This window comes from Xenopus laevis, chromosome 9_10L (genome assembly GCF_017654675.1).
Source record: "Xenopus laevis strain J_2021 chromosome 9_10L, Xenopus_laevis_v10.1, whole genome shotgun sequence".
Taxonomy (NCBI): Eukaryota; Metazoa; Chordata; class Amphibia; order Anura; family Pipidae; genus Xenopus; species Xenopus laevis.
The window spans coordinates 93,830,015-93,974,193 of record NC_054387.1 but is presented as its reverse complement, the minus strand read 5'-3'; the positions used below and the strand labels follow the sequence as shown (position 1 = coordinate 93,974,193).

General features: G+C 38.5%; 5 protein-coding genes across 12 annotated transcripts; 3 read left to right on the top strand and 2 right to left on the bottom strand.

Annotated features, from left to right (window-relative positions):
- The first annotated feature begins 27,273 nt into the window (after positions 1-27,273).
- ormdl1.L (ORMDL sphingolipid biosynthesis regulator 1 L homeolog) lies at positions 27,274-38,932 on the top strand. Its single transcript, XM_018236230.2, has 4 exons — positions 27,274-27,431; positions 32,165-32,345; positions 35,982-36,133; positions 38,202-38,932. Exons 2-4 carry the CDS (start codon positions 32,172-32,174, stop codon positions 38,335-38,337), a joined length of 462 nt encoding a protein of 153 aa, XP_018091719.1. The 5' UTR covers positions 27,274-27,431; positions 32,165-32,171; the 3' UTR covers positions 38,338-38,932.
- Positions 38,933-44,527: 5,595 nt separating this feature from the next.
- Positions 44,528-58,162, top strand: osgepl1.L (O-sialoglycoprotein endopeptidase-like 1 L homeolog). Of its 4 annotated transcripts, none has more exons than XM_018236227.2 (8): positions 44,528-45,103; positions 46,444-46,669; positions 48,080-48,467; positions 49,791-49,995; positions 50,710-50,858; positions 54,819-54,949; positions 56,300-56,371; positions 57,866-58,162. In XM_018236227.2, exons 2-8 carry the CDS (start codon positions 46,476-46,478, stop codon positions 57,936-57,938), a joined length of 1,212 nt encoding a protein of 403 aa, XP_018091716.1. In that variant the 5' UTR covers positions 44,528-45,103; positions 46,444-46,475; the 3' UTR covers positions 57,939-58,162. The 4 variants fall into 4 exon arrangements, with proteins under 4 accessions (XP_018091716.1, XP_041432487.1, XP_018091717.1 ...); XM_041576553.1 differs by lacking the exon at positions 44,528-45,103 and adding an exon at positions 45,398-45,416; XM_018236228.2 differs by lacking the exon at positions 44,528-45,103 and adding an exon at positions 45,564-45,581.
- Positions 58,163-63,579: 5,417 nt separating this feature from the next.
- ankar.L (ankyrin and armadillo repeat containing L homeolog) lies at positions 63,580-105,190 on the bottom strand. 2 transcript variants are annotated; one of them, XM_041576273.1, is made up of 25 exons: positions 105,088-105,182; positions 102,435-102,530; positions 101,614-102,342; positions 99,806-100,243; positions 95,524-95,687; positions 95,336-95,451; positions 93,063-93,243; positions 91,872-92,094; positions 90,858-90,902; positions 89,917-90,118; positions 87,393-87,601; positions 86,317-86,421; positions 82,205-82,449; positions 80,331-80,499; positions 79,446-79,687; positions 78,651-78,804; positions 78,404-78,565; positions 75,137-75,243; positions 73,441-73,563; positions 72,707-72,865; positions 69,613-69,730; positions 67,813-67,922; positions 66,996-67,192; positions 66,024-66,073; positions 63,580-63,962 (listed from the first exon to the last, which is right to left on the bottom strand). In XM_041576273.1, the coding sequence occupies exons 3-25, from the start codon at positions 102,206-102,208 to the stop codon at positions 63,808-63,810; spliced, it is 4,269 nt and encodes a 1,422-aa protein (XP_041432207.1). In that variant the 5' UTR covers positions 102,209-102,342; positions 102,435-102,530; positions 105,088-105,182; the 3' UTR covers positions 63,580-63,807. The 2 variants fall into 2 exon arrangements, with proteins under 2 accessions (XP_041432207.1, XP_018091713.1); XM_018236224.2 differs by lacking the exon at positions 102,435-102,530 and having other exon boundaries at positions 105,088-105,190.
- A 23-nt stretch (positions 105,191-105,213) lies between these two features.
- Positions 105,214-116,556, top strand: XB5749127.L (uncharacterized XB5749127 L homeolog). Of its 3 annotated transcripts, NM_001112865.1 has the most exons (10): positions 105,302-105,318; positions 105,773-105,925; positions 106,956-107,148; positions 107,783-107,872; positions 108,458-108,537; positions 109,822-109,937; positions 111,967-112,064; positions 113,820-113,888; positions 114,963-115,021; positions 116,065-116,182. In NM_001112865.1, exons 3-10 carry the CDS (start codon positions 106,963-106,965, stop codon positions 116,180-116,182), a joined length of 816 nt encoding a protein of 271 aa, NP_001106336.1. In that variant the 5' UTR covers positions 105,302-105,318; positions 105,773-105,925; positions 106,956-106,962. The 3 variants fall into 3 exon arrangements, with proteins under 3 accessions (XP_018089406.1, NP_001106336.1, XP_018089407.1); XM_018233917.2 differs by lacking the exon at positions 105,773-105,925 and having other exon boundaries at positions 105,214-105,318; positions 116,065-116,556; XM_018233918.2 differs by lacking the exon at positions 105,302-105,318 and having other exon boundaries at positions 105,777-105,925; positions 116,068-116,556.
- Positions 116,557-119,701: 3,145 nt separating this feature from the next.
- On the bottom strand, positions 119,702-132,553 carry asnsd1.L (asparagine synthetase domain containing 1 L homeolog). Of its 2 annotated transcripts, none has more exons than XM_018236220.2 (6): positions 132,397-132,553; positions 129,233-129,286; positions 127,268-127,343; positions 123,250-124,763; positions 122,142-122,323; positions 119,702-120,026 (listed from the first exon to the last, which is right to left on the bottom strand). In XM_018236220.2, exons 4-6 carry the CDS (start codon positions 124,666-124,668, stop codon positions 119,771-119,773), a joined length of 1,857 nt encoding a protein of 618 aa, XP_018091709.1. In that variant the 5' UTR covers positions 124,669-124,763; positions 127,268-127,343; positions 129,233-129,286; positions 132,397-132,553; the 3' UTR covers positions 119,702-119,770. The 2 variants fall into 2 exon arrangements, with proteins under 2 accessions (XP_018091709.1, XP_018091710.1); XM_018236221.2 differs by lacking the exon at positions 132,397-132,553 and adding an exon at positions 132,187-132,373.
- Positions 132,554-144,179: the final 11,626 nt, after the last annotated feature.

Genomic DNA, 144,179 nt, shown 5'->3' with positions numbered 1-144,179 from the left:
ACCTTATAACAATGATAAGAATATGCCAAAAACCTGCATTACTCCAAATAACAATCCAAAACAGCAAATGCATTACTACTAGGAGCAGATTTATTGAAAATTCAAATTTGAATTTTCACATTTTTTTTATGGTCAAAACTGTCAAATTCGACTAGGGAATTGTCACGATCGCCGCCCGGAGCAGGACCAGGAGCTCCGGGCGGCGCAGCTTCCACTTCCGACGCCGCTCCCCATGGCCGCCACGTGGGTAGCGGCGCCGGCGCAGAGACGCCTGCGCGCAAGTGCGCAAGTGCGCAGGCGCGAAGACGTCACAACAGCGCGACGGACGCAGGCGCAGCGCGTCGGTCGCAGACGTGCTGACGCCGACGCAAGGGCGCCAAAAAACCCCTTTAAAAGGACGCCTGAGGCGCCAAGATGGCGCCCGAAAATAGGATCTCGTTCCTGAGAAGATTCCTGGGTTTCCTGCTCCTATTCCTGTTATCCCTGAGGATATTCCTGACTGATCTCTTGTTATTGACCCCCTGCCTGGACTTTGGACTCTGTTTGTATTCTGCCTGCCTTTTGACCTGTTGCCTGAACTCTATTACCCCTTCTGCTGAATCCCTGGATACCGCGATCCTGATCCCTCCTGAGGGGCTTCCTCCTAAATCCGGACAACTCCCCCAGAGGGAACTCCCGGTTCCCTGACATTATTTTCAGGCCATGGATTCCACTGAGGAAGCTCAGCCAGATTTCGGCAGGGCCTTTCGGGGCCTGCATTCCCGCATGGAGGCGTATGAAGCCCGGCAGAATTACGTGGGACACACGCTGGAGGCGATCCTGGAAAAGCTCTCCTTGTTGACACCAGCGACCCCCCTGCCGGCACCTCCTCCGCAAGCGGCTGCCGCCATGGCTACCCAGTCCTCCACTTCTGGTCCACATACTCCTGCTCCGCCTCTCTACGATGGCGATCCTCAAGCCTGTCGAGGATTCGTGAATCAGTGCCAGATTCGATTTGCCCTACACCCCACTGAATTTGACTCTGAACGTGCCAAGGTGGGGTTCGTGATTACTCGTCTGGCAGGGAAAGCTCTCGAGTGGGCATCTCCACACTGGGAGAAGCAGTCCCCACTGATGGATGACGCAGAAGCATTTCTCAAAGAATTCCGGATCGTCTTCGATGCTCCCGGCCGGGTGACATCCGCTGCTTCCCGTCTGTTCCAAATCCGCCAAGGGAGTCGCAGTGTAGCGGAGTATGCTATCGAATTCCGTACACTTGCTGCTGAGTACCAAGGCAATCCAGAGATTTATCAGATTTGCTAACTACTATCGGCAGTTCATCCGGGGGTTCTCTTCCCGCATTGCACCTATCCTGGCCCTCATCCGGAAAGGGGGTAAACCCAGCTTGTGGCCTCCATCTGCCATTGAAGCTTTTCAGTCCTTGAAAGAGGCCTTCACGTCCGCTTCTGTCCTCCGACACCCCAATCCCGAACTACCCTTCTGCATCGAAGTTGATGCTTCTGAAGTCGGAGCCGGAGCCATCCTGTCTCAGAGACACACCGCTGATGGGAAGTTGCATCCCTGTGCTTATTTCTCCAAGAAGTTCTCGTCCGCAGAGCAGAACTACGATGTCGGGAACCGAGAACTCTTGGCTGTTAAACTTGCCCTTGAAGAGTGGCGTCACCTCCTGGAGGGTTCTCTGATTCCAGTTCAGATTTACACCGATCATAAGAATCTCGAGTTCATCCAGTCCCTCAGGAGGCTAAACCCCAGACAAGCAAGGTGGGCTCTCTTCTTCTCTCGATTTAATTTTATCTTGACTTATCGCCCAGGCTCCAAGAATCAGAAGGCCGATGCCTTGTCTCGTAGCTTCACTCCGGTGGACCGCTCTCCTGAGAGACAAGAGCCAATCATCCCTCCAGTCAAGATTATTGCCTCCCTGTATCCACAGTTTGCTGACCAAATCCTGGCTGGTCAGTCTTCTGCTCCTTCAGATACTCCCATTGGAATGGCATTTGTTCCTCCTGAGCTGCGTCTGCCTATCCTGCAACAGACCCATTGCTCCAGGCAAGCCGGACACCCTGGCCCAGCTAAGACTCTTGAACTCTTACGACGCCTGGTCTGGTGGCCTGATATCCGCAAAGATGTGAAGGACTTTGTTGCTGCTTGTAATGTTTGTGCCACATCTAAGTCTAGCCACTCCCGCCCCAGTGGGTTACTACAGCCTTTGCCGGTTCCTTCCCGTCCCTGGACCCACCTGTCCATGGACTTCATTGTCGAACTTCCTCCCTCTTGTGGGAACACTGTGATCTGGGTTGTCATTGATCGATTCTCCAAAATGGCCCATTTCATCCCTCTGAAGAAGTTGCCCTCTGCGGTGGAGTTGTCCCAGCTATTTATCCAGTACATCTTCCGCCTGCATGGTTTCCCGGTGGAGATCGTCTCCGATAGAGGCACCCAGTTTACTGCCAAATTCTGGCGTTCCCTATGCAAAGACCTGGGAATTGTTCTTCAGTTTTCATCTGCATACCATCCGCAGATGAATGGGGCAGCTGAACGTGTCAACCAAGCCCTGGAACAGTTCCTGAGGAACCACGTATCCCTCTGCCAGGATGACTGGTCTGATCTCCTCCCATGGGCGGAATTCGCTTACAATAATGCTTGTCATTCCTCTACAGGAAGGTCTCCGTTCATGTCGGTGTATGGTCAGCATCCTCAAGCTTTTCCCCAAGACTTTGTGCTATCTGACGTCCCGGCTGCTGACGATTCCGCAGCCCATATGTCTGCTATTTGGGCTGCTACCAAGTTGAACCTAGAGAAGAGCGCTCTTGTTCATAAGACTTTCGCGGATCGTCGTCGAAGATCCTCTCCTCCCTACAAGGTGGGTGATAATGTCTGGCTCTCTTCCAGGAATATCCGGTTGAAGATACCATCTCCCAAGTTGGGTCCAAAATTCGTGGGTCCATTTCCCATCTTGGAGATAATCAACCCTGTGGCTGTCAGACTCCAGCTTCCACCAGAGATGAGAATCCCCAACGTGTTCCACGTGTCTCTGGTGAAACCCGCCATCACCAACCGGTTCTCTGGCGGTCAATCTCCTCCTCCTGCCATCTCTGTGGAGGGTCAACTCGAGTACGAGGTGGAGAAAATCCTAGACTCCAGGATCTCCAGAGGGTCCCTTCAGTACCTCATTCAGTGGAGGGGCTTTGGCCCTGAAGAATGCTCCTGGGAAGGACACCGTGATGTTCACGCTCCTCGTCTGGTGAGGGATTTTCACGCCAAGTTTCCCCAGAAGCCTTGTCCCGGTGGTCCTGAGGCCCCCCGTGAGGGGGGGGGGGTACTGTCACGATCACCGCCCGGAGCAGGACCAGGAGCTCCGGGCGGCGCAGCTTCCTCTTCCGACGCCGCTCCCAAAATGGCGGCGCCCATGGCCGCCACGTGGGTAGCGGCGCCGGCGCAGAGACGCCTGCGCGCAAGTGCGCAGGCGCGAAGACGTCACAATGGCGCGACGGACGCAGGCGCAGCGCATCGGTCGCAGACGTGCTGACGCCGACGCAAGGGCGCCAAAAAACCCCTTTAAAAGGACGCCTGAGGCGCCAAGATGGCGCCCGAAAATAGGATCTCGTTCCTGAGAAGATTCCTGGGTTTCCTGCTCCTATTCCTGTTATCCCTGAGGATATTCCTGACTGATCTCTTGTTATTGACCCCCTGCCTGGACTTTGGACTCTGTTTGTATTCTGCCTGCCTTTTGACCTGTTGCCTGAACTCTATTACCCCTTCTGCTGAATCCCTGGATACCGCGATCCTGATCCCTCCTGAGGGGCTTCCTCCTAAATCCGGACAACTCCCCCAGAGGGAACTCCCGGTTCCCTGACAGGAATTATCCTAACTCGATAGGAGTTTTTTAAAAAATTCTAATTTGATTTTCTAGATTAATCATACTCTGGCCCTTTAAGAATTCAAATTAGACTACCGTATATACCCGAGTATAAGCCGAGTTTTTCAGCATCCAAAATGTGCTGAAAAAGTCTACCTCGGCTTATACTCGGGTCAGCGGTAGCCGACCCGAGTAGGTGAGATTGCAGTCACTTTTAATCATTCCTATACCAACAGTACACTTGGGGAGAGACTGCAATATCCCACAATGCCCTCTGTTGGTTATATGAAAGAATAACAGTGCGCCCTCTGTTGGTTATATGTTAGAATAACAGTGACTGCAATATCACACAGCGCCATCTGTTGGTTGTATGAAAGAATAACAGTGACTGCAATATCACACAGCGCCATCTGTTGGTTGTATGAAAGAATAACAGTGACTGCAATATCACACAGCGCCATCTGTTGGTTGTATGAAAGAATAACAGTGCGCCCTCTGTTGGTTATATGAAAGAATAACAGTGACTGCAATATCACACAGCGCCCTCTGTTGGTTATATGAAAGAATAACAGTGCGCCCTCTGTTGGTTATATGAAAGAATAACAGTGAGTGCAATATCACACAGCGCCCTCTGTTGGTTATATGAAAGAATAACAGTGACTGCAATATCACACAGCGCCCTCTGTTGGTTATATGAAAGAATAACAGTGACTGCAAATTCACACAGCGCCCTCTGTTGGTTATATGAAAGAATAACAGTGCGCCCTCTGTTGGTTATATGAAAGAATAACAGTGACTGCAATATCACACAGCTCCCTCTGTTGGTTATATGAAAGAATAACAGTGACTGCAAATTCACACAGCGCCCTCTGTTGGTTATATGAAAGAATAACAGTGACTGCAATATCACACAGTGCCCTCTGTTGGTTATATGAAAGATTAACAGTGATGGCAATATCAAACAGCACCCTCTGCACATGGTAGTGGGACAGTGGGACAATGCACACAGTAATCCGTTTGGCAATTCTCTGTCACCATCAACTTTGCAAAGAAGTCCGGTTGATCGCTGGGGGGGGGTCGCTTTGGCAGAATGTGCGCTGCTGGGAGACAGGGCTGTAGTTGTGGCTTATACTAGAGTCAATAAGTTTTCCCAGTTTTCGTAGGTAAAATTAGGTACCTCGGCTTATACTCGGGTCGGCTTATACTCGAGTATATACGGTATTAGTCACCTAAAACATGCCAAATTCATGTACATTTCAATGGGAGAGGTCCAGTGACCAATTTGGAGATGTTTGTAGCCTTCCAGACAATAGATTTTTTTTCAGAGAACAAACTGGAATCGAGTTTGGTCGAATTCGAATCTAATTTGAGTTTTCGGGTTGGTAAAATTAGTCAGAGTTTAAGATATTGAATTTTTTTTAATAAATAACCCCCCAATCGAATTTTAAGTAAAATCTAATTCATTAGAGTTAAAAAAAAAACACAAGAATGCGAAATTAGAACCTTGATAAATGTGCCTCCTAATGTGTTAATTATCAATACATTCTAATCATTAAACATATTAATCAACAATCTGCTGCTACTATTTCCTGAGTTATGTGAACCGTTACACAACAGAAAAGCAAGCACAACAAATAGGGAAAAGTGCTTAAATGTTTTGCTTAAAAGGGGGTTGATGCTCCACTATTTGGTTTGATGGGATCAGTTTAAAGCCAATAAAAGGATCATCCTGCATTTATTTATAATATCTATGCACATATTTAATTATTCATTTCACCGTGATAGCAATCTTTGCTATTTGTGGTTATAGTTCTCCTACACTGGCCATTTTTTCTACGCAAGCCTTTTTGACCCTCAGTATTAAATTCTTTATGCTGCCTTTATTAACTGGAAAATATGGAACATTCATTTTCTATACTTATTTTATATTTACATTCAATTTGTGATAGCTTTCCCTTGTGCTAGGTCATCCAAATATCTTTCTAGCCATGTTCATAAATTGCAGGGATGTACCGAATGCATTATTTTAGGATTCTCCCGAATCCAGAATCCTTTGTGAAAAATTTGGCCGAACACTGAACCGAATCCGAAAACCTTAATTTGCATTTGTAAATTAGAGAAATGAGGGGGAAAAATAATTAATTTTAAAATTAAAACATTTTTGTGCGATGAAAAGCCACAATTTGTTGGCTTTGGATTCAGTTTGGCCAGGCACTTGATTCGCCAAATCCTGCTGTAAAAAGCAGAATCCCCTGCCGAATTCTGGATTAGATGCATCCCTAATAAATTGTCAGTCTGCTGCTTTGAATATCAATAGAAAATACTTCCATCCTAGGGCAACAAAAATTATTTCCACGGTTAAGCAATCTTGGAGTATAACATCGGGGCATTCAGATAATATTTCATACTACTAATAAAAGAATACTATAAGTTAAACTTAATTTGTTTTAGTGTGGCATTATTCTCTCTTGGTTTGGAAAACACCAAAACTGTAAAGCATCTCCTAACACCTTAAGAATATAGCTACAATGAATTTTTGATGACCTTACACAAATTCAGACAATAACAACACCTATATTGTGTTGCACACAACCATTTGGTCACTGACAATAAATAAGTGGTACTTCCGATTCCAGTGAAATGCAGGTGTCTTTTATATACACAGTAGTGACTTACAACCTTGCAATGAACTGCGGATTTTAACCAAGAACGCCCCGTGAAATCCACTACAAATTGGCATGACAATAGTTATTACTATTCAGCATGCCTGCTTAAACCTAGAAGCCTTTGCCAAGATTTAGAAAAGATACAGGATCAGGCTTTACTAGTACAAACATTTATTTTAAATCATTTGTGAGTTGTACTTCACGGCACTGTTTAAAGAGAGCTAAAAATTGTATTCAAGCAACCAAAAATGCATAAAAAAAAAAAACCAGTTACAATTTTAGTTTTTAAGTTAAAGGGGAAGTAAACCTTAAAATAAATGTTGCCTAATGAAAGAAAATGTAATTCTGAGCAACTTTCAAACATACATTGATTCAAATTTGCAATCGTTTTAAACGTCATTGTTATTGGAACCAATATCTGTCTGTCCCTTGCTTTACACTAGTTAAGCTTAGCTTTGCCATCTGGCATATAAAAACATATTTACCCATTTTAGATTTGAAAGAATGCATACTTTATGAAAATATACATTTTTGGGGGACCACTTACTTATAGCCACCCATAAACAGGCAGTATACTTTTTTTAGTAGTAGAAATATATTCCATGGAATATGTATGAAAACATTTTTTTGGGTCTCTACATGCCAGATCCTTTGCACAATGGTCATCAAACTGTGACATTTATATTTAGAATGTTTTATTTTCTTGGTACCTAATGCCTTGTGGGAGATAAAATGCTAGAAAGTGGAAGCTTTGAGGAGATTTTCAGATATTTCATCAAAACTGCTAATATTATCAAAGCTTTGCAACGCAGTTGTTTGAAGTAGAAAGATATGTTTACCCATTCTGGACTCGCCAATACGTTCAATATGCCCAGGGTATGTGTGGCATGTAATATTTTTACACCTTTTGGGCTGTGTGCAGGAGAGCTAAGACTATTCTTCCATTGTCTCCGCCCCATTACAATTTGATTGGTTTTTCTTTTTTCTTCTTTAATTGCCATATAAATTGTTTTATTGGCCAGAGTGACTTGTCATCAATGGTTTGAGCACTAATGACCCTGTGTTTCCAGTAAAAGTTGAATATTGGAGTAACAATTCAACACAAAAATTTGTGCACCCCATGCCGAATATATTCATGTTGCCAAAGTGATATCACTTTGCAGCTGGCAGCACAGAAATTACAGGCTGTAAAAGATTGATTTTTATATCTAATAAAGCAGCCTTTACAATGCTGACAAAGTTGCAGAACCACAAATTTCTCCAGTCAGTTGCGGAAATCACATTCATTAAAAGGCACTCCTTCCACTTTTTATAGTTGTACTTTACACCATTCAGTTATTCCTGCCTCCCATTCCAGATCGAGCGAAGCTGTATCAATTGCTGTAAGGGATCCCTAGAGCTATCACCACCTTCAAACCCACGGTTCCCACAGTGCACAGCACATTTGTACATGTCACTTGAACGCCAAATACTGGAAATGATGTCACGTGGACTTGTCAGTACAAGCGCAATTGTGATCAAACTGCCTCTGGTGACCACAATTATGCTGGAAATCTGGAGGAAATGGAGTTTGTGTTTGAAATTGTACTTGTTCACTGCACTTGCTCTTGTATATGACCCCATACTGCAAATTAGTTGCAAGAACTAACTATTTTTTTTCATTGCCCATATTGTTGCTACTGAATTGCTTTGTCCCAGGAAATCACCAAGTACTCTGGTAAACCAGTCAAACCCTGGCCTGGATACTCCCCTGTTTTCATGTGATGGTGGTCCTGGCTTTATGTCTCATACCACCACACTGATTCAAGCAGCCAAACAAGCTATGCCTGTAGAATGTGTTATTTTCTTAAATGATACGAAAGTCAATAAATGTACCCAGAGAGTCCTGAGGTTTCCCTTTAATTGCCGGCTCCCAAGACACATTATCCTTTGAGTATAATACAAAAATTTCTTTCAGTTTGTGAGCCAGCGCTGCCTCAGCTCTGGGAAACAAGTAGTATGAAAAAAAGGTAATATAGTGTAGTATGTTTATACTCTTTTTAGTTTAGTTAGCCCACTTTCCGAATTTTCAGTCAGACAGGGTTTTCATACATTCCACACTCCAGTGTCACGCTTAAATGTTACAGCACGATCACCACGTGTAGTTGAAAAATACTTACAAACGTTTAGTTTAAAGATACGCCTTTAAGTGTGTCTTTGATCCTAATCGGCACTTCCGATCTCGCGTTACTTTAAAAAGGGAGCAGTACATAGCATAAAATCCTTTTAATTAGAAATATATATATTTAATTTAGTGGAAAATTAAACGAGCATCAGTCTCTAAATTGCCCGCACTCTGCAGCGGATCCGCTCCGACCTGCGTTGCCTTTCCGCCGCGTGGGTTTTTTCTGGGGTGTTTGAAGATGATGTCGGGTGCTCCCTTGTCATTCCACCTGAGGCATGTTCTCAATTTATTCCCTTAAGAAGTTAATAGCAAAAAAGAATGGACAGAGACTAAGTGGGACATTCACTTAGAATCGAAGTTGCACTGGCGTCCGCTTCGCCGCGCTTCGTCATGCTTTGCCAGGCGTATTTTGCCAGCTCTGCAAATTCACTAAAATCCGAAGTTGCGCTCAGGGGTAGGGTAAGGTTGCGAAGTTGCGCTAGCGTTGATTCGCCAAGCAAAGCGAAGTTACCCTAGCGATGGTTAATTTGCATACAGCCCCAAATTCAAATTTCAATGGAAGTATTCGTAGCAGCACTACACAAGCCTGGGAAACCTTCAAAACATCAAATAAAATGTTTATTTTGCCCTACACATGTGCCCACTGTATAGTTAAGTTGCCATGAGTTAGGAAATGTAGGGGGGGAAGGAGGGGAGCCCCAAAAATGTTTTCGATCTTTTTCAGCCTATCACCCATAATAAAGAAAAAACGCCAGCGTTTTTTGGGACTTAGAAAATTTTTTAACTTTTTTTGAAGCAATCCCTATCTACTCTATTGCGCTTCGCCTGGTCTGAGGTGGTGAAGGAAGTCTAGCGTAAAAGGTAGGGTTCAGAACAATGAGCGCGTTAGTGAATTTGCGTAGTTACGTCCGTTCGCCAGGCATAAGGGTGCAAAGTAACACTAGCGAAGTTACGGCAGCGTCCGTTAGTGAATTTGCGAAGTAACGAAAATGCCCAACGCTAGCGAATTCACGCTAGCGTTAGGCGCTTCGGCACTTAGTGTATTTGCCCCTAAGACTTAAGGTGGCTATAGACACACAGATCCTATCGTACAAATCAAGGATTCGTACGATTTTCGGATCGTGTGTGGCGTGTGCTGACATCTTTTGTCCGGCGGAGATCGGTCGTTTTGTCGATCGGTCAGGTTTGATTTTGACCTGACCGATCCTGCCGGAGCCCATGGCACATCGTAATCGGGTCGTTTGGCCATACGGCCGAACAATCAGATTACCCCCGATATAGCCATGCTCGTTAATGGCATATCGGGGGAAAGATCCGCTTGTTTGGCGATGTTGCCAAACGAGCGGATCTTTGTGTCTATGGCCACCTTAAACCCAAAAAGTATTTTAAGTATATTAATAGTAAAAAAATACTATTCTGTACCATTAAATATTTGTAATAGTGTGGTTATAACAATATAGAAAAGGCAAATGTAGTTAATCAGTTCTTTTATTCAGTGTATACAATGAATGAATGAATGTGAGTTTCAAGACCCACATGATAGGAACACTGATGGCTCTGCTCAATCTTGTCTGTGGCTGACACAGGATATGGTACATAAATGTTTACTCAAAATAATATGAACAAGGTGACAGGGCCAGGTGGAATTCACCCTTGGTTACTAAGAGAGATTAGTTCAGTTTTAGTCAGGCCTCTGTTTCTGATTTTCTCAGAATTGCTTCCATTTGGAATGGTACTTACAGTATGGATTGGGGGAAAGCTGGTGTAATGCCAATATTTAAAAATAGATTACAGTCTCAGCCAGGCATGTATAGGCCAGTAAGCTTGACATCTGTGCTGGGCAAGTTATCTGAAGGTTTGTTAAGGGATCATAATGTTATGAAGGCTTGTTAAATAATGTATCAGTGTTTACCAATGGCACAAAATTATGCAGCCTAATTAGTTCCATCTAGGATGTGGCATACTTTGATTAGGATCTTTATAAACTGGCAATCTGGGGGGCTAAGTGGCAGATGAGATTCAATGTTTATAAATGTAAGGTCATGCACCTGGGATGTAAAAATATCCAAGCCACTTATACCCTTAATGGGACTGCACTAGGCAAATCCATAATAGAGAAGGATCTTGGAGTCCTTGTGCTGTATATAATAAACTTGTCAGTCAGCAGTTGCAAGGGCAACCAAGGTTTTGAGATGCATTGAAAGGGGCATATATTTGCATGTAGTGGGTAACTGTTTCATTTTATAGAGTGCAGGTAAGGCCCCATCTATATTGTGCCATGCAGTTTTAGTCTCTAGTCTCCAGTGCTCAAACAGGACATTATTGAATTAGAGAGAGTCCAAAAAAGGGCAACCAAGCTGGTAAAGATTAAGGAAAGCCTCAGTTGTGAAAAAGGCTGGCCAAGTTAGGGTTTTTGCTGAATCAATTGTACTAGCTGATATTTTAGATAGCGTCAATAATGGGTTGGACAGATTTTTAACAAGTGAGAAAACACATGGTTACTGAAAATAGCTCTTAGTATAAAGTTGATCCAAGGACTGGTCCGATTATTAATGTGGGGGGACAGCGGAATGGTGGAAAATCCTTTCTTTCTTTTTCTAAATACAGGTGCACAACGGACGGACCTTCCATGTCCTCATCACAATTATACAGACTCCTCACATGGGCAATTGCTCCTTTCCAATACCAGGTGTTGCAACATAACAAGTGATAGGGAATAGGTCAAATCTATTTAGGTGCCTCTGAGAGTACAAAGTGGCAGTTAACCCTTGTTTGCACACCGGATTCGATTTTCTTGCATGTACTGATGTATTTTTACGGATGTGTTACTTTTTTAAGGGTCCGCCTGCAGTTCCTAAACACACCATCAATTACTTTATGTATTGTGCCGTATATACTCTCTCTTGATCCCCATAACACACTATAAGTAACTAGAGGGCATTGAGGTTGATGTAAGATCTGGGTGGGACCAGTATATCAATCTATTATACATGCTGTAATCCCAACAATCTTTATACCAGATCAGCATACATCTATCAATTTTAAGTGTTTTTAGCTTGTGAAATTTTCCCTCAATCTTTTACTATTTTTAAAGGAGCCATTAAATGTTATATTTTAATGGGGTTATTTATTTATTAGTGGGAGGTGAACTGTGTACCAGACAATTGGCACTTTATACACTATCAGCACTTTAACTATGAATTCATTATTTTTGGTTTTCACAATACTCAATAATGGCACTCATTTCTGTCTTTCACAATATGAATTTAATTATTAATTGAAGTAACCACTATTTAATTACACCAAGATGTGATTTCCTTGTTCACATTTTATTCCAGCACAACACAATTCATTTTACACTTAATTTGTTATAGATTGTGCAACATAATAACTCTCTTTATCAGTTCCTTTCTTCTGTGGTACGTTGTTGGTCTAATTAATATGTTATCTTAAGCAGGCCTTTAAAGTGCGAAGCAATTCAGTCCATACTTATTTTCACTGTGGCATATATAAAAACCCGTATATTTTGGCACTCTCTGTTTGCTGTGAAAGTGAGTCCAGGGTGCCATATTCTATGGTGAGCCCTAAAAGGGTCAAATCAAGGGGCACCCAGATAGCAGGGAAGTCTTATTTGAAGCCTGTGGAGTGGCTTGCAGGGGATAAGTGTGGTTTGAGCTGTACTGTATGTAAGTGTGTGAAGGGTATGGCTAAGACTAACTGTGGCATAGCCAGGAATTTAGTTGGCCATTGGTTTCATTGGGTCCCCATTCTACTTAGCTGGAAGGACCCTCCACCCAGAGGGCCCAGGCAGGTGGTGGACTAATAATTGATTCCCCATGGGGGTTAGAGTTCTTCTAGCTAAGTAGCAGAAGGCCCAATGATTTCAGCCAGATCCCTTTATTCAGCATAAGCTTTGTCACTAGCCAATAACCTAAAAAGCAATGTATATTCTGCCACATTGACATGATTCTCCTGCTACAGAAAACTACACAGAACTGAAAGTACCTGTACTCTGGGATATAGCCATAATTCTGCTTATCATAAATCCAGAGCAACTTATCTGTGAAGCTATGTCCTGCTGACACAAGATTCGATCCTCAAGTAAATGCTGACCTACGGCTGCACTGACAGCTTCCCCATCAAGATTCCTAAGTCACAGATGGAATTGGAACCCAGTGATGCACTTTGTGCTCTTTCAGCTTCTTGGCAACTCATGTGCACCAGTGCCTGCAGTTATCACATGATTTATGTTACTAATATTCTAACCATCCTTGTCCTGCTCTGCCAAAAATCCACTTCATGGATTTTTCTCTTATTGGTGCACCTGTATGCATGCTCTCCTTTACACTGTTAGGATAACATAAAAACATAATGTTGCATCAAAACTCACTGATGACCTCTAATGTTTATAATCAAGAACTGCAAACTATACAAAAACTAAAAACTGGAGTTTCCTCCTTCAAGAATAACCTCATCTCTTACATACTTGCTTTAACACTTCTGCAGTATTTCAATAATATAAGTGATCTTTTGTACTGCCCTCCCCATGAATTCCCCTCCGTCTTCCTGCTGTTTCAAGGACTCCTAAGCAGAAAACAGCAGAAACATAAAGTGGGACTCATTCATAAATGCTGGGTACATTTGTCCAGTGTTGTTTACAGCCAAGATTGAATGGTGTTTTAAGCTGATGTATAAGTCCTATATAACCTCTTTCTCTCTCTTCTATGACACCTTGAACTCTATACTCTTTCCTATATTCCTTACACAGTTTTCTTTCATGAATTGGCTTCCCCAAGGCACCTTGTATCAAACATGTCTTTTTAAAGGAAACTATACCCCCAAAATGAACACTTAAGCAACAGATTGTTTATATCATATTAAGTGGCATATTAAAGAATCTTACCAAACTGGAATATATATTTAAGTAAATATTGCCCTTTTACATCTCTTGCCTTGAGCCACCATTTAGTGATGGTCTGTGTGTTGTCTCAGAAATCACCTGACCAGAAATACTACAACTCTAACTGTAACAGGAAGAAGTTTTGAAGCAAAAGACACAACTCTTTCTGTTAATTGGCTCATGTGACCTAAGAAGTATAGTTTGTTTGATTTGTTTGTGTGCACAGTGAATCGTACGATTCCAAGGGGGGCGGCCCTTATTTTTTAAAATGGCAATTTACTATTTAGGATTACCCAATGGCACATACTACTAAAAATATATTATTATGAAAATGGTTTTATTTACATGAAGCAGGATTTTACATATGAGCTGTTTTATAGAGACCTACATTGTTTGGGGGGAGGTATAGTTTTCCTTTAACAAAACATTGGGGGTCATTTATCAACACTGGGCAAATTTGCCCATGGCAACCAATCAAATTGTTGTATTCATTGTTCTAGCTTTAAAAAAGCTGATCACTGATTGGTTGCTGTAGGTAACTGCCCACAGGCAAATGTGCCCTGTGTTGATAAATGAGCCCCAGTGTGTATATTACAGGGGTTATGACACTAATTGAGAATGTCTTACTTTTTAGAAAAAAGACTGGTAGAAAAAAATTAAAACACAAATAGAAAAGGCCCACCAAAGAATCAGGTACTCCAGCAACCTGTGGTCATAGGCATGGAACTTATGTTCCCCAGTTATGACAGTTCATGAGGTGAACAGGCAGCTATGAAGGAATAAATGTTTTGTATAGTTTAGAAATTTACACCATGGCCCCTGCACTGCACTAGTCCAGGATACTACTGAAAGAGGAGCACCACCATCTTTTTCACTATGGTCCGGTTGCACATGCCTGGTAGAGTCAGAAGCCTAACTTAGAAACCAAAAGCCAGCTTTTCAATTTACTTGCATGCATACTTGGCCTGGGAAAGATAAAGTTGTACGAAACATTCATACAATTTTCAGACAATGTGTGGATCGTCCAAATTTTTTGTAACATGGCGATCCGTTGTTTAGTTGATTCTCTGCATTGCCTATCTGACAATATCAATGGGAGACTGTCACTACTATTTGTCAGACTTAACTTTCATACGATTGCTGTCCGTAAATTAATGGTCAGAACAACATCTGATTTGTTCTTTTAACTACTTTATTTATTCTGAATGGTTAGTTGTAGATCATTCGTCGGACATAAGGATAAATCTGCACGTCTTTGACCAGCTTTAGGTAAGTGATTATAATCACTGGGGGGTACCCAAGCTATCCAGATGCACTGAAATAGCCCAGAATTCATCTTTTACAGGTATATCCTCTGCTGATAAGCTTCCATCAAAAGGGGAGTAGCAAACTTGATCAAATCAAGGCTCATCTGATCATTACAAAATCCCTCCGTCCTCAGCCCTCCCTCCTCAGCTCTCAGCCCACCCTCCTCAGGCCTACGTGCTCAGACCTCAGTTTGTAAGCCAGTCTGAAAGCTGAGGAGGGAGGGCTGAGAGTTGAGGAGGGAGGGATTTGTAATGAGGGCTGAGGAGGGAGATCTGAGTACTGAGTAGGGAGGGCTAAGGAGTGAGGTCTGAGGACCGAGGATGGAGGGCTGAGGAATGAGCCACGAGGGGGGAGATTGCAGCAACAGCAAATGTGGCCAGCATGGAGGTGTGACTGCAGTTTCTTCGGATTAGTGAGTATAATAAGAGATGAGTCTGCATACTTCTTCTTTACAAGAGCGCATGCAGGATTGGGTTTTCTCCTTATGATGTCCTAAAATGTGTTCCGTAGCAGGCAAGTTTACCCGATCCTCCCAGCCGCTCCCCCTCCTTCAGCTGACTTCTCAATGCTTAGTGTAAGTCCCGGTTTAGCCACTCAGAGATTGGATAAACTTGGAGAGTGACATTTGAACTTCACCCTAGCCTATCCAATCCCTGTACTGGTAGAGAGGAACTTAAACTTCTTGCGAAAAAACGAGCAGCAGCAGCAGCCCAGTATGGCAGTGAGGTAGGGACAGTGTGGCACATGGGGAAATGGGAAAAGAATGCAACATGCAGGGGAGCTGTATTCAATGGAGGACTGAGAGGTTAAAAAGTCAGATAAATAAGGTGGTGGGGGGTTGAGACTGAAGAAAGGCAAAAGTGTAAAGTAGGAGGGGTGCTCAGAGCAGGATAGAAATAAATGCTAGAAAATTATATAATACAAAAAAATCACAGAAGATAAAATAATGGAAATAGGGGGTTGAAGGAAACGATTGTTAGGGAAAAAAGTGCTTTATTTAGAGTGAAAGTTCAATTTTACATTCCCTGAATTTAAGTTGCCTACAATATTTGACAAATTTTTGTTGTAGTCCCATTAATTTATAATGCATTTCAATGGGCACATTTTCCTGATCTTACATAGTGTTTTCCCAGGTTTATATAAAAATTCTGTCCCCATGTTCCCAAAAAAGTGTGCACATTATGCAGTCATGCACCATTCAGGTATTACTTTGAAGGAGAATCAAAGCCTTTATATTGAAATCTCCTACCACCCTACCCTACATAGACCCCCCTCCCTGCTCCCCCCCCCAGCTTAAGTGTTACCCTAAGTAAATGCCCCTAACTCTTTACTTACCCCTCGGTGCAGATTCAGGGCATCAGAGTTCACTGGCTCCATCTTCTTTGTGAAACAAGCAGCGTATCGGCGCATGCGCAGTTGGAGCAATCTTCCAGTTTTTGACAACTGCGCATGAGCCGAAAGTGATGGAAATTGCAGAAGCATCGAAAGAAAACCTGAAGATTACTAAAGAGAAGAAGATGGCGCCCGTGAACTCTGATGCACTGGATCTGCAACGAGGGGTAAGTAAAGAGTTAGGGGCATTTACCAGAGGTACCACCTAGGGTAGGAGGGTAGGGGATTTTAATATAAAGGGTTTGGTTCTCTTTTAAGGTGCACATGTCCCCCATTGTATGTATCCAGCTGTAACTAGGAATCTAGAGGGAATAACATTCTGCAAATTCTATCTATCTATCTATTATATATATATATAGATAATATATATTATAATATATTGCTTTTTGGCATAAACAAGTGGTTGCTCTGTATCCTTATGGTATAAAAATTCTCAAATATATGTATAACCATGTTTAAACATTAAGGGGCAGATTTACTAATGGTCGAAGTGGATTCTAGGGAATTTTCGAAGTAAAAAAATTTGAAGTAAATTTTTGGATACTTCGACCATCGAATAGGATACTACAACTTTGAATTTACTTTGTCTTCGATTCGAAGTAAAAATCGTTCGAATATTCGACCATTCGATAATCAAAGTACTGTCTCTTTAAAAAAACTTCGACTTCAATACTTTGCCAAATTAAACCTGCCGAAGTGCTATGTTAGCCTATGGGGACCTTCTACAACATTTTTCTAAGTCTTTACACATCGAATAAGAATCCTTCGATCGATCGCTAAAATCGTTCGAAACGTTCAATTCGAACGATTTAATCATTCGGTCGAATGATTTTTATTCAACCGCAGGTTTGCCAAATTTGTTGAAAAAACTTCGAATTTGATATTTGAATTCGAAGTTTTTTAATTCGATGATCGAATTTCGACGTTTTTTCTACTTCGAGATTCGACCCATGATAAATCTGCCCCCAGATGTATCAAATGTTTCGCTGTATCGCTGCAGAGGATGCAACAGTATTTGTAATGTTTTGTAAACAAAGTAACAACTGATGGATGAAAAAACTTGATATTAATTGTGGACTATCCATTGTGGAGGCACAACAGTGACACCATATGGTAAGAGTGTGGCACTACTTTGTATAGACCACATTTTTTGATCTCTCGGATTTAGATTTCTGAGAATTATTATATGTTTGCAATGCATAGTTTTTGGTACTTTTTATTATGGGAGATATACAGGAGTATATACATTTTATAACGATCACATGCATTTTGTTCTTGGTAAAGGTCAAAAGAGAGGTTGAAAAGTTGGATGCACATAGATACAAAATAAAATCTCATAGAAAATATAACATGGAGTGCTGATTCAGACAAAAAACAATTATAAATTTACATATGAAAACTGTCGGTTGCTGGGACCATGAAAATTGTGTAACGTTCAGGCAGTTTACATGACTTCAAAACAAAACAAACAAAAATCTTTCCCTCTTAATAGGCTTCTAACTTGGTTCAGTCTTCCTGACTAACAAGTATAATATTAATATAATACACAAAAGCCATGAATATCTTGTAAATTATATTCTTATAAACAGTGAGTTCTGATGTCATCAGTTATAAACGATGAGTTCTGATGTAATTTCTGTCACATGACTCACTGAAACTTGTGTATTATAATAAATAAAGTACCCCCAGTTGCAAAATATGAGGATATTAGAAGTTACCTCTGAGTTCCATCTGCCTTGTGTTTTAATATGGTCATGAAACTCCTCTGCAACTTATAATATCGTTATATTTTACAAGAGGGGGTACTTTTTTCACTATATAATACACAAAAGCTATGAATATTTTGTAAATTATATCCTTATAAATGGTGAGTTCTGATGTCATCAGTTATAAACGGTGAGTTCTGATGTCATTTCTGTCACATGACTCACTGGGGCTCATTTATCAACACTGGGCAAATTTGCCCATGGGCAGTTACCTATGGCAACCAATCAGTGATTCGCTTTTTAAAGGCAGCTGCTAGTAGAACAATGAATGCAGCAATTTGATTGGTTGCTGTTGGTTACTGCCCATGGGCAAATTTGCCCAGTGTTGATAAATGACCCCCACTGAAACTTGTGTATTATAATAAATAAAGTACCCCCAGTTGCAAAATATGAGGATATTAGAAGTTACCTCGGAGTTCCATGCCCTGTATAAAAACACTCGGCCTTCGGCCTCATGTTTTTATATGGTCATGAAACTCCTCGGCAACTTATAATATCCTTTTATTTCACAAGAGGGGGTACTTTATTCACTATATAATTGCTCAGTTATTATAGTAAGTCTCCACACTCTATTATTTAATTTTCCTACTGAATTCTGAGCAATTATATTAATTTCACTGGATGAATTATTTTCTAATATTGATATACTAGCACATGGTAAAATCATCCAGTTTTTTCTGAAGAAACGTTTCAGGTACAGATCCTTTCAGAAAATATCGAATATGTTATAATTGATAAAGAAGGGGTATCTTTTTCTTCTAATACTTTTTTAAAACACTGACGCAAGTCAGATCCCTTTTTATCAATTGACTCAATATACTTTCAGATAGATCTTCCTCTCACTAGACATAACATCCATAGTTAGAGGTGTTGGTATATAGTTGAGTGTATACATACAGTAATCCTTATTGGAAGCAAAGCCAGCCTATTGGGTTTATTTAATATTTACATGATTTTATAGTAGACTTACGGTATGAAGATCCAAACTATGGAAAGATCCTTTATTTGGCAAGCCCCAGGTTCTAAGCATCCTGGATAACAGGTCCCATGTGTGTACCCATTAATTATGGATGTAAGTCAGTCACCATGCAAGCTCTGTGATGTATTGAATTGTCTGAAATGTGTGGAGTATAAAGGTCTTTATACATAACAGTGACTGCTCTATGAGAAGTGTAAAACATTTCCTGGAAACAGTATATTTACAGGGTATTGCAATAGTCTGTGAGCTAATCGGTTTGGGAATGGTAAAGCAGGCTGCAAAAATGGTTAATAGTATGCATAAAACAGTTAATACAACTGGTTTAGAACAGCAGAAGATTTTATTCATTGTGGAAGGACAACCAGAAAGAGTTATTAAAACAGTAATTTCTAATATTAGCTACTCTGGTGGTGAAAGGATGGAGTTTGATTAGCCTGATCTATAGCTGAGTGGAAGTCTACTACCCTTTAAAGACATGAAACTGCACACTGTAAAGTGGAGGGTCTCTCTGCCAGAGATGTGAGAAGTTTCTTTGCTCTGAAAGAAAGTCGTTATAGCTCGAGCTGTTCTGTAGAAATGAGAAAACTAACAATTTTGTGTTAATAGGAAATCTGTTTTGCTGTATTATTAAGTTTTACCCTAATAGTGACAAAAGAAAATAATAATATAAGCTTAAAACATAACCGTAAAGAGGCTTTCCATAAAATCTTCAAATATACCTTTGTTGTCCGGCATGCTGTATGCTATATACCAACCTGTATGCTATATACCAACCTGTATGCTATATACCAACCTTTATTTTAAAGTTTTAGGCCGGTTTATTTGGTTTATTTTCAATGACGTATATGTTTTCTAACCTAACTCACTGAGTTATTAAGATTATTAGCAAATATGATTCTGATCAGAGTCTGCTGCATCCAGGTCCTTTAAACATACTTGGATTAGAAGCAGAGAAAATAATTAATATGATGCCACAATAAACTCAGGTTCATAAGCAGTTGGATTGTCATGTAGATAGACACAATTCTTCAAAAAGCATTAAATTAACATACACCCAACAACTAGAAAGATTGTCGTGACACCAAATATGCATAAACTTTTCAGCACACCAAGTAGTTTCTGATTATTTTTATATCATAGAATCATAATTAACTATTCTTGATCTTTTAGTTTGGCTGATGAGAAAAGCAGCCAAGGCCACACACCTCACTACCGACATATCTAGTAGAAGTAAATGTTGAGCAACTGGACTTGCAGAAGACGTTTCACTGCTCATCCAAGCAGCTTCTTCAGTTCAACTCAAAGTGGCTGGTGTTACTTGTGAGAGTTTTGTGAAACCTTTGAGGTAAAGATGTTAGAACAATGTTGTATGTAGCAGACAGGTGGTGTCGAAGGGACCCTCCTCTGTTTAGGGAAGGTTTCTCTATCTTAAAATGATTGCACTTTTTTACGCCATGTTCAAACCAACAGTCTGTCCAAAATGTGAACATTGCTACCTTCAAAGGAGTGAGACAGCTGAGTATTGCCCTGTTGAGTTCGCCCTCCTCTGCTGGACAGTAGATTTACTTCTACTAGATATGACCTGGGTGATTGAAAACCTTCATAGACACTCACGACCAACAGTTTAAATTATATTTCTCCAGGTCCACAGACCTAAGCCAATGTTAAAGGAGACATATAGGATAAAGAAGAAACCCATAATTTTGTAGGCAATAATGTATACTATATGGTGCTGGTTTTGTTAATTAATATTGTCTTCAAAATTAGCCTCTTTATTTGAGCTCCTCATAGATGTCCTCTGGTCCATGTCCCTGTTCTAAATGAAAGGTGGGTGTGTCCTAACAGTCCCTGCAAAAAGCATAGTAGGAGGGGGACAGCCAATCTCAGCCCTGCAGTCACACAAGCAAAGACAGACTTCAGTCCCCTATCAGGGCAGTCTAGCTGCTCCCGTGCACAGCCTGGGAAAGGAGGCAGCCGGAAGTGGAACAGATGGGCGGGACTAGTAGGGTTTTTGCAGAAATTTTCAATAAAGTAACCAGAACACAACTTTTTAAAGAACATTCCTTCTATATCTAAAATAATTGAATGCACTTGCACATTTTTGTTTTTTAAAGAATATGTCTCTAAGTATGGATAACATACCAACTTAATTTCAATGCTGGTGGTGCTAGCATCTAAGGCATTTTCCACAAGTTCCTTTACCACACAAACCACTGAGGTTATCACTTGGGAGCTGGAAAGCAAGCGGATTGTAGCTGATGGCAATTGATGCATTTTGGGTTTTCTTAGTAAGAAATTGGATCACACTGTAAAATAAGCACATGTCTAGTTGAATAAATTAACAACATTCAGTAAAACAATTTAAGGCACAACTTATTTTTTCTGACAAAGTATTCAAGTAACTCTATATCCGTTATTGATTATTTATCTAAGGTTGAGTTGTGTTTTTCATGAAAAATTCGAGTTTTCAAGTGTAGTTTCTGTAAAAATGCCAATTTTTCGAGATTTTTTTGAGATTTATTATCCCCCAAAACTGCAAAAAGCTTGAATCCAGAAATACTACAGCTAAAACCTGTTGAGGTCATGTAGAAGTCAATGGCAGAGGTCCTTTCAACCATTTAACGATGTTTTTAGCCTTCATGATTTTCCGATTTTTTCGGTGATTTGCGCTCAACATCAATTCGAGTCTTTTTTCGCTAATAACTCAAGCAATTTTGAGGTAGAAAAGACTTCACAAACATGACCTTTGATAAATAACTCCCTTAATGCCTGTAAGGTAACTAGTGATGAAATCACAGATCTGCCGCGACCTATAATCATACATTTATACTTGGGGGACAGCACAGGTCCCTAGACATAAGGGCTTCTGCAGGATGTGACACCAATGTGCTAATGGAACAAAAGCATTGAAGGCCCACTGGCACGATATAATTCACCAGTTTATTGGTCAACCTTTCTGCTGGCTACTCTGCTGTGGTGATGCATTTGTTTGCTATTACTCTTTTTACTCTTTTCCTGATCTGGTATTGACCCTTTGCCTGTCTGACCCTGCAAGTATGCTAATATGAGGTTAGGAGGCGCGCACCCAGTAAATAAATTTGTGGTGCAAATCCAGAGGAGGCTTGCCATGCGAGTCTCCAAAATTAGCATGAACAAAAAAAAAATCAAACTAAGGATTGCACACTCCAGCTGCAATAAAAAAGTATTTATTACATCAAAATAAAAAAGGTTAGAAAAATAATACCAAAATAAATATCATTAGCCAAACGCGTTTCGACCAAAGTGGTCTTCCTCAGGGGAAATTGAAATAAAAAAATGCCTTATTTTTTTTCATTTCCACTGCCCTTTGGTCGAAAAGTGTTGGGCTAATGACATTTATTTTGGTATTATTTTTGTAATCTTTTTTTTTGATGTAATTAATACTTTTTTATTTGAGCTGGAGTGTGCAATCCTTCTTTTGATTTTTTGTTCCTACACATATGCTGTCAGCCATAACTATCTGCCTGTATCTGGACTCTGAGACTGTTAACACCTGCAGTGTCTTAGCTTGGTCTTTACCAATGCCTGTTTACTCTGTGTGTGCCAATGCCTTTCTTCTTCCTCACCCGATAAACCTGCAAGTGCTTAAAGTGTGGTGAATCAAAAAATTACTAAAAGATTACATTCATTGTTCTAATTAAAAAGAAAGCAGTAGAAGCCATATCAAGATTATTTTAAAACAAAAAACACTGTGGTAGCAAGTTCAGGTAGTGTGTTTCTATACTCTGCCCAGCATAACAATGTAAAAATATAAAATTGAACGTGGACAAAGAAAAGCTCCTCAACATCTTCTCAAATCATTTTTACCCAAATATTTGAAAAGCAATTGTCAGGCCTGATTTAAAAAAACGGAATATTCATTTGTCAGTTCTGCTAGTAGATCGGTTTATTATATTCGAAAATTATTGGTTCAAAGCCCTCGATATGAATAGGTCCGTATTAACCATATAGGCAGTAATACTTCCACCGGAAGAACCATAACATGTAGGGATCCTCGGGAGCTGCAATGTCATCCTGTCTGTATTCCTCTGCACTAGATTGTTGCAATATTAAGCATATCTAAATCAATATCAAGACCAAGGGGTATACTTATATACTGCCTCTCTCCATTCATTTCTATGGGATTTTTAAAGGCGTATTGATCAAATTTTCAACCCTGCATTCCACTGCTGATTTCTGCTTCATATCGGTGTTAGTTGCTGCAGGGCTGAAGGGTTTCTCTGTGATGTAGATTTACTGCAAGGTGTATAGAGTCCCCTGCACCATCTCATATATCCTCCAGCAGTGATATTCCCGGCTCTTCTCTGCCTACGTCTGTTTCTTGAGCTTTTTGCTAGTATTATAATAGGCACTGGATTGCTGCGCACAGAGGTAATATGGTCCCAATTTCAAAAAATGGCTTTAGCATACTAATTGCATACTAATTGTTTGCTCAGTGGTAATTACTGGTAAGGACAGCAAGTGAGAAGAACTCTGCAATAGCAGCCCATGTCTCTCTGCTCCCAGCCAAATCATTCCAATAATACTAATAAGGTCTATTGTGTCTCATTATCAGCTATTAGAGCTCATTTACTGCACTTCTAATTGTGTATCTATGATGTATAACTCCCATGGGACTTGCACACACTGCAGAGCAACATGCCTTGTATTACAAATCCCTTCTACTTTAGATTGAGCAACTGTGATGTAATAACAGCTAAAGGGCACATCCTTTTATAATATTAGAATTAGTTGGCCCTCCAGCTGTCACAAAAAAAAATCACTTCATTCTTGTAAGGAAGCAGTTCAAGCTTTGTCAGGGCTGGAGGGTCGCCTGCTCATATGGAGGAAAATATTTTCTTGTTATTAATTAATAACACATATCAGAAGGTGGCCCTCTAACTCTACTTGAACAGCAATGTGTCCACTTAATAAGCTGGTGATGCATTTCTAAACCCTGAAGTGCAGCAACCACAGAACATAAAGCTATCTGGCATGTAAAGGGTTAAAGTAGAAATACATAAAGGAATTAGTTATTGGATATTAAGGATAACAAATACTATATACTTTGTACTTCTGTATAAGTATATATAGTTCACATTCTATTAGGGATGCACCGAATCCACTATTTGGAATTCGGGCACATCCCCGAATCCTTTGTAAAAGATTCCGACGAATACCGAACATAATTTTAATCTTAATTTGCATATGCAAATTAGGGGCAGGAAATAAAACTTTTTTCACTTCCTTGTTTTGTGATGAAAAGTCACGTGATTTCCCTCCCCACCCCTAATTTACATATGCATTACATATGAATTAGGATTCAGATTCAGTTCGGCCAGACACAAGGATTCGGCCGAATCCAAATCCTGCTGAAAAAGGCCGAAGTCCTGGATTCGGTGCATCCCTACATATAGTTATATACTTCCAAACTGCAAAGTTTTAAGTATAAAGGATTTCAGCTGTCAAAAATTCAAATATGCAGAGTTCAATTTTTTCATAGTGGTCAGGCTTCACGAATAGTATTCCATGTACATTAATGTTTTTTGGTTGCTTCTTATACTACTTTTTAAAGCACTGTATATTCAGTGCATCCCAACACTGAAGTGCAACTCTAGGTCAGAAAAAAAATCAATGGGTACAAGATCCAGTCCCATTTACAAAAATATCCAAAGTTTTGGTTTTCACCATAATTGACCTTCGAGCTGCTTTATATAGTTCTCCCCAAATCTTACCCTAACTGGTTTCCCACCCCCTCCCACAGACAGGCCCGGATTTGTGGCGAGGCCACAAAGGCCCGGGCCTAGGGCGACAAAATTTAAGGGGCGGCATGCCGCCAAGCCACATCCTAAGGACCACTGGGGACTCAAAGCTCCCCAGTGCTCCCCTACTGGATAACGCGCTTACACGCACATAGCAACATTTCTTACCCTAGGTTTCAGTGCTAGGACCATGCGGGTTTGGGGTGCATGCGCGAAGCTCCAGCGCAACAGCTGCCTCAAGCTGGCTCTCAAGGCTCTGGTCACTTAACAGACCCTGGTCCAGGTGAAAGGGAGCGGAGCCTTCGGTTCCTTCAAGCTCAACAAGAAGCAGCTGCAGAGCAAGGAGGAGGCCGTCAAAAAGAAGGAGCCGGTGGCAGCAGCAACCAAAGCCAAGAAACCGGCAGCCAAGTCCAAGAAGGTGTCGGCAGCTGCCAAGAGCCCAAAGAAGGTCAAGAAACCCGCAAAGCTCCAGCACTGGGACCTGCAGCCTCGGAGTGCCGCCTCTTCAAATCCTTCCCTGCTCCCAGAAAACATTTTCCAAAACTTCCCTGCCACTAGGATTGCCACCTCACCCCGTTAAAACTGAACACATGTGGAATCCACAGCCTGCATGGCTATTTAGCAATTCATTTAGATGCAAGATGCATGGCTGCAGCATGCATCTATATGAATTGCTAATTAGCCATGCAGGCTTTGGATTCCATTTGTTTTCAGTTTTAAAGGGATGAGGTGGTAACCCTACCTGCCACCCGGGTCACCCAAAAAAAATCACGTCACCTGTATTGTGCAAAAATTTGCAGGTAACTTGCAATTTTACTTGCATGATGAGTCACCCATTATGCCCCCCCTAAACAAAGTAGCAGATAACCCCCCCCCCACGGGGTCTGGCTCATTTATAGTTATACCACTGAAGCTGAGAACCCCATGACTAAGTTTGGAAATCACTCCCCTAACTAATAATTGGATGAATGTACTAAATGTGGCCAAATAATCCAGATGAGCTTGTTTGGTGTGGTCAACAGACGAGAGGATCTGGGTCCAACGTAGCCACACACATGCTGCAACAAATTGGGCTTAACCGATTGTTGGCCCTAGGGCCAACTATTGGTACATCCATTGCAGCCTACAGAGACCCAAGAATGGCATTACTTTTACAACTATCAGGCCAATTTTTGGCAAGCCCATTGGTGGGCTTCATATAGGGGCAAATAAGCTGCTGACTCGGTCTGAAGGGGCTGAATTGGCAACTTAAATCTGTCCCTGTATGGCCACTTTGACAAATGCTGCAAAACTGATAGCAATATCATTGGTCCTTTAAGAATAAATCCCGGTAAATCTGCATTGGGATCCAATCCCTGTACAGCTTTACCGGGACTTATTCCTAAAGGACCACAAGGTTACAGGAAATCTTAATAGGAGAAAAGCTTCCGTGCACGGAGCTGCTGTGTCATATTTTGTGCAGCAGCACGCTGAAAGCAGGGGGGCCCCCGGATAATAAAGTAAGTGAAGTATAGCCGGGCCCCCCGCCCTAGACACAAAACACAGGCAAGCAATTTTTTAAAAAATTTGGAGGGATCTGGCCTATTTTTTTTTTTTACTTGCAGATGGGCCCCTGATCACCAATGTTTTTTTTCTAACTTATAGGGGGGGCCCTGATCACCAATTATTTTTTTTAACTTGTAGGGGAGGGGCTGACCACCAATTTAAAAAAAATTTTTATGGGGGCCCTGGCACCACAGTTTTTTTTAAGTTATAAGGGGGCCTGACCATCAATAGCTTTTTATAACTTGTGTGTGTGTGGGGGGGTTACCTTTTTTAGCACTGATGTCTATATGGTCTTTTAACGGTAGTGTGGAGTGGGAGGGATCTGGGGTGGGTAGGGCTTGGGGGTCGAGGTGGGTGGGGCCCAGGAAAATGTCCCAGGCCCCGTGATTTCTAATGGCAGCCCTGCCGGTCAAATACTGGCCGGGTGGCAACCCTTGGTGGATGTGTCATAACGGTCCTTCCCAGAAGCACAGTAGAAGGGGGACAGCCAATCACAGCCCTGCAGTCACACAAGCACAGACCGTTCCCTATCAGGTCCTGCTTGCTGCTGATTGGCTCCTGTCCTACAGTGCAGTGAGCTGAGAGCCGCCGGCTCCTCTGCACAGCCTGGGAATTTAGGGAGCAGGAAGTGGAAGAGAAGGGAGGGATTATTAGGGGTTTTTGCAGAAATATTCAACAAATCAGCCTGAAACACTACTCTTTGAAACACAATTCTTTTATATATAAATGAGTGTAATCATGCACTGGTACATTCTTATTTTTACACAAAATGCCTCCTTTAACCAGTGAACGTTAAATCCCACGTTGAGGCGCCAATATACCTGCACTAGGGGCGGCAGCTCCGTACAATTTCCATTCTCATAGACAAGCAATGTGGCAAACGCAGAGCGGAAGCCACGCCTCCAAACGTCACTAGGCCGATCCCCCTGCCGCGACGCACTGGACCAGCCTGGAGTCAATCAATTCGACTTTGCCTTTTCCGCACTCCGCGTATTATTTGGGATTCAGTGTGACGTTGTAGAACGGTTGCGGATAATACGTTCAATTGCAGCTTCGAGGGGAAAACGTCTGTCTGGTAAGACCTGGGGACAGCGTGTCCTTAATCGTGTTACAATGATTTCTGTTTTGAGGGTTAATGGTGTGAGGCCGCTGCGCACAGTTACACACAGTTATTACAGTACGAGCCATTGAGCTGTCTGTAGTATGGAAGTGGCCTGTGATGCTGAGAGCAATTGGAGCAGGAGTGTAAGTGCTTGGGCCTGTGTGATCAACTGGTGTTTTACTACAGATACAGGGCCTGCTATTAGTGCTCATACACTGCTCTAGACACAGCTCTAGACACTGCTCTACTAGACACTGCTCTACTAGACACTGCTCTAGACACTGCTCTAGACACAGTTCTACTATACACTGCTCTAGACACTGCTCTATACAACACTCTATACACATCCTTTGCAGCTAAACACAAGTCTACTAACATTGTTATATGCTTAAAGGGGTGCTTCACCTTTACCGTTAACCTTTAGTACGTTATAGAATGGCCAATTGTAAGCAACTTTGCCATTGGTCTTCTTTAATTATTTTCTATAGTTTTTGAGTTATATGCCTTCTTCTAACTCTTTCCAGCTTTCAAATGGCGGTTACTGACCCCATCTAAAAAAACAAATGTTCTGTAAGACTACAAATGTATTGTTATGACTACTTTTTATTACTCCTCTTTCTATTCCGGCGCTCTCCTATTCATATTCGTCTCTTATTCAAATCAATGCATGTTGCTGTGGTAATTTGGACCCTAGCAACCAGATTGCTGAAACTGCAAACTGGAGAGCTGCTGAATAAATCAAAATTTACAAATAATAAAAAATAATTGTCTCAGAATATCACTCTCTACACATTATACTAAAAGTGAACTCAAAGGTGAATAACCCCTTTAACACTCCTTACAAACATCATGGCAAGTAAGAGAAATAAAAGCAGTGACAACTAACTTGCCATACTGTCACTTTTACTAACATGATAGGCGAGTGCCACTGCCCAGAGCAACTCAGGCTTTACTTTATACTTTTACTTATTGCTATTCGACTCGTCAAAATGAATTGCTCGATTTACACCTGTGTTTTTAAATAAGTTCTTACGTCATGTACAATTTTATGAAATATATATTCTGCTGCCCAGGTTGCAATCATTTCTGTTACATAATAGCTGGGGTTAAAAAAAAAAAAGATACAGATTTGATTCCTGTGTGCCACATTTGAAGCGATGGATTGGCTTTTCTATGTTCTACTGGTTCAGTAGGATATTTGTTTTACTGTTCATAATAAATAAAATCCACAGAGAAATCTAATGTTGACTATGCTTAAAGGAGAACTAAAGCTTAACTAAAGAAGTAGGCTATAAATGTTTTACATTATGTTTGGGGTTCTGTTCCAGCCCAAGGCAACCACAACCCTATAGCAGTGCAGATCTGTGTCTCCAAAGATGCCCCAGTAGCTCCCCATCTTCTTTTCTGCTGATTCACTGCACATGCTCTGTGCTGCTGTCACTTACTGAGCTTAGGGACCGACTCCCAATATACAGTACACTTAGAATATAAATGTCACAATATACAGCTGATTAGTAATTAATACAGATAATTACTACATGGCAGCACAGAAATTAATGCAATTAGCATCAGAAATTAATAATCAGCCCTGTAGAATTAGCTTATATTACAGTCCAACCTCATTTTCTGCTGGATAATATGTGACAACCCCTAAGCTTCACTTCTCAACAGCTGCTCAGAGCCCACTGAGCATGTGAGTGTCGCAGACACTTTCCAAGATGGTGACCCTTTGAAGTCCTGGATCATTGCTGTTATTTAAAAGCTGAAACTTTAAGCTGGTAAAATAAGTTCAGTATGTAAAATATGTCATTTTTAATAAATTTTTATGGTTTAGTTCTCCTTTAAGCACCATCACTGCCATCATTATTGTTTTTATGGACATTGCTGTCAATTAAAGACAAACATTGAATATCAAAGCATTCGTCTCTGTTCTGTGGTATTGGATCAAGTTTTTATTGTAAATTTGAGATTCAACGGCAGCTGTAGGTTGGGAATCCCTGTATAAAGGATGGATATATGTGTTGAAGAGCATCTTACAGAATCTTTGATTTTATGCTGTTTACCTTTTTACATATAATTAGATCAAAGGCTGTTTTGGTTCTTTGTAAGCACAAAAATAAAGGAAATCATTGTCCCTTTAACTGGAGAGAGTTGGCAGCATGAAGTGCTGTAAGTGCCAGCAGAATTTCACATCATTTGCACTCAATGCCAGCTGTTTTTAAACTTTTATTTTCTCTCCTTTTAGGGACTTTTTCGTGTCTAGCTTTTACTTTACACAGGAAACCTTTGCATTATTTTCACAGGACAATCTGGGGGTTGTCATTTTCTGTAATAGGATAAAATGTATGATTTTTTAAATTATTTTCTCACAATTGTTATATCAAAAATCCAATAAAAAAAAAAAAACTGACAGGCAGGGGAGCAGCTTTCCCCACCCCTATACATACTGTTTAGCTGCTACATTAAAGTGAACTTGTCCACATTACAACGCTGCTAATGCCACAATAGTGGTCCGCTGAATCGCAGGGCACTGTTAACCGTTGTTTACCCCATTCACCTTGTAGGTGAAGTGATGAATTCTGATTTGAAGTCAGAGGCAAACTAGAATTATGTATGCCTGTATGTTAAAAAAAAATATTTGATACAGGTATGGGATCTGTTATCTGGAAACCCGTTATCCAGAAAGGTCCAAATTACAGAAAGGCTGTCTCCCATAGACTCCATTTTATCCAAATAATCAGAATTTTAAGACATGATTTAATTTTTCTCTGTAATCATAATAATACAATACCTTATCCTCAATCCCAACTAAGAGATAATTAATCCTTGTTTATTGGAAGAATGTATTGGAAGAAAAAACAGCCTATTGGGTTTATTTAATGTTTACATGATTTTCTAGTAGACTTAAGGTATGAAGATCCAAATTACTGAAAGATCCGTTATCCGGAAAACTCCAGGCCCCAACAGTGCTACGCAATATGTTGGCGCTATATAAATACGTGTTAATAAATAATAATAATAAAATTCACTGGTCCAATACCTGTAATTTTTTTGGCAGTTCAAAATATTTGAGGGTTTAAGGTTTCTGCACCTTGTGTACCACCTGAATAAACTTAGACATTAAAGGGGAAAAACACCTGTCTTTTTGACAGTTTGAATTGTAACACTTGCCCATGGAAGTATTGCGCCAACCCATCTCTACAGGTATCTTTAGCGCAAACACTTTTATAGCAGGAGTGCCCATACTTTACTAATGAGGGGTCTACTTTTAGTGGTGTTGTCCCATTATGATCTACATCCATAATATCACTGTTAGCATTCTGGTCCGTGGAAAATATTGTGTCCCTTCAGTCAACAATTACAGCAAGCAGGCAGGTGCCATTTTGTGAATAAGGTTATTTAGGCAAGCTTTTCATCCTGCCAAAATCTTGTATAGGCACCATATCCATGCACTGGCTACACAACTAGATGGTGAGGAAGGAGGGGGAATAAAGGGAGTGCAGTCATATTTAGGAGGATGTGCCAAATGGAAAGTGAAAGAGTTTGCCTGCCCTGAATATGTGCCTGTGACATAGAGGAGGGGCAGGCAATATATAATTGACAGCAGAGATTTTTAAGTATATTTACAACAGGTTTGGATGTTTTACTAAAAGAATTTGGGTGTAATCTGAAAATGACTTTTTATTATACATCTTGTGCAGACTCTAAACTGTTATAATTTTGCAACATTTAGTTGATACATTTCTCAGCAGTATCTCTGGAGTATTAGCAACTATTGTATCAATTCTAACAGATGCCTGTAATGAAACCCAATTATATTGCTTTAGGAAGGGGAACATTTTGACTTAAAGGAGACATATAGGATAAGTGAAAAAAATCCTAATTTTGTAGGCAATTAGGTATTATATGGTGTTGCTTTTACATGGTGCTAAAAATTAATATTATCATCAACAATAGCCCCTTTATTGGAGCTCCCTATAGATGTTCTCTGGTCCCTGTCTGTGTTTCAAATGAGGGATGGGCGTGTCCTAATAGTCCTTGCCAGAAGCACAGTAGGAGGGGACAGCCAATCACAGCCCTGCAGTCAAACAAGCACAGACAGGCTTCAGTTCCCTATCAGGTCCTGCTAGCTGCTGATTGGTTCCTGTCCTACAGTGCAGTGAGCTGAGAGCCGCCCCCCTGCACAGCCTGGGAATTCAGGGAGCAGGAAGTGGAAGAAAAGGGAGGGATTATTAGGGTTTTTGCAGAAATATTCAATAAATCAGCCTGAAACACTACTTTTTTAAGCACAATTCTTCTATATCTAAATGAGTATAATACACTGGTACGTTCTTATTTTTTACACAATATGTCTCCTGTAATGGTCACGCATAGAAAATAGAAAGTAATTGGAAAAAGTCTTTATTTCTGGTGAACAATCTGATCTGAACTGAACTGAAAAAAGTGTTGGAAGGTGAACAACCCCTTTAATGTTCATGTTCAGTTTTACACTACACTTAACGTGTTTACAGTAGTTAAAGGAAGATCTATGAAATACTCCCTACTCCTTGGTCGGCATTGTGAGCAAGTGCAGTAAATACACCATTTGATTCTGTGCATTTTATGCATGAACAGAGCCAGCCAATCAGCTGTGACCATTACCAACTGCCAAACAGAAGCCGTGGATGCTAATAATGTTTTTGCTCATGTATAACTGTGTTTTTCAGAGTGAAAATGAATGTGGGTGTAGCACACAGCGAAGTAAACCCAAATACAAGAGTTATGAACAGTCGTGGAATGTGGCTGACTTATGCCCTTGGAGTTGGAATGCTTCACATTGTACTACTTAGTATTCCTTTCTGCAGTGTGCCCGTAGCCTGGACTCTAACTAATGTCATTCACAACCTGGTAGGTACAAACCATTTAGTCTAACAAAACAAATTGACACCACAGCCTATATTGTGCTCAGTTATGGTATGGGATCCGTTATCCAAAAAGCTCTGAATTATGTAAAGACCATCTCTCATAGACCCCATTTTATCCAAATAATCCTTGTTTTTAAAAATGATGTCCTTTTTCTCTGTAATAATAAAACAGTAGCTTGTACTTGATCCAAACTATGATACAATTAATCCTTATTGGAAGCAAAAACAACCCTTTGGATTTATTTAATGTTTACATGATTTTCTAGTAGACTAAAGGTGGCCATACACATGCAGATTAAAGATGCCGATATTGGTCCTTGGACTGCATCGGCTAGTTGATGTGGTCCTCGTCCCGTTGGCATCCATTTCCTTTGTTGCAATTCGATTGTTAGGCCGTAGGGCCGAACGATTGGATTAAACCGATATCGACCTACCTTTGGTGGGTGAGGTTAAGATCCACTCGTACACATGGTATTACTTCACATGAAAGACTAACAACATATCTATATCATCATACACTGTTTAATTGCTCACTTTCTATTCATTCATATGGGATTTTTAGTTTCATTTGGGGTGAAAATGGGTGAAAATTAAAATTCACTGATAAATACAATTCTAAAAATCCCATAGGAATTAATAGAATGTGAGTGAATTTTTTTGTAGTGAGCTCTAAACTCACATTTTGATAAATCTGCCCCATAGAGTTTTAGAGATCCCTGTTATGCCCCGCCTTCAGTATGCAGTTCCCAGTCCTTAGGGAAGATAAAACTCAAAATAGGAAAGTGCCCACCCAAAACTGTTGCCAGAAATGAAAAGTCAGGAGACTTTTACATTGCATCCTTAAAGTCCACTTTCTATAGTCCTAACTATAGCAATAGAATTAAATACTTTTCCACAGGCCTTCATGTTAAAAGTGAGCTCTAATCCATGTGCTGGACTAATGGATTGGAGTACTTGGCTTGCCTGTTCCTTCCAGAATACTCCATCCTCCAGGACATGGCCACTAAAGCCTTTAAACAGAACAACTCTGGAAAAACACACCTTTTTAACCAATTCCTTGTTCACTCTCCCACACGTGGATATGTCTTCTATTGTCCTGGCACAATAGGGCAATGGCACCCCTGCTCTGCTTGGGGCAAGGGGAAAATACACTGGACTTGCTTTAAGATTCAGTTATGCATCTGTAAGGAGATAGGGAATGCTACAGATTGTAACATTTACCAATATAGTAATTGTATAGCCTTTGGCAGTAATGATGCCAAATTCTGTACCCATGCCCGCCCGACTTCCGGGTTCCTTTTATAGGCCCGCGCCGACCCGGACCGCCAATTATGTCAAAAGGGGTGGGGCGAGCAGGCGCACGTCTATAAAACCTGAACGAGGAAGCCGGCATTGTAAGGTTGCAAAGAGGGATAGGATGGAGCACACAATTCAGCAGATTTTACTGCAAAATATTTATTAACACGACATGTTTCGTACCTTCAAGGATCCTTTTTCAAGCTACACTTGAAAAAGTATCCTTGAAGGTCTGAAACATGTCGTGTTAATAAATATTTTGCAGTAAAATCTGCTGAATTGTGTGCTCCATCCTATCCCTCTTTGCATATATTATATTGGTCGGACTGGTGTGGCCTAATCAGGAAAGAGAGCAGTAACAGATGGTGGCTTTTGGTTAGAACAAACCTGCCTTGGGTATTGTAAGGTTGCGGGTTGGGAGAGCAGGCAGAAGAGCTCTACCCGGTCCCGCCTGCGATCCAGGAAGGGGGGTGCGAGGTCAGTCTGAACCCACCCCTCCCGTGGGTATCGGGCCGATCCGCACATCACAATTTGGCAGGCTACTGTTTAGATATAACTTGAATAGCCTGCTTTATCAACTGTAAGAAAAATATAACCATACATTTCCAAGTTAGTTAACCTAACAAAAACCTGTATGTGTGTAAAGTATCTTTTTCATTTACTATCATTGGATCAAGGAAGCAACAGTATGTTCACATAGCAAATTCTGTGATCTGGAACACTTCTAGTTCAAGAGGGGATTGTTTTGTTTTGCTTTGCTCCTCCACCCTAAGATCACATTCCAGATTGTTAGGTTTTTGTTTTTTTTGCTGCTGCATTCTTTTTTTCTTCTATTTTCTCTTTTTCCCCCTCTGCATTCTTTTTTTCTTGATTGCCATTGTGTAATATTTTCATGTTGGTGTTTCTGTCAAGCCAAATAGTTTTGTAATCCTGAACAAGCTGTTCAAAAGACCCATGGCATTTATATTATTTCACAAGTTTATCTAGGTGATAAGATTCTGCAAGTTTCAGACTTTGAAGCACATTTCCACAAACTCATTTTGAGTTTGTCAATATCTGTACTGGGCCAAAATATATGGCTTTCTGAGGTCAGTTTACTGCTAGGGGCTCTTGTGACACAAAAAACAATGGCTGTGAGCATATTTTGCTGTACTTTTCCATGAAAATTCATGTCCATTTTCTCCATTACAGGGTTTACTGACACATATTTTGTTCATTCTGAGCATAGTTGAAATCAAACTGTTTAAAAGGCCCTCATGCCTATAATTTTTTATAAATGTAGCTAGGGATAAGGGAGTTGTTTTGATGTATTTCTTTTTAAATGCATTTAATAAAACCACAATTTGTAAAAAAATTTTTTAAACAGATTGAAGCAAAAAGCCCATTGAAAACATGCCAAAAATATGAGCCGAGGGGGGGGGGCAGCAGAAGACCTTTGACATTTACTACATGGGGAAGCCTATTTATCAAAATTCAAAATTTGGACAAACTGATTTACTTTTTTTTTTTTTTTTTTTTTTTACCAAACTCATATGTTTGCTTATTTATTATTAAACTCTCATCTAAAAACTTGAGAAAACAAAACCATAAAAAAAACAAATGCAGTGGGTCTACAAACGCTCAAAAAAAATCATCAATTTTGCTAGGACATCTCCCACTGACTTCTACTTGAACTCGCAAGTTTTTAGATGCCGAGTTTCACATTTGATGTTTTTCAGGTTTTTTTGCACTAAATAAATATTAAACATTCGAGTTTAACGCTAAATAGTGAGGTTTAGGAAAAAATTGCAGCAAAAATTTGAATTCAAACGTTGATAAAAAGCCCCTCTGATGAGGCAGTTAAACATGATAATAAATATTAAATAAATGTAAAACTCTGAAGTGACTGTCCTTGTTTAAATGAGAGGAAGACTACAAACCATCAGTCCTATTGAGCATTTTAAAAAAATAAATATTATATGGAATTAGAAAAGTACATGTATGGGAAGCTCAGACTCCAACTAAGATATAATTAAAACCAGCCTATTGGGTTTAATGTTTACATGATTTTTCTAGTAGACTTAAGATTTGAAGATCCAAATTTAAGAAATATCCGTTATCTAGAAAACCCCAGGTCCAGAGCATTCTGGATAACAGATCCCATACCTATAGAATAAATATTCACAAGTTATATTTATTTTGCTAATTTTGAACATGGGTTTATATTGCTCCTTTAATCGGGTTAAAAAGGGTTTAAGATAATTGTGGTACTGTGAAGGGCAGTTTGTTTTCCTGTCATTTCATGGACTTGCCCCTTAACCCAATAATATTGTATTTTCTTCAGGGAATGTATGTATTTCTGCATGCAGTAAAGGGAACTCCATTTGAGACTCCAGATCAAGGTAAAGCAAGACTCCTTACACACTGGGAACAGCTAGATTATGGCGTGCAGTTTACATCATCCCGGAAGTTTCTCACTATATCTCCTATCATCTTGTAAGTAATATTCCAGCCAAATCATTTTTTCCAAGATTGATTCACGTTCTTCCTATTGCTCTCTGGGTCTTGGGGGGTCTGCCTGTATGAAAAAAAGAGTTTGCATGGTGTTGACATGTAATCAGTTCCATGTAGTATGCACAGAAGGGCACACAAGTCATCACTTGCCTCTACTCATGTAATTGAAGAAAAAAAAACTTAAATTCTGTTTAAGATTTAAAATGTTGGAAGTGTAAGTTGAGACTTGATTTAAGGCAAACACACTTCTAGTGATTTCTACGGGGCATATTTACTATGCTGTGTAAAATGCAATTCAATGGAAAAAAAAAAAAAAGCTGTGTAAAATAAATTTATCGAGGGGTGTTTTATTTTACACCATGTGAATACCAGATTTGCCGCCGTTATTTCACATAGCTTCCGGTGAAAGTCACTCTAAGAAAAAAAAAAGTGTAAAAATGTATGCAGTTTTTTTTACCAGCGAAGCCTTTGATGTGTGGTAAATTATCCTGCTGTTGTTTTTTTACACCACATAATAAATATGCCCCTTGGTGTTGTCACCCTGGGAATATAATCGCTACCCTTTTAAATGAACTGCAATTTTCTGCAATACATACAGAGAGGACAAGTAACATCATAAATACAATAAATAAAGTTCACAGAGCTCTAGTGTCATGTGACCACAGGAAGGTAGTCCTTGCCCCGTAGAGCTTACAGTCTAAGTGCACAGAAACACTAAATGCTGTATTTTCTAGCAACAATTGGCTGTTGGTGGCCTGTGCTTCCAGGACACTGCTGTTAAAATCAATTGGGGGAAGTTCTGAGCATTTTGTTGCCCATCTTCTGAGCTGTTCATTCACAGCCAACAAAAGGCACAGAATCCCTAAATGTGCTGTATTTAGGGCCACCATCCCAATACTAATTAGAGGTATGGCTAAGGAGGCCTAGGTTATTAGTCAGCTTTCTGTCTAGGGCCCCAAGTTGCCATTGCTAGCTAATTTGCTACAGTGCCTCTGATCCATCCAGACACACCACATTGCACCTTAACCCCCACCCACACAAACAGTCTGAGAATAAAATCTTTACATCCCTTTGGTCACGTCTGTCACAGGAGACTCCTTCTCTTCTGCCAGTGAAGAGACATGGTCTAATTTGTCTCTGATTTGATAGTCTAAATGTTGGAAAGTATGCTGATGGTGGCCCTGGCTATTTCCCTTTAATCATGGCAGAGTTTCATTTTTAACCAAATATCGACTTGTGTTACATAGTAATGAAAACATAGTAATTACATAGTAATGAAAAAGGACTAGAGGTTATATATATATATATATATATATATACACATACACTTTCCAATGAGTATCTGCACTCCAAAGCTGCAGGGTAATTACGTATGTATCAATTATCTTCAGACCAGCACTCTCTTTAAAAAAACTTGGTAATTTTATTGTTGCATATTAAAAATACCCGACGTTTCGGTCCACATTTGGACCTTTTTCAAGGTTATATATATCCAAAGGAAAAGGTGCACACCAGGGTTTTTTAGTAAATTAAAAATCCATGTTTATTAAATATGCATTAAAAGAACCAGCCAACGTTTCGGTCTGTCTCTAAAGGTGGCCATACACGGGCAGATATCGGTCGTTTGGACCGACTTGACAGCTTATCTGCCCATGTATGGGGGCTTCCGACGGGTCTTCCCGATCGATATCTGGCCACGATATCGATCGGGAAGGTTGGATTTTTACCCGACCGACCCGTCGGAGCTGCTTGGCGCATCGTAATTCGATCATTCGGCCATACGGCCGAACGCTCGAATTACCCCCGATATAGCCACGCAGTTTAGTGGCATATCGGGGAAATATCCGCTCGTTTGGCGATGTCGCCAAACGAGCGGATCTTTGAGTCTATGGCCAGCTTAAGACCTTTATCAAGACCAGGTCTTAGAGACAGACTGAAACATTGGCCGGTTCATACACACACATTATATATTATAAATTTGTATTTGCAAGCAGAAGTTGATTACTTTGAGCCAGTATGTGAGGTTTGATTCTTTTTCTTTTCGTGACAGGTACTTCCTAACCAGCTTCTACACAAAGTATGACCCAACGCACTTCTTCATTAACACCACATCTCTTCTCAGTGTCCTCATTCCCAAATTGCCACAACTGCACGGCGTACGAATCTTTGGCATCAACAAATACTGAACAGGAATCCTGGTGTTTCTTTCAAGCGCACACATTCTTGGCTCTGGCTTTTTCTGTTCTATTGGAATGGGTAGCCTATTAGGCCATTAACAGTTTATACAGAAAAGATCTAGCTGTGTCTTCTTTGTAAGCTGTTTGGAATCCACATGGACTTTGAAAAGAAGGCTCCGCTCCCAGAATGTATTGGGAGTAGTAGATGTCCTAGAAAGGTTTTCCTTTTATTTGCTGGGCAGGCCCAGTATTCACATGACGTTTGCAGTGTATAAACCAGACTGACCTAGGTTACAAAGGCGTCGGATTGAACCTGTTGGATCTAATGGGGAATTCATAGATACATTTCTAAGAAGAAATATTTATTTCATTTTTTTTTTTTCTATCAAGTTAAGCAATTCCATTTGTAAGGTGAATCGTGTTCAGTTATTAGTGTAGCCTTGTGCTGCATGCTGTGTTGATCCATTAGCAGTGTCTTCTTTTCATATAGTTTAACTCCACTGCTTGGAGTGGGTGGCATTTGTATGCTTGCATATTTTATGATTAGCAAAAAAAAAAGCTTCATGTTACACTTGCAACGTCATTAATCTTCAGGTCACAAAACGGCCGAAGCATTTGACCATCTACTGGTTTATTTAACCCTTTTAGTGCCATGAAATGTATAATCTACTGCAGCTGCATCAAGATAGCATAGATTCTAGGTTTCCGGTTGGCTGCTGGATCTATGGCATCTGTGTATACAAGACACCGCACAGCATAGTTGAAAGTCCTGACTGCAAGCACTGAAAGGTTTAAACTTTTTTCCTTGCAGTCTTCTTTTTGCTATTTTATTTCAAATAATACTTTGAAATACACGTTATGTTTTTTTTTTTGTTTGTTTGTTTCAAAAGATTGTCTAGGCCAAAGCCCAGTTTCGCTATTAGTAAGGGAATGTTAGTCCCTTAATAGACACAGGGTACATGGTCTTACACTAGGGGGCAGATTTATCAAGCGTTTAATAGTAAATTCACACCACCTGCCGAGTTCATTTGCAAGTCAATGGCAGAGGTCCCTTGAAGTCTAGAGTCCTGCGCGGGTCCATTTTTTGGGATCCGTACCCGCATTCTTACCCGCTTGGAACCGCTACCCGACCCGCAAGCACCTTATCCGCAACCCAGACCCGATGACCATCAAGAATCAGGAAGTGCTGTCATTGTAAACCGGAAGTGACATCATCAGAAGTAGACGTGATCAGAAAAAAGGAGTAAATATCGCTATTGAGAAGACCCGTGGCCCGCAAAACCTGCGTCTTTACCCGCACGAAACTTCAACCCGCAGGGTACAGCAGGACTCTACATTGAACCGTTTGAATATGTTAAAGGAGAATTCAACCCATAGTTTAAAAAAACCCTTCCCCCCCTCAAATGCCCCTAATTTTTTTACTTCCCACTCTGTGCAGATTCTGGCCACGGGAGTTCACGGGTGCCATCTTCTTTCTTCTGTCTTTTTCTGAGGTTTCGGCGCATTCACAGCGGAGTAAATTTCCGGTCCCGAACCACTGCACCGGAAATCTACTCTGTCAGTATGTGAAGATTACCAGAGAAGAAGAACATGGCTGCCGTGAACTCCAAGAGGTCAGAATCTGCTGCAAGGGGTGAGTAAAAAATTAGGGCCATTTGCCCAGGGGGCAGGTAGGCTGGGGGGGCGGGGGGGAGGGGGGTCTTCCCAGGGTAGGGGGGAGGTTTTTTTTTTATTTATTACGGGTTGAATTCTCCTTTAATTGCCTTCCTGACATTCACGTTTTTTCAGAGGGACAAATCTCGAATTAGATCCAAATTTTTGGGTCGGAACTGTTCGATCGAATATTAGACGTTTATTTTTTTCTTCAATAACTACCCATTCGAGTTGTGAGTATATTAGAATTTATTAGAGAAAATAAAATTCACAAATTCGATCTTTGATGGATCTGCCCATAGGAGTTAATACCTAGGTGTCTAACTATGTAGCAAATAGGTACGAAGAGAATGTCTGAATTATTACTAACATATGTTAGTGCCCATAATTCAATTTTACTCCAAAAACCAAGAAACTTCAAGTAGAAGAAAATGTGTTCCGCAAGTTCCTTGCATGAGATATTTTGGATTATCCTGCCAAAATCAAAAGTGAAAAATAATTGTAATTCCGTAGTTCATCTTTCTTAACAGGATTTACTATAGGTCCGTACTCTCTATTGAATCAAGAGTGCAACTTACTTTCACTCTTTCATTTGTTGTGCTTCATAGAGATAAACCACGACCCTGTTGTATTTGCTTATTCTCTTGTACTCAAGAAGGCAATGTTTTAAATCTAATCAAAAACATGCCAGACCTAAAATAGGAAAAGGAAGGAAAACACAGTCTGAAGTGTTCAAATATTAGGCAAAAGTTTCCATACACATTTCATGTGCTTTTCAAAGACTGGGGAACCTGAAGTTTTTCCTTTCCTTTTATTTTTCTAGTTTGAAAACTATAGTGTTAGAATTGGGCAAAGTATGATTGGCTTCCACCCTGCTTATAATTCCAGGTATAAGAATATCATTATTTGGGGGGGGGGTTTTGGCCTTTGAAACCTTCAGCCAGTTACAGCATTTTTATTTTATATCATGAAATTAAGGAAACTTCTCCATTTCTGCTTGTTTGGTCAACAAGATTGAAATTTTGTTAAGCAGAAAATATATTTTTAAATAATGTAATTTTTTTAATCTTTACAAAATCTTTTGAATGCCAGACAACTGAAGTGAAGCAGAATTTGTTTTTTTTTTTTTTTTTTAACATTATGAAGAAATGAAGAAAATGAATGAAGAAAAATGTGCATGCAGAAAATTGCGAATTTTGGGTTTTTAAATGGATGAGTTTTTTTGGTGAAGAAGTAAGACGGACTTTAACATTGTTTAGGGAGACTATAATTGCACAAAGAGTAAACCTAAATCATGTTTTTTGTTTTAAATGCTGTAAACATTTGTAACAGTTTTCTGAATCTTTTTCTTTTTTTAGTTTACAAAATAAAGTGATTTTGCCCTTTGTCTTGTTTAATGTTAGTATTTATGTATTAAAGAGTGAGCTCTCACTATCACCCACGGACTATGCCCCCAAACGTCCCATAGAAAAGAATAAAGGGCAATGGAATTTCATTTTGTTGGATTGTGTTGAGATCTTTAATAAATATCTCCTGTAATGAGAAAGTAGGAATGGGGAAAAAGGCGGTGGATGGCACCTGACCAGGAAGAAATGCAAAGCCTAACTAAAGATACCTGTATAAGAAAATTCAGATTTTAAAAATTGCTTTGAATATATAGGGTATATATTTGATTCTGAACATAATCCAAGCATATTCAGATATAAAAATCATCTGAAATAAAAGTGCTGCCTTCAGTGCTTTTTAAATGACGTGCTTTGCTAAACCAAATTCATAAAGAAAACAAGATATGAATCCTGGATTTAAAGGACCAGTAACAGCAAAAGTTTATTTTTTTTTTTTTTTAAAAAAAAAAAAACTTGTTTGTATGCTACGAAAAAAAAGACACCAACACACATTAAACTTTAAAGTCGCTAAGTCTTTATTAAGAAATAACTTACCAAAACTCTGATTGCGCTCCTCATCAGAAAAGGCGGTCAGCGATCCATCGTGCGGCACTCGCTGCTTTCCTTATAAGAGATAGACAGGGAGGAAAAATCGAGCGCCGCACGATGGATCGTCACCCTTTCTGAAAAGGAGCACAAGCAGAGTTTTGGTAAGTTAATAAACTTAGCAATTTACGTTTAATATGTGTTGGTGTCTTTTTTTTCATAGCATACTAACAAATTGTTTTTAGAATATTCTTGTGGTTATTGGCCCTTTAATGCCTTTAGGAGAAAATGGCCAGAATTCCTTACCTTTTTGGGTATTGTATATTCCGTGTATTACTATATATTTCTGTTTTTAGATTCATGATGGTGTGGTGTTACCGTGGTTTCCATTTTAGACTCTTCTATGACGGAGAGCATGATATTCAGAGACAATTTGAAATTGTTTTTCATTTTTATAATTATTTGTTATTTAGCTTTTTATTCAACAGCTCTCCAGTTTGCCATTTCAGCAATCTGGTTGCTAGGGTACAAATTGATGCATTGATTTGAATAAGAGACTAGAATATGAGAGGGGCTGAATAGAAAAAGATGGGGTCAGTGACCCCCCATTATTAATATTATATGTAATTTCTAACAAATGCCATAAAAATCATGTGTGCCTTTAGTTTAATTTAGTTTATATTTTAGTATGTTCTAGAATGGCCAATTCTAATCAACTTTTCAATTGGTCTTCGTTATTTATTTTATTATTTTTTTCATTATTTGCCTTTTTCTTCGGACTCCAGTTTTCAAATGGGGCCACTGGCCCCATCTAAAAACAAATGTATTGTTATTGCTAATTTTCTCTATTAAGGCCCTCGCCTATTTATGTTCCAGTCCCTTATTCAAATAAATACATGGTTGCTGGTGTAATTTGGACCCTACCAACTAGATTGCTGAAATTACAAACTAAGGAGCTGTTGAAAAAAAAAGCTAAATAACTCAACCACAATTCATAAAGAATTAAAACCAATTGCAAATTGTCTCAGAATATCACTCTCTGCATCATACTAAAAGTTAACTCAAAGTTGAACAACCCCTTGGTTGACAAAGTGTTAGGGACAAACTTAAAGGGGAACTCCAGGTTCCAAACCAAAATTTGCTAAAGAGACCCATATAACACAGAAACCCCAAATATACCCATCACAGTTACATGTTTCTTCAAAAATTATGAATAAATGCCATTTTCTAGGCTAAAATCCAGCTGTTTAACCGTTCTTATCTTTCTGCATCATTTGAAATCCTGGCAGGGAAGGAGGGACTAAAACGCTGATGTTACAAATTGTAACAACTTCTCCACAGTTTACAGACAGCATGCATGAACTACATATCCCACAATGCATTGCACTGTGATGTTCATTTCCTTATTGAAATCATGTGTGCAGGGAATTGTGGGGTTTGGAGGATGCAGGCTGAGGACAGCTGGCTGTTGATACAACATAGCAGTAGTCAGCCAGCTCAGAAGAAAATCAGGGGCTAGGCTAGGCTTAGGGAACTGTCAGAAACCATTAAAAATCATGAAAACTCTATTTTTTAATTGATGTATATTGCAAAGCTAATTGAAATTATGTTTACTTTTCAAAAAGCTTATGTTTGTGTGCAGTTCCCCTTTGAAGGGCATGTAAAGGCAAACAAATAAAATCCCCTTTTTACTTTCTTTAATGAAAAAGAAACCTATCTCGAATATACTTTAACTAAAAAATGTATACAGTTTTTATAAGAAACCTGACTGTATGCAGTGACATTCTCCCTTCATTTACTTAACTTCAGCGATTAGGAATATGGAGCACACGGTGGTTTGGAAAAATCACGCCTTCTTTATTGAAAAAGTAACCACCGTGTGCTCCATATTCCTAATCGCTGAAGTTATGTATAATACGTCTGGATCTGGGGACGCTTTATATGTTGTAGCACTGGTGGAATAGGACCCGTGGATTTAAGAGGGTGAGTGCATGCGGATTGAAATTCTCCCTTCATTTACTGCTATGGAAAGGATTTGTCAGATGGTCCCTAACTGCTGAGCAGGGAAACAATCATACTTATGAACAGCAGGGGGAGCCCCGCCTTACTTACCAGTCGAGCAGAACTCAAGCAGCTTTGTTTATGACGATCCCTAAGCAGCCCAGACCACACTGAGCATGTGCACAGTCTTAGTCTTGCAAAGATGTTTAACAAAGTTACAAGATGGTGGCCCCCTGTAGCCAACTTTGAAAGCATAAATCATTTGTTTGATTAGGCTTGTGGTGCAGTAAGTTCATGTTTATATTTAGTATACAAAATACAGCATTTCTAGCCTTATTCTATTTTACACTTTACATGCCCTTTAAGTGTATAAAAGAACTGTAAGTGTCAAGGAGAAAGTAACTTGAAGAATCAATAGAACATTATTGTGCAGGTTTAAGCAAGCTGCATCAGTTCTCATTGGTGTCAAGACAAATCTATCAGTATCATCTAGTGTTTGTTTTCCCTAATATTCAACACATGGTGATTTAAATGATAGAAACCTGCCCTTATGTGGAAGAGCCCAGCCCCAATCTTTGTGGATAATCAATCCTATATTCAAACTGAGAGAATGCTTTGCAAACTTTCTGTTTAAACGCTCCAGCTTGTGAATGGAGGTTGTAAAAGGGCTGCAGCTGCAGCAGCAGGAGTTGCTATTCGCTGTCATTGCGCGTACAAAGGCTCATTCCACTCTCGCGGTTACTTTTTGTCTTTCTCTACATCGACTTCTAGACTAAATACTGTCACTGATCAGAGGCGCAACACGGTGCATTTGCACAAAACACACGAGCACTGTCTGAATGAAGAGTTCATCTAAAACAATGTTGCTAAAAAGGGAAGGGATTGACCCACGGTAACACGATACTTTTTGAGCTTTACTGGAGAGCGCGTTTCCATAAAAAACAAAAACCGAGCAGCTTTGACCAGTTCATTAATTATCGCTTTCGGCTCGCCGTACTTCTTTTCTCACACGTGATCATACACAGCTCCCCTTTGCTCGCTCGTTCTGACAGCAGAACGGAAGTGAAACATCGCGAGAGGAAGTTGTCTTACCGATTCTCCCCAGGATGCCTTGCGCTTACAGATTTGGAGGAAGGTCACGTGCGCCTTTCAAAAAAGCAGAGAATTGAAGCTGTTTTAAATAAACCCAGGTGGGTGGTTTTATTTAATGTGTCTAGTACTGTTAGTTCATACTGTTAACTCATTCCTGCCAGGTTACCTATAAATACACAAATGTTAATATTTATTTTTCTCTTTTCATTTCTTTTTTTCTGGGCTCCATACAATGGTGTCACAATAGGCCAAGGGTCTGTCCCCCACTGAATCCACTTTTGAACTTTAAAAATGGCCACTTGTTTTCTGCTAGGTTTGCCATTTTTGTTGGCGCCTAAACCCGAACAAACGGGGTGCGGCGGATAGCGTTGGGGGTGGAGCAGTGGTGACATAAGAGGGAGACACATTGAAGTAGGTGGAGTTATGATGCTAGGGTGGGGTTATTGCATCACTAAAGGCCCCATACATGGGCGATAAAAGCTGCCGACAGAACAAGTCTGCAGTTTATTGGCCCATATGTGGGGCCATCTGACGGGCATCCCTGATCGATATCTGGCCAAAAGTCGGGCAGCTAGGGTAAAAAAATCCGGCCGGATCGCGGCTACATCTGTTCGTTGATGCGTTCTGCGATCCAACCGTCCGTAATGCCTGCATTCTGATCCGATCCTAGGGCCCAACGAAAGGATCACCCCGATAAGGCCCACCTCACTGTGGGCATATCAATGGCGCCAAACAAGGATCTCCCTGTGTATGGCCACCTTTAGACACATCTAGCTGCCTTTCCATCCAGTTTTCTCAATGTTGTAAACCGGACAGTAAACCCTATCTCTAATCTATATTCTGCCTGATGAGTAAGCCCAATCCTTTAATTACAGATATGGATCTATTATACAGAAATCAGTTATCCAGAAAGCTCTGAAATACAGCAATGCTAATTTAGAAAAACAGTTTCTTATTTTTGATTGATTTGCTCTTTTTTTGTTGTTTTTGTAATAAGACATTAACCTCACTTGATAATTTGTTGGCTAGATTTGTGTTCGGTTTTCACGAGGCTGAAAACAGAACAGAAAGTGGAGACCGGAACAGCCCTTAGAAAAAGCCGAACTGTTCTGGTCAAAAACGAACAGATGGCAACCCTATTTTCTGCAGACAACAGGTGGGCGAGAGGAGGTGTTGAGTAATATATGTAGGGTTGCCATCTGTTCTGTTTTGACCCAAACAGTTTGGTTTCTCGAAGGCCTATTCAGGTCTCAACTTTCTGTTTGGTTTTCAGCCTTGCGAAACCTGAACCAATATAAAACAATTAAATACAAAGATACTCACCTTGACATTGCTTAGTTATTATCAGGTGCAGTTCATTTCTTGGCATACAAGCTATCCTTGGAAAGTAGTTCTAAAAGCCAACACTGAAGTTTGGAAACTGTTATTTGTCTTCTAGGCCCTGTCACAGAAATTTTGCATGGGGAAACTATGGCAAGATATCTTTCTAACCTGTCCAAGATTGCTGTAGGCAGAGAAAGAGTTTCATTGAGTACCATGGTGAAATATCCCAGAGTAGTCCTGGGGATAGAAACAAGCTGTGATGATACAGGGGCTGCGGTTGTAGATGAAAATGGTACCATACTTGGGGAAGCCTTGCACTGTCAAAAGGACATTCATTTGAAGTAAGTAAACCCTTTGCAGAAACAATTGCTTTCTGTATTACCTTTTGTAATAAGATGCACATTACTGCAAATGTTATATAACATTATAATGTTATAAAAATATTATATCGTGAAAATTTAATATTCACTTCATCATGCTGAAATAAGAAACTTTTTAAATACAATCAATTAAATATTCTGTACCGTTAATGAAATAATCAAGTTTATCTTCACTATCCCTCCTTCATTCAGGAGTTGGGTGTCAGATGAAAGATCCAATATATCTTATAGAGGGGCTCTTTTTAACTAGAAAATGTTTTCGAGCTCACTCTATTAAAATCACCAGAAATCCTGTCTCTCTACATACAGGATTTGTGCAAAAGGCAGTTATTTTGTTAGATTTTGTTTTTACTGGAATCAGTTATTTGAGTGAGCTCTAATACATCTGCTAGGAAAAGGAGCTTCCCCTATAAGATATATTGGATCATTCCTCTGACACCTGATGCTGAGAGAGGGATAATGAAACTTAACTTAAACTTATTTCAGAAACAATGCAGAATTTGTAATTGTTTGTATTTAAAAAGTTTCTTACTTCAGTATGATGAAGCTTATATTAAATGTTCATTTTCGTGATAGTTCTTCTTTCAGCATATTATACTACTGCCAAAACCTGTCGATTTCTCCTTCAATATAGGATATATTATTAGGATATATATCCCATGCAGACTACTGTAACCTAATACTAGGCATGCAATGAGTCCACTTTTTGGGATTCAGCCGAATACCAAGCGGAATCCGAATCCCTGTAATGAATCAGCCAAATCCCTTAATTGTGTGACCTAAAGTCACATGATTTAATTCAGCCGAATCCTGAAACAAATGCAGGATATGATGCATTCATACCTAATACTGAACAGAATTACACTTCTCCTCAAATCAGTCTATTTTGAAGGGAAATAGGCTCTTCTTTTTCATTTCATCTTTCATTCATTTAGTTGAACGTATTTAAAAAAACAAGTGCGCATACACTATCTGAACTGCCACAAATAAACCTTGTTCTTTGTTGAAGTGATGGATTCTGGAACTTCATGTCCCACTGTTTTCCATTGTAGGTGATGCAAAAGGACTGCCTGCATTGGTCTATTTCCCAATGTTGTAACCCCAGACGTATCTTGTGGGGTGCCTCGGGAATAAAAGATTTGTATTTTATAGACTGACTCCAACTCAATTGATACATAATTGAGTGATCTCCCCCAACAACAAAGCTCAATGCATATAATTCCTTTTTTTTTTTTTTTTTTAAATGAAAAAAATGCTAAACATAGTTTAGAGTTTTAGGTACCATGAATTTCTTATCATTAATTATGTTTTGTTACAAAGTACTGTACTTAAACACAATTCTCACTTTCCAGTAACTGACTTTTTTTGCAGGAGTGGAGGTATTATTCCTACTGTGGCCCAGCAACTTCACAGAGACAATATTAACAAGGTTGTGGATCAAGCTATCCACGCCAGCGGGATTTCTCCTGATGAACTTTCTGCTATTGCTACCACTGTCAAACCTGGACTTGGTCTGTGTCTTGGAGTAGGCCTTTCCTATAGTCTAGAGTTGGTGAATAAATATCATAAGCCATTTATTCCCATACACCACATGGAAGCACATGCACTGACTGTTAGACTTTTACACCCTGTGGAGTTCCCTTTCTTGGTGCTGTTGATCTCAGGAGGTCACTGCATTTTAGCCGTAGTCAGTGGCGTATCAGAATTCATGATGCTTGGCCAGTCTTTGGATGAAGCCCCAGGAGACACATTGGACAAGGTACTGATGTATTTTTATTTTCTAATATTTAAAGGGGATGTAAAGCCCTCCCACTAACTCAAGGAATTCTATTAGAATCTCTAAAAATAAGATAGTTTATAATGTGTATTAATTGTTTAATTTTCTCACAATTCTAAAGATATATGCTCTGCCTCACAGTCCTACTTACAATGCAGAGAAAATCTATGTGCTCTCCCTTGGCACTGACTCCCATTGGGTGAAGTGGTGTCTTGAGTGTCAGGACTCATTCCCTTTCACTGTATGTAATTTAATTTGGGCATAAGTCTCTGCCCTTCCCTGTATATTACCCACTGTCTCTCATTGTATATAGTGTATTTAGGATGTGGGGGGTATTGTTGTTGGAAATAACTGTGCCATTATTTATCTAGCATGTGTATGGCCATTACTGTATAAGATGAGTCATAGACTTGACCTAATAACATACAGGGCAGTTTTTCAAGAGTGTAACTGGCAGATAAACACTAGAAACAGCCTAACAAAGCAAGTGAAGACAGTTCTTTGTCTAAAAATCAATTGATACACTTTGAAAACCACATGTTTACTTATGACAGTATCTTTTTTATATGCCCATGTAGGCACTCATTTTTAAATAATAGGACAGCAAGACAAAAGGATGCCATTTAATTCAATAAAGTCTATAGGAAATATTTTAGAGAGAAACACATCATGTGTGTTGTCAGCTTTCACAAATTCCAGACTAATTATATGGGGCATATTTATAAAAAAAAATGAAAAATAAGTGTTATGGTAAAAAATTGTGACTGTGACTTTTCCATTGTTCACAATTTTTTCCTTTGCTTTGGAGCATAACCCGAAAATGTGAATTTTGACAAAAAAAACTGGAAAACTCAAATTTTCGTGGAAAATACAACTCAACCTTTCTTTATACAGCTATTCTCCCGAAACTGGTTATCCAGAAAGTTCTGAATTACGAGAGAACCATCTCATATATTCCATTTAAATTAATTAAAATGTTAAAAATATTTTTTCTCTTTAATAAGAACAGTACCTTGTGATTGATCCCAACTACAATATAATTAATCTTTAGTGGAGGGAAAACAATCCTATTAGGTTTATTTAATGTTTAAATTACTTTTAAGCAGTATGGAGATCCAAATTACTGAGAGACCATATCATCTGGAAAACCCCAGGTCCTAAGCAATCTGGATAACAGGTCCCATAACTGTATTAATGTTTTAGCTTTGTATGTAGATTTTGTTATTTTCCTTAATACGGTATATTTACATGCACATTTTGATGAAAATTTCAAAGGAACAGAACCGCCATTTGTTAATACATTAGGTTGCAAGACGGTTGTCATTGATAAACCACCCAGAGTGCTCAGCTATGAGCGGAGGAGAAGCAATAGAGCACTTGGCACTGCAGGGGGACAGAATGATTTGTAAACTCAAGATTCCGATGTCACACCACCGAGACTGCAATTTTTCTTTTGCTGGGCTGCGTAACCAAGTAAACAAGGTCATCGAGCAAAAGGAGGCAGAAGAAGGTATATGAAACTGTTGTTATATCACAGACTTCTTATCATTGTACATAGTATATCTCACAAATATGATTGTAGGAAAGATATGTCATCAGTGAATATAAAGATGAACAGCCATTATCGTCATTGTCAGATTGACTATACACAAACTGAATGGTATAAGAAATACCTTTTTGCCAGTTGTGTCCTCCAGTAATCTGTTATTCTCTGCTTGTAGTCAGTCACATGATTTTCTTTGCATAATTTTCAGGCTGATGACATCAGTGTCACCCCTAAGGCACCCTTAGAATTTCATCCTCCAGAATTAATTGCAATTTACATAATCGTTTCTCCATCCAAAAAAAAACAAAACTGTCCTGAGTTGTGAAACAGCAGGTCATTTTCAATAGCAACTCGTTTTATATAGGAAAAAATAAACATAGGTCAGAAGTTTGTTTGCAAAATAAATATCTGAGAAAAAGAGTAGCCTTAAAAGTGAACTGGGTTAACAGAATACACATGGGCCATTACTACTGTATATTCCATAACATAATGCAAAAAGGTAGTTTTAATACAGTTTCAATGCTTCATATATTTGCAGCTTAGATTGATTCAAACACACGCATCATTTATGAGCATAATGTTGAATTTTAAATCTCAAAAGTTTAGATTTGTTTCTACTTGGAATTCTGTTGGAATATGATACATATTGTTGTTTACTATGAAGATTGCATTTTGTAGGCATATGTAAGGGGCAACTGCTGACTTGTGTAGCCGATATTGCTGCTGCTGTCCAGCACACAGTGGCTCATCATTTAGCCCAGCGGACACAACGAGCTATTTACTTTTGCAAAAAAGAAGGACTGCTACCAACTGAGCGTGCATGCTTGGTAAGTATTCTTCACCATTACATTATTTTTTGTTTTATAATTACACTGGTGTATTAACTGTGTGGAGCAGATATATATATATATATATATATATATATATATATATATATATATATATATATATATATATATATATATATATATATATATATATATATATATTAATATTGTGACCAGTTTTATATTTATCGGATTGTGTTCTTTAAAAAACATGGCTTTCTGGGGTCTTATTTATGCAGCTTGTGCCACCATGTTTATGAGGCCTTGATAGCTAGTAACAACAAACTTTATTGAGACACACACAGACAATATTCCACTCAATGTTGGAGTGCTCCACCCCTGTATTCCTTCTTTCCGGATCAGGTGCTGGACAGCGTATTACCCAACCTGCCACGGGTTGGTAAGTCACATACAGTCCAAAAAGCTGCTGCACACTGATAACGTGAATCAATTCTTTAGTTGTGCAATTTTATTGGCTCATGCAAAGTAGACACTCCTTGTCTACTTTGCATGAGCCAATAAAATTGCACAACTAAAGAATTGATTCACTTTATCAGTGTGCAGCAGCTTTTTGGACTGTATGTGACACACAGACAATATGACACACCTTAGATAGTGTAGTACTGGTTAAAGGGGACCTGTCACCTGAAAAAATTACTCCAAATCCTATTATCATGTTCGTTAAGCAAAATAAACTTTAATTGCACTATATCAATTGTTTGAATTTTGTTTCCTTCTGTCTGGGAATTCATAATTATAGCAAGCAGGCAGGAGCCATTTTGTGGACACTTTTATTAAGACAAGCCTTGCATCATCTCAGAATCTTGTTTGTGCACCCGAATGGGGGACCTGATGTCCATCCCCATGTACTGGCTACACAATTAAATGGTAAACACAGAGGGGGAATATGGGGAGAGCAATGACATCAAAGTAGTGCAGAATGGAAAGTTAAAGTAATTGCCTAAAGCATAGAGGAGGGGCAGGCAATTTGATTGACAACTGAGATTTTGAAAGAGTTTACAACAGCCAGGAATGCTTAAATAAAAAAAAGAATTTGGATTTCATGTTTAATTTGAAAAGGACTTTTATTAGCTTTTTATGTCTGGGTGACAGGTCCACTTTAAACACAGTTAACGGTGGCACATGTTAAAGTCTCCATATATGTAAACATTTATGAGATTTCCAAAAATCATAGAGACTTTAACATGTGCTGCCATCAACTGTGTCTAACCAGTACTACAGTCTCTAAGATGTGTCGTATTGTCTATGTGTGTCTTGATAAAGTTTATCGTTCAAGCTAGCAAGGCCTCAGAAACATGGTGCCAGAAGCTGCAGAAATGTTGGTGTCTATAAAGCCACTAAAGTTTCCCAAAAGTATACATATTTAATAACAAAGACCAAGGTTGGTCAGAGACTATAGACCAGTGTGTTACTAAGCAGCAACAATACCTGAAATTAGATCACTGCACAATTAACATATTAGACACAGAGTACTACTGGGAGCAAAAGAATGTCAATGCAAAGAGAATGCTAAAAGAAAGCTGTAGACATGTACAGCTGAACATAAGTTTAAAGGAACAGTTCAGTGTAAAAATAAAAACTGGGTAAATAGGCAGTGCAAAATAAAATATGTTTCTAATATATTTAATTAGCCAAAAATGTAATGTATAAAGACTGGAATGACTGGATGTCTCACATAACAGAACCCAACTTCCTGCGTTTCAGCTCTCTAACTCTGAGTTAGTCAGGGACTTTAAGGGGGGCCACATGGGACATAACTGTTCAGTGAGTTTGCAATTGATCCTTAACATGCAGCTCAGATTCAAAAGCAACAATTATGACCCATGTGGCCCCCTCAAGTCACTGATTGGTTACTGCCTGGTAACCAATCAGTGGAAACCAAGAGAGCTGCAAAGCAGGAAGTAATGTTTTAGCTATTATGTTAGACATCCAGTCACTCCAGTCTTTATACATTACATTTTTGGCTAACTATATTAGAAACATTTTTTATTTTTGTACAGCCTATCTATTTACCCAATTTTTATTTTTTATACTGAACAATTCCTTTAAACAAACCAAATCTATCAAACATGGGGTATCTACTGACACCAAGATCCAGACAAAATAAAAGCCATTTTGAAGATACTAAACCCAGAGAATGTTAGAATTTGTAAACTAGTTACACAATTCTTACCAAACTTGTCTGGTGTATGTGAACCATTTAGAAGGCTGACAAACAAAGACAGTGTATGGGTGTGGCAATCCAGTCATGAGGAATCCATGGAACAAATAAAAAAAAAAAAAAAACCTTGTAACGGCACAACCAGTCCTACAAGCGACAGTACAATGTGATGTCAATGAAGTGACTGGGAGCAACTAATTTGCAACAACAAGCCCATCCAGTTGCTTTTCACAGCACGCATACATTCCCCAACAGAGCAAAGATGTAGTCTGAAACTGAATGTTTGACTATTGTGTCGGAAATTCAAACAGTATCTATGGAAAAAACCTATTCATCATTGAATTTGTCCATGCACTGACAGCACATGATTTATTTTACCTAGGAAAATTATACATCATTTTTTGTTTTTTCAGTGTAACCTGGGCTTTATAAATCTGCCTACATATTTGTGTAATTCTACTTATGTAACAAATATAAGGGTCTAAATACAAGAAATGCTATTTTGCATAATATAGGGATTTGTTTCAGAAATATGTTTTATTGTCTTAGGTCAAGTGTCTAAGTGCTGCTAAAACTAAAACTTTTATGTCGTTTGAAAGACAAAGTCATAAAAGTGTCTGTTAACTGTCTTTCACTAAAATATGAAGTGGCGGAATTTAGATTTCTGTTTGCGAATATGGAGAAAGTATTTTACACCAGTTTACCACCACTTTTACTCCAAAAATGGACTCTCCCCCCCAATGTGTTAGTCATTAAAACAATTGTTGTTTTAACTGAATGGATAAAACTATACCTATTTGAATATGGTTTTAAAGATGAAGTCACTATATAGAATGTATAGTACTTACAATGACTACCTCCAAGTCATTAACGGAGAATTCAACCCCTAAGCGCAAAAATCCCTCCCCCTCCCCTGCATAGGCCCCCCTCCCCCTCGGACAAACGCCCCTAACTTGTTACTTACCCCTCCTTCTAGGTCCTCTCCAGCAGAGTTCACGGCCACCATCTTCTCCCGAGCGATCTTTTTCCTGTATTCAGCGGCGTTTGGTGGCACATGCGCAGTAGGAGGCATTTAACGGTAAGGATCTACTGTGCATGCGCCGAAAGTCACAACGTTTCAGAAAAAAGATATCGGAAACTTTGTGACTTTCTGGCATATGCGCAGTTGGAGGCATTTTCCGGTACGGAGCTAGTGTGCACAAAGTTTCCGATCTCTTTTTTTTTCCGGAAACTTCGTGACTTTCGGTGCAGTAGATCCTTACCGGTAAATGCCTCCTACCGCGCATGTGCCACCAAATGCCGCTGAATACAGGAAGAAGAGCGCTCGGGAGAAGATGGCTGCCTTGAACTCCGCTGAAACTAAACAAGTGGACCTGATACGTAACCCTTGGGCGGCAGCCTAATTGTGTGAAATTCTAATTCAAGTAAAGGATGTACCATTGACAACCACCCTATGTACATGATCCTTTAGTCAGTTTCCTATCCATATACAACTAACATTACCAAAGCCCAGACCTTTTGTTTATGCAGCACTGTATCAAAAGCTTTGGCAAAATTCAAGAAGATTCCAACAACTTGACACGGTCTGCCCTATATAATTCTATGGTGATTGCTAATTATAATACATTTCTGCTTCTTGTTCTAAACACAATGAGAGAAAAGCAGAGATTTTTCGATGGTGATTAATCTCCTGGCGTGCCATTGCCCTTCCACATTCCTTTATTCAAATAATAGATCACACAAGGTATAATGTATTCAGAATTGTTTTCATTGTTTAGGTTGCATCTGGTGGAGTTGCTAGCAATCGTTCTATAAGAAGAGTTCTGCAAACTGTAACTGACAAATCAGATATGACCTTGTTGTGTCCCCCGCCAATGCTCTGCACAGACAATGGAGTTATGATTGCATGGTAAGCCATGTATTATTAATATTATTTTAAGTAAATGATGGCTAATGTGCGGGATACAGCTTAATAATTCCATTTTTGGTCCTGCCTGTTAAAGGAGGACTAAACCCTAAAAATGAAAAGGGCTAAAAAATTTCATATTTTACATACTGAACTCAATGCACCAGCCTAAAGTTTCAGCTTCTCAATAGCAGCAATGTTCCAAGACTTCAAACTTGTCACAGGGGGTCACCATCTTGGAAAGTGTCTGTGACACTCACATGCTCAGTGGGCTCTGAGCATCTGTTGAGAAGCTAAGCTTAGGGGTCGCTGCAAATTATAAAGAAGAAAATGAGGTTGGCCTGTAATATAAGCTGATGCTACAGGACTGATTATTAAATTCTGATGTTAATTGCACTGGTTTCTGGGCTGTCATGTAGTAATTATCTGTATTAATTTCTAATCAGCCTTATATTGTTACATTTCTATTCTATGTGTACTGTATATTGTGAGTGGGTCCCTAAGCTCAGTAAGTGACAGCAGCACAGAGCATGTGCAGTGAATCGGCAGAAAAGAAGATGGGGAACTACTGGGGCATCTTTGGAGAACAGATATTTACTGCTAAAGGGCTGTGGTTGCCTTGGGCTGGTACAGAACATAATTAACAACATTTCTAGCCTACTTCTTTAGTTTAACATTCCTTGTCCTTTAAGGGTATGGTCAGTTGTTGTTCTTCAATAGCTGGGGTGCCATCTGCTCACACAGAGATGCATGTAATTATCCAATAATAAATATCAGAAGGTGGCTCTCCAGCTGTCTCTGAATAACTACCTCCAGGCAAGGGTACAGGCAGTTCTTGCTGTATAACAGCTGGGGGAGCTGATAGATGTTGTTGGATAATGACAAATGCATGTTCCTCCATGTGAGCAGTTGACCCTCCATGTGTCAAAGAGCTGCAGTTGCTTTTATTCAAAGCTGTGACAGAGTCAAACTTACTTGCAAATAGTACATCAGAAGGTGACCCTCCAACTGTGATTGAATCACTATCGGCTCAATTTAAGAATGAAAACAGCTCTTGCTGGAAGCCTGGCCACCGAACAGTCTGCCGCCTGCTTCAATGAAAAACCGCCTGCGCCAATGCACTCGCGGCGCTTCAATTTCCGAAGTCGCCCGAAGTTTAAACTTCGGAAGACACGGGGAAGCAGTTCGGGGAGATTAGTCACCCCAAAGAAGAGGCGATTAGTCGCCTGGCGACTAAATCTCCCCGAATCTCCAGGTGTGCCCTTACCCTTATTAAGCAAATTATGCTTAATGTTTTCTTTTAATTCTATCTTTTAATACTTAGCCACATTCAAAAATGTTCATCTCTTTTAGGAATGGAATTGAGAAATTACGGACAGGTGTTGATGTTTTACATAACGTAGATGGTGCCAGCTATGAACCAAGGTAAACTAAGGGGTTTAAAAAAAACTTTGGGTTTTTATTTAAAAAAAAAAAGCTAAATAACTAAAACCACAAATAATTAAAAATGAAAACCAATTACAATTTGTCTCAGAATATCACTTTCTACATAATTAAAGTTAACGCAAAGGTTTTTTTGCACTTTTTTCCTAACCTGTTCCAATGTTTCACTTTCTAATAAATGATAAAGATGTTACCATGCTTACAACAGGAATATACATGAGATGTAGATTTCTTATGCTGCATTTTAAAGACTTATCACTAGTCTATAATAATAATTTGTCTCTGGAACTTTTGTCAAAATAAAGACGGTCGTAAATTTAGACTGTAAGCCCTATAGGTCAGGGACCTCCATCCTTTTGTCTTCTTAACAATAAGCACTTAATATGTATTGCAACTTTACTTTGTGTTTATGTGTATTTTATACTCCTGTTTCTTCTATTAATTGTTCTGCTGTACAGTGCTTTGCCCTCAAGGAGCGCTATACAAATAAAAATATACATACATACATACATACATTCTTCTGGTGCTGTTCAATATTGGTTATGCCATTATTGCACTCAATTTTTGGAGAACTAAAATCAGCCACAATTATACCTAGGGATGCACCGAATCCACCATTTGGGATTCGGCCGAACCCCCGAATTCTTGGTGAAAGATTCGGCCAAATACCGAACCGAATCCTTATTTTCATATGCAAATTAGGGGCAGGAAAGGGAAAAGTGGAAAAAATTCTTCTTTTGTTATGAAAAGTCGAGTGATTTCCCCACCCACCCCTAATTTACATATGCAAATTAGGACTTGGATTCGGTTCGGCCAGGCGCTTGATTTCCCTACCCACCCCTAATTTACATATGCGAATTAGGATTTGGATTCGGTTTGGCCAGGCATTAGGATTCGCTCGAATCCTGCTAAAAAAGGCTGAATCCTGGCCGAATCCTGGATTCGTTGCATCCCTAATTATAACCTAATTTACACGTGAAGCCTTTTCCATTTGTAATAGTCACTGGGAGGGTTTATAACATACACCAATGCTAATTTTCAGTAATACATCCAACTGAAATCTTTATTTATATTCATTTTTCGCCACAAATTCTTACCTGCTGAAAAAATTTCACTCCTCAAGGTTTCAGTGACTCCTTCACTTTGTTTAAATCCTGTGTCCCTCCTAAATATAATGTAACTATCTAGATTTACAGGCCAGTCATGTTTTATCCCACCAGGTTTCAGTGATACCAATTATATCTTGATGTTTCTGTGCATACACTAAACTCCAGATCTCTTGTTTTGCTGACAAGCTCTGAGCATTTGCAAGCAGACAGCGGAGATTACTTATTTTTGCTCTGTTCTTTATATTATATGTTATGAGTGTTACTGAGCTTACTGCTATAAACTGAGATCATTGATATCTAAGTACCTTTTACAATATTATATTGATGAGCAATATGTCTTTTTTTTTTTTATTTTATTTTTTTTTAGAGCATCTCTTGGAACAGATATTTCGAAACTCGTGAGAAAAGCCGCAATTAAAGTGCCACCTATAAAGATATAAAGTCTCTTCCTGAATGCTAAATTGCTTGTTTCAATATGGATAAAGGATATTGGAATATCACCAAAATCCATTACTTTTACCATTCCATCAAACAGCTTTTCATTTAACTTCAATACTGGACAAGGACTGGGCCAATTGAGAGCATTATTATTTATATTAAATACATCAGAGTAAACTTTTTCATTGATTTCCCTGAGAAAAATGCAATAAAGATTACTGCTGAATAACTGCCTGAGCCTGTCCTTTATAAGTTCATTTCGTGTTGAAAAAACGCCTATGAAGAAGGATCTCCGTAGATGCATGGCTATTTAAGAAATTGTTGTTAAATATTTTTATTCTATAATTTTTCTTACAGTTTTTTCATGAATACAATAAGTTTAGAGGATGAGGTCGGCATTGAAAGTACTGTTTCTATTTTTGCAGATGATACAAAATTGTGCAGAACTATAGGTTCCATGCAGGATGCTGCCACTTTGCAGAGTGATTTGTCTAAGTTGGGAAACTGGGCAGAAAACTGGAAAATGAGGTTCAATGTTTATAAATGCAAGTTATAAACTAAATGGCAGTGTGTTGGGAGTTTCCTTAAAGAGGACCTGTCACCTTGAGACATCAGTAATATAAATCTTTTCCCTCCTTAGGTTAACCCTTTAGTCAGCTGTTTTTGTCTATATCTGAACTGTATTAGAAAATATCCTACATATATAAAGGGTTTCATAGGCGCTGCCATCTTGAAACAGGACCCCTCTGTTTTCTTAGTATGGGCTGTGCCAAACTGCCAATGCTTAGCCCCCCGGCATAGAGTATGCTTATGCTTGGTGATAAGATAGGCTCTGCACCACTCATGTCACACCAGGACTTGATATTCTGTTTGGATTGTTTGAAACACCTTCTGTATTAGTACATTGTGTGGGCTACTATTAAAAATCTAAATAAACTAGGAAATTTCCAAAACGCTAAAAACTACTAAGAATGTGCAGTCATTTGGGGCTCAACTATAAACAAAGTGTACAAAATAATAAATAGCAATCTTTAAAATGTTTGTGTAAAAGTATAAATGTAATGTAAATGTATGTAAGTGTCTAAAAACTTGCACTTACTGTTTCTTGGAGCAGGAACTTGGCCCTGCAACATGACAGCCCCCCAGCCTCATTGCCCAGGGGGCTGTTATTCCTCCCCACTCTCTGCGGAGGCGGCAGAAGCCACCGACGCAGAGAGAACAGCTCGGCTGCTGAAGAACATATAGAACATCAGAGCATTTGCCCAGCAGACAAAGGGTTAAATACTTCTTTTTTTTTTTTTTTTTTGTATTAAGTAGATATTGATATTCTGAGACAATTTGCTATTAGTTTTCATTATTTATTATTGTGTTTTTTTAGCTTTTTATTTAGCAGCTTTCCAGTTTGCAATTTCAGCAATCTGGTTGCTAAGGTGCAATTTACCCTAGCAACTATGCACTGATTTAAACTAGAGACTGGAACATGGCTAGGTGAGCATCTGAATATAAAGATGAATAAAACAGTAGCAATAACAAATAAATTTGTAGCCATACAGAGCATTTGATTTTTAGATGGGGTCAGTGATATCCCCAGCCCTGTGTGCTATCAGTCTTAGCTGCTGTAGGTGTGTGGCTCTTGTGGGGAAGAGTGGCATACAATATGAATGAATCTTTGTGTAATATAACACAAACAGATAAAAACACTGCTGGGATTTAGGGTTAAATACAAAAAAATACAGCCACCAGGAGGGAGTGTGTGAATGGTAAATTAACCTATTGTCAAGATTACAGTAATTTAACATAATTAGTAATTTTACATAAAGAGCAGAAAGCAGCAGCTCTGTGGTTAAACTTTAGCTGCTACTCCTGCTCTGTAATGTGGCAAAAATACGTAGCTCCTTATGTGAAAACTGACACCCCCACCCCCTCCCTCCTCGGTGCTGATAAACATACCGGTGTCCGTGCTTCCCTGCTGTTTGCTGTTGTTCTTGCTATGGCTGCCTCCTAAACTATGATAAAATTCACACATGGAGTCCAGCAGCCCCCTGACAACTGCAGAGACGTCTGCAGGGATGATTCTACCCATGATGCATTGCTCTCACGACTTTCAGTAAAGTCGGGCTTCAGTGAGGATCTTGTGGACATTTTCAAAAGTAGTTCTAAACTGGTTTTTAGTGAGATTTGATTGAAATAAGTGTGTTCTAAATGACTTATGTGGTTCTTTTTAATAGTCTTATTACCTTCCTAGTGTTAACACAATGGTGACAGGTTTCCTTTAAATGAGAAGGATCTAGGGGTCTTTGTAGATAACACGTTGACTAATTCTGGGCAGTGTCATTCTGTGGCTACTAAAGCAAATAAAGTTCTGTCTTGCATAAAAAAGGGCATTAACTCAAGGGATGAAAACATAATTATGTCTCTTTATAGGTCCCTGGTAAGGCCTCATCTGGAGTATGCAGTTCAGTTTTGGACTCCAGTCCTTAAGAGGGATATAAATGAGCTGGAGAGAGAGCAAAGACATGCAACTAAACTGGTTAGAGGGACGGAAGACTTAAATTATGAGGGTAGACTGTCAAGGTTGGGGTTGTTTTCTCTGGAAAAAAGGCGCTTGCGAGGGGACATGATTACACTTTACAAGTACATTAGAGGACATTATAGACAAATAGCAGGGGACCTTTTTACCCATAAAGAGGATCACCGTACCAGAGGCCATCCCTTTAGACTAGAAGAAAAGAACTTTCATTTGAAGCAACGTAGGGGGTTCTTCACAGTCAGGACAGTGAGGTTGTGGAATGCACTGCCGGGTGATGTTGTGATGGCTGATTCAGTTAATGCCTTTAAGAATGGCTTGGATGATTTTTTGGACAGACATGATATCAAAGGCTATTGTGATACTAAACTCTATAGTTAGTATAGATATGGGTATATAGAATTTATGTGAAAGTAGGGAGGGGTGTGTGTATGGATGCTGGGTTTTTATTTGGAGGGGTTGGACTTGATGGACTTTGTCTTTTTTCAAACCGATTTAACTATGTAACTATGAATAAAGTTGCCCATACAATGGAAGGTGGATTCAGATTGGCCAAATCAGGCTGACCTATACAAAAAAAAGTTACATTTGGAATGAGAAAAAATACATACGTTCATTTTTAACCTCCCACTGACCAGGCAGTAGCTTCATGGTTCCCAGGGTGAATAGGCGCAGCACATTTACACCTAAAGATCGGGTGCAGACGTCACTCCCATGCTGAACACAGCAAATGACACCAGATGGACTTCAGCTCAATTGTTTTGCACAGATGCTCTAATTGTGCCAAATCCAGTACAATTGCGACAAGTGCATCAGCCCTTAGTGTCTGCAATGATGCTGGAATTCTGGAGAAAAACTCTGTAGGTAAACAACATGGAAATTGATCTCAAAATTGCACTTTGCAGGTGCCCTAATAGTCAGCATGCATAATGCAGTGTTACAGCCTTCAAACACAATTTATTAAGCCTATTTTATAGCTACAGCAACCAGTAAGCACTTATCTGAAAGCCTTTACATGATAAAGATGACTCAAAAGTCAAAAATGTACTTGGTAGTGATTTCACAAACACAGGAGGAAAAATTACATAGGACTCACTAAGCCCGGACCATAGGAAACTTGTGTGGCTGATCATTGATGTGGAGAAACAAATACTGAAGGGACAGTAGTGATGAGATTGTCTTCAGAGAGGTAAACCTTTGTTAAAGGGGTGGTTCGCCTTCACGTTTGCTTTTAGTATATGATGGAATTAGGGATGCACCGAATCCAGGATCGGGATTCAGCCTTTTACAGCATGATTCGGCCAAATCCTTCTACCTGGCAAAACGGAATCCTAATTTGCATATGCAAATTAGGGGGCGGGAGGTAAATTGCGTGACTTTTTGTCACAAAACAAGGAAGTAAAACATGTTTTCCCTTTCCCACCCCTAATTTACATATGCAAATAAGATTCGGATTTGGTTCGGTATTCGGCCAAATCTTTCGAGAAGGATTCGGGGGGTTCGCCCAAATCCAAAATAGTGGATTCGGTGCATCCCTAGATGGAATGGCTAATTCTAAGCAACTTTTCAATTGGTCTTTATTTTTAATAGTTTTGAATTATTTACCTTCTTGTTCTAAATGTTTGCAGGTTTCACATCTAATAATAAATACTCTGCAAGGCTACAAATGTATTGTTATTGCTGCTTTTTAGTACTCCTCTTTTCTATCTAGGGCCTCTGCAATGCATAGTTGCTATGGTAATTTGAACCCTAACCGCAAGATCCCTAAAATTGCAAACTGGAGAACTGCTGAATAAAAAGCTAAATAACTGAAAAAACCACAAATAATAAAAAATGAAAACCAATTGCAAGTTGTCTCAAAATATCACTCTCTACAGCATACCAAAAGTTAACACAAAGGTGAGCAACCCCTTTAAAGGAAAACTATACCCCCATAATGAACACTTAAGCAACAGATAGTTCATATATTAAGTGGCATATTAAAGAATCTTACCAAACTGAAATATATATTTAAGTAAATATTGCCCTTTTACATCTCTTGCCTTGAGCCACCATTTTGTGATGGTCTGTGTGTTGTCTCAGAAATCACCTGACCAGAAATACTACAACTCTAACTGTAACAGGAAGAAGTGTGGAAGCAAAAGACACAACTCTGTCTGTTAATTGGCTCATGTGACCTAACATGTATGGTTTGTTGGTATGTTTGTGAGTACAGTGAATCATACGATCCCAGGGGACGGCCCTTATTTTTTAAAATGACAATTTTCTATTTATGATTACCCAATGGCATATACTACTAGAAAAGTATATTATTATGAAAATGGTTTATTTACATGAAGCAGGGTTTTACATATGAGCTGTTTTATGCAATATCTTTTTATAGAGACCTACATTGTTTGGGGGGTATAGTTTTCCTTTAAGGGATTGAGACTGAATGGCATGAGGCACTTGTTGAGTATATGTTTTGTGCATAGCAAATTATATTCTGCTTGCTTTTAGTGATGAGCAAAATATTTCACCACGTTTCATGCAAAAACGACTCCAATGGGAGGAAAAAAATGTTGCTTGTCAAAAAATTGACAGAATTCAATGCGAATTTTCGCATTTTGGCACATTATTGGCAAAGCAAAATGGGTCAAATTCGCCCATCGTTACTTGCTATTATTGCATTATTTTATCATTCAGTAAGTACCTGGGCTTCAATTTAATTCATCCTTCCAGGTTCGTGTGTGTTTGCAGGTAGGAAACACAATCACATCTTTCCAGAAATTTTTTTTCCCTCCAGCATTGGTCTGACTTCTTTCATTGCCTACAGTTTAAAGGAGAAGGAAAGTGATTGTATTTACTTACCTGAAACTCCGGGCCAGTGCTCCTATCAGCAGAAAACTGTGCCAACCTGGGATTCTTTCAGCGAGCACCACGGAGCGATCTTCCTGCTTCTTCTTCCTTCTCACGGCTGCGCATGCGCTGTAGAGTGAAAAGCCGAACTTTATTGAAAAAGCCGACTATTTTGTTCTACTGTGTCTGCTCCGGGAAATTTGAAAAATGAAGAGTCGAAGAAGAGGATTGCTCCGTGGTGCTCGCTGGAATAACCCCGGGCCAATGCAGTTTTCTGCTGATAGGAGCACCGGCCCGGGGTTTCAGGTAAGTAAATATAACCACTTGAAGGTGCCTAACTTTTGACACCCCAAGGTAAAATGACTTTCCTTCTCCTTTAAATGTTATGGCATTTGTATTACTCTGTACTTACAACATGAAATCCTGCTAATGTTAAAGAACAAAGGACAATGTCAAACTCTGCAGCTTTTGACTTGGGTTAAAATGTATTACACATATGCACTGGTCTATACTGTTGGATGTGCAGTCTTAGGTCTCGTAGAAGAAGAGTTAAGATGGTTGATATTAGAAGTCATAGATTTTTGCGGTAAGTGAAGAGCTGATTTCATTCGTAATTTTCCAGTTGGTAGATGTTGCTCATTTCCACCGGCTTTTTGCTTATCTAAATAAAAATAACATCAGTTACACAATGTAATTTATTTAAAATCAAGGTTTCTGGTTTCTCGGCTGTATGTGTGTTAAGTTTGTTATGTACCTTACACCTTTTGAAAAGGGACACAGTAGGAAGATGTTGTCAGCCAAGCGAAGACTCCACCCACTTTTGGCGGGGAAGCAGCAAGTGATGTTGAGGGCTGAACTACATAAGAGATTTGCTGGATATACTTACATTTACAGATTGTTTCCTACAAGTGCAAGGACTGCACATGTCCAAAAAATCAAGCTAAGTGCTATTTGCACTGAGGTCTATATAGCAGTATAACCGAAAGACCTTAATAAGATGAAATACATAGAGCTGAGTCTGTGGCTTTTCATTGAAGTGTTTATAGTAAAGTGCCACTTAATTCACCTGCAAGGGTTCATTTTCAAAATAAAATCCCATTTCAGAAAACTAAGTGAAAGCTGAAGTTCTTCTTGAATCATTTATTAAAGGAACGGCAACACCAAAAATGGAAGTGTTTTAAAGTAATGAAAATATCATGTAGTGTTGCACTGCACTGGTAAAACTGATATTTGCTTCAGAAACACTATTATAGTTCATATAAACAAGCTGCTTGTGTAGTAATGGCGGAAATTAAAAAAAAGGGCTATATGGCACAGGTTAAATAGTGGATAACAGATAACACCATTATGTTCTACAGAGCTTATCTGCTGTGTAACCTGAGCCTTTTTTACTTTGTATGGCTGTCCCCATTGCACAGCAGCTTATTTATATAAACAATAGTAATGTTTCTGAAGCTAAAACAGCAGTTTTACCAGTGTAGGGCAACACTGCATTATATTTGTAAATGTTTATTTCTTGATGTTACTGTTCCTTGAAGGTGTTGTTGTTAAAGTATGCAAGCCATTTATACCCTTAATGGTTCTTAAAGGGATTCACTCTACCATATAAAATTTCATTCCTGAACCAACAAGTGTATTTTTGTAATATTAGTTGTAATATTGGTGTATAGATAGCCATCTCAGGTCATTTTGCCTGGTCATGTGCTTTCAGAAAGAGCCAGCACTATAGGATGGAACTGCTTTCTGACAGGCTGTTGTTTCTCCTGCTCAATGCAACTGAATGTGTCGCAGTGGGACCTTTTTACTATGGAGTGCTGTTCTTCAATCTACCAGGGAGCTGTTATCTGGTTACCTTCCCATTGTTCTGTTGCTAGGCTGCGGGGGGGGGGGGGGAAGGGAGGGGGAATGATATCACTCCAACTTGCAGTACAGCAGTAAAGAGTGACTGAAGTTTATCAGAGCACAAGTCACATGACTTGGGGCAGCTGAGAAACTGACAATATGTCTAGCCCCATGTCAGATTTCAAAATTAAATATAAAAGAACCACTTTGCTCTTTTGAAAAATGGATTTCAGTGTAGAATTCTGCTGGAGCAGCACTATTAACTGATGTGTTTTGAATAAAACATTTTTTCCCATGACAGTATCCCTTTAAGCTAGCCATAGAAGCAAAGATACTATTGCTATGAAACGAAAATTCGTACAATTCTCAGACCGTGTGTGGATTGTCCTGACATTTTTCGTACCATGGCGATCGGTCGTTCAGTCGATCAGACAGGTTAAAAGATATATATTGGCTGATGATAAGATCTCCGAGGATATCAATCGGAGACTGTCGCTACTATTTGTCGGAAATAGCTTTCGTACGATTGCTGCCTGTCAATTAATGGCCCAAGCATTGTGTGATTTGTTCTCTTTACTACTTTAGTTTAATCTGAATGGTTAGTTGCAGGTCAGAAGTTTGAAACGGATGTTCGTTAGTCTGATATAGCCTAATAATCTGCATGTCTATCATCATCATTTCATCATCATCATTTATTGATATAGCGCCGACAAGATACGTAAATCCCTGAGGAAGACCATACTACTATTGCCTACTATATGTAAGAAATTGTAGACACTATGAAAAATGAGCTAATACTTCATGCTAATCGTTGTTTGAGATTTAGTTGCCCTTTAAACATAAATGTTAAATGTAATAAAAATAATTAACAAAATCATACCTTTAACAGAAGTAGGGCGGCTCACGTATGGTCCTTCATGTCCAACTAAACTGTTAAGCAAAAATTAAAATATTAACAGGCAGCTTAAAACTAAGCGGCACCTCTGATGGCCTAGAGTGGTTCTTGGCAGTCAATTAAAGGAAAACTATACCCCCCAAACAATGTAGGTCTCTATTATAAGATATTGCATTAAACAGCTCATATGTAAAGTCCTGCTTCATGTAAATAAACCATTTTTATAATAATGTACTTTTCTAGTACAGGTATGGGACCTGTTTTCCAGAATGCTCGGGACCTGGTGTTTTCCGGAAAACTGATCTTTCCGGAATTTGGGTCTTCATGCCTTAAGTCTACTAGAAATCATTTAAACACTAAATAAACCCAATAGGCTGGTTTTGGTTCCAATAAGGATTAATTATATCTTAGTTTGGATCAAGTATAAGCTACTGTTTTATTATTACAGAGAAAAAGGAAATCATTTTTAAAAATTTGGATTATTTGGATAAAATGGAGTCCATTGACTTTTTTGCAACCTCGACAGGTTTGAGATGCAGTGTTTATATATTCGGGCTTTTTAGCCCTCTGGGTTTAATGGGTTTAATAAATTCCGAAACATTCGTGATTTTTTTAAAAGTCTGATTTTATAAAAAAAAATCACAAATTTTTCGGATTTTGGGTATTCGGAACTTAGTAAATAACCCATTAGAGTTGTAGTATTTCTGGTCAGGTGATCTCTGAGGCAGAGACCATCATGAAATCGTGGTTCAAGGCAAGAGATTTAAAAGAGCAATATTTACTTAAATATATATTCCAGTTTGGTAAAAGTCTTTAATATGTCACTTCATATGATAGAAAATATCCATTGCTTTTTGGGGGTAAAGTTTTCTGCATTGTCCTTATTTGCAGATATAGGAAAACAGAGATCTAGTGACAAGGCACTTAATAATAATCTGGAATGATTGTTTTACTAACCTGAGTGATGGCAGTCCTATCTGTTTTTGTATTTTAAATTCATCTGTAAATGTTCTAGACATTCTGGCATCTACACTGAGGTTTTCCATTAACAGATTGTACAGAAAAGGTCTGTTCCGACATTCAACTAACAAATGCCGAGAGGCTGTACGATTGAATGTCAAATACCCTAACGCATTGGCACAGGCAGCACGAACCTGCAACAAAAGACCAATAAAAAAAATAAAATGAAGATTTATAAAGTATAGTAAAAACCACTGGGAACATTTATCAGGCGACCTGCTGTCAGGAACAGTCCAAATCAAGGAAAATCCCATACAACAAAGATTTTGCTTTATTTAAATGATGGGGTTTTAGCCTGTTTGCCTCCTTCCTCCTGCCTTATTACCCAGACTTAAAGAGACAAAGTAAAGATACTGTATATCATGACCTGGATATATGAGAATCTTCATAGACAAGTAGAGATGAGAGTTGTGAATCTAATACTCTCACCACTTGGCCAGTCACCCAGTGCCACAAATCTATTTTCATATACTACTACCAATTCCAGAAACCCCTTATCTAACATGGCAGAGGTCATGAGATTTCAGTTAAGGGGTTTCATAACCTATATATTTAATACTACAGATCTGGCTTAGTAAACACTATAGTATAGATTATAGAACATTGCCAACTACATATGGAACATACTTTTTAATAGTTCCTATTATGAAATATTTTATATGTTTTCCATTAGGTATCTCTTATATATGGTCTTTTTAAGATATATTTTACACATTGATAGACATAATTAGAAGCAGCTACATAATCCTCTTACCTCTTCTTCTTGACTGTGCAAATGGTTGCAAAGACATTTTACAGTCCCTAGAGTAGTTATAGCTTCTGGAATACCCTCATTGGTATGTGCCAAGCTGGCCAGCAACTCTCCTGTACAGAAAAAAATAAGGAATATCACACTGATTGGTTAAAAATCCAATAAAAACAGTTCTAACCAAAACTCATGCAAAGGACAACTCCAAAGAAATGAGTTCCAATGCACTCCTGTTTCTTTCATTTAGCTGCTTTGCATGCCCTACCCCTCAGAAGCCATGTTCTAATACAGTGATCCCCAACCAATAGCTCTTGAGCAACATGTTGCTCTCCAACCCCTTAGATGTTGCTTCCAGTGGCCTCAAAGCAGGAGCTTATTTTTTTAATTCCAGGCTTGGAGGCAAGTTTTGTTTGCATAAAAACCAGGTGCACTGCCAAACAGAGTCTCAGTGTAGGTTGAAAATCCACATAGGGACTACCAAATGGCTAATCACAGCCCTTATTTGGCACCTCAAGAACATTTTTCATGCATGTGTTGCTTTCCAAGTCCTTTTACTTCTGAATGTTGCTCACGGGTTCAATAGGTTGGGGATCCCTGTTCTAATATCTCAAAAGTGGAGAGCATTTTTCCCCTTCTTCTCTTACTTCACCTTTCTTCTTCCCTTATCCCCAAGAATCTCCTTCCTCTCTCAGTCTCCCCACCCCTTATGATGAATACTTTTCATCTCTATTATTTCATAGTACTGGATGTACAGAACTATTGCTTTGAATTTTCAATAACAAATTATAATACAAAAAAAAAGTCTACATATAGATGTAGAGTAGACCCACACTCATGGAGACCTGGGGGATTGGACCATGGGTTCTACTTCCTCTATAGTTATTAGAATTCGTCCATCCCCCGTCACTATATTACCATGGCTTGAGCCAGAGGGGATTGGTCGACACGGGCAGGTAGTGGGGCTGAAGATTCTTTTGAGGGGGACCCACAGTGTTATAGTTACACCACTGATTAAAAGGCGTTATCTGTGCTTTGAAACCCTCGGGGTTTAATAAAGTCCGATTTTATAAAAAAAATTATTTCAGGTATTCGGAGCTTAGTAAATAACCCCCTCACAGTTGATAACTCCTTAAATATAAGGGGATGCTTATATTGCAGCTGCCAAAGTTTTAACCATTCTAAATTCATCTGTGCTATTTTCATTTTGGGGCTTCTGCATGCCATATACTTCAATATACCTACATACCTTTATTATACTTTTGAGTAGAACCCTGACATTCATTTTAGGAAGTATCTTCATAAAAAAGGATTTTGGTAAATAGGACACTGCAAAGTGTATGAGGGATATGCATCAATAACTTTAGGAAAGCTTTGGCAGTTTGGAGTAGAAAGACATAATTACCCATTTTGGATTTGTCAGAGAGTGTTCTTTCCAGAAAATGTATGGTATCCTGAGGTAAACCTACCATTAGTGGATTTTTTTAAAATCAATGTAGTCTATATTATGACAAATAACATTCTTCTTTATTTATTGGATATTTAGAAGCCTGTACCTGTTACATAAGTGGATTTACACAATATTTCCAGCAGATTTTGAAAGCTTAGTTTGTTGTGAAAAAAATACATTGTTTCCCTAAGTAAACAAAAAGACCCCTCGGAAGATGCTCCTAAAGTGAAAGAGCACAAAATATTCAATTGTCTGTCAGTAAGCATAATTAAAGTACAAAATTCTTATGGAAATAAAAAGGGTCAATATTTGAACATATGTTCTGCCCTTTTTTTTGTATCTGGGTTGGCATTTCTTACCTGTTAACACAAGTGTAGCAGGATTCTTGGATTGCAAGAGCTCTGTTAGCACTGTCACACCCTTGGCACAAAGAGTGACTTGGTCCATTTCAAATATAACTTTTGCCAAAACAACAATCTAAAAGGAAAATATATGTGATTGTGAGATACATTTTAAATTATTTAATGTAAAACAATAAGGGGCCAATTCACTAAGCTCGAGTGAAGGATTCGAATGAAAAATACTTCGAATTTCGAAGTATTTTTTGGGTACTTCGACCATCGAATGGGCTACTTCGACCTTCGACTACGACCTTCGACTTCGATTCGAACGAAAAATCGTTCGACTATTCGACCATTCGATAGTCGAAGTACTTTCCCTTTAAAAAAAACTTCGACCCCCTACTTCGGCAGATAAAACCTACCGAAGTCAATGTTAGCCTATGGGGAAGGTCCCCATAGGCTTGCTAAACTTTTTTTGATCGAAGGATTTTCCTTCGATCGTTGGATTAAAATCCTTCGAATCGTTCGATTCGACGGATTTAATCGTTCGATTGAACGAAAAATCCTTCGATCGATCGAACGAACGTTTAGCGCTAAATCCTTCGACTTCGATATTCAAAGTCGAAGGATTTCAATTCGAGGGTCGAATTTCGAAGTATTTTTTACTTCGAAATTCGACCCTTAGTGAATCTGCCCCTAAATGTCTAACTTTCACTGTATAATTTAAAAGTGCAAGCAAGATTACGTTAAAGGGGAACTAAACCCTAAAAAATTAATATGGCTAGAAATGCCATATTTTATATATTCAACTTATTTAACCAGCCTAAAGGTTCAATGTCTCTTAATCATCCAGGCCTTCAAAGTTGTCACAGTAGTTTCTCACCTTAGATTTTGTTAGAAGTGTCAGTGACACATTGCACATGCTCAGTGTGCTTTGAGCAGCTGTCGTCACAAATCATCAACCAGAAAATGAGCGTTGTCCTATTAGCTGATGCTATAGGGCTGATTATTAATATGTGATGCTAGTTGTGCTGTTTCAGAGTAACCGCATACTAATAATGTGAATTAATTACTAACCAGCCTTATATTGTGATTTGTATATTAAAGGAGAAGGAAAGCTACAGAGGCATTTTATTACCAATAGATTAGCTGCAATAGTGCAAGCTAGAATGCTATATTTATTCTGTAGAATGTTTTACCATACCTGAGTAAAAAGCTCTAAAAACTCTCTGTTTGTTTAGGATAGGAGCTGCAGTATTAACATGGTGTGACATCACTTCCTGCCTGAGTCTCTCCCTGCTCTGGGCTCAGATTACAGTAGAGAAGGGAGGGGGCGGGGGAAGAGGAGCAAACTGAGCATGCTCTTGCCCAGGGCAATGAGGTTTAAGCTGAAGGCAGGAAGTCTGACACAGAAGCCCATTTGTACACAATAGAAGGAACGAAATGCAGTGTTTCTTTTGACAGGGGACTCAGAGCAACATTACTTTGGGGGTTTACTGGTATATTTAGATGGACCTTTCTGATAAGGCTTACTTAGTTTTAACCTTTCTTTCTCCTTTAAGTATAATATTTAATATATTGTGAATCAGTCCCCGAGATCAGTAAGTGACAGCAGCACATAGCATGTGCAGTGAATCAGCAGAAAAGAAGATGGGGAGCTACAGGGGCATCTTTGGAGACACAGATCTTCACTGCTAAAGGGTTGTGGTTGCCTTGGGCTGATACAGAAGCCCAAAACATAATGTATGACATTTCTCTTATAAGCATATAAAATAAGCTCCATTGTACTACTTATTTTAGATTGATTCTTTCACCAGATTATGGTTTATTATCATAAGTAATAAACACCCTATGTCTTGACATGGGGCAACAAGTTGTCATTCAAAAGTGAATTTGTCCCTAGATGTGGGTTAATGGACAATTAAATTCTATTGGCAGTCGCTATCCTGGTACTCCGGTATAAGATGTGTTGTCAGCTCCATTGCACTATTTATTTTAGATTTCTTGTTTCCTCTGATTATGGTTTAATCTGGTAAATGTGGTACATCTGTACATCTGGTACTGTGGTACACCACAGTGAAATCTCAATTTTACATACCCTGATTTTAAGTTTCCCCTTACACTGTTTTTTGTGGTCCCAATAATATATAATACATTTCCCTGATTTTATATTTTACCGGATTTTACCATTGTTTTCTGGTCCCCTAAAAATGAAAATGGGAGATCTACTGCATATCTAGTCAGGGAGCAGGATTCATGAAACTGAATTAGTCCCTAGATGTGGTTAAAGGACAAATTAAACCCAAATTCTAACCACTTAACCTAGTACTCTGGGCCAATGCTCCTCTTCTTTAAAAAACATACTGCCACCATAGTGAGTAGTAGTTATTTTTTTTTCTTTTTAGTAACTTAATTTCCTTTCCATGTTAAATGCTATACCTAAACAGAAAGTGAATGTGGATGAGTGAAAGGGTTTTTATTTCTTTAATGCACTTCTTTAATGCAAGGCAGTGATTGAAAATTTTTGAGCAAACCCAACAGATGTTCTTGTTATCCTTTTAGCACGTTCCTCTGTGAATTTAAAAGGGAAGCACTCTCTATAGTAGTCACATTTCCCATTCATACTGTAAAATGAGTCAGTCTGAATAGTAAATCAGATGCAATATAAACCACCAATAAAATGACTATAAAATGATTGTTTAGTTCAATAACGTTAACTACTGCACACCAAATGTATCCACATTATTTGTCTTGTGCAGGACCTGGGAGTAATGCTCATGTGTGCAATGCAGGGTTTGCCAGGCAGTATATGTAGAGCCAGGTAAGTAGATCCACAAGAAAAGCAGTTTAGTTGATGCTGATTGGAAAACCCTGCATTGCACTGATGAACCCCATTAAGGCTGATCAGAATACTGCCCTGGCTATGCTTTAAAACCCAGTGGGTAAGGCTCAGTCTCGTGGATATTCATGTACAGTAAATGGAAATTTAAGAAGCTATCCTGTGTTTATTTCCCAAAATTCCTTCTGCTTTGCATAATAATGAGGAGAGTAACTCCTCAACCGAAATGCTTTTCTAGTAATGAACCTTAACACAAACTAGATCTGCCAATACCTGAAATGCAGCCAATGCTCTCTCTGATTCAATGTCTGACTGTAGAAAAGGCTCATAGACAGACATGTCTATGCCTCCAGTCTCCAGTATATTGAACTGCTGCATTGTACCGCTGTAAGCAAAGAGTGATAAAGCATATCCTGCTCGTAAGCAAATTACCTGAAATAAATTACAAATAAATGTATTATTCCTGAAAGCAAAGCATATACCTAAAATTTAGGATGAATGAGATTTAACCTTTAAATTAATTTGTTACAAATATATTCTAAACTACATCCTGGAAGGATCATGTGTCTATAAACAAACTTGCCCACTCTCATGTTTGGAGTAAGTGTCATACTGGGATTAGCGGGGGAAAAACTCTGTCACTACTGATGTAATTTCATATTTAAAAATAGATTATGATCTCAGCCTGCCAGATACGGGCCCATAAATTTATTTCATCAGTGGTGTGCAAGTTACTTAAAGGAAAACCATACCACTGATCAATGTAGGTCTCTATTAAAAATATATTAACCCTGCATCCCCTTCTATAGATTATACATAGATCTATAGATTATACAAAAGAAACTACACTCACTACCACAGGACCAGTGGGAAGGCATCCCACCCCCAGGGCATAACTACACTTCATGACAGAAAGGATGGTTCATTCATTCACATCCCTACACTCTAAAAATAGAAAGAAACTAAAAAGTGTACTATTTGGAAATTTCTGACAAGCACAGACATACCTTGTCTGAGGCATATAGGAGATCAAGAATGTCAGAGTACTTGAAGTCTTCCATTTCTTGTAGAAAAGCCTGCAGATTACTATTTCTTAGAACTATACAAGCCAGGGTACAAGCTACTTCAGCCTATCATAGAAAACATTTAAAATGTGTTAAGGGCATTTTCACTTACTAAATCACTTAGTTAAAATGGAATGACATAATATTTTTCTACCTTGAGGTTAATGGCAGTATTTAGGATTATGCTTTCACCTTTCTCTGTTAGGCATTAAACTAACCACAAGGTAAAAGATAAACATTTAGGGGGTTATTTTTTAAAGGCGGAGTTGATTTTTACCCATAAAAATCAAGTTATTGAGGGTATTTTTCAGACAAAACTCGAATTTTCTGGTAAAAACAAAAACTTGAATTTTTAATTTTTTTAAACTTGAATATTTTCAGATTTATTATTCCCCAAAGCTGGAAATAGCTCGAAGACGAAAATACTCCAGCTAAAACTGTCACGATCATGTAGAAGTCAATGCAGAGGTCCCTTGAACCATTTAAAGATGTTTGTAGCCTTCATGATGTTCATGTTTTTTCGGTGGGTCCCAATTGAAAACTTGATTAATTTCAAGCAATTCTATTTTTTTTTTTTGCCGAAAACTCGATCAGAGTATTGGAGTTTTTCACCTCAAATTCAGTGATTCGAGTTTTTTCATAAATCAGAAAACATTTGAGTTGTGTTCAATTTTTTTGCATAGAACAAATCATAGGCTTTTGTAAAACCCAAAGTTGAAATGTATCTATACAAACAGAGGCAGCCTTACATAGTCTTTTAACTAAATGTTAATATAACACGAAGGGGCCTATTTACAAAAACACAAATTAATCAATTTTTTTTACTAAAACAATCTTGACCTAACTCCCATCTCCGAATTCAACAAATTTATCAAATATTCAGCTCGAAAAATTCTGGTCAGGAAAAGCCTCAACAAAATGGAGCAAAAATTTGAATATCTCTATTTTTTTTAACTTTGATGTCTAAATCGCTCAAATTTTTAGAGTAGACGCCCGAATACCCTATTTTTTGGATTAATTTACTCAACCCAGCGCAAATCCAACATCTTAACATTGTAACATCTGCCATTGACTTCTACATGACCACAACAGGTTTAAATCGGTGTATATTCTGATTCAGATTTTTAGCAGTTTTGGAGTTTTCACAATAAATTTGAATTTCACAGAGGTTTAATAAATGGGCCCCGAAATGTGTAAGGCTGCTGCTATTTTTATAAATAAACTTTAACTTTAGACTTTACATGCCTGTGTGGAGTATTGCTCATTGAATACCTGCTCCTAAAATATGTTAATTTTATTTTAAAGAAATGTTGGTCTCAAGCAAATAAACAATTGGAGTATTTTTACATTTTTACATTTTCCTTTTAATAAATAAAAATTACACTATTTAAATTTTTCACTATCCATCTTTTTGTAGGGTGCAAAGAATAATCTGTACATTTATTTTATCACATAATTCCATCTACATTCTACTTGGTGAAAGATTCTGGAATCTGCAATATCTGATACATCAATCAGCATGAAATGATAGCTTTGATAATGTAACACTTAATTAAGACACTTTACTGAAGGGTTATTGACATGTTTAGGATTTATGGCTTAGTTTCAACATTACCTAAACATTACCATCTTTTCATACCTTAATGTATAGAGAATCGTGAGTTTTCAAAAGGCAAAGAAGTGTTGGAATTGCATTTTCCTCCACTATTTTTTCTTGGGTGACAGGATTGTTGATAAAGGCAATTCCTGTAAAAAAAAAAACAACAACATTTTTTTATGGAAGACGTCAACAAAGTTTTTGTAGGCATTATATAAGATTTATAAATTAGTATAGGCTATTGACAGGCAATCAATGATGAGGGGCAAAATCTTCTGAAGGAATTTCAGTAATAAATTTCATTGACCAATCTATGGTAGGGCTATAAAGACAATCAAGTGCAGGGGTGTACATCCTGCGGCCCGAGGGCCGCATGCAGCCCAGGATGGATATGAATGTGGACCAGCTTGAACTTCCGCCAATCCAGGAAACATCATGTTGCAATGTCACGCACAGAGATTGTATGTGTGCGGTCGCTAATTGTGTGCATGTGTGTTTTAAATTTTACATGGGGTGTGTGGCTTCCCAGAGCAGAAAAAGCGTTTAACAAATGAGCGTTCGGCAGGTAAGCATTCTTCAGTGGCATCGCCGCTATGCTATGGATATATGCAGCGCCTACATTTGTGAGCAACTTTTTTCAAGAATGAACACACTATGGGGGTTATTTACTAAGCTCCGAATACCTGAAATTCCACGAAATCTGTGTTTTTTTTTAATTAAATTCATGAACTTGTTAAACCCTGAGTGCTAAAAAGCCCGAATATAAAAACACAGCATCTCAAACTTGTCGAGGTTGCATAAAAGTCAATGGGAACAGTCCCATTGATTTTTGGTTGTGTCGGGGGTTTTGGGCAATTTCACAATGTTTTCGGATCTACAAATTACAGAATAACTACACAGATTTTCATGTTTCATTTAGTATAAAAGTGAGGTAGGCTTAAAAGCTTAAGGAAGTATTTTAAAAGTTGCCATTTAAATAGTAGTGTTGCTTCAGGGAATTTGTTAGATGAATGTAAAATTGCAGAGAGCTCCCTATGAAGATGTCATGCATGCCAGTTTTTTATGTAAATTATTTTGTATGTAAACCATTCACACATTCAACAATGTAACTTAGGAATGCTTTGATTTGTTGGTGTAAAATACTATATGTAGTGAAAATTATATACCAGACAGAAAACAGAATTTTAGACAATGCTAGTGATATAAGGATTAAGAATCCCAAAAGTAACATGGCTAGCCATTTTGAAAACGGTCATAAAGAGGAAGGATATCAAAATAACAGTGGTAACCCAAAAGAGTAGCCATTCATAAATGGAGAGAGAATAGGTTAAAAACTGTCAAGTGGGGGCTCAATTTGCGGCGGTAGCAAAAGGCACAATACTCTGGGAACAAGTAGAACCAGCAATGCAAAATAGAGGCAAAGTTCTAACTTGGCACCAATGCAGTATAAGTGCTATTGAAAGAATTGTTAAACCAGCATTATAAGATTGCTTTGGATTATTATAAAGAGTTTACTTCAGGAAATCTGTATTTCTGAAACTGGGAAAGTTAAGCCTTGTATATGTTGATGGAGTGGCCTCTATCAACAAGTAGTGTTAATATTTCAACAGCAAGATTTTCACGTATTTGCGCACAAACTCAATTTTCTGCAGTTGGGAAACGTATCCCTTTTATTATATCATCAATATTATTGATACTGTTGGTGATAATAATAGAGGTAAGCTCCCTAACTGCAGAAAATTGAGTTTGTGTGCGGATCCGTGAAAATATTGCTGTTGCTAAGGGACCTAGCCAGGTCAATAGAGGGCCAAAACCACCAGTGAAATACGTGTGAATTGCAGCAGTATGGTGGATTCATCACATTAACTTAATATTTCAAAAGCCACGAGTGTAAAAGCTTGACCTGTATGAGAGTGAATGCGAAAAAGACTATTTTCTTGTAACCATCGGGGCCTGTGTCTTTACGTAATGTTTAAGGTATGGCAGTCAAGAACTACTGGGATGGTGCAAAACAAACTCAAGCAGTGATGAATTTAGTATATTGATGCAATGATATCAATGATTTTAATGTATGAATTTAATTCAATCATGATTTGGTTTTTGCATATTACGTGCTGTGGGGTCTATGAAATAAAGGTAAATTAACTTAACATATAAGTTAAGGTCCTATAATTGAGTATCGAACCTTAGTCCTTTTATTTTGAATTTGGGCAACAGAACAATACAGCGTTGGAACAATGATGTCAGCACCCACTTGGCACTATGATACGCAATCAGGTATGCAGAAGGAGATTCAACTGCCTATCAGCATATCTAATACTTATGCAGCTCACTGCAGGTAAATGTTAAAGGGGAAGCAGGTGAAAAGATGGGGTGGAATGTACTTATACTGAACACATTTTGGCAAGGCTGCCAACTGACACTAAGGGGCAGATTTATCAAAGGTCGAAGTGAAAATTCGAATTTAAAAAATTTGAATTTCAAGCAAATTTTTTTGTACTTCGACTAGGGAATAGTCCGAAATTCGATTTGAATTTTAAAAAATTAGAAAATTCTAATTTCAAAATTTATCATGTACGGTCTCGTACTTCGACCATTCGCCATCTAAAACCTGCCGAATTGCTGTTTTAGCCTATGGGAGACCTCCTAGAACCTATTTGGAGTCAATTGAAAAATCAAAGTTTTTTTGGAAAAACTTTGAATCGAATTCGATCGAATGTGCTGTTACTTCAATTTGTATGGTTCCAATCAAAAGCGGACCTATTCGAAATTCGACCCTTGATAAATCTGCCCCCAACATTTAATAAAAGTACATGTATTATAATTTTCTTATAGTGAGGTGAAAGGATTTGCTAATGGGCTGAATATGCAATCCCCATGAGGCAACTGAAAATGCAAAGATAAGGCAGCGTATGTCACAGAACTTAAATAGTACAAATATAAATAGCAGCTAGTATCCACCCAACATTTGCATGTGCATAAAATATATATATATATATATATATATATATATATATATATATATATATATATATATATATATATATATAAAACTGGTATAGAGACTCTGGGGAGATTTACCCCAACCCCCGGCCAGACAAAATCCTGGAAAAGGGCCTGGAAAAATTAAAAAAACTGGAACCTTACTTTACTGGGTAGATTTATCACAGTGTGAAATTAGAGCTCACCACGGTAAAATTCTGTCACTCTGTTCATTCCTATGTGATTTTTAAGAAACATATTTATTAAATGGAGAACTTTTACCCATTGATATGCATTCATAATGCATGCAAAAAACAATATACATACCAATGCACATAATTCCAAGGGCTTTTATAATGCTGATGAGTGTTCCATTTGCTACTTTTGGGTTACGTAACAATCTCACCAGAGGCCCAATGCCATTTCCTTCACATATTTGGCATTGATGGAGTTTGCTATCTTTGCATAGAGCAATTATTGCCTCGCCACCTTTTAAGTTGAAAAGAGAGGATAATTTACATTCTGGAATTTACACTTGATCTCTCGTTTTTTTTTTTTTAATAGGATAACCTACCTATGTATTGCATCTTATCAGAGGGTGATAAAAGCATGTCAATCATAAATTTGTAGCCAATATGTTCAGCCATCGCTTTCTGTTGCTTTCGAGTTTGTCCTGCTAGTGCCCAAAGAGTTGTGCTACCTTGTTCCCTGACTTCCAGTTGGAAAACCTGAAATGTGAAACAAGACTATTTAAAACATGGACGTTTCAGAATTGGTAAGGGAAAATAAATATCTTCAAGGAATTAAGATCAATAAAAAAGTATAGGACAATAAACAGTCCTGTATTCAATGTCTGATTACAGGGCCGTTTGTTGTCCTATACTTTTTAATTGATCTTCATTCCTTATTTTTTTTGTATTTATTTGCCATTCTCTCCTTCCTCTTTTTAGCTTAGAATAAAAAATTCCACCGGTTTTTGAGGGTTGCTGATCTACTGCATATGTGCCTGCCCGGAAACAAAGAAAATCACAGCAAATAAACTTCTACAGAAATACCAAGCCCAGTAAGGTTTTATGATAACAGGAGCACCAGCCCAGTGTATCAGGTAAGCAATTATAATGATTGGGGATGCCTAACATTTTGGGACTCCCTAATGATTATACCTTAAATTCTCCTTTAAACTAATCTCTACAGAGAGCATCAAAGGCAAATTCTTTCTTTGAATAATTCTTGGTATGTCAGACACAGGCAGAACTAATTCTACAGCATTAAATATAACTTTTTCATATAAAATATGAAACAAAAAATCAATTAACCATTCATCTGCAAAAAAAATATAAAATGCTATAGAAATGCATTACAAACTTGCCTTTAGGAGCTTTGAGATATGTTTTGTCACAGATTTGGCGAGAAATTCTTTTTGGATTGCAGGGTTATGATCACAAAGTGCTTCTACTGCCATTGCAGCTTTTACTTGGATACTAATGTTCCTGGCACGGAGGATGTTTATAAGGGACTCAATTACCCCTTCTTTAGCAACTGCATCTTGAATTGGTTTGTTCCCTCTAGCAAGTTCTGCAATTACATCTGTAGCAGCACTCACAAGAATATCTTAGATGGCAAAGAAAAAAAATGTTAGTTTAAAGAACAGGAAAGAAAGAAAGAATACTTGTCCTACACAGTATCATCATCTTGTTCGTGAAGTAAAGGGGGAGTCGAATAAGAGTGTGTTTGAACTCAACACACCCTGAGCATGCATTTTAAATGCAGAATACTGCCTGTTTACCCATCTAACTTCAATTAGGGTTCAATTCGAGGTGTTCATTATCTGTACTTATATATTTTTTTATGATTAGCTTAGGGGCTTTATTTATGCATAAAACAAAATGTGCTTTGTTTGCTATTGTCAGCAGTAACATTTTTATGCAGTTTACATTTTGGTTTCTAAAGATCACATATTTGAATAATTATATGCGTATGTGTTATTGTATAGTTGTTGATATGCAGATATCTTAAAGCATATTTGTACTAGCTTACCTGAGCATATTGGTCCTTAAAAATCAGTTGTGCTTTCAAGCATGTGAAATCATTTTTATTATATTTTTCTTCTTTTATAAAAACTGTATCATTTGCAATTTGTATGTCTTTAATTCACCAGCTATTAGTATTTGAGGCTGATAAAAATGCAAACACAATCTAATAACAGCTAATGTTAATAAACTTGCATATATTACCATTATCTTAATAATGTTACCTGATTTGGCAGATAGAAACTCCACCAGAGGTGGAATGGCTCCCAGGTCCCTGACAGCTTTTTGGTTTGCTGGGTTTTTGATACATAAGACTCTGATACAGTTTATCGCATTCACCAGCACATCTTCAAACTTTTTATAAAGTAGATGAACTAAAGGAGAAATTCCATCCTAGAAAAATAATTTTGAAAAAGAATGCAGTAAAACTTTCTGATTTGAATAGGACAGAATACCTAAGTTAAATCTAGTGCTCTGCACTTGTGAAGTGGCACCCCACGCAAAATCCAAGCACAGGAGACGCAAGCAAAGGAGGTGATGTGGGTGCCAGACAGAACAGAATTGCCACTGAAAGTGAAAAACTAACGGGTCATGTTTTTGATGAAATGACAGCACTTCCTCAATCTACATCCTTTTTACAAATGTCTTCCCTTTGTAGCCTTATCATTTGGCCACCTCACTGTGTTTGAGAATTTTGTTGACCAAACAGTTGTTTAATCAGAACCATGAAGACATACATTGGCCATATAACAAGAGACAAAAATTTAGTTTCGCCATATATAAAGCATTTATCACCTATAAATATATATGCTATAAATAACAACAGAAGAAAAAGAAGATAAAGAAGAAAAAGGATGATACAAAAGGGGATGGTAAACCTCAGATATTTTGGCATTTTTCAACACAGGAGTTATAGTATTTGGGATTATTACAAACCATTAAGCATTCCTAATTTAAATTGTAGTTACTATTTTTCTCCTGTGGGGATTAGCATTCATTGGAAACACCCTTATTCTTTGCAAAAAACAGTAAATGAAAATGCTGTAAAGTCATTTGCACATAATGTTCTCTTAAGGTGACCATACATGGTTCAGTGTTAGCCAGTAGCTTATTAGCCTGTGTAATGGGCAATCCAACAGCAACAACAATTGGATCATAATTGCTGCATTACAGACAGTTGCATCAAGGACTGCATGCAGGGCTGGAACTAGTGGTAGGCAGAGTAGGCACGTGCCTAGGGGGCGCAAAGCTGGGGGGGCGTCAGGCACGTACCGCCTCTGTCACCTACCTCTAGTCCGGTTCCATTCTCTGTCCAACTATCTGTGGCATTATAGGATTTTTTTCCCTTGTGCGCATGCGCAAGAACTCTAACCAGCGCATGCGAGAGTGGTAATTTGCGCATGTGCACGCGAGAGTGGTAATTCGCGCCTGGCCAGCGCGGCTCGGCTCTGACTTCATGAACGCACAAGTATGATCCTCGATTGGATGGAAAAATTATGACTGCCCAATCGACTTATGTCCAATTTTCCAAACTGACATTTAGGGGGTTATTTACCAATTTGGGGCAAAAACTCAGATTTTTTTGTGATTTATTATACCCCAATGCTGCAAAATGCCTGAATCCGCAAATCCACCATCTCAGACCTGTCACGGTCATTTATGAGTCAGTGGGAGCTTTCCCTATCCCAATTGTAAGATATCATGGTCTGCGTTGGGTTTAGCCCGATAATCTGATATATTTGGGGTTTTCTGGAAAAAAAATGAAAAAAAATCAAACAATTTGGGGAAAAAGTCCATAAAAATCATTTGATTCGGATTTTCACTCAATAGTATTGGGTTTTTTCCTGATCCAATTAAAATGAATTATTTTTTTAATACATAAATAAATTTATGTAAAAATACAAACAAAACTGTAAATATGTGCTAACAAGTGTTTTCTGGCCAATAGGTGAGAAATCTCTTGGTGACAATTAGCCATGTATTGCTCCATGTGCCATTGCTTTTATCCTCCTCAAAGACTGGAGTTGCCCCACACTTACATACAGATCTGCCTATCTACATATATTGGACAATATTAATCTTTGCAGATTACACTTACCATTTCTGCAATCATATTTTGATTATTATCAATTTGGGCAATATCAGAAAGAATAACTGAGCATCGAGACTGTAATTCAGGCTGTCGGGACCGCAGTAAAGTAACAAGAACTTCAATGGCACCAGACTTCACAAGAGCCCTTGAAACGGGTTTATTATTTGAAATGTTACTTAAAATCCCCAAAGCCAGACATTTTAGAGTCACCTGGTCACTATGTAAAAGTTCAACAAGAGAGGGGATAGTTCCTGTAATCAAAATATTTTTAATTCAATTAGTATACAGACACCAAATGTCAACTATGTCAAAACTGTGATAGCATCCTTTACTACTCTTGTTTTTAACCTCATTCTATTGTTATGTAAAAATAAGGTATCACAACATTTTATTTATTTCTAGTTAATTTATATTAAAAATATGATTAATACTTGTCTGTATTTTATTTAGCAGAGTTTTAAAAAAAATATGTTTCAATAGCACAAAGCAGATGCAACAAAATAATGCAATAAAATGTTAAGATAAACAAAGGTCCGGGGCCAGATGGTATTCATGCCAGGGTAATTAGCGAGCTTAGCTCTGTGATTGCCAAACCTCTTTACTTAATTTTTCAGGATTCATTGAGGTCTGGCATAATGCCGAGAGACTTGCGAATTGCTAATGCGGTGCCTCTATTAAAAAGGATCCTGTTCTCAGCCTCAAAACTATAGGCCAGTTAGTCTGACATCAGTGGTAGGAAAGGAAAGCTTTTTGAAGGGTTAATAAAGGATAAGATACTGGACTTCATAGCAAATCATAATACTATGAGTGTGTGCCAGCATGGTTTTATGCATAAAAGATCTCGCCAGACTAACAATTTCTTTTTATGAGAAGGTAAGGGACCTCGATGGCAGTGGATGTGATTTATTTAGACTATGCTAAAGCATTTGATACAGTGCCACGCAGAAGGATACTGGTTAAATTAAGGAATGTTGGTCTGGAACATAGTATTTGTACCTGGATAGAGAACTTGCTAAAAGATAGACTACAAAGAGTTGTGGTAAATGAAACATTTTCTAATTGGACCTGTGTTGTTAGTGGAGTACCGCAGGGCTCTGTACTAGGTCCCTTGCTTTTTAACTTGTTTATTGATGGAGGATGGAGGTGGGCATTGAAAGTACTGTTTCTATTTTTGCAGATGATACTAAATTGCGCAGAACTATAGGTTTCATGCAGGATGTTGCCACTTTGCAGAGTGATTTGTCTAAGTTGGAAAACTGGACAGCAAACTGGAAAATGAGGTTCAATGTTGATAAATGCAAGGTTATGCACTTTGGCAAAAATAATATAAATCCCTGGTAAGGCCTTATCTGGAGTATGCAGTGCAGTTTTGGACTCCAGTCCTTAAGAGGGATATAAATGAGCTGGAGAGAGTGCAGAGACATACAACTAAACTGGTTAGAGGGATGGAAGACTTAAATTATGAGGCACTTGTGAGGGGACATGATTACACTTTTCAAGTGCATTAGAGGGCATTATAGACAAATAGCAAGGGATCTTTTTACCCATAAAGACATTCACTGTACCAGAGGCCACCCCTTTAGACTAGAAGAAAATAACTTTCATTTTAAGCAACGTAGATGGTTTTTCAAAGTGAGGTCAGTGAGGTTGTGGAATGCACTGCCGGGTGATGGCTGATTCAGTTAATGCCTTTAAGAATGGCTTGGATGATTTCTTGGACAGACATAATATCAAAGGTTATTGTGATACTAAACTCTATAGTTAGTATATATATGGGTATATAATTTATGTGTAAAAAGTATGGAGGGGTGTGTGTATGGATACTGGGTTTTCATTTGAACTTGATGGACTTTGTCTTTTTTCAACTCGATTTAACTATGTAACTTTAACTATGAGTTAATTCCTCTGAAACCAGAACAGACTGATTCACTGGTAGTGACTTGCTAATGTAATACAAGTGAGGTAACTGTGTCCAGGTTCCATTTCTGCTGGGCTATGGATTTAGCATATGAAATATTTTCTATGCATAAGTAAGTGGGTTTAATTTTTTCATATGCACATCATGTATTTTTTCTAGCTACATAAGATATCCACGTGAAATGGTTTTGGACTGAGTTGCATGATCTATACAGAGCAATAGTCCTGCTATTATAGAAATGTAATGTTACCTTATGCAAACCGTTTTATGACTAAAACAAAACCTTTTAAATATATTGTATATTGTATCATTCCTTAAAACAGTTGGGTGAAATAGATCAGTGACAATCCAATTTGTCAATATCCAGGTTTAAAATACCCTGCAAACCTTTTTTTTTTTTAAATGTTATCCCTAATTTTATCTTGTGGTCTGGAGGTTCTGATTTTAGAATGGTTTAGATTGCATGTGGTATTTGTAAATATCTGAAAGACAGTGTGTGGGAGCTATGTAAAACAGAAAGGATGATACCCTTGGTTATTAATGTCTAATTTAACCGCTTGATAGCAGATGAGGTCCGATAAGAAAGCCGCCTTGAAAAAGCTAAACTAGCGAAACGCGTTGGCGAAGCTCTGCATGATCTATTTAATTTTAATTTGGCAAACTTATAGCGGTTTTTGGTATTTAATTGGGAATCGGTGGTTTGTAATTTCTAATCCATCACTCTATTCAACTACTCTACCTTTCTATTGCAATCCAGTACTGGAACTCTAAGGGGACCGACGATTTGTGTTTTTTGTGTGGCTTAGTTAGCTCTTTAACAAGCTTAGCGCAAGCTAAAAAATCAAGGCCACAGTCCCGGTTTCCCTGTCTTCTACATCTTTGTGGTATCCCAGGGATAGAAAAATCAGGTAGCAGTTTATGGGACAACTCCACCTCCTCTTTTTTAATTTTCCTACTATTTCTTCATTTATTGAGTGATTGGGAAATAATTTATCCGATAATTAAATCAATTTTAGGAACAAGGTTACTGATTATTCACTATTTATATAAATTAATTGGGAATTTCTCTTTTTTAACTAATAGCACAGCACTTTATTGAATATAATCAAATTTATTAATTAACTTCATATCACATGGCACTTTATAGAATTACTATGTAATTGGTGTTTAGAATTAATTAAAAGGTACTATTTACATTTGATATATAATTATTTATTTAATTTATTGCACTATTGCCCCAATTTTTGTGGTTAAAGAATACCCTGACCCACCAATTATTTACAAGGTGGTTAAAGGGGGTGTTGTTGCACAATTATAACATTAGAATTCCCATAAGTTAGTTGTTTTGTGGAATTGGTGTTGGAGCAACCTTGAGACCTACCATTAGTATTGATGGCAGGGGGTGCTTTTTTCTTTCTCTTTGAACTAATATAGTGTGTGGGAGATGGAATGCTCTCATAATAAAATTATAATGAAAGCAGTCTCCTCAAACCAAAACTCCTTTCAGTTATGGTTCAGGTAATTGTTTTATTTCTATGGAGATATGTATTTACAAATGTTATCTCAAATGTTAGCACCTAAACTGCTGCAAGTTAGCATCACTTCTCAGAGAACAGTTAAAATCTGGTGTTCATCATATCTCTGTAGGTATCAGCTCTTTTTGAGTGAGATTTTTTTAACTAAAGAGAAGGGAGAGGGCTGGGGAACTGAAAGATGGAAAGGGTAAACTGTTGGAGGCAATGCAACTGGATAAAAATGAAATGAGGAAAAGAGGGGAGATGGGCTGTCTAGATGAGATCTAAGTGAAAAAGAGGAATCACTAGAGGGTTTTAGGTATGAAAAGAATAATGAAGGAATGTATACTTTAGATGTATGAAGTTGTCACAAATGCATATAATGCATTTAAGCAAATACATTCAATACTTTACAAACCAGCATTTTAGTGCCTCCTGTAACATTTCTTCATCCTATATACATTCATTTTTGAATTGTACAGTGGAGGTGTATTGAGGATGTGACCAAATAATTTATACACACAAAAAGAACTCCTCTGCACTAGCTCATATCTACAGTTTAAGACAATTCTATTAGTTTTTCTATAAAAAAAAATAACTTTAAAAGCTAAAAAAAGTTTATATTTTTTGAAAGTTCACCCAACTTTCTGAAGCCCATATTGAATTACTTGATTACTTTTCTTTACCTGCTTCATAAATGTCCTCCCAGTAATTTCTGTTTACAACACAGAGAACCTCCAAGCACCTCACAGTCATTTCTTTCCTATGTTGATCATCACATTTCAACAGACCTAAAGCATAATAACTATATATCACTTAAAAAACAAATAATGAGAGAGTTACAGCAACATTTTCTCTTCATTAATTAATTTATATATTATAAGACATTAAAATAGCGTAGTTGATCTGGGTTAAAAAAAGATAACTGTCAATTAAGTTATAATTCATCTTCTAGCATCAATGAGCCACACTTTGGAACCATTTTGAAACCCCTTGCCAAGTGTGTGCCTCTGTGTATTTTTCTTTGTAAAGAAAACTAAACCCTTAAAAAAAGAATATGTAGAAATGTCTTATTTTATATACTGAACTTTTTGATAGGAGTGTCAGTGACACGTAGATGCTAAGGGGCCGATTCATCAAGGGTCGAATATCGAGGGTTAATTAACCCTCGATATTCGACTAGGAATTGAAATCCTTCGACTTCGAATATCGAAGTCGAAGGATTTAGCGAAAATTCTGCGATCATACGATCGAAGGATTATTCCTTCGATCGAACGATAAAATCCTTCGAATCGAAAGATTCCAAGGATTTGAATCCAACGATCGAAGGAATATCCTTCGATCAAAAAAACTTAGGCAAGCCTATGGGGACCTTCCCCATAGGCTAACATTGACTTCGGTAGCTTTTATCTGCCGAACTAGGGGGTCGAAGTTTTTAAAGAGACAGTACTTCAACTATCGAATGGTCGAATAGTCGAACGATTTTTACTTCGAATCCTTCGATTCGAAGTCGTAGTCGAAGGTCGAACTAGCCCATTCGATGGTCGAAGTAGCCCAAAAAACACTTCGAAATTCGAAGTTTTTTTACTTCGAATCCTTCACTCGAGCTTGATGAATCGGCCCCTAAGCGTGCCGTCTTTTTAACCTACTTCCTTGTTAAGTTTTAGTTCTCCTTTAAGGCTGGTAAGTATACCTAAACTAAACATGAAATGCAATGAATTGTTTCTTGAACAATAAAATAATTATGTCCATTAGGGCTTACCTGCAAGTTGTTGCCACACGTGCATTTCTGGGATATTCAGATCTATAATATATTTCAGTATGTTTGTGTGAAAATACAGAGCTGCTAAATTGATTATGTTGTTTCCCAAACTGTCTTCTTGTTTCCAGTTAGCACCAACAGATAAAAGATAATGAAGGGCATCCAGTTCACCAGCGGTAGCAGTTAGTAACAATGGTGTACATCTATAACTGTGGAATAGATACCAGTCACATGATCTTATTTTTTATCAATGCTTCTTTTTTTTTTTTTTTTTAATTCAAATCTGCTTTTATTGTAAAATATAAGCAAAAATAAACAAACAGAAAGAAAAAGAAAATAAAAGGTAAGTACAAGGTATTTGGTGCAAGAACATGTGGTAGTAATTACATGTAGAATGCTACAAAAACATTTTCAAAGCAAGTTCACAACCTCCTATGCAAATTCCCTCACTACATGCCTATGGGGGTGGGACCATGATTGTGGGTGGACATGGAGATCTGATGGGTAGTCCAGGGTTCCCAAATTTTGACAAATCTATCTCTCCTGTCAGTATCAATGCTTCTTTTTCATAGATTACAGACTCATATATTACAAGTAGTAGGTTCAAAACAACAAGATTGCCTTGTGCTTCATTAGCCTACTTCTAAATCCTCTATATCTCAGGGTTCTACAGACTTTAGTGGTCACCAACAGACCAGCTACCACTCACAGCATCTTCTTCTCTTCGGTAAGCTTCGGGCAGCAAGTGCGCAGTTGGAGCATTTTCCTGGTTTGCAACAACTGCGCATGCGCCGAAAGTTATGGAAAGTGCCGAAGCACAGCTCTCATTCCGAAGATTACCGAAAAGCCGGAAGATGGCTGCCGTGAACTCCACGGGACAGAATCTGCACCAAGGGGTAAAGAGTTAGGGGCATTTGCCCTGGGATAGCAGCTAGGCTGGGGGGAGGAAGGAGGCGGGTCTACGTAGGGAAGGGGGGTAGGGTTTTTTTTACTTTAGGGTTGAATTATCCTTCAAGGGGGAATAAGGGGACTATAAAATAAACTCTCTGATGCTTTATTTACCAGTAAATCCTTCCAGCTGACACAGGGGCTTACACTGGATTTAGAAGAAAGCAGGCTCCATGTTACAATGTGAAAATCTGTTGTACTAACAGGTACACTAGATAGCTTCAAGGTAGGTATACTAGGGAGCATGACAAAGATAAATATGTGGCAAAATGGAAGGAATACTGTGTGAAATAGTCAAAATGACTGTAGTGGAGGAACAAATCAGAGACATGTTATACTGGAGCATATGGCTACTGTGGACTACTGGCCAGGCTAAGGAGATAAAATGGCACAAATGGCTGAACTTGGGGGAATGTGCACAGACAGCTGAAAAATACAGAGACTATTTGCAAACAAATACTGGGTTACTATGGCAATTTTTCACATTTTACTATTATAAGAGTAAGTTGGTGCTTTAAAATCCTGGGTATAGTGATTTTAAAAGACCCAACTCAATATGTCCAATGCAATTTTGATCCCACTGTAAGCAACGTTAGTAGGGTGATCTGTAACTTTGCTTATACAAGATGGTATACTTGGATAAGTAGTTGTTTTAATCTGCAGAATCTTTTAGTGAGCTTCCTACCAATATACACCCTATTTAGACCTTTTTTTAACATGACAGAACTTATACTGCTACTTTAATTTAACAAAATCCATATTTTATTTTTTATTTTTATAAAACAAGTTTTTGTTTTTTACACTTACAAGCTTTGTATTAACAAAACAGTCCAACCTCAGCTTTGTTGTGTCTATTTTGGTTCATTATTCTCTGGACCAAGCCAGATTCCCAACACTATACCTATGTCTGGAATCAACCCTGTACTGTGTGCTGAACTGTGCCTGCAATAATCTTCTGAACCACTGGAGGCTCTTATTGCTGGTGCCGATCAATATTCCTGATGTGTATCCAGTAACTCTCCAGTATCTCTCCCCACTGCTCTCACGCCTCTACCTACCTTGTTAATTACATGTGTCATTGACCTAGCAATTAAGGGCATTTATAAGCCTGCTCCTGGCAACTCCCAGTTGCTTGGTCAAAGCTGAGACTGATCTATGCCGTTATTACTCCAAACTTCTGTGATTTCTGCCTGATTCCCTGCTTGGTTCTTGCCATTCCCTACCTGGTTTCTGCCTTGTTACTGTGTTGTACCTACCCAGTGCTGATTCATATTTGCAATAGATTCTGTGGTTTGACCTCGGTCTGTTTCTCGACTCTGCTTGACTGCTGCCTGCCCAGATCTCAGCCGTTTTCTCAGATTCTGCTTATCTTTCAACAACCCTGACCCCCAACTCAGTTGCTGGAATCTGTCTTTGTCTGTCGTTAGCCTCAACAACAGGCCTGTTTTGGAACTAAGTTTGTTCTTAATATCATTTTGTTATTTGTCTTCTTATTCATTAAATCTTGCTTTTCACCTTACCATGGCTTCCGGTCATTATATAAAACCATTTTCTTGATACATTTATAGCAACTTACTCAGAAGTTGTTTCCATTTCCAAAAGATTAGGGTCATATCTGTAAAGAGCTCTAATACATTGAACAGAACCATAGAAAGCTGCAAAATGTATTGCCATCCAGCCACGCTTATCACATAACATACAATCAGCTTTTAGTGCTAGAAGGCAGAGAAGGACTTCGAGAGATCCACACTGAGCTGCTAGGTGTAAAGCAGTAGGACCTGGGAATATAAACACAAATTATAAAAAATTAAATTATAGTAACACAACAGAACTCCTTTACAAACACAAGTACAGTGTGCAAAGTGCAATTTTGGATGCAATTCTCAATGTTTTTTTTACCCATACTGCAGTTTTTTTCCTAAAATTCCAGCATAATAAAGGCAGACAGATTTGCACTTGACACATTGAATGCGTTACAATGCATGACACTGTAGTGGGGGTTACTCTAGCCCACAACAGTGACAAATTTAATTAGTGTTGTATATTTGTAGGAATGACGTCTCCTAAAATTTGGTCTTGATGGGGAACCAACAAACATAGGAGCAAAGGGGACAATATGCCTCTAAGTGCTATAGAATGAGCCTGTGTCGAAGAGGGGCTGCATGGATTGGCATGACTCCTATAGCACATATATTCATCCTGTAACAATGTCATGTTCTGTTTACCTAACTGAAGAGCTAAACAAAAAAAAACAGGTTTGAATGTACATTCCTCTAATTACATGAATTCCACATGCCTCTGGCTTTGGGATGAGTCCTTAACTGCACAGATATCGGCACATTTTAACAGCATGATTCCCAAAGCTCCCTCAGAGGCAGGCAAGTATACAGAGATTTAAAAGCCAGATGCACAACAGATAAAGTGTGTACATTAAGATACAAAGAAGAAATTGTATGCAAAATTAGTTCACTGAAAGTTAGCAGACAATGCAGTACATTTGTTCATACTTAGACTCACCAGATCGCTCTTTAGTAGATTTCAAATTCTGCATTCTTGATTTAGCTAAAACAGAATATATCGCATATTATTTCAAAGGCTTAAAATAGACTCTGTTATCTTTCAAGCAACAGCTTTTTCGTTAAGCACATGTACATGTTTTAAGAATGAATTTAAGAATATAAAGTATGGATTCTCAATAATTTAGGAATATTTACACAAGGTTCATAGTAGCATAGTAGATGAGGTTCACAAAGACACACTCTCATCAAGTCAAACCTCTCCTAAGTCTTCGCAGAAATCCGCACCACATATGTTTCTGTCAGAAGTGCCCATGGCTGCAACACTATGATGCCACGCCAGCATATGACATTAGCACTCCACACAGCTCCAGCCCAGCATGTGACTTCATCACGCTTGCCTCAAAATTCAAAGTTAAAAGGACAGGTTCAATGCCCAAATATAGGTTTATCTCCTAAGAGTTCCTGGATGCATAATAATTACGATTTAACTCATTTCTAGTTCATGACCCTTCTGCTTCGACTGCTACGCTGATTGTTGCCTGCCCCTGACTTTATGCCTGGATATTGACCTTGATTTGCTTAACCCCTTATGTACTGTGTATTGGACTATTTTCGTCAGTCTGTACACCAGCTTCCTCCTTGATCCCAACTCTCACCTACTTGAGCTGCTAGGCCTTGATAGTACATTCGGGCCTAGCGGCTCTAGTAGGTTGGAGTTGGGTCCAAAGATAAAGCTGGTGTAACCTGGTGTCTCTGCCTTTCATAAATATGCCTTAAAACATATCAGCACTGGGTTGCCGATGGTCTTTACATGCAAAGTGTGCACAACAAACTATTCTGGGAATCATTGTATGCAATGGGTTCCTGCAAATGGCAATATACTTAAAAATATTAAAAGTAAAAAGCACTGGCATTAAATTTACCTGATGTCTTGAGACATCAAATGAGTCTGAAAAAGTGTTTTTAACTGCAACTGCTAAACTCAGTACAGAATATAGCTTTGTAATATTACCTTGAATTAGAAAACTATCATTGCGCCTTTGATTTAAATTCAAATTGGCTTTGGCTAGTTGAGAAACAATTACAACACGATTGTGAATTGCAGCATGATGAATAACAGCATAGCCAGCTTCATCTCTGACATCAAGTCCAGAAATCTGTGTTTTACGAGAGAATGTGTGAAAAACTGCAGAGAGTCCTCTTTCTGCAGCAGATTTTAATCCAAATGGGAAGTTCTGAAAGAAAAGATACATTGAATTTGAAATAATAAACACTGATTCTAATTCATACAAAATTACCTTAGAGCAGGGGTCCCCAACCACTGGGTCGCGGGCTGTGCTGAACTGGGCTGCCTCTGGTCCCAGCTGCAGTCTATAATAGTTGCAAAAACAATGACAAAGGCCCTAATTATTTGCAATCCCAGCTCCCTAATGCAAAATGCAACAGCTCTGCAAAGTCCAGGAAGCTAAGGACCAAAATACTGTTTGGACTGGTTTTTTGGTAAGCCAGAAATGCACCAATGCATCTCAACCCCCCCCCCCTCGTAAAAATTGTCTTGCTTGAAATTGGCCTGTGTTGCAAAAAATGTTGGGGACTGCTGCATTAGAGGGCAACTTAATTAACTACAATAATCAACATAAAAACATTAACTTGAAGCTATGAAAATGCTTCTTTACCATATGGTCAGTGAGGTTGTGGAAAACCCCACTGGGTGGTGTTATGATGAAAGATTCTACTAATGACTTCTTAGATAAGCTTAATACACAAAGCTATAGTCATCTTAAGATCTGCTGAAATAAACAAGGCCTTCCATGAAAAAGACTTTGTCTGGGTAGCAGCATATGTTACTTCAAAAACTGTATGTATTGTTCAGTATTAATAGTGCCTTCCTATATGTGCAAGCTACCCATGCCATGTGCTCTAGTGTACCCTCATATCATAAACTTTATGTTCCCTGTCACAAGGGCTATAAGAACAGAACACAAATCATATGCATATTATAATATCAGTCATCATGTTAAAGTGGTTGGAACCAGAATAGAACTTCCTTGGTGGTAGAAGTGGAGGAGCCGTGGTTCAATAATTGTTGAATCCGCTACTAAATTCATACACATATACTAGTGCCAATTGCATATTATGCATAACAAAAATGTATTTAATTGGATTAGGATAATTAAGATCTAGAGGTTGTACATAAACTTACCTGACACTTTATGGCTTTTTTGTACCCAAATCTCTTCTTGAACTGCTCATAGAGCTGGACATCAGTTAATGGAAGCCTTTTAGGTTTTAGAGTGCTTATTACCCCGTTTATTGCTCCCCACCAGTGTGTTTTAAGGCCAGCTGAATAAAAATTCTCAAGCTGAATTGCAATGGCATAGTAACTGTAACACAAAATAAAAAGATAGAATGGTAACGGTTTATACATTTCTAAAAATGTCTCATCCAAATGCAAAATGTGCTGAAAATATGTTCTAGTGAGCCCAAAAACCCCAATTAAAAGACATAGAATAATGACAATGCGAAAGTGTCAAAAAATACATTTCCTTCAAAAAAATTTTTTTAATACCACAAAACTCGAAAACTATTCTAAAACAGATTATCATCAACTAAATAAATATACACACTCTGTACTCAGGTAATCGTTTCTACACACGGATCTGATTTTACATCTGGGTGATTAACTTATATAATTCAAGGGGTGATTAACCTTTAACTCAACTTTTAGTATTTTATAGAATGGGCAATTCTAAGCAACTTTTCAATTGGTCTTCATTATTTTTTTTTAATTATTTGCCTTCTTCTATCCCTTTCCAGCCTTTAAATGGTGGTGGTGGTGGGGGGGGGGGTCATTGACCCATCTAATAATGTATTGTTATTGCTACTTTTTATTACTCGCCTTTCTAATCAGGCCACATCCTATTTATATTCCAGTTTCTTATTCAAATCAATGCATGGTTGCTAGGGTAATTTGGACCCTGCAACTTGATTGCTGAAACTGAAGAGCTGCCAAACAAAAAGCTAAATAACTCAAAAATTACAAATAATAAAAAATGTTTGAAAGGGGACACCATTAACCATCCAAGGAAAGGTAACTCCATAAAAGTTAAAGGATACTTCACTTGCACATCTATGTATGTTATCTATACAATTAAGTGCCCATGTGGTCTTTTATATGTAGGACAGATGACCAGGATGGCAAAAGAACGCATAAGGGAGCACAAGTCAGCCATAAAATTAAAAAAACTAGATCAGGCTGTTTCATCACATTTTACCAAAAAGGGCCATGGGGTGCACCAATTAAAATTCTAAATAATAGATCATGTACCCACATTACGTTGGGGGGGCAATAGAAATAAAGAACTATTAAGAAAAGAAGCTAAATGGATTCATTTGCTGGAAACATTGGAGCCCCATGGACTTAATCGGGAATATGATCTCCACCCCATTTTAGGTAGTTTCCCATGTCATAGGTGAGAATTTTTATTTAGGTTGTTTTACAGATTTGGACTGATCTGTGCGGATTACCTTAATAAAACAGATTTATTAAGAATGAATGACTGATGAGACAGAAATTTGAACCTAAATGTTACTCAGATAAGTGATAAAAATGATTTTCTTTTGTAGCACTGTTTGGAGTTATGATACAATGTAGCCATGAGATGGCCCTGTAAGAGGAAGTATAAATTGTTATACAGTAAATGTATCAGTAACTTGACAAAGGGCTGGATATAGGCCCGAAACGTTGTAATGTTGCAGATCTAAAGCAATGAGCAAATAAAGGCTTTTTAAACTAACATTGCATGGAGCTGTGTCTGGATTGCCTCCAAGAAGTTGCCAGCAGCCCTCTGTTAGGCCTGAATTACAGTATATCAGCAAGTGGTATTGCCACTAAAAATGGCCTAGTCATGAGTAGCACATGTTCCGGCCTCATGACTAGGCCATTTTTAACTTGCAGTGAATCAGATGGTTGTGAGGAGGTAGCTTAGGATCAGATGTGGAAGAGTAGGTGCAATGTCAGAAATAGGACAGGAAGAAGTGAATCCACATATATTATGGTTTTGTGTGCTGAAAAACTGGCTTTTGTCTGGCGTAAAACTTGTTGCATTTAATACTAAATCTGACGAATCTGGTAGCCTTAATGTAAACTACTTAAGAATTTAGATTTAATGAACAGGGGTGCTCCTACCATGACGCAAGGTAAGGATTTTGCTTGAGGCAAAATTTTGTTTTTCAAACTGGAAACTCACCTCTTCAAGTTCAGAGAGAGAGAAAAAAGTAAGTAGAGAGTTAAGGGAGGAGTGACTGGCAAGGCCACCTCTGGGTGGTGTGGGGGTCAGAATTACCCAACATAATAAATGTTAATGTTAGGTAGCATGTATACGATTACAAATGCCTGAAAATGTAATAAATTAGTACCAACATTGTTTTTACACAGCTGTGTCAGTTCAAAATCAAAATAAAAAATTGACTTGCCTTTTTCCATTTATAGTCACTGTGGGGATAGGGTAATATTCCCTGTAAGCTGTGTCAAGGTCCAGAAGATCATTAATATGATTTACTGCTGTGATTTTAATATCTTGAAAAGCAGCCTAAAAAAAATTAAAAACAAAATGCTATACATTGTATTTCTGTAGTTTGTTTACCATAAAAAAAATCCTGACCTTTATGTCTTCACTTGGTACTTCAAGAGAAGGTGTTCCTAAATCAAACTCAATTCCTCCATGAAGGTGAAAATATTCATTTTCTCTATATTGAAAATGCTGGCAGGCAAAATTCTCTCCCAGCATAAGTGGTGGTAGCTCACGTTCAGTTTTAAGATTATCATCTAAAAAATATAAAACAAGTTTTGTGAGTAAAATTAAACTGGCATCTAGAAACAAAGTTCACTGCTGGGCACACCTAAAAAATTGTATATTACATTTTTAAAAAAATGTTTTATAAATAATTTTAAATATACCAGGTGCATAAATTTGAGACCCAACAGAGATATTACATCAATACTTAGTTGAGCATCCTTTTGCAAATGTAACAGCCTCTAGACACCTCCTAAAGGGGCAAATTCACTAAGAATCGAAGTTGCGCCAGGCGGAACTTCGCCGCTCTTCGCCGCACTTCGCCGCACTTCGCCAGACGAATTTTCGTCGGCGCTCCGCAAATTCACTAAAATGCGAAGTTGCGCACAGGGGTAGCGAAAGGTTGCGGAGTTGCGCTAGCGTTGTTTCGCTATATAAAGCGAAGTTGCGCTAGCGAAGGCTAATTTGCATACGGCGCGAAATTCAAATTTCAATGGAGGAACACGTATCTGCACTACAAATGCCTAGAAAACCTTCAAATCTGCAAATAAAATTTTTATTTTGCCCTACACATGTGCCCACTGTCTAGGTAAGTTGTCATGAGTCAGGAAAAGTAGGGGGGAGGAGGGGAGCCCCAAAAAATTTCGATCTTTTTCAGCCTATCAGCCATCATGTAGAAAACACGCCAGCGTTTTTGGGACTTTTTTTTAAACAATCCCTATCTACTCTATTGCGCTTCGCCAGGTCTGAGGTGGCGAAGGAAGTCTAGCGTAAAAGGTAGCGTTCACTACACTGCGCAAGTTAGTGAATTTGCGTAGTTTCGTCACTAGCGAAGATTCGCCTGGTGTAAGGTTGCGAAGTAACACTAGCGAAACTACGCCAGCGTTCGTTAGTGAATTTGCGCAGTAGCGAAAATGCCAAACGCTAGCGAATTAACGCTAGCGTTCGCCGCTTCGTGCCTTAGTGAATTTGCCCCATAGTCTTTCATGAGTGTCTGGATTCTGGATGGTATTTGTGACCATTGGTAAATACAAAATCTCTCCAGTTCAGTTAAATTTGATGACTGCTGAGCATGGACAGCCTGCTTCAAATCATCCCATAGAATTTCAAAGATATTCAAGTCGGGGGACTGTGACGGCCATTCCAGAATATTGTTGTTCTCCCTCTGCATAAATGCCTTTGTAGATTTCAAGGTGTGTTTAGGGTCAGTGTCTTGTTGGAATATCCAACCCCTGAGTAACTTCAATAGGATATTGTGCTGATGCTTGTACATTATCCTGAAGAATTTGTTGATATTGGGTTGAATTCATCTGACCCTTGACTTTAACAAGGGCCCCAGTCCCTGAACTAGCCCCACAGCCCCACAGCATGATGGAACTCCCACCAAATTTGACAGTAGGTAGCAGGTGTTTTTCTTGGAATTCAGTGTTCTTCCTCCGCCATGCAAAGTGCTTTTTGTTATGACCAAATAACTAAATTTTTGTCTCATCAGTCCAAAGCACTTTATTCCAAAATGACTGTGACTTGTCTAAATGAGCTTTTGCATACAACTAGTGACTCTGTTTGTGGTGTGAGTGCAGAAAGGGCTTCTTTCTCATTACCCTGCCATACAGATGTTCTTTGTGCAAATTGCACAAAATTGTAGAACAATGTACAGATACACCATCTGCAGCAAAATGTTCTTGCAGGTCTTTGGATGTGATCTTTGGGTTGTCTATAAAATTCTCTGCGTATGCCGCTCCTGTATTTTTCGTGGCCTGCCAGACCTGGGTTTTACAGCAACTGTGCCTGTGGCTTTCCATTTTCTGGTTACATTTCTTACAGTTGAAACTGAGAGTTTAAACCTCTGAGTTAGCTTTTTGTAGCCTTCCCCTAAACCATTACACTGAACAATCTTTGTTTTCAGATCTTGAGAATTGCTTTGAGGATCTCATGCTGTCACTCTTCAGAGGAGAGTCAAACAGAAGCACAACTTGCAAATGGCCACCTTTAATATCTTTTCTCATAATTGGAACACACCTACCTCTGATGTTCAAGGCTTAAAGAGCTAATCCAACCAATTTGGTGTTGCCAGTAATCAGTATTGAGCAGTAACATGCATTCAAATTAGCAAAATTACAAGGGTATCCACATTTTTGCACAGCCAGTTTTTCACATTTGATTTTATTTCATACAACTGAATATTGCTTCACTAAAAATGTTTGTTCAGAAAACACCCCAGTACTCAGATGTTCCTTGGAAATGAAAGACATACCACTGTTATCTTTTTTGTTGAAAGTGGAGTAAATTATTATGCAGGCTGAGAGGGGTTCCCAAACTTTTTCATATGACTGTAGCTCTTTCAGAAGTATGAATCTAAGTAATTATAATAGTTACCTAAACAAAATGCATGTAATAACCAATACGAATGTGCACAACAACAAAAAAAAAGATCAAGGGAATATGATGACCATGTCCAATTGCACAATGCCTGTACTCATACCTCCCAACTGTCCAGTTTTTCGCAGGACAGTCCTGATTTTGACAGCTCAACCCGCAGGCCCGGGTTTGTTACTGAATGCCCTGACTTTCATTGATCTCCTGCACTGAACAGCCAGAAAGAGATATGGGGGGAAATTTACTAAAGGGCGAAGTGGCTAAAGCTGGTGAAAATTTGCCAGCGTTACTTCCTTTTGCCACTTCGCCTATTTACTAACGGGCGCTGGTGTAAATTCGCTAGTGAAGGAGAGTGCAACTTCGCACTCTTATGCCAGGCAAATTTTCGCACTGGCAAATGGACGTAACTACGCTAATTCACAAATTTTTTGATTTTACTGAAGGTTACCTCTATCGCCAGACTTGCCTTTTCCACCTCAGACCAGATGAAGTGCAATAGAATAGATAGGACTTGGTCCAAAAAAAGTTTTTTTCCTATTTAAAGGGTGATAGACTGAAAAAGATCGTAATTTTTTTTTGGGTACCCTCCTTACCCCCTACATTTCCTAACATATGGCACCTAAACTATACTGTGGGCACATGTGTAGGGCATTATAAAAACGTTATATTATTTTACTAAGGTTCCCTGGCTTTGTGTAGTGTAATGTATTTGCTGCAGCATATACGCCCATTGTACTTTAACTGCACGCCGTATGCTAATAGGGATCGCTATCATAACTTTGAACTGCTTATCGTACTTTGCTAGCGCAACTTCGCAAGCGTTCGGAACCAGGCGAATTTACGCCCGGTAAAGTGTTGCAATGTGCGCGAAGCCAGCACTGCAGAACTTTCGCTGGTTAGTGAATTTGCCCCATAATGTTTCTAACTTAATTGGCTTTTGGCAGAAAGCCCTGAATATCTGGCAGGTGCACTTAAGATACTTTTGTAACGATTTAAGGCTTTCATTGTGGATCCATTAACAAACTGGAGATATTTTGGTTACATAAGACACAGGATGAACCTGTAAAGGTATATATGGTTCTGTTCAAACAAGTTCTGGCTGGCACTGGGCCTGATGGTATAAAATATGCAGTTTAGTTTTGGTAACCAATGCTTACACAAGTCCAAAGTACGGTGTGGCAGATGGCTTCAAGAAGGGGTTGGATGCCTTTATAAAAAGTGAGAAAAAATAGTTAATGAAATTAACTTTTAGTAAAAAGTTGGTCCAGGGACTTTTCTGATTGCTCTCTTGGAATCAAGCAGATTCAACCCCACTACTCCATGCAAACTGGTGGAGACTTTAGATGGGGAGGGGTTTCACCTTCCTCTGGATCAATTAGAAGTTAGGTACAATTTTCTTTTTTACTGTAAATCTGTTGGGTGTGCACAGACTACCTGTTTATTGTGTGTTGACCTGGAAACTATGTTATTATTATATTAATCTACTGGGACCAATGATTAAGGAGACTGCGCTGGACATATTGGTTGCTTGGACTTATGTAAGACTTTTGTTCTGATTTAATTTTCTTTTTTCTTTGAGTTTTTACTCTTTAATCTGAGTTAATGCATGCTATACAATCCACGCCCTTGGCACAATTTTTACCTTAAAGGAGAATTTAACCTAATACATGTGAATTATATACTATAGGTATTAAACTAGCATTGAATAATGTACAACCAAATACTATTACACCATTACTACATTTCTGGCACACCGTTTATTCTTCTGACCTACCTGAAAATGGTTGCAGAAGGTGATTCAAATCTGGCACTTTCATTTTCTTTTTCAAGCCCAAAAAGAAAGGAACCAAGAAGCTAATGAGCTTCAAATAAGCAATATTTTTACGGATGTCAGCTCTCTTTTCAATGTACTCCTCAACCAATTTCTTTTGGATGTTTAATCTCTGCTGTAGGCGTTGGTATGTGACAGGATCAATGTATTCTTCTGTTAGCCTTGTAAAAGTAGATAATTGGTTCGATGCATTATATAAAAACAAGTTTTCATACTGTTGAACTTTGGCAGTAAAACATGTCATTTTCATTGTTATGCTATCAGCATACTGCATAAAAAGATTTCTTTCTTCCTCATTATTAGGTTCATATGATGGATCAAAGTCAAGGGTTTGGGAATATATGCCTTCAAAGTCTGGCTCACTTGAAATATCTGTTAGACCTTTGAATAAAAGAAATGATGGAAAATTAAATCACTGCACTTAAGTTCTTATAAAAAGTAGCAACACTGATATTCCATGTATAATAAGCAAGTAATTGCTAAAGTATAATAATACTTAAAGAAAACCCACAACATTATTTATTCTCATGTGCTAACAATATTGCAGTAGTAGTGTAAGTTTAGTTTAAACCATCTGCACTTGAGCAATCTTAAAAAAAGTGTGAAACTGTGATCCAATAGAAATGGTACAATGAAACTCATTGAGGCAAGTATTAACTATTAACTGTTATTATTACTGAGTTATATGAGTGGAGGTGTTAAAGGGGATCTATAGTCAAAAAAACACAAAAATCTATTGTTGGGCTCCCTAACACATAAATAAACATATGATCAATTTGTGGAAAACTTAATATTAAAACATACACAAAATCCACTCATATTGATTTATATTTGTTGTCCAAAGCCTACTGCCCAGTGGAACACAATCTGGGAGTTATCAGAACTCTACACTACTGGGCTGGATCTGTGACAACCAACATGGAGTATAAGGACAATGAATACAAGCGTCTGAGAGGAGCTTTGAAAAATAGCGGATACCCAAACTGGGATGTTATCAGAATAAAAATGCAGCAAAGCAGAAACACCAGACCAACACTTGCCTTAATATTTCTTATTTATTGGATCACTCTGCAGTTTTAGTAACGATAGTCTCTTATCTGCCCCTTGCACATAGTGACTCAATATTTAACCTCAACCACCTCCATGGCAATTGCTATCCATTTGCTGGTGGTGAACTATACAAGGAAATTTAACATGTTAACGCCCCCAAAAGTCATAATGTGTGGTAGGTGATACATCAGTACAGAATAATTATATACTTAACATTAACCATTAAAAATGCTTATAAAATAGTCAGTATCCTACAGTATGTTAAAATGTATCCTTCAATAATCAACAATACAAACTGTATATGTGATAAACAGATCTAATAAATAGCATTAGAATTGTAGGGAACAGCAAAAATATATCTAATCATTGTATCATCTAATTGACAAAGCAATTGCAATTCCGCGTGTGCATTAGCGCAGGCGACTTTTCATTGTAGCCTATAGGGAAAAACGCTGAGGTAGTTCGGGGAGATAGTCGCTCAAAAGACGAGGCGATTAGTCGCCAGGCGTCAAAATCTCCTCGAATCTCCTCGTGTGGACTAGCCCTTAGACCTACCTGTCCATCTAAGACACTGTCCTGCATGTTCCGAGAGGGCATAACAGTGTAAACGTATTATTTAGAAATGGAACAATCATTTTGATTATATAAAAAGTTTCTTATCACAAGATGAAGCTAATATTCATTTTTTTAAAAGAACTTACCTCCTGTTAAGAAATCTGCAAACATATCTTTCTTGGTATGAGGAATACCATTTGCATCAATATTCAGATTAGATCGCCAAAATTCTGAAAATCGAACCCTTTTTTCTTTTGCCATGTAGGCACCATGCCAGAGGGCCTTTATCATATAGTCCACAGTAATCATTATTTGCCCCACTCTTGTGTCACAGTAGGCAGGAGGAATATTGCAAGACGTGCTTCGGTCATAATTAGCATCTAGACTGATGGAAGGAACTTGATTAAAGCAGTAAATTCCCAAGGCCAGTTCCCTTATTATCTGATGAACATCTCGGTAGTCAAGTCTGGTCTCAGATTCCACAGGAGCCAGCAGAAATACATTTGAATCAGACACATTTTTCAGCTGACATATCAAACCACTAGGGGGTTGGAACTGGGGGTCTTCCATGGAAGCAAGCCAATTTGATGCGGTGTAAACTAAAAGTTCTTGTATTTCAGTTCGACTGAATTTTTCAAAAAAGGCATGAGCATTTCTCTGAAGTGACATTTCAGCAATTTTGGTCTCATCTTGCACAGGGAGTTTAACTGCTGCCATCTTTCCTGACCTAAGCATGTCCATCTTCGTCTACTTTTGCTTCATAAGTCATCAAATTAACCCAAGATGGCTAAATGCTGACCACATAATGCACCAGCACTTAAAAAATATGTGATTCTTCAATTGTTGAATCTCTTCTTACATATTTTCAATGACAACTGAAAAATATGCATCAAAATGAATCATACATATGGCTTTCAGTGATTCCGCTTAATTTGAAAACATGTGATCATTCATCATCTCCTTTTACCTTTTAAAATAGTGAAGCTAAATAGTGCCCAGCATGAAATAACTTTCTCCCTACAATCAGACTCCAATGTGATGCCTTCTTTAAGGGAAACAGCAACTAGAGAGATGCAGAGGAGAGCCAATAAGGAAGTCCTATATGCAACATATTAGGTAGCCCTGTGATATATAATGGACGTTCATTAACTTTTAGCTATTTTGCCTTTTTGAAGTTTACACTTACTTTAACAGTAACCCCCAGCCTGAGAGAGTAAAGCTACTAACTATATACAGAACAACCTCTATAATCTTTATATTTGAAGCTCTTTTTGGCAGGGTGCACTTTACCCTGAGCCTGTTCCCTCTAAGCATTATCTAGAGCAGAAATGAGCAGCATACCTTTGAATACCAGGAGCTTCCTCCCGGTGTGGGTAGCCTAGCGCTGCCGGGGGAACATTTAGAAATAAAAAAGAAAAGACTACTGTTATCCCCAACCGGAATGCGGGCTCCATTACCCCGCACCTTTGGTTGGGGATAACATTTTTACCCAACAGGTGCCCTTTAAGATGGTGAGTTTTGTAGAGCAATGGCAATGGACAGGAACGTTTTCAAGGAGATTTGGAAATAATGATGACAGTGAGATTGGTGGACAAAATCTTGTTGGTATTTCCATGTGTATGTGCTTGTGCTATGAGTAGATGTATGTGAGACACTTATCTAGGCCATGCAGGGAATCAGACAGGAGAGGCTGAAGGGGCACAGGATCTGGAGAAAATCATGTGATGATTATGGGGGAGGCTGGAGGGCTTGGCGTTGTTGCCTGGGGCAGGGTAGGACATAGAAACAAAGTAGCTGTTTTGAAGTCCAACTCTTCACTTCTCAACCTGGAAGTATTGCAGAAAGGACATTCAGTGGCATTTTTTTTTTTATCCAGAGATGGCCTTGTGGTCTAAAGTATGCCAATTTCAGGAGCGGTGCTTGAAATTTTGGTAGTGCACTTCTGAGAGTTTTTGTCTATAGCAATCAGAAATCTCCATAAAACCACACATATTTTTTTTTTAAAAGATTTTATTTATTTGTAATTTTAACAAGAAGAAAATAGAGTGAGAGAGAGAAGAGAAAGAGAGAAGAAGAGGAGTCTCAAGGGTCGCTGAGAGAAACCACACATATTTAGTGTTGGCCTGTTTGGGAGACAGAGTTTTCCAAATCAGTATTTTTGTGCATTAAAAAAATATGTTTGTGATATATATCCCTATATTTTTACACTACAAGAGAACATAATAGTCAAATGGTTGGCTGGCAGTGAAAGGGTTAAAATTATTATGATTTCTGCCTTAAATCTCTGCCATTCTTTCTCACATTGATCAGCTGTAAACCTAACATTCCCTTCATCCTGTTGTTTCAGCACAATATCGGGTTGACAGTTTGTGGATGTGAGAAAGGCTATTCTTTGCAAAAACACCTTTGGGGAAGTTGTAAATTGAAAAAAATTACATTTAAAATGTAATATTCGTCGTTAAACAGTTATTGCATTGCAAATTTTAATTGCGCCTAGTGCACTTTTAAGGGGTGCTTTAAGGTGGTGTACTCTTTTGCACAACAAGTTTTTCAGTAAGAAGTTTTATTACATACACTGCTGCACATGATAAAATTCACAAACTTTCTCCCACTGTTGCTTTTGCAAACCCAGAAACAGAATAGCGATATTGGGAGAAAGATTGTGAATGTTATAATTTGCCCCAGTGTGCAGCGTAAGTAAAAAAACATCTTACTGAAAAGCTTGCTCCAAAAATTTACACCACCTACAAGCTTGCCTTAAAAAAAATGTACAGGTGCATGAAACTCTTCTAGATATAGAAGGAATGTGCTTTAAAAAGTTGCGTTTCTGGTTACTTTATTGAAAATTTCTGCAAAAACTCTACTAGTCCCGCCCATCTGTTCCACTTCCTGCTGCCTCCTTTCCCAGGCTGTGTAGGGGAGCCGGCAGTACTCGGCACACTGCACTGTAGGATAGGAACCAAACAGCAACTAGGCTGACCTGATAGAAAACTGAAGCCTGTCTTTGCTTGTGTGACTGCAGGGCTGTGATTGGGGGGGGGTCAGGGTGGGCAAGCGGCAACTGTGCCTGCAATTCGGCAAGCTCGGCGGCCCAGTTCAGAACTGTTCGCGGCCCGACGGTTGGGCACCCCTGCCATATAGAATACATAATTGCCTACAAAATAAGGGTTTTTTGTTTATCCTATATGTCTCGTGGGGGGCAGGGAACAGGGGGGCCCTCTATAGATCAAGAATATTTGCGTGCTTGCTGTACACTATTAGCAGTGGGGCCGTATGTAAGCTGGAGGGGAGGGGGATAGGAAGTGGAATGCGCCGGGTCCTTCAATGATTTTTTTGAGGGGGATGCCAGGGGCATTTGCCGGGGGGCTGCACAGGGGAGGGGGCGGGATTTTAGCGCAGAAGGGGTTGAATTCTCCTTTAACATGTTGATTCGGTGTGACAAATGCGTAATATCCCCATCATTCTCTCAGCAAAAGGATATCTATAATTTCCTGCTAAAAGAACTTTTACAGTAGGTATGACATTTCACCCCCAAACCCTTTGCCCCCCCCACAGCTATTAGTAAAAACAGACCCCAGAACATGTGGACCCCCGCTTTTTGTGGTACCAAAATTACAGACCTCAGATCAGGAGTGACCCGAAAGTGAAGCAGAAATGCTGTCAGCGTGGAGATTCAGAGCAGAGAAGAGCATGCAAAACAAGCGTCCGTTTCCATGGAGATCAACATAGAAACTGAAGCCGCAGTGCCGATGCAGCCTCGGTGACTCGGTTGCTAAGTGACGTCACTTCCTGAAGTGACGCCACGAACCCGGAAGTCGGCTCCCTGAAGATGCTCACAGCAGCGCGAAGAGGTAAATATTAGGAGCGCGGGAGCCACAAGGTTACTTTAGCTAGTTCTCAACTTGTTCAGGATTTCTCTTATCATACGGTGCAGATACAGCTTAAAACACCATCGCTGCAAATTTTGATCCTGTAAAATGACCTCAAGAATGATGTTAAATCTGAATATAAACTTTACATGTCATTTGTTTTAAAGGGTTCATGTCCAACAGTCCAAAACGTGACATTTCCAAAATGATCCAGTGCTGCTATAAAAAAAATGTTTTCAACAACTGTGTGATGTATCATCTTAATTCTAAAAATGGAATGGTTTATGTTGCCAGGCCCTGGATGACTTTAGCTCAAGAGGTTGCATCAATGGTCCCTCGAATTTGCTTTTAAAAACTGTTTGCTCAGATTTGTATTTTCCCACAACATTGTCCATCTGCCAAACTCAATTTTGTATCTGCCTTTTCCCATTCTCAGTGAGTGGATGAAGTCTGAAGTGAAATTGCTTCTATGAAGATCTTTTCATCATGTCCTCGGCCCAAACGTATAAGGGAACACTCGTCTAAGAAATATTTGAAAAAACTTCTTGTGACACACATCAGGGTTTCTTAAGCTTCAAGGAGGATAAAAGTGAGCTTACAAGTGCCATTTCTAAAGTAATCTATGTGTAACAGAGCTAGGAGACTAGTGCGCTGCATTTTTTTTTGCTTGCAATTTAATAAGTTAAGACAACCCTCTATTCTATTGACTATAAACGTGCATCAAGTGCAAGCAAAAAAAATGCAGCGCTGAAACTTGACTCCAATAAAATGCAGTTCTAAACACACACACATGAGTACAAACAAGCACAATATAATGTATTTAGCTAGCTGATGCAATTAAACGTGCTCAAAATCAGTGTGCAAGCACCCTTTAAAGTTGTAGTTCACATTTGTGTTAACTTTTACTATGTTATAGAATGCCATATTCTTTAAAACTTTTGAATTGGTCTTCATGTTTTTATTTGTACAGATTTTTATTCTTTGGTGCCTTCTACCTCTCTCCAGCTTTCAGTTAGGGTCACTGTTTAAAATCTTACTTCCTAGATAGGGTTGAGTGTGGTTAATTTGCATATCACTGATTCAGTTTGTATCAATGCCACACAAATGTGCTGAAGCTCTTGACACCTTTCATTTCTGATTTTTATACCTCTCATTGCCTGAAACTCTGTAGCTGATTTATGAACATAGGCTCTGCATAACTGGATATGCCAATAGCAAGCCATCAGCAGTTGTAATGCACACCGAATTATCAGTCGCAATGTCCTCCGCAAAGCCAACCCAGCATCCATTCTCTACCCACCCATGTGCGCATGCTTGGGCCCTGTACCTTGTCTTCCCTCCTGCAATTGGAGTAGGGGAAGCAGGCCTGGGTTGGCAGGGCCCACCAGGTTTTTTTTCCCCAGTCCATCCATGTGGGAATCTGTCTATATTTGGATCTCATTTATTCCACAGCCTATAGTCTCCAGTGTGAATGCCCCAAAGTACTGCTTTCAGGGACAAATATATCCAGGAAAATATGTAGCAGTACAGAATTCAAACAAGTAAAACATTGTTTAATTTAGTTGACCTGTGACATACTACCTTTTAAAATGGTTTCATATTTTGTATTGTTTTTCAAGAACTAAAATGAAAGTAGTTATTCTGGCTGCTGGTTATGGAACAAGACTGCTTCGAGATCTGCAAAATGAAGAACAGTTTGCACATCTGGTTGGCACCCCAAAACCTTTGCTTCCCATTGGAGGACTTCCACTGATTTCATATTGGGTAGAAGCTTTGAAAGCAAGAAATGATGTTTCACATCTCGTAGTGATTGTGAGTTACACACTTTTCATTTTGTATCAAATCAGTACACTAGGGGGGTTATTTATTAAAGTCTGAATGCCAAAAAAACCCGAAACATTTGTGTTTTTTTTACTATAAAATCCAAATTTTTAGTAGAAAAAAACCTTGAACTTTTCAGGATTTATATAAACCATGAGGATGGAAAAAGTCCTAATCTGAAAATCCGGCATTTCATAACTGCCAAGGTTGCAAATAAGTCAGTGGGAGAGGTCCCAAAGATATTTTGAGCTGCTCTGGTTTTGTGCAATAATCAGAAGATTTTGTGGTTTTCGGGGAAAAATCGGAAAATATCGGAGTTTTCAGGTGGAAAATCCGAAAAATCGTACGATTCGTTTTCTTCACGATTTTTTCAGGTTTTTTCCTGCACAGAGAATTTTTGGGAAAGTGTATTGATAAATAAGGGGAAAAACCCATGCGGATTTGGTTGAAGTAGTTTTCATAAAATATTGAGTTAAATTAGGACTTTGATAAATGAGCCTCTAGGTGTTAAAATAATCCACTCAAATTGGAAAAATGGATGTTTTTAAGAACATGCATTTAAATGATGTTTTGTTGATAATTTATTATTTTGAAGCTTTTATTTTCACATACATTTTTTTTTTAGACTAATGATCGTTACTTAAATAATTTCAAGGACTGGGCACAGAAATATCCTTACATTACAGTCCTAACTGATGGGACATCCTGCAATGAGGTATGTAACTTTTGAGGCATTCCAATCTCTGAAGATTACTCTGAAAATACTTCCCCAACATTCCATTTAGCTGGGCATATATAAATTTAGAATATGTGCAGATCTCAAAGCAGTTCACAGGTAACGCCAACAACCTTATAGCCATGCACATATATGTGTATATATTTTCCTTAAATGAGAAAGAAAGGTTAAATCACTGGGGGAGTTAAATTTTAGGCACACTCCAGTGATTATAATCACTTGCCTGATACCCAGGACAGTGTTCCTGTTTACAGTACACGCCACTGGCCTAGGGTACAGTACCTCCGGGCCAGTACATCCAAGGAACAAACCTCTTCTTTCGCTACTTCTTTCTTCAATAGCCCAGGCCCAACACATACGAAGTATGCACAGCTTTTTTTTTTAAAGTTCACTTTACTGTGCATTTACACAATGTGAAGTGGTGCTTGCTCAGCGGTATCCCGGGCTGTTGCAGTTCTCTGCCTTCCCAAATCAGTGTGCAGGATATTAAAAAGAATCATAACACATCTGGAGGGCTATTGGGTTATAATGCTGATCTATAAATTAATGTTTTCTTATTTTCAGGATCGTTTAGGTGCTGTCACTTGCCTGCAGCTAGCCATTGAACAACTAAATGCAGATGATCATGTTATGGTGATTGGAGGGTAGGTTTATTACATTTTGATACAACTACAATAGATATCTTACAACATACAGACATTTTCCCTTCATTGTCTGCAAGATTAGGACCTAGTTTTCTCTTAAAGCTCATATATATATATATATATATATATATATATATATATATATATATATATATATATATATATATATATATATATATATATATATATATATATATATATATATATATATATTGAGGGAAGTTGACAGCACATCAAGGACGACTTTGCACAAAAAATCAGCTTAGATAATCACGAAGGTTTATTTAGAGCAACATTTCAGTTCCTCGCAGAAAATTTCGTCAGGGAAAGTTCCTGTGAGGAACTGAAAGTTGTCCTTGGTGTGCCGTCAACTTCCCTCGATGTCTAATATTTTATATTTTGAGACTGGCACCCAGGCTGTAATTTTTGGCAAATGGTGTGTGGTCCTTATGTCGTAGTAGATTATATCCAATTCTACTTTCATCACATCAAAGGTATAAAGTAAAATAAACAAATCACACAAAGCAGTTTTGGGTGCATGGTTAAACAATATACAATGTGACTTTCTCAGCACTTCAAAGATATATGCATGCTTAATTACTCTGATACACTAGCAGTTTTTGTTAATTACTTTGATACACTTTCAGTTTTTGTTGTTGCTGTTCCTTTTAGGGTAGGACTACACAGGCATTTTCTATGCGATCTGACGCGCTGCGCACAAAAACGCAAGGCGTCAAGTCGGATGCGAGGGAAGTAAAGTAAGTTATACAAATGTCGGATGGTGTTGCATCGTTGATCTGTCGCGACACTACTGTCGGATTAACAATGCGACACCATCCGACAATGCATTTACTTACCTTATTTCCGTCGCATCCAATTTGACACCTGTGTTTTTGTGCGCACCGCGTTGGATCGCAAAGAAAACGCTCATGTAGTCCTACCCTAAGAGGTTCTGTTTGATACTTTCTTTTCCATCAGCTGCCTGGGCATGCAGGAAAGATATTTTTTTTGCACCACAATAAATGTTTTTGTTTTGGGGGGGGGAAGATTCCTGGTTGTTGTAGCTTTAAAAATAAGATAGAGAAATTAACAGAGACACAATTTGTGTTACGTTATGTTATTCAATCTGTAAAATACCTAGACCATTGCAGTGCATATATTTATGTATATATATTATTTATAACGTAAACAGGTTATATTTCGCAGGTTAAAATGTGCAAAATAGTGAAAATGAAAAAAGTAATTTAGTGTATGTTTAAATTGGCTTTCAATGTGTCTTTTTAGGGATACGTTGTTTTTTGAAGATTTCCATCTTAATGAGGTTGTACAAAAATTTGAAATTATTACCAATGCCGAAAGTAATGCGAACTTGGTACTAACATACCCTTGTAAAGATGAAGGTAAGATTTTCTGTAGTTTTTCATTTTCCTTTCTAGGTTGCATATTGTATGTGTTATTTGACTTCTTGTATATGAAGGTTATAGCCCAACCTGTTCAAAGTATTGAACATTTCTGTGACTGCCACAAAGAAATTTAATGGTTCTACACACATATAAAACTTTTTTCAGAGTATTGATTTTTTTTTCATACATTTTATTACCGGTAAATAACTTACTTGGAAAAGCTGCATCTAGTTGATTTACATATATTTCTTTAATCTCTGCCAGCTACATTGGCGACTTTTAAAATGCTAAAAAACATTCCAATATGATGTGCCTCCTCAGCCAGAAGTAAGGCCATCTGCCTATTGTTATATGCCCTAGACATCAATTCACATATGCTGAAAATACCAGAGCAGGATACCTGAGGTATATAAAGCACAGGTACTTTGGCTAAGAACCCACCATAGTTTTTACCAGCGTGCAAGATTGCTGACCTAACAGGCAGAAGTACAGGTCTTATATTAAAGAAAACAACAAAAAAAGAAGACAGAAACAAAATACCTATTGAAAAATGTCTATATACGCAAGTATATGCACATAAAAAAATGTCTGTACCCCTTTAAGGGATTGTACCAATATGTGTATCTAATGGTCTCAGACAGCAGGGGAAGGCAGGTCTACTTGGATAAGTAGGAAGAAGGTTACTGGTATGACTAAGACTTTGCTGTCATTATATGGGGGTCTGCTCTCTTTAATACCCCCTTTTTACAGCTGTCACTTGTACCAAATTCCACTTGTGGACAATTATATTAAAACTACAACAAAAGTTCTCTTTTCATTGGTGTTTGCCCCAGTTCTTAAACAATCTTTTCACTATTTCCACCCCTGACGCTGTCAGTCTTCGAAAACACGTACTCTCATCAATTCCTGCAGAAACGTAGAATGCCTTTCTCAGGTAGCAGCTACTTGATGAGGATTTGTTAACACTTTCTTCTCTTTTAATAGCTCAAGTTCATTCCAGGGTTTTGGTACTACTTTTATTTAATCTTTTTATTATTGGCTTAGAGGTGGCTTTAAAGGAACAGTATCCCTTTTCAACGTTAATTCAGTATAAAGTCACATTCTACTTGTAAATAAACCCCTCCCTTCCCCGAGGAATCCTGTTATTATTTTAAATAAAGAACAGCTTATTATAGTTTCGCCTTTAAAGACTTCAGTAGGAATGAATGATGATCCCATGAAGGTGCACTAGACAACTTTATGGGGCAAATTTAAATTTGAAAACAAAAATTTTTTGTGGAAAACACAACTCGAACCTTAAAGGGGTGGTTCACCTTTGAGATAACTTTCAGTATGATGTAGAGAGTGATATTCTAAGACAATTATTGAAGTGTTTTGAGTTATTTAGCTTTTTATTCAGCAGCTCTTCAATTTGCATCTTAACCAATCTGGTAACTAGGGTCCAAATTACCCTAGCAATCATGCATTGATTTGAATAAGAGACTGGAACATGAATAGGAGAGGCCTGAATAGAAGGATCATTAATAAAAGGTAGCAATAACAATATATTTGTAGCCTTACAGAACATTTGTTTTTTAGAAGGGAGTCAGCGACACCCATTTGAAAGCTGCAAAGAGTCAGAAGAAAAAGGCAAATAACTATAAAACTATAAAAAATAAATCATGAAAACCAATTGAAAAGTTGCTTAGAATTGGCCGTTCTATAACACATAACTAAAAGTTACCTTAAAGGTAAACCACCCCTTTAAGGTTCGAGTAGTGTTTTCCACAAAAAACTCATGTTTTCAAGATTAAGTTTGAGTCAAAATTGATTTTTCAGGTTAAATTTTTTTTTTTAAGATTTATTATACCCCGACCTCGGAAATAGCTTGAATCCAGAAATACACCGTCTAAAACCTGACTTTTTCTAGTTGTAATAAGCGAAGACTCTGAAGGGCTTTTTACTGTTACTGTGTCCTTGTACTGCTGCATTATTATGAGAACAATTAATATTATTATGTGATTAATCTGCAATTTGTTTTAACTAGAAACCAATAAGTATGGCATTCTGGAAACAGATGAAAACCAGAAAGTAACAGCACTGAGGGAAAAGCCCTCTCCCAAAGAAACCGCATCACGACAAGCGGTAATATGACTTGTACTTTTCATTTTTAGATTTTGCAGAAAATGTTTGTTTGAGTCCTTTAAGTGCCCACAGAATTAGGCGTTTAATTAACGCTTATATTTACTGTGCCAGATGTGTTTTGAACATTTTGGATCCTTGTGTGACTTTTATTGGCATTTCCCGCAGGGAAATGTTTGTTTACCTAGGAAAATTATACATCATTTCCAAGACAATCTGAGCTTTGTCTAATTCCACTTCGGTAGCAAGATATAAGGATGTAAAATGTAGTATTTTTATTTTATGTGCTACAATCCAACAGATTTGGAAAGCCCCATGTCTCCCAAAGTAGCCAGTGCCATATATGTATAGTTCTCTGGTGGGTAGAGTTGCCACCTTTTCTCAAAGAAAATACCGGCCTTAATATATTTTTATGGTTTTTAAAATACTGGCCAGGTGGCAATCCTACTGGTGGACCAAATTTGTTACTCTTCTTTCAGAGTAGAAATAGCCTACCAGGTGCTCTGGGTGCAAAAAACATATTGTGCCAGCACTACCTTAGCTCAATTCTGTTTCAGTGACTCTAGCTCCAGATCCAGATTCTTGCTGACTATATAGCCAATTTAATTTCAGATTTGAGCAATTCAGTATAAAACTGTAAACAAGGACAGAACCTATCCAATAATTTTTATTAATTGTTGCTTAGATCAAATTAATCCAGGAGAATTGTTTTTTGCCAATTACACAAACAAAAATATTTAAACTTGAATGGTTTTATTTGCAAATAAGAAAACCTATTGAATATTAGTGCATACTACATATTTTCAGACATTGCATACAGTTTTGTATTGGTAGGTGAGGTAGATCTATCATAGCCGAGTCATCAGCAAATATAATTATGTGTTTGGAATTGAACTGAGCAACACAGTCATGTGTCATTAATGTAAAAAGCAAAGAGGACAGCACACAACCCTTGGGGTAGGGCTACAGGGACGTTTTTGGCACGGTCCGACGCGCTGCGACAAAACGCCAGCGTCAAATCACATGCAACGGAAATAAGGTAAGGTATAGAAATGTCGAATGAAGTTGATCCGACGTGTCGTGTCGGATCAATGCTGCGACTTCATCCGTCAATGCATTCACTTACCTTATTTCCGTCGCATGCGATTTGACGCCGACGTTATCGCATCGCGTCGGAACGCGCCGAAAACATCCGTGTAGTCTTACCCTTGGGCCGCCATTCCTCAATTTGATTCTATTCAAGTTTTTTATCCGGTCTGATAAAAGTTTAAAAAACAGTTGCACAATCATATATCTAGACCAAGTTCTTTAATTTACAATCAATTTCTGTGGAATGGTTGTATTAAATGTAGAACTAAAATCAATTAACAGTATTCGTGCATATGTAGTCTTGCTGTCCACAAGAAGGTAATGATGAAGGTAATAGGTCATGATTGATTTTATGCAGTGATCTTATCTTCAGAAGGGGTTTTCACCTTCCTCTGGATCAACAAGCAGTTAGGCAGGTTTTATATAGACATAAAAGATTGGACTTGATGGACATTTCTTTTCAACCTAACTTGCTAGATAAGTGTTACATTTCGTAAGAAGTGCCAAAGAATATAGCTGGCTTTTATCCAAGGACAGGACTTCTATTTTAAGACAGATGAATGAGTTCAAAATCAAAAATGACATAGTGCAGAGCTAAACCAGGACTGCTTTGCACAGTCAAACAACATAGTGCTTATAACTTAAAGATGTTAATATTTTGTCTTTTAGTGCCCTTGTTTCTATGTGTTTTCGAAGTCCACACTACCTCTTGTACAAGAATTCCTTGAAGAGAAAAAGGTAAATATAGTGAAATATTGTAAATATGTGAAATCGGGGTTCTACTGTATTTCATTTTAGAAGGATGCAGGGAGCTTGCAATTCTTCTCCAGTTGTTTGAGTACTAAGAACCCTGTCCCAGGCTGCTGGTAGGCCATCTGGACCTTTTGACCTGATGATGATATAATGTCTGCCTTACATCTGTAGATATAATTGAGGGCTAATGCTTCTGACATTCCAGAACAAAATCCTAGTCATTGCCAGTATATTTGTTATTGGAGTGACATGGAAACATAATACTCTTTATCAAGTCCAAGTTGCAGATGTATTTGCAGTTGGCGTTCTTCACTTATGTTGATAAATAGTGCTATGTGGCAGATACAATATTCTAATAAAAAAAACTTGAGAACAAGAAATGCAGTGCTGGAGAGGTTATCCGCTTGACCTTAGTATGTTACATACAGTAACACAACAAAATAGGTGACCTCTATCAATGCTACCTCCTTTTATAGAGGCGCAGCAGCTTAACAGCTCCCCAGTCCCTTAAAGGGGTGGTTCACCGTTGACAACTTTTAGTATGATGTAGAGAGCGATATTCTGAGACAATATGCAATTGGTTTTCATTTTTTATTTGTGGTTTTTGAGTTATTTAGCTTTTTATTGTGCAACTCTTCAAGTTGCATGTTAAGCAATCTGGTTGCTAGGGTACAAATTTCCCTAGCAATCATGCACTGATTTGAATAAGACACATTTGTAGCCTTACAGATCATTTACTTTTTAGAAGGGAGTCAGCGACACACATTTGAAAGCTATAAAGAGTCAGAAGTAAAAGGCAGGGGCAGCTGGGAAATTGACAAAATGTCTAGCCTCATGTCAGATTTCAAAATTGAATATAAAAAAATCTGTTTGCTCTTTTGAGAAATGGATTTCAGTGCAGAAGTCTGCTGGAGTAGCACTATTAACTGATGCGTTTTCTGATGACCGGATCCCTTTAAGTATGGTGACTCTGCTAAATTTGCTTTATTTCACGAATTCTGGGATATTTTATGGTGATTTTTCAGCTCACCCTGTCGTAATATTTTCTCTCCCTTTCAGAATTCACCAATTGATGAGAAAGATGCACCTGGTCACTTTTTAGCTTGGCTTGTGAAAAGGTAATAATTATAGTTTGCTTTAAAGGGATTCTGTCCAGAATTTTATGGTACAGGTATAGGAACCCTTTATTCAGAAAGCTTAGAATTACGGAAAGACCATCTCCCATAGACTCCATTTTATCCAAATTTTTAAAAACTATTTCCTTTTTCTCTATAGTAATAAAACAGTACCTTGTATATAATCCAAACTAAGATATAATTAATCCTTATAAGAAGCAAAACCAGCCTATTGGGTTTATTTAACGTTTACATGATTTTCTAGTAGACTTAAGGTATGAAGATCCAAATTATGGAAAGATCCATTAGCTGGACAGCCCTGGGTCCTGCGCATTCTTCTTCATAACAGCTCCCATATAGTTTATATTACTAAATTACACTGTGTAAGTTGCAATAATTCATTCAACCATTTAAAACGTTATTCTTTTACCAATACATTTTATTTCTTTAACTGTAATATTGGTGTTTAGGAAGCAAAGTTGCTGCATTTTGCCTAATTCTAAGCTTTCAGAAGGAGCCAGCACTGTACAATGGAATGGTTTTCAGATAATCTGTTTCACCTACTCAATGTACTTTCCCAAGTCGCAAAATAGAGAAGCACGAAGTGGGTTTCTCTTCTTGGGTGCTATTCTCATGTCTACCACTAGGCAGGGAGTGGGAGCACATTTAGCAGTGTAAATGATTTCTGAATTTGTTTTCATCTCTACAATGCTGAAATCCTCTCCAGCCATCTGGACACCCATTTTATAGAAGAAAAAGGGGGGTTTGGGTGTCAGAAATCGTTTCTTATACTGTTCTTGGGGCTAAAGTTCCCACTGCCTCTCACTATATAACGTGTTAAGGATCTGAAGTCATTGTTCATTGAAGTCAGTGTAGCCTTTTTCCACTTTTACATTTTTGCAATGCAGGTCGCAGTCTGATATTTTTGTTCTTATAATATCCCTTAGTCTGATATTTTTGTTCTTATAATATCCCTTTTACACATCTTTGTATTGGTGATTGTGTTGCTCCGAATACATAACTTTTTTCATGTTTTTGCCTTTTAGAAGACCTGTTTACATTCACCCAATATCAGGCCGCTTTGATGTTGGAAACCTGGAGGCATACATAACATGCAACAATTATTTCTTGAATAAAGAGAATATGTGTGGTTATCTCCACTGACGGATGCCCATCTGTTTACAGATTTAAGGTTCATTTCAAAAGATTACAAATAATTTGCCACCCACTATAGCTAACCTTTGTAGACCAGCCAAACATTTTAAATATTACAATATATGGCTATGCACAGTTGTTTCCAATGATTCTTAATGAACCTTTCCAGCATTCACTAGTAGCAGGGAGTAGCAAGTGAAGTGTCTATTGTGATGTAGCCAATGCCACACTGTACAAGGGGCAGTATTTGGCCTGGAAGTGTTCAAGGGTCCCATACATTTAGGTCAGTGGCACACAGATGTTTTGTTGCTTGTAAGTAATCATGCTCCCTCTGGGTGACATTATGCCAGAAATTACCAATAAACTTAAAAGTGTTGAAATCACATGCTTTGGACCTTTTTAAATTGCACAGAAGGAAGCATCATTCATAGGTATTTCCTGGTGTTTAATTTCCGTTATAGTCAATTCAGGTCGCACTCACTTATCTGCACGCTTAGTTCGCGGGTGCACACTCCCTTGTGTCCTTCCACACGCGTAAAACACCTGTTAGAGATTCAGATGGGCAGCACTCCAAATAAAAAAAAGCCTATATTTTTCATAAACTGGGCCCTGTTTATGAAAAATAAAGGCGTTTTTTTATTTGGAGTGCTGCCCATCTGAATCTCTAACTGGTGTTTAATCTCCCACAGGGAGCACAAATATCCAGCAAGACCCAAGTTTGTCATTGGCCTTAAAGGAATGTTAAAAATAAAAACTAGATAGATAGGCTGTGCAAAATAAAAAAATGTTTCTAATATAGTTAGTTAGCCAAAAATGTAATGTATAAAGGCTGGAGTGACTGTATGTCTAACATAATAACCAGAACCCAACTTCCTGCTTTTTAGCTCTCTTGGTTTACACAGACTGGTTACCAGGCAGTAACCAATCAGTGACTTGGGGGGGGGGCACATGGGTCATAACTGTTGCTTTTGAATCTGAACTGGATGCGGAGGATCAATTGCAATGTCCCATGTGGGCCCCCCTTCAAGTAGCTGACTAGCTCAGAGTTATAGAGCTGAAAAGCAGGAAGTAGTGTTCAGGCTATTATGTTGGACATCCAGTCACTCCAGCCTTTATTCATTACATTTTTGGCTAACTAACTATAATAGAAACATGTTTTATTTTGCACAGATCTATTTACACAGTCTTTAATTTCACACTGAACTGTTCCTTCAGTGTTTTTTAATAATGTACTAAACAGTGATACAAATTCTTGTCTAAATTTATATCATCAGTTAACATTTCAGCACAGATTTGTGTTAAAATTGCAAATAAATTTTGAGTTATATAAAGGAAGCCATTGCTCATAATGTATCAAAACATTTTTAGTATGAAACAATGATTGCCATGACTACAGCCCTAAATACACCAAAATATGGGACAAATGGCACCAAAGCTGAAACCTATACCTCACCCCTGGTCCAAGCACTCAAAGTACCAGCCAAAACCAAAAAACAATCGTCATTTCAACCATGTACAATTATTAGCAGATTTATCAAAGGTCAAATTTCAAATTCATGTGAATTTTTTTTAATGAATAAATTAGAATATACTCACAACTCAAACGGGTGGTTATTTAAGACAGAACTCAAACGTCAAACTTGAACGAATATTACCGACCCGAAAACTCGAATCGAATCTCAGAATAAAACTCAAATGTCATGAACGCTATTATCTTGGGCTATTATCTTCAAATGGGTCACTGGACCTCTGCCATTGTTCATACCTGAATTCAGCAGGTTTTAGGTGGCGATTAGTCAAATTCGAGTTGTTCCCAGGGTCCAGGTATGATACATCGAACGATAAATTTGAATTCGAGTTTGGATTATTCCCAAATCGAATTTGTGAGTTTTGATCAAAAATACAACTCAAAAATTCGAATTTATAATTCGACCCTTAATAAATCTGCCCCTTAGCTTTTTTTTTTTTACTTTCTCCTTTTTCAGTTGTACTAATTATATGATGCCTTTGCTTTTTATGATAAATGTGTCTAAATAAAGCACTTTAATTAAAAAATATAAGAGTTTTGCATTTGTTCTGGAAGATCGAAAACTTGCAAGGTATTTATTTAAGTTGCACAGACATCAACTTTTAAAGGCATATTTATTTATTTTAGAGTTATGTAATGCAATAGCAAATACTTGACCCTATGTCCCCATTAAATTCTTTAGCATGTGCTGACAGTTCCCAGAAATTGATGGCTAACATTAGTATTCCGATTTGCTGAGCACATTGCAGCTGGACATTGATTGTGTATTGCGGATACCCATGGAGAATATTCTTAAAGCAAAGGCCCAATGCTTTTAGCATTATTGAAGCACCAATAAGGCAAAATTAAACTACTTTTGGCAGAATTTGGACGAACCCTTAAAGGAGAACTAAACCTCCTTGCTAATAAAAACCCCTACCCTCCATAGTCCCCCCTCTTTGCTCCCCCCCACACAGGTGTTCACACAAGTAAATGCCCCTAAGATGGTAATTACCCCTCATCGCAGAGTCATCTGCAGGGCCATCTTCATCGCTTCGGGAACCTTCAGTAAGCAAGCGTATCGGCGCATGCACATTTGTAGCAATATTCCTGTCCCAAACAACAGCGCATGCACCGTAAGCCATGGAAATCGCCGAAGGGATCCCGAAGAGCCGCAAGATGGCGCCCGTGAGCTCCGCTGACTATGCAATGAGGGGTAATTACCAGCTTAGGGGCATTTACTTGTGTGAACACCTGTGCGGGGGGGGGGGCTATGGCGGGTAGGGGTTTCTATTAGCAAGGGGGTTTCATTTTCCTTTAATGCACCAGCCTAAAGTTTCAGCTTCTCAATAGCAGCAATGATCCAGGACTTCAAGGGGGTCACCATCTTGGAAAGTGTCTGTGACACTCACATACTCAGTGGGCTCTGAGCAGCTGTTGAGAAGCTAAGCTTAGGGGTCGTCACTAATTATCAAGAAAATGAGGTTTGTCTGTAATATAAGCTGATGCTACAAGGCTGATTATTAAATTCTGATCCTAGTTGCACTGGTTTCTGTGCTGCCATATAGTAATTATCTGTATTAATTAATAATCAGCCTTATATTGTGACATTTATATTCTATGTGTACTGTATATTTTGAGTCGGTCCCTAAGCTAAGTAAGTGACAGCAGCACAGAGCATGTGCAGGGAATCAGCAGAAAAGAAGATGGGGAGCTACTGGGGCATCTTTGGAGATACAGATCTTCCCTGCTAAAGGCCTGTGGTTGCCTTGGGCTGGTACAGAAGTCCAATACATAATGTACAACATTTCTACCTACTTTAGTTAAGCTTAGTTGTACTACTTTAAATGCAGCTGATACAATGGTTGCTACCTCCTTGAATGAAAAAAAATTTAGCAAATTGTAACAGTACATTGTCTGCAAACACCTGAACTGAAAGTAGTGTTATGGTGAACTATACCTTTAAAGCCCTGAACAACGGAGAATCAGAGATACATATAATAATAACAACAATGCACATATTTGCATGGGCAGTTTTTATTTTAATTTGTAAGTTTTGATTTTATGGGGAAAAAACATAAAAAGTCAAATCAATCCTTTGAACTTGCCATAAGCCTGCTGCATGCATCTGATGCCTTTTCATTGCAGTTTTCCATTTTTGCTATTCTGCAACCAAACTGCATTGCTCTCTTGGGCAAAACCGAAGACACATTAAGCCCCAACTCGAGGGCTGCAATTCGCAAAATTAATTTCTCCCCAATGCCCCGTGGCAGGGTCAAGTCTGTTTTTTCCCACACTGGAAGAGAGTTCAGGAATGTAACAACATCTTCATCAAGGAACGGAAATCTGAAAGAGTTTAAAAAGAATACAGATCAGTCATATACAGTTATACATACCTACTAGATCGGGCTCTTTGTGACCTGCCTGTCAGTGAATAACGATATTTTATTAGTTAAAACACATTCAGCTTGTAGTGAGTGCTTAGCTGTACTAATAACATAATGCCATTGTCTCAATGCTAGTGTTTGTGACACAGAATGGTAGATTTATCTGTGATATAACAGATGAATATGAACTTTTTAAATCTTGAAAGCTTGCCTTTTAACAATCAGGTCACCACAAAAACCTTTTTTTTTCTTGCTACTGAGGCAGTGAACAAGACAGCAGGTCCCTTATTACATATTTTAAAGAGCTTTCTTACATTTGTTTTCAGTTTGTTCTCAATCCTGCTTTAACTACACTATTGTTATGTGAAAAAGACAAGTAGGGTAGGCAAAGAGAAGAGGTATGTTCCAGCGTCCGTCCACCGTTAAGCCCTAGGCATGTACCTCTTCTGTCTTCCCCTAGTTCCAGCCCTGGCACCAACCATAGAAAAGGGTGGAAGTGCTAAGTGTGCTCTATGCTTTGAACCCACTAAATAAACCCTGTAATCTCAGCTGAAATGATGTTGCCAAAGAGGCATGAAAAAGCACAACACCGAGAGGCAGCCAGGAAAATTCAGAGAGAATTTAAAGAAGTGTAAAATAACTGAGGGGATGAGGCAATACAGTGGTGTGAAAAACTATTTGCCCCCTTCCTGATTTCTTATTCTTTTGCATGTTTGTCACACAAAATTTTTCTGATCATCAAACACATTTAACTATTAGTCAAAGATAACACAAGTAAACACAAAATGCAGTTTTTAAATGAGGGTTTTTATTATTTAGGGAGAAAAGAAATCCAAACCTGTGTGAAAAAGTAATTGCCCCCTGAACCTAATAACTGGTTGGGCCACCCTTAGCAGCAATAACTGCAATCAAGCGTTTGCGATAACTTGCAACGAGTCTTTTACAGCGCTCTGGAGGAATTTTGGCCCACTCATCTTTGCAGAATTGTTGTAATTCAGCTTTATTTGAGGGTTTTCTAGCATGAACCGCCTTTTTAAGGTCATGCCACAACATCTCAATAGGATTCAGGTCAGGACTTTGACTAGGCCACTCCAAAGTCTTCATTTTGTTTTTCTTCAGCCATTCAGAGGTGGATTTGCTGGTGTGTTTTGGGTCATTGTCCTGCTGCAGCACCCAAGATCGCTTCAGCTTGAGTTGACGAACAGATGGCCGGACATTCTCCTTCAGGATTTTTTGGTAGACAGTAGAATTCATGGTTCCATCTATCACAGCAAGTCTTCCAGGTCCTGAAGCAGCAAAACAACCCCAGACCATCACACTACCACCACCATATTTTACTGTTGGTATGATGTTCTTTTTCTGAAATGCTGTGTTACTTTTACGCCAGATGTAAAGGGACGCGCACCTTCCAAAAAGTTCAACTTTTGTCTCGTCGGTCCACAAGGTATTTTCCCAAAAGTCTTGGCAATCATTGAGATGTTTTTTAGCAAAATTGAGACGAGCCTTAATGTTCTTTTTGCTTAAAAGTGGTTTGCGCCTTGGAAATCTGCCATGCATTTTCTCCCTTAATAACGTAAACCTTCATTTAAAAACTGCATTTTGTGTTCAATTATGTTATCTTTGACTAATAGTTAACGGTTTTTGATGAGCAGAAACATTTAAGTGTGACAAACATGCAAAAGAATAAGAAATCAGGAAGGGGGCAAATAATTTTTCACACCACTGTATGTAAAGCACCTTCCAGTGATTCTAATTGATAACCTCCTGTTCCAGGCCACTGCCCTTTCTACATGTACTGGCCCTGCATAGCAAACATGAAACTGCCCAAAGTGTCAGTATATGTGAATTGTTTCATCTCTGTGCTGAAGGACACATCAATATTATAGGAATAAAGGATTGTAATAAAAAAATGACACTTTATGAATAAGGAAATAACCACTAAACCACCCCTCTCCTACCAGCAATCCTTGATTCAAAAAAATAAAAAAAAAAATGTAATTCTTAGCCACTTTTCACTCCATAAATAATTAAGAATTTTAGAAATTCAATCTAAATATCATTTTAAACAACCTACCTTGCTTCTTTTCCATGGTCACCAATGACACGGTCATCCCGCCCAAGGTTTCTGTAAGCAATTCGATCCAGCTCCATGGCAAGTTCTTCCAGGAGCCCTTCATACCCAAGGTTATTAAATCTTACACGGTGACGAGAATAGCCACCAAGTTGCTCGTCTGCACCAATCCCTGTTAGCACAACCTGGCAAGGCAGATCAGAATAAATAACAGTATTGTGTTATATCATTGCTCTGAGTGATGACAAAGAAAATGCAATGCATGCAGAATAACTTTATGTAAAAAAACCAAAAACAAAGGTCCATATAGTTTTAACAAAACCTGCCAGAGGAAGGGAGAAAATCCGTCTGAAGCCTCTCCAAAAAGGAGAAAAAAATCCTTCCTGGCCCCAAGATGCCGATCAGAGCACAGACCAATCCTTGGGTCAACTTTGTACTAAAACTAATACAGGTATGGGACCAGTTATGCAGAATGCTCGGGACCAGTGGTTTTCCCAGATAATAGATATTTCCGTAATTTGGATCATCTTCAGTCTACTAGAAAATCATGTAAACATGAAATAAACCCAATAGGCTGGTTTTGCTTCCAATAAGGATTAATTATATCTTAGTTTGAATCAAGTACAATGTAATGTTTTATTTTTATTAGAGAAAAATGAAATAGTTTTTAAATATTTGGATAAAATATAGTCTCTGAAAAATAGCCTTTCCGTAGTTTGGAGCTTTCTGAAAAACGGGTTCCAGATAACAGATCCCATACCTGTATCAGTAAACCTGTATTTCCTCACTTGCTTAAAAACCAACCAATACCTTCTTAAAGGTGTAGATCACAGCAAAAGCTCAGATGTAAGAGCTTGGTAAATGAGTACAAAGGAGCAAGATATTGCACCCCTTAGTGCTTAGTACTTGCATCTGGGGCACTGGTAAATGAACACTATTGACTGGTACTGAACAATATGCAATAATGAATGCTGCTTAAGTAAAACCCTTTAGCTACAGAAGAGGGAAAACACCAAGAAATGCACTGTGCCTTTTTATTTTCCCAAGAAACTGTAGCATTTCATTTGAAAGTGCCCTGATATCGTTTTTCGTTTTTGCATTGGATTATTACCTTTGCCGTGCTAACATAGGGCTTCATCTCATCATTACTTGCCAGCATGCCTATTCCTCTAGAAGCAAACCAGACAGCACAGCCAATGCTATCATCTAAAACAGTACTGAGCGGTCGTAATAAGGTACAAATGTGGTGTTGCCTCCTTTCTTGAAGTTCTTGCAGTGTAACATTAATCTCTACGAATTTCCAAGTCCTTGATGGGTTTAAAGCTTTGAGTTCTTCCAAACCTGACCTGCCAGTGATACGATCAGGAACATCATATTGAGAATACACAGTAGGACGTTCAAGGTTTCCAGTTTGCGAAGAACACTCAGGTACGCGTTTTTTTAACTTCCTGGGTTTCTGCTCTTTCATCATGAATGCAACATTGAGAAGTTCAATAGGTTCTTCAGGTGGGACATGATGATCTGCAAGTACAGCTAGAATCATTGAGTCAATACCACCGGAAAACAGGATTGCGACATTTGCATTTTTTTCAGAATCTGCCATCAAACTACATTCTCGCTGAAGACATAAAACCCTTCTCTTTACAGCTTCACTTAGAATTTTTATAAGAGACTGAGCATTAGTTTTGTGTCTGTCTGTGATCAGCATCCTAAGGTGTTCAACAGCAGTTTTGTTTTGAGAACCGGTGTTATGCAAATTTGTTATCTCTCCAGGAATCTGTTTATTTAACGGCGTAACTGGAGCAGTCAACCATTTACTTTCTCCAAGGACAATATGAACTAAAGTCGAAGAACATTTTAATATCTGACTTTGCTCTTGTCCAAGCAGAGATTCATCTGTTAGCGGAATTTCTGGAGCAGTTTTCCAGGGATACCATGTCAATTCTATACATTTTAATTTAGCGCTAGACTGTAAGTCACATTTGAAGAGTCCAGAGGCTGGAACTTCCTGCCAATCATCAGAGTCTGGTTCAGAACTGCACTCAGATACTGAGCTGAGAGAGAAAACCTTGTCTAGATTATCACTAAATTTCCACAAAAGACTCCTCCTACCAAAAAAATCTCTGCCAAACCATAAATAGTGACGGTTAGCCTGGTAGTAGATAAATGCCCATGGACCTTTGACCTTAGCAAAGAGCGAAAAGATGTTGGACTCATCGTCACATGAAGAGAGGTGCTGAAACATTATTTGAGTGTCATTGTCAGCAGATTGTACTTCAATTCCACCAAATAACTCTCCGTTCCATAGAAACACATTTCCATTCTTGTCTTCCAGAGGCTGAGGTGTCAGTGGTCCTCTTAGGTGTAAAACATGTCCAGAGAAATAACAATCGTACCCATGTGATGGGTTGTGCCTAATTAACTGGTGGCTGCTGTTGGGACCTCTGCGTCTAAGATTTTCATTATCCTGAAGACAAGATCTGTCTATAGAGCAACCTGCAAAACTAACCATGCAACAAATGCCGCACATTGTGGTTCTTGGGAAGGTCAGAGATTATTCCTTAGCTGGAGTTTGTATAGAACCTTCAAGCTCTTGCTGAGTACGGATCATGTCATCCAATTTTTCTGTTAAAAACAAAGTAAAAGTGTATGATTAACTACATTTAAACTATTTAACGGGGGAGTTTGCCTTTGTAAATGAACTGTTCATATGTTGTAGACTTTCTAATATTCTGAGACAATATGCAATTGGTCTTCATTTTTTATGTTTGTGATTTTTCAGTTAAGCTTCTTGTTCAGCAGCTCTCCAGTTTCATATTTCAGCAGCCACCTAGTTACTAGGGTCTTGTTTACCCTGGCGACCAGACAGTGGTTTGTAATAAAGACTGGAATATGAATAGGTGAGGTACAAAATACCAAGATAAGTAATACAAAGTAGCAATAACAACATTGTAGCCTAACTGAGCAATAGTTTTCTGGATGCTGGGGCAGAAGGAGAAGGCAATTAATTAAACATAAAAAAAAGAAATAAAGACCAACTGCAAACTTAAAGGTGAACCACCTTAAGCTTAAAGGGGTGGTTCACATTTAAGTAAACTATAAAGTATGTTATAGTATAGCCAATTCTAAGCAAAATTTCCATTAGCCTTCATTATTTATATTTTGTAGTTTTTAAATGATTTGCCTTCTTCTTCTGACTCTTTCCAACATCCAAATGGGGTCACCGACCCCATCTAAAAACAAATTTTCTGTAATGCTACAAGTTCATTGTTATTGCTACTTTTTATTACTCATCTTTCCATTCAAGCCTCTCCTATTCATATTCCAGTCTCCTTATTCAAATCAACACATGGTTGCTAGGGTAATTTGGACCCTAGCAACCAGATTGCTGAAATTGCAAACTAGAGAGCTGCTAAATAAAGAGCTAAATAGCTAAAAATTACAAGTTATAAAAAATGAAAATCAATTGCAAATTGTCTCAGAATATCAATCTCTACAGCAGTGGTCCCCAACCAGTAGCTCGTGAGCAACATGTTGCTCTCCAGCCCCTTGGATGTTGCTCCCAGTGGCCTCAAAGCAGGTACTAATTTTTGAGTTCCTAGCTTGGAGGCAAGTTTTGGTTGTATAAAAACCAGATGTACTGCCAAACAGAACCTCAATGTAGGGTGACGATCCTACTAAATGGTCAATCACAGCACTTATTTGGCACCCCAAGAACATTTTACATGCTAGTGTTGCTCCCCAACTCCTTTTACTTCTGAATGTTGCTCACGGGTTCAAAAGGTTGGGGATCCCTAAACAGTTAATTTAAAGGTGAACAGCCCTATTAATAAACACAAAGGTTTCAGTTTGTGCATCTTACATTTTGCTGATTTATGGAAGAAAGGTTAGGAATAGTACACTAGCCTACATATTTAACCCTTTCAGTACTCCTGATTTTACACATACAAGCACATTGATGGCAAGCAAATTTTCAAAATTTTTTGCTCTCACACCTTATATACTGCTCCCATCTTTAAGTTTATGGAAGGAAACTATATGACGTATGGCTCAATATGTATTGGATCACTTATCCAGAATACTAGTGACCTGACTGCATGGCAGCACAGACACCAGTGCAATTAGCATCAGAATTTTATATTTAGTCCTGTAGCATCAGCTTATATAACAGACAAACCTCATTTTCTGCTTGATAATTTGAGACGATCCCTAAGCTTAGCTTCTCAACAGCTGCTCAGAGCCCACTGAGCATGTGAGTGTCACAGACACGTTCCAAGATGGTGACCCCCTGTGACAGGAGAGAAGTCCTGGATCATTGCTGATATTGAGAAGCTGAAACTTTAGGCTGGTGCAATAGGTTTAGTATATAAAATATGCCATTTTTAGCAATATTCATTTTTAGGGGTTGGTTCTCCTTTACGACAGAGTTATTTCATACTGACATCCTACAGTGCATTTGGGGAATCTGTCACTGCCCATGGGGGTGGATTTCAGTCCAAAAGTGGATGACATTCCTGTCAGTGATTACTACCACAGGGAGCTTTAGACTGCATTGTAACCAACAGATTAAACCTATTGTGTGCTATTAGCCTTAGAGCTACATATGTGTTTTTCTTTATACAGGTATAGGATCCCTTATCTGGAAACCAGATATCCAGAAAGCTCCGAATTATGCAATGGCTGTCTCCCATAGACTCCATTTTATCCAAATAATCCAATTTTTTAAAAATGATTTCCTTTTTCTCTGTAATAATAAAACATAGCTTGTACTTGATCCCAACTAAGATATAATTAATCCTTATTGGTAGCAAAACCAGCCTTTTGGGTTTATTAAATGTTTAAATGAGTTTCTAGTAGACTTAAGGCATGAAGACCTAAATTACGGAAAGATCCGTTATCCAGAAAACCCCAGGTCCCGAGCATTCTGTATAACAGGTCCCATACCTGTAGTTGTACACTGGGCTCCATTTTTTGTGCAAAAATAAATTCCATGATCTACAGTTTTAAGACACTGTATCACAGAGTACTGGAAATGGAATATCTGTGGCAGATTATTTAAAAACCAACATTTGTTTCCGATGCTGCATTTGAAAGACTTCTTTTCCCTCAGATTTACACACTGTACTTACTTTTGCATTCACTTAAGGTCTGAGAGCGATCAGCAAGAAAGAAGATGTTGCTGTTAGCTTGCTGTGTGTATACTTTCTGTAATGAGAAGCAATTACTATTTATCAGTGCTACGCAATATGTTGGCGCTATTTAAATACATGTTAATAATAATAATAGCATTGTTAAACATCAACATAGAAAAGAGGTAATTTAAAGGGATTAGCTCTTGATTTTATATATCTTACTAAATTACACTGTGTACATTGCAAATAATTCATTCTACTATTTAAAAAGCTATTCTTGAACTAATACGTTTATTTTTCTTTTCAAATCTTAATAATGGTAAGTAGGCAGGGACCTCAAGACACTGCCTGATTCTGTCCTTTCAGAAGCACAACACCATACAACGCAAGACAGCTATTGCTTTTCCTATTAAATATTATTGGAGTTGTGAGTTTTTATTCTATTTCTCCTACTTGGCTGCTATTTTCATATCTACCAATAGGCGGGACATCAAAAGCATTTTTTTGCAGTGCAAACAAGTTCAATTTGAGTTATTTAGCTGTTTTTATTCTGCAGCTCTAAAGTTTGCAATTTCAGTAATTTGGTTGCTAGGGTCTAAATTAAGTTGACTTAAATGTGAACCACCCCTTTAAGTCATTCTTAGCTGAAATGCAGTTCTAGTTTGAAAAGCAACAATGCTTGATCTCTTAAAGAGAAATTATCGCGAAAAAAAAATGATATAAGCTTCATCATACTGAAATAAGAAACTTTTTAAATACAATAAATTACACTGAAATAATCAAGTTTATCTTCACTATTCCTCTCTCAGCATCTGATGCAAATATGCAAGTTTTAATGCATGGAGCATTTGTGTCAGATACAGCTTCCCCTCATGGCTGAAATGCAATAATGAGACTTGGCAAATTGTGTCGGATAATTAAAATTTTGCTGAAATTAAGAAACAATTGCTCTGGAAGTTGAGTCAAGATAGTGTCATTCCTGGTCACAGCTGGAACCTGGGAAATAGTGCAAGCTTGAAGGTGGCAGGGTTTCCCTATATTAATAGGCAAACTTGCATGCTATTTGAAATAGAAGGCAGGATGAAGAAGCTGGCACTGAGCACAAATAGCATCTTTAAAGGGGTTGTTCACCTTTACGTTAACTTTTACTATGTTATTGAATGACCAATTCTGAGCAACTTTTTAAATTGGTCTTTATTATTTATTTTTTTATAGCTTTATGAATTATTTGCCTTCTTCTTCTGACTCTTTCCAGCTTTCAAATGGGGGTCACTGACCCTAACTAAAAAAACAAATTGGGCCCAAGTAACCAGACTGCTGAAATTGCAAACTGGAGAGCTGCTAAATAGCTCCACAAATAATGAAAAAGTTGAACAGCCCATTTAATCTTTAGTAACTTTAATGCAATTACAGTTGTAAGTAAGCTTTAAAAAACTTAGAGAACTTCTTCTTTTGAATTATTCTTATAATATACTCCTTGTTCAGGTACAATCTAGCACCGGCTTGAATCACTAAAGCATAGTAGAGTAAAGCTGGCCATAGATGCAAAGATCCGCTCGTTTGGCGATGTTGCCAAACGAGCGGATCTTTCCCCGATATGCCATTAACAGGCATGGCTATATCGGGGGTAATCTGATTGTTCGGCCGTATGGCCGAACGATCAGATTACGATGTGCCATGAGCTCCGGCGGGATCGGTCGGGTCAAAATCAAACCTGACCGATCGACCAAACGACCGATCTCAGCCGGACGAAAGATGTCGGCACACGCCACACACGATCCGAAAATTGTACGAATCCTCGATTCGTACGATCCGATCTGTGTGTCTATGGCCACCTTAAAGGAGGCTATATTGTTACTGTGAATTTATATTATCTAATAAACAGCAAAGACTACTACCAAACATGCAGGAAGGAGGATTTCTGTACATAGATTTTATGCTTTTGAAGTATTTAGAACTTACCCGACCCGCCTTGAGGTTTGAAAGTTCATCGACGACTATTTTTTGCTCTCTTAACTTAGAAAAGAAGAAACATAAGCATTATGAGTACATTGAAAATGAATACACAATATATTTCTCAATTACAAGGAACAGTCAAAATTATATTTGCCATAAGAAATACCCATGTGCATATACTAAATTATTATGTTTTATCTTTATTGCTATTTTGAAAAATAAGTACAGGTACAGGATTGATTATATATAAACATAGTAGCCAAAAGCCTAAAACAGAATTGTGGTAGGGCATTGTAATTTATCCACAGATAACGAGAGATTTGCAAAATCTATGCCAGTATCATTAGCCAGACCCGATATTATATTAGTCACCAAGATAAAACAATTACATACTCAATGGTAGTATAACAGCTCCCTCTCTTCTACATCTGTTTCCTCACCTCTCCTTTTCTTTCTCACCTTATTAATACTCCTTGGTAAAAGAGATCTGTTTAGCTTCTCCTATATTACTGTAGCTATGCATACCGCATAAGCTTCCTTAGGCTGCTGTTACACTACAATGCAGAAAACTTTGTTATTTGAACTAATTAATATCTATTTAAATATGAAATATTCGTTAAATAATATGTGTTAATAATAATCCTTGTTAATTGTTCTGTCACCCTTAGGGTAAGGTCACACTGAGCGTTTCGGGGAGATTTAGTCGCCTGGCGACTAATCACCTCGTCTTTGCGGCGACCAATCTCCCAGAACGCCTTCCCTCAATCTTGTGCTGGCTAGAATGAAAAATCCCCGGCGCTAAGCACACGCAGCGATTCGCCAGGCGACTAAATCTCCCAGAAACGCTCAGTGTGACCTTATCTGTTATATTTGTTTTCTGTAACCCTCAATAAATACAGATCATGATGATAACGTTATTACCAAGCATGTACTGTAACTTGGGGCTCTTGGCTGTTGTTAGTAGCCCATAAGTAAAAATATCTCCTACACTAACTTTTTGCTGGAAGTGGTCAAATCTGAGGAAGGTGCTGGCCCCTGTAGTGTAAATCTACATTATCTACATCTACATTATCTTTAAAAATAGTCCCTTTATTAGAGCTCCCTATAGATCAGGGGTGTCCAAACTTTTTACAACGAGGGCCAGATTTGGTGAGATGAAAATGTGTGGGGGCCGACCAATCAGCCTGACATTGTTTGATTTGAACCATTAAGTATTCATGAAGCTGCTGGATGAGAAGCCATTATGGTATGTTAGTGCCCTACTGCACTGATCTTCTTCTGTCCCCATAGCCAGCCCTTACCCACCCCCACATCCAGCCTCTGTAGTCTATAATAATTTATATTTCAATTGTTTATTCTCTCTCCGTTAGAGTTAGACACTCACCTTCTGTAACTCCCCCTCCCTCTCAGAAACAGGCATGAGAAAAAAGCTTAAAACTCTCTCTCCTCCTTTACACACAAGCACTCCCTCTGGAGCTCCCCCCTCCCTGCCAGAAACTAAAGGTGGACTCCGACTGTGACGTACTTCCCTGCTGCTGCACATTCATTTCTACGTGATCGCTGATAAGCAGGATCAAGCTGCAGCACATTCAACACTCGCGTCTCTCAGTGATCCCATAGAAATGAATGTGCGGCAGCAGGGAAGTCACAGTCGGAGTCCACCTTTAGTTTCTGGCAGGGAGGGGGGAGCCGGCAGCTGCAGAAGGAGAGCTGGTATGTAAGGGAGATCTTAGTTGTAAAACTATCGAAGGGGGAGTTGAGCCAGAGCATAGAACGGGTTTTTTTTTAGCACTGTAGCTATTTTTCATGCCTGGTTTCTGGGAGGGAGGGGGAGTGACAGAAAGTTTAAAAAATCACTGTGACATGCTGATGTGACTTCGGCTCCTCTTCTGCTCTTTGCTGCGGGCCAATTAAAATTGGATCGCGGGCCGCATTTGGCCCGCGGGCCGTAGTTTGGACACCCCTGCTATAGATGTTCTCTGGTCCCTGTCTGTTTCAAATGAGGGATGGGCGTGTCCTAACGGTCCCTGCCAGAAGCACAGTAGGAGGGACCAGCCAATCACAGCCTTGCAGTTACACAAGCACAGACATGCTTCAGTTCCATATCAGGTCCTGCTAGCTGCTGATTGGTTTCGGCTCCCCTGCACAGCCTGGGAATTCAGGGAGCAGTAAGTGGAAGGGAGGGATTATTAGAGTTTTTGCAGAAATTTTCAATAAAATAGCCTGAAACACTGCTTTTTTAAGCACAATTCTTCTATATCTAAATGAGTATAATGCACTGGTACGTTCTTATTTTTTACACAATATGTCTCCTTTAAGTGAAATCCTGGGAAACATCATAAAATACCAACAAAAAACATTATTACATAATATGCCATTCCCCACATACACAATCAGTCTACAAACAAACTACTGTACATCTCCCACATTTACCTTTAAGGGACTGTCTAATCCAGGGATCCCCAACCTTTAGAACCCATGAGCAACATTCAGAAGTTATGGAGTTGGGGAGCAACACACAGCATGAAAAATGTTCCTGGGTGCCAAATAAGTGCTGTGACTGGCCATTTAATAGCCCTTATGTGGATTGCCAAGGCTGTTTGGCAGTGCAGATGGTTTTTATACAACCAAAACTTGCCTCCAAGCCTGAAAATCAAAAAAAAGCTCCTGCTTTGAGGCCACTGGGCCCAAGGGGTTGTAGAGCCACATGTTACTCAGGAGCTACTGGTTGGGGATCACTGGTCTGTGGTCATGCAGTGATCAGAACTAGAATTACCAGCCAAGAGCAGGTGAAGGTAAGAGGCCCCTGAAATGTTACTTTACTCTGCAAACTCTCTTTTTACACAACTCCTCGTTCTCTCATGCTCTCTAAAATAATGATAAAATCTAGATGAAGAGGCTCCAGGCAATACAGGAAGGCCAGGGTTCCCATGTCAGAGTAAAAAAAACAGATATCCAACCTGTAACCCTCCATTAGTTTCTGATCTTCAACTCTCTGCACAGAAGCAACTTATGGGTGACAGGGGGATGCAGGCAGTTGCTTTTAGAGCAGCTAGGCTCTTCCATATTAGTACAGGACTGCTCATGTTTCAATTCCAGCATAACATATTCATATGATTTACAGTCAGTGTGGCTACAGCAGTGAATGCAGCACACGCGCACTTACACACCTCCATACCGCCCAGCAGTCCCGAGCGTCTTAGCACATCCCGCACTCACACGTCACACTTTAAAAGTCCAACAGCACCATTAGTACTTGACTACCGCGAACTGCGAATCCACATGTCACAAATCGCATCTCGCGAGACTGCAACGTCACATTACAAGTACATAAACGCAGTGACGCTGTACGTAACCGCTTTGGGGGAGTGATATGCTAGGGAGTGCGGTCTTGTACTGTACAGTCTGCTGAGCTCTGCAAGCAGCAGGCGTACTTTTGTTTGCTCGCTGGAACGCTTTCAACTACTATCACTATGTGACATTAAACTTTGCTTCTTATGTAGTTTGTTGTTTTTGTGCAAATAAGAGATACGTTTTTTCACAATTTGGAGACGAATAAAGGGTTAATGTGTGAAAGGACTGGGGGGAATTGTTTAGGATTTCTCAAGATGGTATCAGAGTTTCCCCAGAATCTTTGTGCAAAGAATTGGTAGATTTGAATAAAAAGGGCTAGTTTAGGAGAATACAATGACTGAAATTGATTAAGAGGTTATTTTTCTTTTCATTTTCCCATGGTGGAGGATTACAGAGGGTTCAAACTGTTTAATGTGAACATTCTGGGTCGAGTATTTCATAATTTAGGGATACAAAAGGGCTAATTTGGGAGGAGATAATGAAATTGATCAGTCCCCTTGACTTTTTAGGCTCTTTTTATGCTAGCAGAGGAGTTTCCCAGTGTTTTATTTAAAAAATACTAGGGTGTTTAGGGGTAAAAAAGAATATAATGGGTGAAACATGCCAACATTTATAGTGGCATCAGAGGGTCCCATTTTTTGTGCAAATAATAGGACAGATTATTTCACAATTTAGGGACAAAACTGCCTAATTTAGGCAAAATAAGTGTACAGGTTTCATGTCAGTTCCAAAGCAGAAAGTTCCAGGCCCCAAAAGGTAGAAGTCAGTGAAGACCAGTTCTGAGTAGTGATGGACAAATTTATTTGCCAGGCGCGAATTTGCGTGATTCGCCGCCGGCTAATAATTTCGCGAAACGGGTGTGAAAATTCACCGGTGTCAAAAAAAAATTGGCCACCAGCGTAAAAAAACGTTGTTTTATGTAAAGACTAGGGCCATATTTTTTATAGTTTATGGACAAAATATGGGCTAATTAAGTATTAACACAATGGGAGACATATAGTCGGCTTACAGACTTTTTCACAAGGACAACTTCAGGAGGACTGGCACCCTTATTTATACACATATAATACACAAGAGCCATGAATAGCCTGTAAATGATATATCCTTATAACTGGTACTTAGTGATGTCATCAGTTATAATAGGAGCTTAGTGATGTAATTTCTGTCACATGACTCACTGAAACATGTGTATTATAATAAATAAAGTACCCCCTTTTGCAAAATATGAGGATATTAGAAATCACATCAGAGTATAAAAACACTGTCTTCAGCCTCATGTTTTTAAATGGTCATGAAACTCCTCGGTAACTTATAATATCCTTATATTTTACAAGAGGGGGTACTTTATTCACTATATTATTCTGCTTTGCCACTATCACTGAAGATTTCTTAATCTCCCTACCAATGATAGCTTTATCAGCTTAGCTTGCTTATTACCTGTCAGTTGACTTATCTTCACAGCTGTCACCAGATCACATGACCTACATAGTAACAAACCCCCCATGTGTAGTGTTAACCTCCTCATGCTCAGAATGGTCTAAAGGCCCCTCCCACTTCTATTCTTTCCTATTCTGTTAACTGTTGTTTGAACATTTGTTCCCTGCCATGTACTGCTATGAATGATTTGGAAAGGAAGAACCTGTTGTAAAGGAGAACCCTTTATTGTAGAAAACCCTCATTATGTGTTCTAAAAAGTCCTCTATTGGGCCCTATATCTTGGCCTGATGCATCCCCAAACTGTTTTTGCACAATGGACCAGTTTCAAGCAAGACAATTTTTACGAGGACCGGGTGGGGGGGAAGGAGGGCAGTGGATGTAGATGCGTGGGTGCATTTCAGGCTTACCAAAAACACTGTCCAAACATTATTTTGGTCCTTATAGCGATCAGTAGAAAGCTTCCTGGGCTTCGCATAACTGTTGTCATGACAATGGTGCATTAGGGAGCTTAGATTGCAGGTAATTAGGGCATTTTTCATTGTTTTTCAGCTATTACAGACTGCAGCTGGAACCAGCCCCACCAGTGGTACATGGCCCATCGCCCGGTGGTTGGGGACCCCTGTTTTACAACATTTGAATTTCCATTTTTCTAGTTATTGTATTAGCAGCCCTCTCATGCCCTTTACTGTTGTCATTGTAGCTATGCCAATCCTAAAGAAATGTGTACCCGATACTGACACATCAAGACCGACTCTTTCTCAATCTTTTTTAACAACTGCATTAAATTAGGGGCTAGGTAGAGGACCTTCATAATGCACCATATCTTGCATTATGAAGGCCCTCTACCTAGCTCCCTAACTGCCTTAAATTGCCATTCTGCTGTATGTGGCATAATAGGGGATCATATTTCTCAATTGTAGCCCAATGCCCCATGCCTATATGGTCTGTGTAACATTATTACTCAAGACTTTGTATGTCCTATCTATGAGAATAAGGGTGGAACTCCCCCCCCCCAATCTGTAAAATGGTATCCCTTTTAAATTTCTCAATCTCCCTTTGTTGTTTCTGTAATATTTTAGAAACCTGGTAAGATTTTTATTTCTTTCACAAAAGCCGACTAGAGGAACAAAAATACACCAGGGCTATTTAAAACAGGATCATGAAAAAAAAAAGCGTTTGCAAAAACACCTTTTTCATTGGTGGATATTAAATGGGCTAGTGTTTGTTAAATCCCTAATACACTCCAGAGGTCCCTACACTATCCAATATCTTTTAGATCACTATCAACTTCCAGATTCGGAGAGATTCAGAGCTTATCAGGTTTTACATTTTGTACAGAAATGTTGGAATTCTACCAAAACTCATGATTTATCTAGCTCGTTTTATGAACGTTGGTGTACAAAGGGTACAGCCCCTAAAGGAGCCATTTCAATTCTATACTTGCAATTCAATACGCCAGCCAGCTTGCTCGATCTACCTTATATCACTAAATGGGAAAAGGATATCGGAAAGTCATTGCCTGAACAGGACTGGTTCCGACTTTGGGACAATACACGCAAAAGTTCTATCAACACAGTTATGCTGGAGGCTGGTTATAAGGTATTATTTCGCTGGTATTTGACCCCAGTACGATTAGCTAAATTTTATCCCGATTGCAACGATACATGTTACAGGGGTTGTTCTGCTTCAGGGTCCCTGTTCCATATCTGGTGGACATGTCCCATAGCTGTGAGATTCTGGATACGGATTTATACCCTTATTTTTTCTGTGTTACATCTTAACTTAAAACGGGACCCATATGTTGCCTTATTGGGAGCTGTCCCTCGTGATGTCCCCAGGAAACAGGTCCGCTTACTTAATCATATTTTCTTGGCCGCCAGACAGGTTATTGCTAAGGCGTGGAAATCTTCGTCCCTGCAGTACAATAATGTTAGAGTGAAATTGGATTGGATTCTCATTAATGAAAAGTTGACTAGTATCCACCTAGATAAATATCAGGCCTTTGTTGACGTCTGGCAACCCTGGATAGATTACAGATTCCACGGAACCCTACCGGTTTCTACTCTTTCCTTATAAGGTCTGGGCAGGCAACCCCTTTAACATGGGACCCATCATAGTATTTTGTACCATATTCTGACTGAATTGACATGGCTCCTTTGTATGGCAATTGCTTGGAACTGCTGTGCTGATGTTTGATTTTGCTTATACTCCCCATATATATGCTGTAACTTACATTTGATACACTTGATTGTTTGATTTGTGTGATTACCTGGTGGTCTACCCTTTTATTTTCCTTTCTCCCCTCCCCCTTTTTTTTTTATTTATTTATTTATTTATTTATTTTTTTTTTTCTTTTCTTTCTTATTTTTTTTTTTTTGTTGACAAGTGTCTTTGATTTCTCTGTACCACGTTCATAAATATATGTAATGCAAGTTTGCTCTGTTTTAACGCTCACTGATGGACAGTCATTTGACTTATGTTGATCTTTTGTTTTTATTTACACCATCGTCTCGTTGTATTATGATTCCAGTATTTGATTGTATTTCCACAGAGGTGATGTAAATTCTTTTACATTGTATGTTACGCAAATTTCTTTTTATTTCTGTCAATAAACATATTGAAACAGAAAAAAAAAAAGCGATCAGTTGAGTGAGAGTTCAAGGAGTTACTCACCTATTCTGCATCCATTTTGCCCAACCACAATCATCAAAGGGATGAGGGGGTAAATTCACTAAGCGCCGAACGCTAGCGTTACTTCGCTAGCGTTTGTCATTTTCGTTACTGCGCAAATTCACTAACGAACGCTGGCGTAGTTTCGCTAGTGTTACTTCGCACCCTTACGCCTGGCGAAGTTTCACTAGCGACGTAACTACGCAAATTCACTAACGCGCGCGTGTGTACTGAACGCTACCTTTTACGCTAGACTTCCTTCGCCACCTCAGACCTGGCGAAGCGCAATAGAGTAGATAGGGATTGTTTCAAAAAAAGTCAAAAACTTTTCTAAGTCCCAAAAAACGCTGGCGTGGTTTCTACATTATGGGTGATAGGCTGAAAAAGATCGAAAATTTTTTTGGGGCTCCCCTCTTTCCCCCCTACATTTCCTGACTCATGGCAACTTACCTAGACAGTGGGCACATGTGTAGGGCAAAATAAAATTTTTATTTGATGATTTGAAGGTTTTATAGCCATTTGCAGTGCTGATACGTATTCCTCCATTGAAATTTGAATTTCGCGCCGTATGCAAATTAGCCTTCGCTAGCGTAACTTCGCTTTACTTAGCGAATCAACGCTAGCGCAACTTCGCAACCTTGCGCTACCCCTGAGTGCAACTTTGGATTTTAGTGAATTTGCGAAGCGCTGGCGAAACTACGCCTGGCGAAGTGCGGCGAAGTGCAGCGAAGTTACGCCTGGCGCAACTACGAATCTTAGTGAATTTGCCCCGAGGAGTCAACCACAAAGTGTCAGCAGGTGAAGCCATTTTTCAGTTCACTAATGCATCTGTTCCCCAGTATTTTTATTATTATTAATTTATTATTATTGTTATTAACATGTATTTCTAAAACACCAACATATTCCTCAATGTTGTTCAATAAATGAGTATACACTATACACACAAGAAAACATGCAAAACAACCCATAACCAATATAAGATGTAAAGTATAAAGGTGAACAAACAACCCAATGTGGGTGATGCTCAACTATACCAATCCACTTGTTATAGCGTTGGGTGCAAGCTGCTAGTTCCCCTGCCAGGGACCCAGATATAACTCCAAAGAACACACTTGTGAGAGTTATTTATTGTGCCAACAAACTGTCACAAGATTGGGAATGCTGTAGTACGTGTTCAGATGAAAAAACAATTACTGACCCACAAGCAATTCTCAAAGAGTTTACAATTTTCATCGACAATTATACAACTGCCTGGTGTCATAACATGACAACCAGTGTTCTAATTCCTGGACAGCAACCCAATTCCATCAACTATACCAGGAGCACCAGGTGTCTCCATGCAGATCACTCCCAATCTAATAAAAAGTTTCAGAGAGTGCTCAAGAAAATTTCCTTCTGCCGAACTTTTCTGAGGCACTTATACTAGTAATAGATAAACCAGTAAAGGACACTACCACTATCAAACTGATGCAAAAGTTCTTCTTGAAAATTCTTGCCACTTCCTTACAACAGTTTCTATGTCAATCAAGTATACCAATATCAGCATCTGTCAGTTATTCACAATTCCTGATTTATCCCAGTAAGGCCTGGGAGGAAGATATGGATAGCAGTTACAAATTTATTATCCCAACTAGAGATGAATTATTCCAGCACAACATTCTTTACCAAGATTATTTTCCAGCCAAATTGATGCATGGGTGATGATCTAATCAATAAATGTTTCAGATGTGCTGCTCCCGAAGACATTTTTCCATTTGATATGCAAATCAATACCTATTGCAAAATATGGGATTTTCTAAAGTTTTAAATTGTAAGGGGCAGATATATTAAGGGTCGAATTGAAAATTCAATTTTTTATGGTCAAAATTCGACTAGGGAATTATCCAAACTCGATTTTAGTTTTTTAAAAAATTCGAATTTGGTTTTCGAGATTTATCAAACTCTGGCTTTTTTTCTCCATTCAAGATTTATTAAGTGTAAAAGTAGTTGAGGTGCTATAGACGTCAATGGTACTGATCCTACTGGACCTTTTTTAGCCATTTGAACTTTTTGAGGTTTTCTGATTTTTTTCATTAGTAATTATCAGAAAAACTTGAAGGTTTAGAGGTTTTCAAGGTATTCATATTTTTTTATGATTGTTCAGTGTTTGTGTTTTTGATTCTTGGATGTTTTAATAAATTATATTGCATTCGTGGTTTTAGAGAAAGGGAGCTTTCAAAAACCCTCTAAAACCACCAAAATTAAAAATTTGATAAATGAGATTCTATGTGTAAGAACAAAAGATGGACAGAAGTAGTTTAGTTTTATTTTTTTATTTTGTTTTTTGAAACTAATGTTTTTCTATTCCTTAAACAGTAAGGTTTAAGTTGTAACTCATAGGGTCATCCTAAATTTATCTACTGCTATTTTAAGACTACACAACTGATAACTACATGTTCATTAAAATGTGAAAAAAAATAAAAAAAAATAAATTTGGGAACAATTCTAATAACCTTTTGAGTGGACTTGTGTAACCCACCTGTAACAGCAATAAATTATCTATTTGTTCAGGAACTATTGCTGACCAGATTATTATGTATATACAAAGCTGAGTAAGAACCTTTCCTCTGGCAATGTCCCATTTGAGTGAAAAGAAGCTGGTATATACTGTGGTATCCTGCAGTATCCAAGGGTATGGCCAAAATAACATTACAGTGGATTTTTTTATGTGTTACTCCTGAAACAGCTGTAATTGGGGAGGGTATTGTTTGTGAGGACTCCATTCTGAGTAGTGATGTGCGGGTTGAGCTGAAATCCGCTGTGACCCAGTGGTTGAACTGTTTGGCGGGTTTGGGTTGAAATTTGGCCAACCATTGCCGGTTAGGGTTGGGTGCGGTTCAGACACTTCGTCACTGCACCCAAAAAACTCCCTGTCTGGAAATAAGAAGAACACACAGAAGTAGTGTAGAGAGCAAAAATAATGTGGGTATGAATTGGGTGCGAATCCTACAACAACATTTTGTGGGTTAGGGTGTGGGTGCAAGTTAAGGTTTTTTAGGTTGGGGTCAGGTGTGGGTTGAGTTTTTCCCTGACCTCCACATCACTGATTTTGAGCTATTCTTGTAACATTCACCACTTGACTAGGTGGCTTACAATTTATGTGCACCCTTGGTTGAAGCTATCCTAAGCCTAGGCTTGTAGGAAAGAGTTATTGGCAATCCTGTCATCAAAAACCTCCAAACAGTTTGTAACTTGATTTATTTTATTAAATATGCACACAACATATTTGTGCTCATGAGAATAATACACTATAAAAATAAATATTCAGTCAAATCATATGACTTGTTATCATGGAAAAATTTAAAAAAGCATGAAGTGAAACAAGAAATTGCTTGGTAAACACCAGAAAGAGGAATGGAAATGAGAATTCCCACCCCCCTTGTGTTGATTGTCTTGCAGACCAATGACCTTTAGCGAGAATCAGCAAGTTTGAGATGAGCGGTAGAATATACTGTATAGATATAAATATATAGTGAATAATGAACCCCATATTGTAAAATATAATGGGTATGTTACAGAGGAATTTAAAGGCGCACCTCATATTTGACAATATATGCAGTTAAATTCTATTTTTATAATATACAAATTTTAATGAGACAAGTGAGAATTTCAGTAATTACTAAGCACTGATTATAACTGATGACATCACTAAGTGCAGTTTATAAGGAAATACCGTAAATTACAGGGATCCTTGATATTATATACACATTATGCAAGCAGAACTTGTGATAATGTAAACCAACTTTACATTTCCTTAAAGCATATTATTATATGAATCTATAGTCTAATGAATTACAAATACTGATTTAAGCATACACATACAGTAGATCATTTGGCCTGTTTATATTAAAGTTCTGGTTTTATAGATTTTGAACTGGGATTTTTTTAACCTTAATCTGTCTCTCCATGTTGACATCAAAGATTACTTCCCTACATATTTTAAGGGGCAAATGCATCAAGGGTCAAATATCGAGGGTTAAACCTCGATATTTGACTGGGAATTAAAATCCTTCGACTTCGAATATCGAAGTCGAAGGATTTTGCGCAAATAGTTTGATCGAACGATAGAAGGAATAATCGTTCGATCGAACGATTAAATCCTTAGAATCCTTCGACCAAAAAAAGTTAGCCAAGCCTATGGGGACCTTCCCCATAGGCTAACATTGACTTCGGTAGCTTTTAGGTGGCGAACTAGGGGGTCAAAGTTTTTTCTTAAAGAGACAGTACTTCGACTATCGAATGGTCGAATAGTCGAAAGATTTTTAGTTCGAATCATTCGATTCAAAGTCGTAGTCGAAGGTCGAAGTAGCCCATTCGATGGTCGAAGTAGCCAAAAAAACACTTTGAAATTCGACGTTTTTTTTCTTCTATTCCTTCACTCGAACTTAATGAATGGGCCCCTAAATGTATGAAGGAATAGCTTACATCACATTTTATTTATACATCATATAAGTCTTTAAAGGTTAAAGCTGGCCATAGATGTTGAGATTTTTAAACGATCCGATCATCATCGTGAGACCATGATTATCTCGGAATGATCGTACGAATTGTCCATCAACTAAAAAGACCAGGAAAACAAAGGGTAGCTGCCGGCTTGGCCCTGCAAACATAGATAGATTGCACTGGGACCGATTTTTTAACCTGGCCGATCAATTTCCTGACAGATATCGGCCGAAAAATCATAAGATGTTTGATCCCCACTAACCGCACGATAATTTTCGAAGGATTGGTCGGACTTCGCTAAAATCGATCGTTCAGCAAGAGAAATGTTTGTGTCTATGGGGACCTTAAGAGTGGAAGAAATAGTACTGTGAGATGGATCAATCATTACTGGAACATGATTGGAACAGGACTAGATAGGGACAAGAATAAGAGCAAGAACAGGACTAGTAATGGATCAAGGACAGGGGTAAGAAAAAGGATAGGACAAAAAGCAGGAACAAGAGCCAAACAGGAGAGGAACGGGTAGAGACAGGAGTCAGACCAAGGGAGAGCCAGAGACATGCTACAATGCTCAGGTACAGGAAGTAATTGGCTAACCCTATCCAACCAATAAGGTTACTGGGACCAGATAGGAAGGGCCAGGTGATATATACTGAGCATGCTTGCTAGCTGCTCACCTAGCCTAGAGGTCCCTGGCTCGAATCATAGCAGAACCTTACTAGTAAGTCCCTGGCATTCATATTTATGATGTTTGATCTTGGTTCCTAATGATGTCAGAGCTGATTTTTCCAAACTTTCAGGAATGTTTATAAAAGATGCTATAATAAGCATAGCATTACAGTTTTGTAGCTTGGAGTAGTTTGGGATCTTTCCGTAATTTGGATCTTCATACCTTAAATCTACAAGAAAATCATGTAAACATTAAATAAACCCAATAGTCTAGTTTTGCTTCCAATACGGATTAATTATATATTAGTTTAGATCAATTACAAGCTACTGTTTTATTATTAGAGAGATTTGTCAAAAAACACGGAGCAACAGGAAGGAGCAAAATAATTGATAAAATATCACCTTTAATAGTTCATCTTTAAACAAATCCAATACATCCCAACATAGAACTGTGGATCATACAATTTATGTGTTTCATGGTGTCTCGCCACTTCTTCAGAAGCGATCGAAATGCGTACTGCGTATGATCCACAGTTCTATGTTGGGATGTATTGGATTAGTTTAAAGATGAACTATTAAAGGTGATATTTTATGTTATTTTGCTCCCTCTTGTTGCTCCGTGTTTTTTGACAAATCTATTCATGTGTGCACCTGTGGGGGACAGGCTACACGTGAAGCACGGGGAGAGCTGTTTGGTTGGGGTGTTTGCTCCCTTAAAATGGACCTGGCTGTTATTACAGAGAAAAAGGAAATCATTTTAAAAATTTGGACACACACACACTGTATATATATATATATATATATATATATATATATATATATATATATATATATATATATATATATATATATATATATATATATATACTGCAGAAAATTCCTTCACTAAGTACAAATGAATTGTGAAATTCTGCTGTCAGTAAAAGAGTTAAAGGCAAAGCATATGGAGTTTTTTGACAATGAGCTGCAGCTGATGGCTAATGCACTACAGCAGATAGCAGAGGCTATGTGAAAACATGTAGGCTGAACATTTTTCAGAACTGCCAGTTAGCCTTTGAAATTGCACAATTTTAGTGCTAGAACTTGCAGTGGTTGTCTATGATCCTTAGTGTGATATCTTTTAAAACCTTTAAATAAAGTTCACTATAGATATCATACATCATTATCTTTTAGATTTCTATACCAGCCCAAGCCCCTTTGCAGTTAATATCTGTGTCTCATAAGGGTAACATCTGTTAGATAGTACCTGATGCTTCAGAGCTGGTTATTAATCACTTCTAATGCAGAATACACTGATTTCTATGTTGTTCTGTGCATCTTGGTAAATTTCCAAACAGTGTTGTAATGTGAATTTTATATTGTATACATACTGTATTTTGTGAATCAGTCTCTAAGCTCAGGTAACTGTCATTGGCCCCAAGCATGTGCAATGAATCAGCAGAAATGAACATGGTAGCTACTGGCGGCATCTTTGGTGACACAGATGTTCAATGAGATAAAGTCAGTGATGGCATTGGGCTGAATCCAAAGCCATAAGGTGTAGACTTTGTAGCATTTTTATCTGTAACAGACCTGTCTTTCTTAACTGTACAATTTCTACCAAAATGAAAATTCACCTGCATCTCCTTCAAGAGAATGTGCTGTGGAATTATTGCATCTGGGAGGCACCAACAAGCCCATGAATACTTGTGTTACTTTTTGCTGTACTAGAAATAAAGAACTGGGCAGAAACTGGGCTGATTTAAGGGTAAGGCATAGGGGCATTGGAGGATAAAGATAGGTATAAATATAAACAACATATTTCATTGTTCTAGCCGAGATTTTCAGATTATAATCAGGTAGGTCAACAGCAGATCTTTTCAGGACAAAAGGGCATCCCTTGGGATTGAGGACTATGGCATGTAGGTATTTTGTCACCTGGGTGATAAGTAGCACCAAGGAGACGAGACAAACTACTGGCAAGCACTGGCGGTCATTTAATAACACTGGGCAAGTTCATACGTGGGCAGCAACCTATAGCAACCACTAGCATTTTCAGCCAGTTACAGGTATAATAATAGCAAACATTTGATTTGTTGCCATTGGTTACTGCAACTTTTCCAAGTGTTTATAAATGAGCAGTAGACACTGGCAAACTTAACAATCCATAGCAATCAATTAGTGATAAGCTTTTTTTCAGCCAGCTGCATAAACAACATTGAAAATAATAATTTGGTTAGTTGCCATGGATTACTTTTCAGATGCCGAATGTGTTGATAAATTACCCCACTTGTTTTGGATCAACAATCTCCTGACAAGCACGCTGCATAAATAAAATGACCTTCACACTTTTAGTTGCCTT

What these genes read in the sequence shown, in the direction of transcription:
- ormdl1.L (XM_018236230.2), top strand. Translation starts at nt 32,172, where the DNA reads ATGAATGTGGGTGTAGCACACAGCGAAGTAAACCCAAATACAAGAGTT. An exon ending in CTAATGTCATTCACAACCTG is followed by an intron (nt 32,346 to 35,981) that starts GTAGGTACAAAC and finishes TATTTTCTTCAG; the next exon opens with GGAATGTATGTATTTCTGCA. An exon ending in ACTATATCTCCTATCATCTT is followed by an intron (nt 36,134 to 38,201) that starts GTAAGTAATATT and finishes TTTTCGTGACAG; the next exon opens with GTACTTCCTAACCAGCTTCT.
- asnsd1.L (XM_018236220.2), bottom strand. Translation starts at nt 124,668, where the DNA reads ATGTGCGGCATTTGTTGCATGGTTAGTTTTGCAGGTTGCTCTATAGAC. An exon ending in CCTATGTTAGCACGGCAAAG is followed by an intron (nt 122,324 to 123,249) that starts GTAATAATCCAA and finishes CTGCCTTGCCAG; the next exon opens with GTTGTGCTAACAGGGATTGG. An exon ending in GACCATGGAAAAGAAGCAAG is followed by an intron (nt 120,027 to 122,141) that starts GTAGGTTGTTTA and finishes AAACTCTTTCAG; the next exon opens with ATTTCCGTTCCTTGATGAAG.
- ankar.L (XM_018236224.2), bottom strand. Translation starts at nt 102,208, where the DNA reads ATGGACATGCTTAGGTCAGGAAAGATGGCAGCAGTTAAACTCCCTGTG. An exon ending in GTGACTATAAATGGAAAAAG is followed by an intron (nt 93,244 to 95,335) that starts GCAAGTCAATTT and finishes TTTGTGTTACAG; the next exon opens with TTACTATGCCATTGCAATTC. An exon ending in GTTTCTATCTGCCAAATCAG is followed by an intron (nt 79,688 to 80,330) that starts GTAACATTATTA and finishes TTGCCATCTAAG; the next exon opens with ATATTCTTGTGAGTGCTGCT.
- XB5749127.L (XM_018233917.2), top strand. Translation starts at nt 106,963, where the DNA reads ATGAAAGTAGTTATTCTGGCTGCTGGTTATGGAACAAGACTGCTTCGA. An exon ending in AATTCCTTGAAGAGAAAAAG is followed by an intron (nt 113,889 to 114,962) that starts GTAAATATAGTG and finishes TCTCCCTTTCAG; the next exon opens with AATTCACCAATTGATGAGAA. An exon ending in TTAGCTTGGCTTGTGAAAAG is followed by an intron (nt 115,022 to 116,064) that starts GTAATAATTATA and finishes TTTGCCTTTTAG; the next exon opens with AAGACCTGTTTACATTCACC.
- osgepl1.L (XM_018236226.2), top strand. An exon ending in CAGGAGACACATTGGACAAG is followed by an intron (nt 48,468 to 49,790) that starts GTACTGATGTAT and finishes TTAATACATTAG; the next exon opens with GTTGCAAGACGGTTGTCATT. An exon ending in GCAAAAGGAGGCAGAAGAAG is followed by an intron (nt 49,996 to 50,709) that starts GTATATGAAACT and finishes TGCATTTTGTAG; the next exon opens with GCATATGTAAGGGGCAACTG.